The sequence below is a fragment of the Halichoerus grypus genome, chromosome 13 (genome assembly GCF_964656455.1).
Source record: "Halichoerus grypus chromosome 13, mHalGry1.hap1.1, whole genome shotgun sequence".
Lineage (NCBI taxonomy): Eukaryota > Metazoa > Chordata > Mammalia > Carnivora > Phocidae > Halichoerus > Halichoerus grypus.
In genome coordinates this window covers 68767290-68897509 of record NC_135724.1, presented here as the reverse complement: position 1 = coordinate 68897509, position 130220 = coordinate 68767290, and the positions used below count along the sequence as shown (strand labels likewise).

General features: G+C 54.2%; 1 protein-coding gene and 1 pseudogene across 1 annotated transcript; both read left to right on the top strand.

Moving 5' to 3' along the window:
- The first annotated feature begins 8714 nt into the window (after nt 1-8714).
- BCR (BCR activator of RhoGEF and GTPase) lies at nt 8715-128491 on the top strand. The gene is made up of 23 exons (XM_036077897.2): nt 8715-10511; nt 71751-71932; nt 76084-76188; nt 76520-76705; nt 81766-81873; nt 85250-85310; nt 86538-86590; nt 88602-88742; nt 98779-98900; nt 99918-100086; nt 100642-100761; nt 101720-101795; nt 103219-103323; nt 103976-104050; nt 107338-107435; nt 109297-109428; nt 120925-120984; nt 121653-121762; nt 123005-123144; nt 123953-124087; nt 124683-124788; nt 125300-125462; nt 125797-128491. The coding sequence occupies exons 1-23, from the start codon at nt 9200-9202 to the stop codon at nt 125884-125886; spliced, it is 3849 nt and encodes a 1282-aa protein (XP_035933790.1). The 5' UTR covers nt 8715-9199; the 3' UTR covers nt 125887-128491.
- On the top strand, nt 54706-55185 carry LOC118526615 (small ribosomal subunit protein eS21 pseudogene; annotated as a pseudogene).
- Nucleotides 128492-130220: the final 1729 nt, after the last annotated feature.

The window sequence follows — 130220 nt, the reverse complement described above, 5'->3', positions numbered from 1 at the left end:
ACTCTGACTTCAGCGGGGCGGGGGGTAAGATGGGAGCCACCCCCAGATGAACTTCACACTCCAGAAAGACCCAGGGCTTCTTAAGCAGGGAGACCCAAGTTTACCTAAGCTCTAGGTAACTGGAACAGAGAGATGGACAGAGGATCACTTACATTCACACAGATGAGAATTAGTGTATCTGGGAAAGGCCCAGGATCACAAGCGGTTCCCAGCCTGCAGGGGGGACATGGCGAACGCAGAGGCCCAGAGCAGGGACCGAGAGAAGGCATGGGATGAGGGGAGCCTTCAGAAGGAGCAGCACACAGCTCAGGGAGGGCCCTCCTCTTCTGAGGGAGAAGGGGCTCCTGAAGACTGGGGGGCCCTGGGTCCACTGTTGCCCAAGAAGCCCAGGACTTCAGGCGCTGCCCCAACGTGAGACACCCTCCCAGGAGCTCCTGGGCTCCTCTGCCATCTGCTGTGGCCTCCCCATGTCACCTCCCATATGTCGGGCCTTCCCCTGAGGGAAGTTGATCGGCAGACGGGAAATGTGGCTGTCACACTGCCACCGCCTCCGCCTCTTTCCAGGCAGCCCAGATCCTTCGCAGCCTCCACCCCCACACACAGACGCCTCCCCAGCATTCAGGACCACCGGCCACCTGTCTGAGCCTGCCCCCCAGCCTGCTGTCTACAGGCCCTTCACTCTGCTTGCTCCCCACCCTGTCTTCAGGGACACATGGTGGGTGTTCTGGGAAGCAAAGCAGCCCCAGGGCTCTCTTGTGCCCCACAGGTGGGTGGTACCCCCTGGCCTGAGGGTGCTCTGGGCCTCTGACCACTGGAAGCCACAGCCTGGACCGTCTAACAGGCCATGCTTTCGGGAACAAGCTCATCTTGTCCCCGCCCCTTCACTGTCTATGAAGGCTGGAAATGGCAGCCAGGACCCTCCCCCCTCCACCCGCCCCCCCCACACTGGGATTCCCTGGCTATAGGGGCCTCATCAATAATTGATGCTGCAGAAGGTAGGTGGGGTTACAGCTGAGGGGGCCCTGGGAGAAAAGGCCCACACACTCATTTGGAACCCTTGGCCAAGGACGTCCCACAGAGATCCCTGCTCCCCTCTCTGGGGCTGGCGGCCTGGAGGAGGTGCCCAGCCAGGCACTGTGCAGCACAACACAAGCAAGCAGACTGAAGAAAGTTGTACTGATCGCCCTAGTTTTCTGATCCTGCCGGTAGCTTCCTGGGGCTGACAGAGGACAGATCATGGATGGCAGATGACAGATGGGGGTCACATGGCCACATCCTGCTTGAAGGGAGCCCTCTTCGGACCTCCAGGCCCCAAAGTGGGTGGGGATGAGGGTACAGCCAGGGGAAGGAAAGAACAAGAAAAGGCCCAGATATTCAAGTTGGTCTTAGGTAGGTCTTCAAGCAGAAAGCCCTGCTGGCTTTTTTTTTTTTTTTTAAGATTTTATTTATTTGACAGAGAGAGAGAGCACAAGTAGGCAGAGAGGCAGGCACAGGGAGCAGGAGAAGCAGGCTTCCCACCAAGCAGAGAGCCCGATGCGGGGCTCGATCCTAGGACCCTGGAATCATGACCTGAGCTGAAGGCAGACGCTTAACTGACTGAGCCACCCAGGCGCGCCCCCCTGCTGACTTTATAATGCTCCATCTGACAATCCCTCCTGATGGCACAGTGGTCAGGAACACAGTGGTCAGACTGGGATCAAGTCTGCAACCCCTCCCACTTACTGCTGTGCGACTAAGGGGTCACTGTCCCTCTCTCAGCCCTTTTCTCTGCCTCCTGCCAGGATGATAGCTGTGAGGGGGGAAGCAAGTCACATCAATGGAGGCCCTAGCCCCAGGCTGGGCAGCTGGCAAGGGCTGGGGGGATGGAAGACCATGCAACTCTCATGGGCAATGCCACTGAGCCCACTCACACAGTGCCTCTGTGTTAATTAGAAAAAGGTACCCATGCACTTCCTTAAAAGAGTTAAACATAGAGGGGCGCCTGAGTGGCTCAGTTGGTTAAGCGACTGCCTTTGGCTCAAGTCATGATCCCGGAGTCCTGGGATCGAGTCCTACATCGGGCTCCCGGCTTAGCGGGGAGCCTGCTTCTCCTTCTGACCCTCTTCCCTCTCACGCTGTTTCTCTCTCTCTCTCTCTCAAATAAATAAAATCTTTAAAAAAAAAAACTAGAAAAAAAAAGTTGAACATAGAATCGCCATATGATCCAGAAATCCCATTCCTAAGAGTATTTGCCAAAGAATTGAAAACAAGGACTCAAGTCTGTGTACACACATGTTCAGAGCAGCATTATTCATACGAGCCAAAATGTCCACCAACAGATGAATGGGTAAACAGAATGTGGTCTATCCATACAATGGAATATCATTCGGTCTTAAAAAGGAACGAAATACTGACACATACTACAACGTGGTTGAACCTTGAAAACCCTATGCTAGATGAAAGAAGCCAAACACAAAAGGCCACCTATTATTTGAATCCATTAATATGAAACATCCAGAATAGGTAAATCTATACAGACAGAAAGAAAATTAGTGGTTGTCAGGGGCTGGAAGGAGAGAGAAATGGGGAGCCATTGCTTAATGGGTGTGGCATTTCCTTTTGGGTTTTGTGGTGATTAAAAAAAAAATATATATATATATATATAAATATATATATATATATATTGGTGAGGGGCAGAGGGAGAGGGAGAGAGAGAATCCCAACCAGGCTCCATGCCCAGCTTGGAGCCTGACATGGGGCTTGATCCCACACCCTGAGATCACGACCTGAGCTGAAATCAAGAGTCAGACGCTCAACCGAGCCACCCAGGCACCCGGTTATGAAAATATTTTTGAACTAGATACAAGCTGTATGGTTGCACAACACTGTGAAAATCTCTCTGAACTGTTCACTTTAAAATGGTTAATTTTGTTATGTGAATTTCACCTCAATTTAAAAATAGCCCTTCTTGCTCATGGCATTTGATATCCATATGTTAGAAAACTGCTGTTGTAAACTGATTTTGTGAGAAAAGACACCTTTTTACAATTGCTGTCACCACCAATGTATCTACCAGGTCTAAGCAGGGAACCACGCCCCCTTTGATGTGTGCTCTTGTACAGTGCACATCCTGTCTAACCTTAGCTGGCAGACCTGCTCAGGAAGTCACCAAGGGAAGGGGTGGCCAGTCCATTTTACAATGAACAAATGGAAATTTCCTGGTTTCACACTAGTGGGGCCTTCGGACTTCAGAATGACACAAAGAACATAGGCTATGGAGCTGGAAGATGGTCTCAAACCTGCCCACAGCTGAAGGGCTGGGTGACGTGCAAACATGTCTTCATGTGTGGAGTGGGGATGAATCCCTGGGCTCATGTGAGCATTCAAAGAGATGCTAGAAAAATATTCCTCCTTACCCCTCAGTGAGGAGGACCAGGGCCTGCTTCCACCCAGGCTGGGGACCCAAGGGCTGGCTTAACTTATCTTCCACAATTTTTGTTTTTTAATAGAACGGCTTTATTAAGATATAATTTACATACCATACAATTTACCCATTTCAAGTGTATAATGGAATAGTTTTTAGTATATTCACTAAGTTGTGCAAAACCTAGAACCACTATCTAGTTCTAGGACATTTCTAAAAAGAAACTCAATGACCTTTAACAGTCATTCCCCATTCCTCCCACCCCCTTATCCCCAGCAACCACCAACCTACGTTCTATTTCTATAGATAAGTCCATTCTGGACATTTCATATAAATGGAATCATACAATACGTGGTCTTTTATGACACGCTTCTTTCACTTAGCAGAAGTTTTTCAAGGTTCATCCATGCTGTGGTATCAGTACTGCATTCCTTTTTGTGGCCAAATAATATTCCATTGTATGGATGTACCACATTCTGAGTAACAATTCATTTGTTGATGGACATTGGGTTGTTTCCACCACCAGTTTTAATGCATTGAAAGTTCTGCATTCTGTCCAGCAGAGGGGGCTATGGGGTCCCAGCCTCTTCTTCCAGCAAAGGAAAAGGGTGGCCTTGGGGAAGGGTTTGCCAGCATCTCTCTCTGGGCTCAGGGATGGCTGAGGGTGCCTGAGGGTGTGTGTGTTTGTGTGTTTGATTTTTTTTTTTAACACGATAAATGTTTTGTGTGTGTTTGATTTCTAAATAAACTGCAGAGCCACATAACCACATCCCAGAAAATGAAGGAGATTGAGGGGAGACATCACCATTAATCCTATTTCTCTGTCCCACTTTAGTTCTTAGATGAAAAACAACAACAACAACAACAACATCTATTGGGAGTGCTGGAAATGTCTGTTATTTGATTGTGGTGATGGTTTCACAGGTGTGTTATAGATGTCAAAACTCATCAAATTGCACACTTCAAATATGTGCAGTTTATTGCACATCAATTATACCTCAATAAAGCTGTAAAAAACAAAAAATAGTATCTATTTTTTTTCATTACAAAAGATAGGCCTTTTCATTATGAAGATTTCAGAAAAGCAGAGTGATGAAGAAAATAAATGCCACCTGCTCCTCAGGGCTTGTGGAGCCCCTGGTGAAGTCCCCTCCACCCGCTGAACCCCTTGGAAAGCTCTGTGGGGCCAGCATCAGCTTCCAGCTTGTGCGGTCAGGCTCTGGGGCCCACCTTAGCTCTGCAGGCCTCATGGTGCCAGACCCGGTGTCCTTCCGCCTGAGGACTTGGCTGTCATTCACAGGAGCCCTGCCCTTCTCACCCAGTCTGCATCCCTCGGGACTCTTGGGTCCCTGTCATTTCTCTGGCCAGTGCCTCTCAGTCTCTCTGCCTCTACTTCCCTCCTAGCCCAGCCCTTAACCCTTCCTCACCCAGTCCCCTGGGGAGCCAGGGAGGATCTCCAGCCCTATGGCCATAAACACTAGCTATTCACTAACAATGCTCCCATTTCTGTCTCTGGTCTTGACGGCTCCTTGGTACCCCAAATCCACTCTCTCTCCACCTGACTCCTCTCTGTGGATTGGCTGTGGGCACCTGAAGCCTCCTCACATGGGCACCCCAGTTTCCCCATCACACTCAATGACCCACTGTCCACATCATAGCTGGTCCTTCCTCCCTCGACATCTGATCCATCAATTAGTCCAGAACAAACCTGGAACCCGACCGCCTCTCTCTATTGCTTCGCTTCCACCCTAGTCTGGTTCTGGGTCACCAGCGCCCCTCATCTGGACCAGTGGCACAACCCCTGTCCACTTACCCTGCTCCCACCCCCTACCTCCCACCTGTCCACAAAACAAATCTGAGCAAGTCACCCCCCTGCTTATGGCAGATACTGTGGCTATTTGAATTTAAATTCATTAAAGTTAAAGCAAACTAAAACTTATTTATTTAATGTTAAAAGATTTCCTTTTTAAGTAATCTCTACACCCAACATGGAGCTCAATCTCACAACCCCAAGACCAAGAGTCACATGTTCCACTGACTGAGCCAGCCAGGCACCCCAAACCAAATTTTAAGTCAAACTAGATTTTTCCGGTTCTTCAGTTGCCGCCGCCACGTTGTGCCCAGGAGTCGCAGGAGGAAGCTAGGGGCTGCTGTTTGTTCAGTGCAGGGTGTAGAACATGTCCTTCATGGCAGAGAGTTCTATCAGACAGTGCAAGCTCAGAACCTTCCAGAGGCTTTTCCTTGCATTTAGAATAAAAGCTAAACTTCTTACAGGCCTCCTTACAAGGCCCTGCCTTGCCTCTGATGTCATCTCCTGCCACCCACACAAGCCTCGTCTCCTAACCCAACTGCGCCTGAAACACACCTAGAACTTTTTTTTTTTTTAAAGATTTTATTTATTTATTCGTAAGAGACAGAGAGAGAGAGAGAGAGGCAGAGGGAGAAGCAGGCTCCCCGCTGAGCAGGGAGCCCGATGCGGGACTCGATCCCAGGAGTCTGGGATCATGACCTGAGCCGAAGGCAGACGCTTAACCATCTGAGTCACCCAGGCGCCCCACACCTAGAACTTTGATGTCTCCCTGTCTTTGCCTTTCTGTTCCTCATCCTTAGGAACAGCTCAGAGGTCACCTCTCCTGGCAGGCCTTCCCCAGACCTCTGCCCCCTCCTGGATCCCTGCACAGCACACACAGGCCTGGCTCTGCCTGCCTAATCCTTTCCTCCCCCACTCATGTCCATCTTTCTCTCTGGGTTGTGTGCTCCTCCAGCCACACACACGTCAGATTCTCCTTTCAGCCAGCGCTGGCTGAGCATCTACTATGTGCTGAGCACTGGGGAGTCAGTGGGGAACAAGACAAACAGATCTCCATCCTTGGGAGTTTAGATCTAGCTGGGGACAGACAGCTAATGGGGGATTAAGAGTGTTATGTATCTGGGCCCCATATTCCTCTTCATTCCTTCTTCCCTGGGGGAGGGATGGATGATAAGAAAGCCCTGCAGGAAAAGACCAGAGACCCAAGGCGGGAATGTTTTTAGGAAAGGACCAAAGATGAGAGGAGTCGAGGATGAGAGGAGTGTCCTTGGGGCCAGAAGAAGCTATCTCACAGGGGAGATTGCCACTATCTTCTGGTTTCTGAAATAAGTTTGCTTATGTATACAATGTTTGAGGTGGGGCTAAACTGGAAACCAGAGAAAGGGACACCTCTCTGACAGATGAAGCCTCCCTCCCAAAGTATCCTTTTCTTTCCCAGGTGATTAATGATAATGTCCCAGATGAGCCCATGATTCCCTGCCCTGGAAGTGGAGGGGTTCCATCAGCAAGGGAAAAAAAGCAGTATGTGCTTTTGGAATTCTCTCTGGAGACAACCAGACAAGGGGATTCTGGAAGCCTGCCTGATCCAACCCACTGGGTGACCTGAGTAGGTCATCTGAGGAAGGCAGCTAATATTGATCGCAAGCCGCTATGTGCCACACCCTGTGGGGTCAGGACTTACACCCACTTTATTTAATTTTTTAATTTTTTATTTATTCATTTGAGAGAGAGAGAGAGAGAGAGAGAGCATGAGCAGGGGGAGGGGCAGAGGGAGAAGCAGGCTCCCCGCCAAGCCAGGAGCCCGACGCGGGGCCTGATCCCAGGACCCCGGGACCATGACCCGAGCCGAAGGCAGACGCCCAACCATCTGAGCCACCCAGGTGCCCTTACACCCATTTTAAAGAAAAGGTCGCTGAGGATGTGCGAATTGCTGAGATTCCAGCCTCACCTGTCCAGCCCCAAAGTCAGGGCATCAACTCATTCTGTTTCTTCGCCTGCCAAACAGGCTTTGGGGGGGGGGGGTGTGCTTGCCTTTGGAGGGGGTCTGCAACATAAAGGAGCTGGGGCCTCAGGAGGAGAGAGAGCAGGAGGGTGGAGAGGCCTGCAGAGGGCGGCAGTGAGCTGTGCCTGGAAGTGTCTGGACTCTGGGGCCTGAGTTTTCCCATGACCCTCCCAGGGCACCTCCCAGAGCACCAACCTTAACAAGCAGTCAAGGGAGGAGCATCACATGCCATTTATCACAATGTGTTTCATGTCTGCCCCAACTGGGTGCTTTACACATGGTGCTTACATTTTACATTACAAGGGTAAAGCTGAGGCTCAGAGAAGGAAGGGAACTGTCCAGGTCACAAAACCTGGAGTGGGGAAGACCTGAACCAGAGCCAGGCTGGCCTGGCTGATAGCCCTGGGTTCTGTTCCTTCTAGATTAGATGCTGGGGCATCTGTTCTGGGTGGCACTGGACGCGGGGAGGGGGGGCAAGATAACCCCTCACATCCATGCAGGGACAACAGCCCTTGGAGACAGGTATCCTTGTTCTCATTTCAGTGTCAAAGGAAACTGAGGCACAGAGGCAGAGGTGGTCCAGACTCAGGCCCAGTTCTTTGGTTGACAAATCCTGTTTCCTGTTCCCTCACCCCGCTGGCCTGGCCGGTTTGGGTATTTTCATTTGGTGCCCATCAGACTCCCTGAAGTGTGCTCTCTGCTGTGTGTCTATCATCTCTGGGCTTCGCTGGGGTAGGAGAGATGATTTTGTTTCACTGCCGGCCCTGGGCGATCCTGCCTTCCACCCAGTCCTGAGGGTTATGGTGGAGACTGGCCACCCCCTTAGGGGGAGACTAAACACCTAAATTCTGAGTCACGCAATCCGGGAAAAACTAGGCTGGCCCTCTGAAGCTCAGGTGAGGACCCGGAAAGACATACAGCTCAGGACCACAGGGAGGGCGATGTGGGTGTTGAGTGACCTGGGGGAGAAATTCCTGCCAATTACCTCTGCGACAATGCCCTGCGGCAGCTGTGGCATTACCCACTCCAAGACCACAGCGCTGGGGGCCGTTGGCACTCAGGCGCTCCTGGCTTTGGTGGCCCAGCCTGGCCCTCCCCGCCTCCCTGGATGACCCGCCCCTCCCGGCTCGAGCGTGCCGAGGGGCCCGGTGGGTGGCCCCTAGAGCGCTCAGCCCTGACGCTGGAGAGTGGCTGCCGGGCTGCGGAGACGTGAAGATCCAGGTGTTCCTGTTCCAGGAGTGCAGAATTCGCCAGGGCCGTCGGAGGGCCGGGTTCGCCGCCGCCGGGGACTGAGTTTCCCTAAGGCGCGGAGACTGAGAGAGGGCTGCGGCCGGGTGGGGGCGCGGCCTCCCGGCGGCCCCTCCCCCCTCCCCCATTTCCCCCCCCATTCCCCCCCCAACCCGGAGCCCTCTGCACGGCCCCTTTAAGAGGCCCGCCCGGCTCCGTCAGCCGCGCCGCGGCCACCGCCCCCCGGCCCTCCCCTTCCTGCGGCGCCGATTGCGGGCAGGGCGGGAGTGCGGCGAGAGCGGGCCGGGCCGAGCGCATTGCCCGGGAGGCGGCGGCGGCCGGGACGAGGCGCGGCGCGGGAGCGAGAGCAGAGGAGCGCGCGGGCGGCGGCCATGGGCTAGCGGCGCCGGGCCGAGCGGAGGGCAGCGCCCGCGCCGCGCGGAGAAGCCCCGCACACAATAGCGGCGCGCGCAGCCCCGCGCCCTTCCCCCGCCCTCGCGCGCGCCCGCCCCCCTCGCGCGCGCCCTCCCCCGCGCCCCGCGCCCCGCGCCGCCCGGGGGGAGCCGAGCCCGCCGCCTCACCTGCCGCCCGGGAGGGGGCGGGCATTGTTCGTCCGCTGCCGCGGCCGCCACCACCACCGCCGCGCGAGGCCATGGGGGCCGCCGGGCGCCCCGGGCCGGGCCTGGAGAGGTCGCCGCTCCGCCGCTGAGGCGGGCCCCGCGCTCAGCCGGGCGGCGCAGGTGAGGCCGGCCGCGCCATGGTGGACCCGGTGGGCTTCGCCGAGGCGTGGAAGGCGCAGTTCCCGGACTCCGAGCCGCCGCGCATGGAGCTGCGCTCGGTGGGCGACATCGAGCAGGAACTGGAGCGCTGCAAGGCCTCCATTCGTCGCCTGGAGCAGGAGGTGAACCAGGAGCGCTTCCGCATGATCTACCTGCAGACGCTGCTGGCCAAGGAGAAGAAGAGCTACGACCGGCAACGCTGGGGCTTCCGACGCGCCGCGCAGACCCCCGACGGCGCCGCCGAGCCCCGCGCGTCCGCGCAGCGCCCGCCGCCCGCGCCCGCCGACGGCGCCGACCCGCCGCCCGCCGAGGAGCCCGAGGCCCGGCCCGACGGAGAGGGCTCCCCGAGCAAGGCCAGGCCCGCGGCCCCCCGCAGGCCAGGAGCCTCCGCGACCGCGGACCGGGAAGACCGGGGCCCCCCCACCAGCGTGGCGGCGCTCAGGTCCAACTTTGAGAGGATCCGCAAGGGCCACGGCCAGCCCGGGGCGGTGGACACCGAGAAGCCCTTCTACGTGAACGTCGAGTTTCACCACGAGCGCGGCTTGGTGAAGGTCAACGACAAAGAGGTGTCGGACCGGATCAGCTCCCTGGGCAGTCAGGCGATGCAGATGGAACGTAAGAAGTCCCAGCACGGCACCGGGCCGGGCCTGGGGGACGCGCCCAGACCCTCTTACCGGGGCCGCTCCTCTGAGAGCAGCTGCGGCCTCGACGGCGACTACGAGGACGCGGAGCTGAACCCCCGCTTCCTGAAGGACAACCTGATCAACGCCAATGGCGGCAGCAGGCCCCCTTGGCCGCCTCTGGAGTACCAGCCCTACCAGAGCATCTACGTCGGGGGCATGATGATGGAAGGGGAGGGCAAGGGCCCGCTCCTGCGCAGCCAGAGCACCTCGGAGCAGGAGAAGCGCCTTACCTGGCCCCGCAGGTCCTACTCGCCTCGGAGCTTTGAGGACAGCGGAGGCGGCTACACCCCGGACTGCAGCTCCAATGAGAACCTCACCTCGAGCGAGGAGGACTTCTCCTCGGGCCAGTCCAGCCGCGTGTCCCCCAGCCCCACCACCTACCGCATGTTTCGGGACAAGAGCCGCTCACCCTCGCAGAACTCACAGCAGTCCTTTGACAGCAGCAGCCCCCCGACGCCCCAGTGTCAGAAGCGGCACCGGCAGGGCCAGGTCATCGTGTCGGAGGCCACCATCGTGGGCGTCCGCAAGACGGGGCAGATCTGGCCCAGCGATGGGGACAGCTTGTCGGGCAGGCTGCCTCAGGATGGCACCTTCCATGGAGATGCAGGTGGGTACCTCCACCACCTTGGGGGGGCACACCTGCACCCTGGCTGGAAACCATTGAAAAGAAAAGGGGTCGTTGACCAGGGGAGGAACAGGTAGATACTTTTCTGGACTGTCCACATGCTATCGTGGACAGGAAGGATTCCTGCTGATCCTTACACCTGAACAAATGCCATCCCCCACTTCCTCCTGAATGCAGATTCCCAGTGTTTGGACTGGGATTGGGTTGGGACGGGCAGTATGCGGGGATGGTAGGTGGCTGTTCCTTTGGTTCTGGAGTGGTGTGCCTCTTGTGAGGCTCTGTGGGTTGAGACCAGGGTGCCCTGGGCAGTAATCTCCTTGCCCTGTGATCACTCCATCTAGGCAGTGGGGGTGGTATTAAGAGGGGGCCATCTCTGCCTTCTAGATCGGGTACTTTTAGGGGGGATTGATTTGTGTCTCGGAAATTCACTGCCACCCCAACTGTTCCTGTCCTGGAAGAGTTACAAGACACTAATGGGGAACCCAAGATGTGCTAGCTGCTCCCAAGCCGTAGAAGTGTCAGGTTCGCTTGCTAACCAGCAGCCCGAATGCAAGTCAGAGCAGGTGAAAATAGAAATTAAGAGGAAGTGAGGTGACAGGCAGTTCTGACTCAGTGGGCCACTGAAAATCAATGGGGGTGAAGATTTTATCCAGGGCTGAAGCCGAGCCACACCTGTTCTGATTTGCCTGGCTTTGATGGGAGGCATCGCCCATCATTACTCACCCGGAGGCTCCTGTGTGCATCTTACCCCAGCTCCCTTTTGTGATCCTTCCGTGCACTCTTGCCTCCTTGTCTTCCCAGGGATGAGTGTACAGTGGTGCTCATTTTGGTCTCCTAATCCATGATCTGACCCTTGGTCCTAAGATTAAAACCTGGGGGGTTGTGTATGTAACTTCTGGGGCGATGGGCTTTGAGATCCAGGCACAGTCTGTAAGATTGGAGTAAGAAGAGGATGGGTGGGTGTGGGGCTCCGGTGGGCTGGGGGTTGGGAGCCTGTGGGGAATCTCTTGTTGGAGTCCTGGTCCCTGTTGGGCTGATCCTGTTTTCAGCTCCATTGATTTTTCTTTTTCTGCTGATGGAGTTGTATGTGCTTCCATCGTCAGAATCCTCTTGAAACAAGTAAGGCTATTTTTGGCTCTTTCAAGTGGCCTTTTTTGTGATCAGTGCTCTGTCTTGTTTGTTTTAGGTACATCCAGTTGCTGATCTCCCATTTGTAGCTGGGGGTGGCTGTGGCTTGCTGCTCGGACCTGTGGTCTGACCCAGCTGCATCCCTTAGGTCCCTCGCTGGGGGGGTGGAACGCTGCAGTATTTAGAAGCCTGCTTTGCAGGCACATCAGCTCCCCTGGGGGCTGGAGGATTGCCCTGTGGTCACTGGGCACCAGCCTTGTCTGGCCAGCTGTCGACTGAGTGAGCCAGCTTGAACTGGCCCTCAGCGCCAGGATGCGGGAGAACATTGTTAATAAAGAAAATGAGAGGTTTTCATGGAGACCTGTGATCTGAAATGGTATTCTCTTGCTGATGGTAGAATTCTGAGTTTCCAGAAAGTGGGGGCCGGTCGGACCGAATGTGTTTCCGTAGGTCGCCCTTCGGTTCCTCTTCCCCTTCTCATCAACGCCTCCATCCAGGCTCTCATACAGCTGCTGCAGGCCTGGGACCCCGGCTCTGTGTGTAACCCAGGGCAGGTTCTCAGGAAATGGCCGAGGGGTTCATTTTTACGACTTGGACCCCACTCTTAGGATTTTCTGGATCTTTCTCTGAATGCCCTCAAGGTTCTCTGTCCTGTTAGGTTTTAAAACTGGTTTTCAGCTCTGGGAGCCTTCAGCTCTGTACTCAGCACTCTTCTGAGCATTGTGGCTGGAGGGAAAGGAGGGAGCCTGTGCTGGCAAAGCCATCTGTCTCTTTCTGGACTGTTTCCTGATGTTCTTTAGAGGGCCGTGGGGCCTGCTGGCCAGGGCTGTGCCCTACAGGGAGACAGTGAGGAAAATCCCGGTGTGGGAGGGAGTGGAAGCACCCTAATTTTTCACAGCAGCAGCAACAGACATGGAAGCCCAGCTCTCATGGCTTCAGAAGCCCTTTGGATGAGTGCGCTCTCGTATTTTTTGAGTTGCGGGCCCTGGTGTTAGAGGGAAGAAGCTGAAATGACCCCTCTGCCAGGCCTGGTGACAGTGTCTTCCCTCGCAGGCTCTTGCATCTTCACAGGGTGGGTCTGCCCAACCATAGGTTTAAGGACGAAACCAGGAAGGAGCAGAGCTGGGATTCCCGGGGTTCCGGGTCCCTGTGGGAATGCAGATCTGTTCCTTCCCGAATATGGCCACCTTAGGGTATTCTTTGAATTGCCCCGCACTGCACCTGAAAATCCTGGGTTGGTCCAGGGGTCCCTTCCCCTCCACACACTCAGGGTCCATCAGCTGTTAGCCCTGCTGTGTGTGAGCCCTTCCCTTTCTACCTTGCGGGCTACATAGGAGGAGAGTATAGTCCTTGCCGTCTGCAAGCTTACATGTTCACGGAAGACAGGAACACACACAGCATTTATGTGTTCAGAGGGAGTGAGACCAGGGAAGCTTCTGGAGGCGGCAGCACTAGAGAGAGGCCTCGCCTGTCAGCACATGTCTAGTGGCAGAGGGCAGGGGAAGCTGGCTGCCCTGAGAGCAGTGGGAGCAAAGGCTTGGGGGGCACCCATGTCAGCCCCCTGTGACTCTGAACTGCTTTTTTTTTTTTTTTTTACTGCAATAAAATATATGTAACAAAATTTACCATCTTAACCCATTTGAGCCATTCTTAAGTGTCCAGTTCGGTGGCATTAAGCATATTCACATTGCTGTGCACCCATCACCACCATCCATCTCCAGAACTCTTTTCCTCTTCTTCAACTGAAACTGTCTCCACCAAACGACAGCTCCCCATTTCCTCTCCTTGAGCTCCTGACAACCACCACTGTGCTTTCTGTTTCTGTGATTTGACTACTCTTTTTTTTTTTTTTTAATTTTTTATTTATTTATTTGAGAGAGAGAGAATGAGAGAGAGCAAGCACATGAGAGGGGGGAGGGTCAGAGGGAGAAGCAGGGAGCCCGATGCGGGACTCGATCCAGGGACTCCAGGATCATGACCTGAGCCGAAGGCAGTCGCTTAACCAACTGAGCCACCCAGGCGCCCTGATTTGACCACTCTTAGTACCGCATATAAACAGAGTCATACAGGATCTGTTCCTCTGTGTCTGGCTTCGTTCACTTAGCAGCATCTCCTCAAGGTTTATCCACATGGTAGCACAGGCTGTGTATGTTTTGAAGGCAGGGATCCCTGGTTCATTTCCGGGTCTCCCAGGGAGCCTGGCTCAGAGCTGTATACCTAGCATGTACTGGAAGATCCCTTCCTCCTTTTCACAGCTGTGGGCTTGGGTTGGGGAGTTGAGAGGCTGGGAAGGTGTGCCAGTCATTGGGAAGCATCTTACCTGCTCTACCTGTCTCCAACTCCATCCCTGTCCTTGAACTTCCCTTTCCAAGAGCTTGGGTGAGCCCTTTCAGGGGAGACACCAGACAGCCCAAGATCCTTTACTCTTTTAGGTCTGAGGAATTCTTTTTTTTTTTTTTTTTTTTTAACTGATCTCTGCACCCGGCATGGGGCTCAAACTTACAGCCCTGAAATCAAGAGTCGCATGCTCCACCGACTGAGCCAGCCAGGTGCCCCACAGGTCTGAGGAATTCCTGATCTGAATGCTCAGTCCCAGGTGTCCCTCCGCCCCTTTCCAAATATCAGTCATGAGACCTGACCCCAGATCTTGTGTTTCTTTATGGGCTCTCATACAAGTTGCTGCCCTGTGTTTTCATATCTCTATTAAGCAGTTTAATTTGCTCTTTGGATTCTGGCAATGTGTTGTCACCAGAATGATCAGTGCTTTGTTTTTCCCTTGGGTGATTGAATGGACCAGCCACCAGTTAGATTGAGTAATTCTGGGCCAGGAAAAGGTCACTCGGGCCTTGCATTGACTTGATCATCATCTCTTTAAATCAGACCCTGTGGTCACCTTTGAACTGAGTACAGCCTCCTCTCCGTGAACAGACGCAGGGTGGACAGAACCAAGCAGGTGGAGTCTGAGACCATTAAATCAACAGGGTGAAAACGGAGTCTAGTTTACATTTTACAAGGGTTTTCTGACTCCAGAATGGATGGTTTCCTTGTTCTGGGAACAGAATGAAATATTCTGGAACCTTTCACTAAGGAGGAGCTAGCTGGGAGTGCTGTTGATTTGTGTGGGTCCGGGGCAATGTGCCTTCCCCATTCCTCCCTTTTACCTCATTTGTTGCTTCTGGCTTCAGTAGCCCCCTCCCCTCCTCGGCTGGGAGGCCTGTGGCCCTCACTAGGACAAAGCATCCAGGTGAGCCATATGCTCGGTCCAGCTGGGAGATGACATGGCTATGCTTGAGGCCCAGGCTGCAGCTCACCGCTGTGGTTCGAGGGGCTTCCTCACTCACAGTGAATGGATGGGCATTTTCAAGTGCACTCAGGTTGTCAAACAATAGGCCTGAGTTTCGACTGCGGCTGCCTTTTTTTTTTTTTTAAGATCAATTTATTTATTTTGGAGAGAGAGCGCAGGTGCACGAGTGGGGGGAGGGGCAGAGGGAGAGAGAATCTCAAGCAGACTCCCCGCTGAGCGCGGAGCCTGACACAGAGCCACAGGGCTCGATCCCACGACCCTGAGATCATGACCCGAGCCAAAACCAAGAGTCGGATGCTTAACTGACTGAGCCACACAGGCGCCTCCCCGGCTGCCTTTTAGATCAAGGTTCAGGAGGTGGTGGTAGTGGGTTTAATTAATTATGAATCCCACTAGGGTCCCTCACCCTGACTACAATACAGTCATGTAGGGTTTTGTTTTGGGTTTTTTGTTTTGTTTTGTTTTTTTGCTTTGAAAGCAATGGAATAAGTTAAGTTAAAATGTTACTTATGTAACGTAATAGGTTTGTGTTTTTTTTGTTGCGGTACAACATACATAACCAGATGTGTCATTTGAACCATTGTTAAGTTTGTAATTCAGTGTCATTAAGTACATTCACGTTGTTATGCAACCATCACCACTGTCCATGTTCGGAACTTTTTCATCTTGCAAAACTGAAGCTCTGTCCGCCGCTCAGCACTAACTCACTAACTCATCTTCCCTCCACCTCAGCCCCTGGCAACCACCATCTCCTCTCTGCCCCTGCGCGTCGGCTTATCTCATGTCATTGCAGGCACGTAATAGCCGTCTTTCTGTGTCTCGTTTATTTCACTCAAGTAGGGTTTTGAAGTTGCCGGGAGCAGTATTCTCATCCTTAATTCCCATTTCTGGTTCTTAATAGGTATGTTTAGGAAAACATCTGTTAGTCATGGTGATTTCCTTGGCTTTCACACCCACGTTTTGAAGTGGCCCGGGGTATTAGTTTGCTAGGGCTGCTATGACAAAACACATACTGGGGGTGGCTTAAATAACAGGAATTTATTTTCTCTGTATTTCTAGAGGCAAGTAGTCCAAGATCAGGGTGCTGGCAGGGTTGGTCTCCTCGGAGGCCTCTCTCCTTGACTTGCCTTGCAGATGCCTCCCTGCTTGTGTTCCCCCCCCCCCGCCTCATTCCATGGTCGTCCCTCTGTGCCCCTGCACGCCTAGTGTCCCTCTGTCCACAGTGTCCTCAATAAAGACACAAGGCATATTGAGTTAGGGCCTACCGTAACGACCCCATTTTAACTTAATCACCTCTTTAAAGACCCCCATCTCCAAATGCAGTCAACATTTTGAGGTACTGGCGGTCAGGGCTTCAGCATATGAATTTGGGGGGATACAGTTCAGCCCACAACGCTCGGTGAGTCCCTCATTGGGCAGTAGAGGAAAGGCCGCCATGGCAGAGAAAGATGGTGCTTGTGCTGGCCTCACCAGCCATGTTTTAGGAAGAATTTGAGTGATGCGTTGTTTGGTGCTACGGCAGCCTTGTGGAGCCAAGAAGACACAGCCTGGCGTTAGGAGCGCGGTGTCCTCCCACTTCACCGGTTACCACACCTCGCTCCTTGCCGAAGAAGTTAGTGGTTGGACCCCGTCATTGCTAAGATGCTTTTCTTCGGTGGTTTGATTTTTTTTTTTTCCTTTAAAATTCTAGGTTAGGAACACAATGCTTCCCGTCTTTCTTCTTTACCTACTTTTCTGTTAGCAAGGTAACCACCTCTCCCCATTCAGTCACTCAAAAGTGTTTATTGAGTATCTACTGCGTGCCAGGCATCGTCTTCATGGAAATTGTCTCTTGGCATTTTTCATGGATTTGTGGAGAGGCTAATCTCCAAGGGCCTTGTCTTTAAAAACTAACACACACATACCAAAAAAAAAAAATAATTTTTTTTTAAATTAAAAAGTAAAATAAAAATGAACACACAAAAATAAAACCTTTGTGATGTCCTGGCGTCTTCCCTAACTGTATATCTTCCTTTCACCGTATGTTTGCTGTGATTTCCTGTTAATCCTGTGTCTGGCTGGCTTCCTTCTCCTTCCTTCTTAAGACAAGATCCTACTTATCTCAGTGTCCTAGGATGGGCCTCACTGTAGGCTCTTAACCATGTTTGAGGAGTGGTGTCCTGAGCGCACGTGGATCTGTCTGTGTCTTGGGTGTTGTGGATGTTTGTGGGTCAGAGACAGAATGAGACGCCATTTCTGGGGTCTCTGTTTGCTCAGACCCTTCCCTGTTCTTTTTAATCCTGCTTCCCCCCATCACATAAGCGACATTGGATTTTCGGGGGCCCAGTGATATAGGTGCCCCAGGAAGGAAACTTGTTCGCTTTGGAAATTATCTGGAGATTATTTTTTCCTTCTTTGCTGAGCCTTGGTCTTCCCCTGCTCAACCTTAGAGAGCTCCCTGAGTCCTCAGACGGGAGCCTGCTAATTAGCTGTCTTGGCTTCTAGCGCTTGCTACGGCGACCTTGCAAAATGACTGTGGACAGGGATGGCGTCTGGTGCCCAAGGGAGACACGACTGGCGGGTTCTAAGATGCGCCTGCTGAGGTCTGGTGAAGGAAGATTGTGAGACCCCACTTGTGTAGTAACTACAGCTTTGGTGGGGGCTGTTTCATGTGCCCTCGAAACATTCTTGTGACGTGGCTGGAGCAAGATTATTAACTTAATTATATGCCATCAGCTGACTGGGTCTGAGGGGGTGTGAGACAAACACACCTGCCCAGGGTCAGGCAGTCGGTGGAGGGGCTGGTGCTGGCCTCTCTCCTCAGACCATAGAGTGATGCCAATCACAGGAGTGTGGGCACAGAGTGACCTCCTCCCCCTCCCCTAGTAGGTGGATGGGATGTTCAGCAAACACGTTTCAGACAGGAATGGTGCTGAGTGTCAGGAGACAGGCTTCCCAGCAGGTCATTTTCAGTCTGCTGGGGAGACAGCCTCATAAACCTAAGACAAGCATCATCTGGTCCCAGCCTTTGGACAGGTCCATGAAGGTATCAGCCACCCAAGAATGTTGTTTCTTTTTTTTTTTTTTTTTAAGATTTTATTTATTTATTTGACAGAGACAGCGAGAGAGGGAACACAAGCAGGGGGAGTGAGAGAGGGAGAAGCAGGCTTCCCGCCGAGCAGGGAGCCCGATGTGGGACTCGATCCCAGGACCCTGAGATCATGACCTGAGCCAAAGGCAGATGCTTAACCGACTGAGCCACCCAGGCGCCCCAAGAATGTTGTTTCTTTCCTTTATTTTGCATAGCTCTCAGAAAATTTCCTCACTCTCCCTATGTCCTCCTGGGGCACTTTGCTAAAGATTCCTCCAGCAAATTATGTGGCAAGGGGACCAAGAGGACAAATATGTTGGAGGACACTGCTCATCTGTCTGCCTCTTCCACCCAATGGTCAAGAGCTGAGGGTGGGGGTTGGTGGATGCTGACCATGCTCTGCTGTGAGCGGGTCCCAGGAGGTACAGAGGGACAAGGCCTGGCTGGGAGGATGTGACAGGGATGGCTGGCCACATGCACAGAGGGTCAGTACATGGCCCAGGGAGCATTAGGAAGGAACTGGCTCTGGCTGGCCAGGAGACTCAAGGGGACACTGGAAGGAGAGGGAGAAAGACTTGCTGCTCCAGCCACCGCCAAGCCAGGAATGGAGCGGCCCGAGGGGATCCTTCACTCAAGTGCCTCTGTTGGTTTAAGAAGAGCCTTTGAAGATTCACTTCATTTTAAAGGGCTGACATGTTCCTTTTAACATATGCTGCCGGGGTCAGTTGGAATGCCAGTAGAGCAGGAAGGGCAGATATGCACGTATCCTTGCAAGTGACAAGGTGGATATTCTAGAAGCAACCTAGAGGCAACATATGTCACCCTAGTTCGGGGAAAGAATGCAGACCGTAAAGGTAGATCTGGGGTGTGGTCCTGTGCAGGGCGTTGATTCTGCGGGCTGAAGACCATGACCCCCTCCTTGGGAGGCTTTGAGGGAACTGGAGTGCACAGAGTGGGTGGTCCCTAGGGGCTTGGCCCCCTGTCTGAGTCGCCCCCTCAGGCATCTAATGCCCGTTGATTGCACGCCACTTAGCAAGAGATTTTAAAGGAGAAATGCATAATTCAAGAGGAGTAGGCCATTTTACCCACTTGGCTCAGCAAAAGTCCCCAGTATGAGCTCCAGGGGGACCCAGGGGTCTGCCGTGGCCATGGCCCCCCTCTGTTACCTCTCATAGTGTGTTCACTGAGGTTGAGTGGAGTTATTGCATCTTAAATGTGCAGCATATATTTTTCTGCCTCATGACCCCAGATGTGAAGTTCCATCAGCCCAGAGAACTTGGGGCTACACACCGATGTTGCCGAGCCCTCCATCCTGGGCCACATCGCGCCGCCCCATGGTGGATAGAATGAGGTCCTCTTGCAGTGTTCCCGATTGCAAGGCCTTGTGGTTTTTGGCGGCCTCAAAGCTAGAGGCTGGAGGAAGAGAGAGACCTCTCGATTTTTCTCATAAAGCCCCCTCCCCCTCAAGTTTGTGGAGGGAAGGCTCGGAACCACTTTGTTCTCACTTTCAGTGATTGTAAGCCCTCAAGAGAGGAAATAAAAACCACAGACTTTCTTATTTTAATAGGAGAAAATGGAGGAAGATGGGAAGCTCTGAAAATTACTGATGCTTTGGCATGTACGGACCATGTCTGCAGATTGCCTGAGGCTTTCCAGACCAGAGGGCCTTGCCTTGTGTACAGCCGGGGAGGATACTGGAGAGCTGGGCAGCGCCGTATCAGGGGCGCCCCTGAGGGGCAGGTGGGGGGTGAGGAGCCAGCCCCCATTGTGAGTGGTGGGGCGCGGGGAAGAGCTGAGTGATGTTTCCCCAGAGCGTCAGGGGAATCGGGGTGGCCCACGCTGACCACCGCCATCTGCTGTTCCCCAGCCACACCTCACCCCCTCCCTGAGAGGCTGGGGCAGCTGGACCTGCAGCACGACTGGGGCACACGCTCTTTTTGAGAGTTCCAGAAAGTCTTTTGATTGGAGACTTAGGGGCAAATGCAGTTTCCATCCCATCTGGTGCCTGGGATGATGGGCAGGCGATTGTTTGGTTTCCCTCACTTACACCCTGTAAATGAGGAGCTATATTCCTGCCTGGTGGTGGTGGTTTTTAAATGACTGAGGTAGAGGGGCGCCTGGGTGGCTCAGTTGGTTAAGCATCCAACTCCTGATTTTGGCTCGGGTCATGGTCTCAGGGTCGTGAGATCAAGCCCTGCGTGGGGCTCTGCACTCAGCATGGAGTCTGCTTGGGATTCTCTCCCTCTGCCCCTCCCCACGCTCATGCGTGCTCACATACTCTCTCTCTCAAATAAATAAATCTTTTTAAAAAAATGGCTGAGGTAGGGCGCCTGGGTGGCTCAGTTGGTTAAGCCACTGCCTTCGGCTCAGGTCATGATCCTGGAGTCCCGGGATCGAGTCCCGCATCGGACTCCCTGCTCGGCGGGGAGTCTGCTTCTCCCTCTGACCCTCCCCCTTCTCATGCTCTCTCTCTATCTCATTCTCTCTCTCAAATAAATAAATAAAATCTTTAAAAAAAAAAAAAAAAAAATGGCTGAGGTAGACTTCACACCACAGAATTCACTTATTTAAAGTGTACGGTTTAGTGTTTTTTTAGTATGTTCACAGAGTTATGCAAGCATCACCACTGTCTAATTTTAGAAAAATTTTTCATCACCTCAAAAGGAAATTGCTCCCTTTAGCCACCATGACCCCCTCTCTCCTACAGCCCCTGGCATGCACCACTCTACTCTCTGTAGATTTGCCTTTTTTTTTTTAAGATTTTATTTATTTATTTTTAGAGAGAGAGGGAAAGAGAGCGCATATAGGGAGAAGGAGAGAGAGAATCTCAAGCAGACTCCCTGCTGAGTACAGAGCCGGACTCGGGGCTCAATCTCATGACCCTGAGATCATGACCTGAGCTGATACCACGAGTCAGACGCTTAACCAACTGAGCCACCCAGACGTCCCTAGATTTGCCTTTTCTGGACAGTTCACATGAATTGTGTAACGTGGCCTTTTGTATCTGGCTTCTTTCACTTAGAATAAGGTATCAGGGTTCATCCCTGTTGTAGCATGCATCAACACTTCATTCCTTTTGGTAGCTGAATAATGTTCCAGAGGGTGTTGGGCCACACGGGTGGCTGGGCCCTGGCTACCGCCTGGGCATACTTTGCTGGCTTATGGGGGTCCCGATCAGACCTTGAGGCCTGAGAGGCCTGTGTGTGGAGGTTCTGGAGGGACCGATGGAGCCTCCTTTTCCTTGGGGGAGGACCCCAGGGGAATGGGATGCTGGGAGTTTGCTAGCCTCACCAGGGCTTGATCCAGCCTCCAGCCTGAGGCTCTACCTCACAGGTCTGTCTATCAGGAACTTGCTTGTTCAGAGGCAGCCTTTTCCATCCACACACCTTGAGGGCTGTGTTCTTCTCCAAGGTGCCCCCCCCCCCGCTTTTATTGTGAAATATTAGAACATACAGTGTATCATTTAAACCATTAAGTGTCCAGTTCATTGGCATTGAGCATTCACACTATTGTGCAACCATCACCACCATCCATCTCCAGAACTTTTTCATCGTCTCAGACCGAAACTGTCCCCATTAAACAACAACTTCCCATCCCCCCCAGCCCCTGGCACCCACCATTCTACTTTCTGCTCTAGGAACATCACATATGTGGACTCATAGAGCATTTGTCTTTTTGTGTCTGGCTTGTTAAATTTACTTAGCACGATGTTTTCAGTTTCTTCCTTAAGCATTTCGGTGCCGGGCCTGGGTGATGGCTGGACAGACAGCAAGCCCCCCAGAGGCTGAGCTCACCGAGGCCTCTGCTCAAGAGAGATGAGCAGCCGGTGCTTTGGGCAGCATGCTGCATTTGCAGAGTTCTGCATTTTTCTCTCATAGGGGCCCCCCTGGATGAGCAACAGGGACCCCCAAAGCTGAGTCATCCAAGGTTTTAGGTGAAAGACTCAAGGCCATCCGCTTGTTTGGACTTCTTCCATACTTGAATAGATAGGGTGATCTTAGTCTCGTGACCCTCCCTAGTGTCACAGAACGGCTGTGATGTGAGGCAGGGGATGCACAGGCTGGACCAGTGATGCAAGTGCGCACCTCTCCTGTCCTCTCCAAGGTGCAGGGGTCGCCGGGGTGGGCTCGGCCATCCTCCGGTTGGCTGGAAGTCCCAGTGGCCTGACTTGTGAATTATCTTAGGTGGATGCTCAGCACAGCATATTCACTCTCTGGGGGTGTGTGCAAAAACAGTATTTATTTTTGCCTAAATCTCAGACCTTAGACCAGAAAATGTTCGTTCATGAATGTTGATTTCTGAAAGCTTTCCACTTTCCTGTAGGAACGTGGGTGAACATGTCTGCATTCATATTTGCAGGCATGGGATTATTACCGGAAATGTATTTTATAAGTGCTTTTTTTTTTTCTTACAGTTGCTTTCTTAATTTAGAAAACATTGCCATTTACAAACCCCCATGAAGGAAGAAAGACAGGACACTAAGCCCCCCTGCTATTCAGCCACTTTCAGCAGCACCAGGATCCGGCTGGGCCTGTCTCACCTTCTCTCCCTCATATTCAGTGTTGTTGTTGTTGTTTAATTGTGGAAAAAAATGATACATAATATAAAATGTACCATCTTGACCACTACGTACAGAGTTCAGTAGTGGTAAGTATTCAGTTTTTTAAGGGGCAAAGGTGATGGGAAAACACTGTTCTTTCTTTTTTTTTTAAGATTTTTATTTATTTGAGAGAGAGAGAGAATAAGCAGGAGAAGTAGCAGAGGTGGGGGGAGAAGCAGGCTCCCCACTGAGCAAGGAGCCCAATGTGGGGCTCGATCCCAGGACCCCGGGATCGACTCAGGACCCCTGAGCCAAAGGCAGACGCTTAACTGACTGAGCCACCCAGACGCCCCGGAAAACACTGTTCTTCAGGAAGCTTTGTTCCTCTCCCTATCCTAGGAAATGATTGGTTCAGACTCAGCCCTTAGCTGGGGTGCGAGGAGCCTGCGGACCAGGGTGGGAGCGGGGACGAGCAGGCACTTGAAATACCGTGATGTGAGAAAGGTCTCAGGGTTCTGTGGAGAGAGTGGTGCTGTGGAGCACATGGGCGGGGAGGCCTCCTGTCCTTTGTCCCGTGTCCTTGGGGAAGAGGGCTGGGGGGACTGTTCTAGGTGGAGAGTAGAATGGCAAGAACCCAGAAGCTGGAAGGTAGTCACAGTGCTAGGAAATAGCAGAGCCTGTTTGGTTGGAGAATTAGTGTAAAATATGGGCAACAGGGGAGGTGAGGGTGGATATAGGAGGGTTGAGGTCATGCTGGGCAGGACCGGGAAGCTAGGCTGAGGACGTCGTGCTTTCTCGAAGCGTGATGGGGCAGGTGGAAGGTTGTTGAGAGGGGAAGGTTGCTTTTGGAGCTCTGCCCCAGGAAAGGCATTTGGCAGGAGTGTACAAGATGGTCTGGTGGGAGTGGGGGCCCCTGGAGTTGTTGTCTTGGGAGTAAGTGGGTCTGGGGGGAAGATGGAGAGGACAAGAGCGAGCAGACAGTGGGAGGGGGTGACAGAAGAGAAAGGAGGCCAGCCCGGTAGAGTCTGGGGGTTGGGAGGGCTGTGCTGGAGGCCTCAGGGTCGGGGGTGGGGGCAGCAGTCTGCAGACCTTTAGGAGGAAGGCCAGGCAAGGCAAGACCAGGAAGGCTGGATCAGGTCTGGGCTTTGCATATTTGGGGGCCTCACAGGAGAGAGAGGAGTCTGAGATGAGAGGGAAGTGTGGTGGGGGAGTTTATGTTGCAGAAAGGCAAAGGGGTCAGGGGTTTAGGATCAGAGTTTTTGAGAGCTCCCCGAGTGTGTACCCATGGGCTTGCTTGGTCCCAGGGTCCAAGTAGGAGCTCCAAGGAAGTGATCAAGTGTGTGTGGGGTCAGTGGGGAGGTTAGTGGTCCCAGCAGAGGAGTGATCAAGTTACTGCTGAACGGTGACCAGGAGTGACGTGGCTTTCAGGCATCCGGGCCTCGTGTGCATGTGGCGGTGCTTCAAAGACATTGGCTTGGCTCACCAGGGGATCCAGGAGGGTAGGGGGCTGCGTGAGGGTGAGAAGACCCGGAGGGGAGAGAGATCAAGGTGGCTGCGAGGCAGAAAGCTGGTTTGGGAGAGCCGGGTTTGGGGCCCTTTAGCAGGTCTGAGAGGGGACAGGGAGGTCCACTGTGTGGCTGGCACAGAGGGGAATGGAACAGTGGCCACATGGGTCGTGTCCCTGTGGCTGGTGGCCGAGCGTGGTTGGAGAGGAATGCAGCGATGAGCCCTGTGCTAATGGAGTGTCAGATGCGGAGCGTGTGGCTTAGGGGCCCCAGTGAGTCATGGTAATGGTCTGGGATCTGAGACCCACATGTGCATGAGTGCCCAGTAGGGAGGCCCTTGTTGGAACAGTGTCTTGTCATGGAGCAGTCAGATGGGTCCACCCTCGCCCCCCAAAGCAGCTGGTGAGCCACTGTTAGAATTTGGCCCTTAGAAATCTGGGTTGTGATTATTAACATAAGTCTGGTTTCCTCTCCTGTGGTATTTCTTCAGTGGCCAGATGGTATGAGTTGCTGCAGCAGATTCTTCTCCGTGGAAGAGTAGGCAAGGCTCCAGAAGGACTGTTTGAGGTGTGTGTAGGGGGGTGCTCTAGAAAGGGATGTGCGTCTCCAGAAAAGTAGACCCGTGTGACTCTAGAAAAGAATGCCCACAGCTCCAGAAAGGGGTGTGTGAGGAAGCATCAGAGACTTGGTCCCAAACATTCCTTTGTCATCCTCCGGCTTCTCCAGTCCCATGAGCCCTGTGGTTGCTTATTTATCCCTGCTTAGTCTGCAGTCTCAGGTTCCAGAAACTCTGGCAAGGAAGTCCGGGAAGGTTAATGGGCTGAGGCCCGGCCTGCTGGCTCTCTGGGGGAGGCACTTTGTTCCAACCGCTCAGGAAATGTCTGCTGTGTTGGACTGGGCAGCTGGGCCCCCAGGAAGCCAGCAAGGGGCCTACTTCCTAATACTGCAGGTGCAGAATTGGCATGGTTGTTGGCTACTGGGGAGCGACAAGCAGGTGTGTGGCCCGGGAGCGCGGGAGGGTACATCTGAGAGAACAGAACGTGAATGTTTCCTTCTCATTTCTTTCTCCTTTCTCCCTGGCTCCCTCAAGTATGTGAATTAATGGGAGCCGTGCCTAAGGAGAGGAGGGTCACTTTGTGTTTACTGAATTCTGAGTTGGGCATGACTAGACAGGAGCATAAATACGACCTTGGACATCAAAGGCCAAGGCGGGACCTGCAGGCATCGCGGCGTGTGCTGAGACACCGAGACACCCCAGCCGGCCTGACTTTCAGGCTCCAGGGTACACAGACCAGGCAGGAGCAGAGGTCCGGATCCACGTACTGTCCTTGGCTGTTGTCCTTTCAGAGCTGTTTTGTTTTGAAGGTTCAGAGGGATTTTTGAAAAGCTGGGCTGGCCTGTGGTTTGCTTGGAAAAGGTCTGGGGGTTTTCATTTGCCTGGGACCTTTCAGGGGTCAGCAGGCTAGCACATGATGTTTAGGAGTCCAGGTTTTGCCTGGTATTCGTGGAAGCGTGCAGACCTTGGAATACCATAGTGGTACTCTGCTCGGTGCGGCTAAGCCTGAAGGCTGTCAGCAGAGTGGTTACGGGAAATGGGGATGTTTGGCCTGGCAGAGAATGAAAGAAATAGGTCTCCACCCTAGCTGCCCACATAGACTGCCTCTGCTGTAGTTAAAACAGTCACACACACATCTCCACGGCGGGTCACTCCCGGAGGTGGTTCTTAGTTTTGTTTTGAAAACTCACACTGTCTATGGGTCAGCAGTCGGGGCATGGCTTAGCTGCGTCCTCTGCTCAGGGTCTCCCCAGGTTGCAATCAAAGTGTTGCCCAGGGCCCGGGCTCCTGTCATTCCCATCTGGGGGCTCCGTGTCTCCTCCATTCTTAGGTTGTTGGCAAAAATCCAGGTTCTGGTGGTTGTGGGACTGAGGTCCCATTTTCTTGCTGGCTGTCGGCTGTTCTCAGCTCCCAGAGGCCACCCCCATTCATAAGCACTTCACACATGGCTGTTTGATTTCTTCCTCTAAACCGGCTTGGGTTTCTGGAACAGCTCTGTGGGTCATTCCCTCTGCAGCCAGGGTTGAGAACCATCCTCCTCCGGGAATCTATGAGTGCTAGCTCTATGTTTTAAATGGTTGACAGGTGGAAGAGGCCATGGATTGCTTTTAGGTCATAGCTGGAAGGCTGACCTGTTCAGGGAGACAGGTTTCTGCTCAGTGTTAATGGAGATTTTCTTTTCTTCCTGACTTTATTATAAAGTCATATCTATAATTTTATGTAGCTGAGATCCTGCTGCATTACTTGGGTGTCTTCCCATTGTCGGGTAAGGAGAGCCTTTTCTTGTTTTACTAAATATTCTGTAAACATTTTGAAGGACCATATTGTTACTTTGCGATAGAGTTACAGTTAAATGATTTAATTTTGATTAATTTTGTTGGACATTTAAAGTATTTACTGAGGGGAGCCTGGGTGGCTCAGTCAGTTAAGTGTCTGACTCTTAGTTTTGGCTTGGGTCATGATCTCAGGGTTGGGAGATTGAGCCTGGTTTCGTGGGCGTGGAGCCTGCTTAAGATTCTCTCCCTCTGCCCCCCCCCCCCCCAGCTTTCGCACACTCTCTCTCAACAAAGCAAAATAAAAAAGTATTATTTACTGAATGTAGCTGGTAACTGCAATATTTCAGTGAGCATCTTCAAAAAAATTTTAAGTACTCTATACCCAGTGTGGGGCTTGAACCCACGACCCTGAAATCAAGAGCTGTATGTTGCACTGACTGAGCCAGCCAGGTGCCCCAGTGAGCATCTTTTTTTTTTTTTTTTAAGAACGTTTTTATTGAGACATAGTTCACATACCTTACAATTCACCCATTTAAAGTGTACTTTTCGGGGTGCCTGGCTGGCTTAGTCAGAAGAGCATGCGACTCTTTATCTTGAGGTCGTGAGTTCAAGCCCCACAGTGGGGGGAGAGATTACTTAAATAAAGAAATATCTTAAAAAAAATAAAGTGTACAGTTCAATGGTTTTTGGCATATTGCATTAATTTTTTAAAATTGCGGTAAAATATACATAACATAAAATTTACCATTTTAAGCATTTCTTAGTGCCCAGGTCAGTGGCATTAAGTACATTCAAATTATTGTGCAGCCCCCAGCACCATCCATCTCCAGAACTCTTTTCATCCTGCGAACCTGAAACACTGTCCCATGAAGCAGTAACCCCCCAGCCTTTCCTCCCCCAGCCCCTAGCAGCCCCCATTCTACTTCCCATCTCTATGAATCTGACTCTTCTAGGGACCTCCTGTAAGTGGACTCATACAATATCACTGCTTATTTCTTTGAGCATAAAGCCTCCTCCATGTTGTAGCATGTGTCAGAATTTCCTTCTTTTCTAAGGCTGAATAATGTCCCAATGTTTGTGTATACCACATTTTAAGTATACAGTTTGGTGGCATTCATTACAGTCAATGAGCATTTTCTTATGTGGGTTTCCATTTGCATTTCTGCCTCTTTCCTTGAGGGTGGGCCTCTGTCAGGGGATTTACCAAGTCAGAGGTGTGGATGGTTTGAAGACCCTTGAAGTCTTCTGCCCAGTTACCTTCCAGAAATGTTCCAGTTTACCCTTGGTTTTATAGGGTAAACTTTGCTCTCTTTGGACCTCTTTCTTGCCCCGTTCCTTTTGCAGGACTTTACGGAAGTGGTTCCATCAGGAGATAGAAAGGGCAGGCTTCCCCTGAGGGAAGGGGACAGGAACGGAAGGGGGAGCAGGGGGAGGGGGAGCACGGGGCAGGGGGAGGCTTGGCGGAGACTTGCCTCCCCAAAATCCAAAATTGTGATCTGGGGTTTTTGTCTAGAGAAGCGGGATCTGAGGTTAAGGTTTGCTTTAGGAGGCATCTGTCCTAAACTGGGTCCCATCATAACTCCCAGTTCCTTGATGTTCCCCAGAAATAACAGGTCCCATGGGCTCTGAATCAGGAGAGGCCCTGAGCAGGGGCCACATCCGTCCAGTGTCTCATTTGGGAAACTTCCCGAGGTCACGGCTATGTGACACCTAGTTCTTTGTCAGCTCCGTGGTTCTTGGTAAGGAAAGAACTCCCTGTCCCCTTGTTTATCATGAAACTTGCTAGTTTATTGCTGCCCTGGGCTGCTTGTAACTGAACCGGAAAAGCACTTCGGCTTCTCTTCCATGTATCCTGGCCATGGATTAGGCCTGCTAAATAGCATTGTCCAGTTAATTCTGGCCTCCCATGGAGTTCCTGCCTGGCTTTAATGTAAGCTCCAAGAAAGCTGAATGCCAGGGTAGAAAAGGGATTTTATGGGAGGGAGAGAACTTGCGTGGCCACACTCGGCAGCAGCAAGGCCATGTTTGGAGGGAGGGCAGTGTGGTATAATGGACTTGGGGAGGAAGGGGGATAGGCGTTGCTCTGGCGCCGGTGAGTTGTTTGAGCACGCTGCGGCGGCGTCCACCTTGTGGTTTTCGTCCGCCTGAGCGTTCCAGCCGTCCTGGCTCCTGGACTACAGAGCTGGGCCCCGCGCTTGCTCCTTCTGCTCTGCGTTGCTCGTTTTGGCTGCCACTCTGATACTTGGTAAATCGCTTTAAATTCTGTGGGCCTCTGAGTTCCCACGTGTAAGTGAAGAAGTCCCACGGTAGCATCTTTAAGATCCCTTTAGTTCTGAGGTTCCAAATAAAATTAAGTCATGTTGCTCTGAGTTTCCCAGCACGTGACTTGGGAAGCCTTTTTGGCGGGGCTCCCGAAGCAGTCTTTCTGTAAGGCCCTGTTGGGTCTGGCTGCCTGCAGTGACTGGGGTCCAGGGAACCCGTGGAGAGCCAGGGGGTGGATTTGGCTGCGCGTGCAAGTTTAAATGGGAACCGTGATGCTTTTTTGCCAGTTGATTTGTCATTTTTTCTCGCCGCGCATTGGCCAGCCCTTGGGCTGGGACCGGGGGTCGGGGGCTGTGCAGGTGTCACCTGGGCAACGTGCTGAAATGCAGAGCAAGGCCAGATTGAAGTGGGAGGGGCTGAGGGCAGTGTCTGGAGGGTGTCTGCCCGGGCGGAGGTGATGGTATCCAGGCAGGTGGTTGGCAGGGGGAGGCCTGGTCGTGCCAGCTGGTGTCTTGCCCGCCGGAGCACAGCCCTGCATAGTCAGGAATGCTTGTGCTAAGGCCGGCACTGAAATGAGCAGGGCTCACGTGTGTGGCTATTGCCTCCATGCATCTCCACACTGTGGTGTGGGGACATTGGGTACCTTGGGGCCATTGTTCTCCTTCGTCACAGATGACCGGTCCTCCAGCAGCCTGCTGCCTGGTGTGGGAGTCCAAGGCTTGCTGCCTGCCCGGGAAGCTCTCTGTCTGGTCCCTGTTATACTTTGCTGAGCATTCTCCTTGCCAGCGGGGCAGGGACTGTTGTGTCGGAGCTAGCCAGCTCCGGGGTTGGGTCCGTCAGTCTGGAGGGCTCAAGGACAGGAAGGAGACTCTGTTGACTGTCTGCACTCCAGTGGGGCGTGGATGCCTCAGTGGAAATCTGTACTTTCCTAAGAACTTTCCGTTTGGCAGGCTCAGCTCTCTCTGCACTTTGACTGCCAGGGACCCCCAGAGTGTGCCGGTGTTCCCTCTTTGGCAGTCTTGCAGGAGAGAGAGGACTCCCGTCTCTACTGGAACTTTGCATTTGGGTGTGGCTTTGCTCTTTGTAATGGGATCCCATGTGCCTTCCAGGATCTGAGCCTCACACCACCCTGCAGGGAGCTAGGTGGTGCCTGCCATATTGATGCTCAGACAGCAGGAGCTTAAGAAGGGTAAGAAGCTTCCAAGGCAGAGCCTGGATTTGAACCACAGGTGGTTATTTGAGCCTCTGCTCTTTGCTCTGTCTGCAGTATTAGGGTTGGCAGACTTTTTCTTAAAGAGCCAGGTAGTAACTAATTTAGGCTTTGTGGCTGAGGAGAAATGGAGGCTATTAAGTAGGTACTTATATAGCCATTTAAAGTGTCATTTAAAAATACGAAAACCCTTCTCAGATCCCAGGTCACACAAAAACAGGTAACGATGGGCTGGATTTGGCCCCTGGGCCGGAGTTTGCTGACCCCTGTCCTACAGTGAGCTGCCTCCTCATTCCTGGTGGTTGTGAAATAAGACGACAGAGCCCTGTGTGAGTGTCTCACATGTTCAGGAGCCCTCGTTAACATTCCTCATGGAACCTGGGAGGCAGGCAGGGTCGCTCTGCTATCCCCACAAGGGCTCTTTCCTCCAGGAAGTCGCCAGAGGGGGCGGAGCGGGAATGGGAGATGGTTGCCTGGTTAACAGCTCCCGGCTGCTTCCCAGCCTGGGGTGTTCATCCCCCGAAACAAGGCTGAAGCCGGGTGATGGGACATGGCCTTCGTAGTACCATGCTCTCCGTTTTTGTATGTGTTTGAAAATTTCCGTAACAAAAAGTTTTCAGAAAATAGCCACTTACTGATCAAAGCTGTAAACAAACCCTCTGCCTTGCGGGAACGGGGTGTTGGAATCCTGAATCTTCCTCAAGCCCCAGATATGTGTGAGTAGACTCTTGCTCATCTGTTTCGTAGTAGCAGATGTTCCAGAGAAAGCGGTAGCCGTGCCTAAGCCACCCCATCCTTCGTCCCTTCGTCAATCCATCATCAATCCATCCAGCCATCTGCCTTAGTCCATTTGGGCTGCTCTACCAGAGTGCCATAGACTGGGTGGTTTATAAACAATAGAAATCTGTTTTTCACAGTTCTGGAGGCTGAAAATCCAAGATCTCGGCACCCCCAGATTCGGTGTCTTGTGAGGGCCCTCTCCCTGGTTCACAGAGGGCTGTCTTCTCGCCATGTCCTCACATGGGGTAAGGGGTGAGGGAGCTCCCTGGGATCTCTTTTATAAGGGTGCTAATCCCATTCATGAGTGTTCATTGGAACATTCAGCCCTCATGACCATATCACCTTCCGAAGGCCCCACTTTGTAATACCATCACACCGGGGATTAAGTTGCAACATACGGATTTTAGGAGGACACAGACATTCACCATCCAACATCCATTTATCATCTGCCCGTCCAAACATCCATCTGTCTATCATCTGTCCATCCACCCATCACCCATCCATCCATCATCCAACCATCCCTCTGTCCATGTGTTCATCTGAAGTTTATGTAGCACCTGCTGGGGTCCAAGCTCTGTGCATAGGTCTTGACATAGTCCTTGGCTCCAAGAAACCCATAGATGGGTGATGTGATGGAGGTCAGTACCAACTGGGCACCAAGAAGGGACTAATAACTCTGCTGGGTTAGCTCAAGGAAGGCATCTTGGAGAAGGGGGCCCATTAGTCGGGTCTTGAATGGACCCAAATGGAAAGGAGTGTGTTAGGCTCTTGTGGGGGTGGGGGAGAAGGAAGGCATTCCAGGCAGAAGCAGACCTGTGCAGAGAGGCGGGGAGGAGTGGGACGGCACAGCTTGCCGCAGGGACGGCTGGAGCCTGGCACTGGGACAGGGGACTGAATGGTCATGAGGTAGGGCAGTCTGGTGTGCTGCCTCGGGCCAGAGAAAGCCCCTGGTGGCACTTACCTGGAAAAGGGGTGAGTATGAGCTGGCCTTGCTCAGTTTCCACCCTCTGTGTGCTCAGGCCGCTGTGGGTTTCTGGGTACTTTGTGGACCGAACTCCTCCCCAGGCTGGGCAGGTGGCGGCCATGCTCTGGCCGAGGCAGGTGCGCCTGCCTGCGCTCATCTTTGGTTGTGGCTTCTTGGCTCCGCAGTCTCCTGTTGGGGAGCAGCAGTCCAGACAGTGTGGTATTTTGTGTCTGTGTGCAAAACAGACACGCTCGCGCTTCAGTGTTTGTGGAATTCTACGCTTCAGTTGGCTCCTCGCAAGGACGGTGTGGGGCGGCTGTCCAGAAACCTCCAGGAGGCCCTCTCGGCAGTCGTGAGAACCTCAGGCTGGAACCCACTGGCTGGACAAGCAGAGAGAAGCCGCGCTTGCTCCTTTAGCGCCCTTCCTCCCGAGCCTGTGCCCGTGGCTGGTTGAAGGCTGTGGGGCCAGGGCTGCAGTGTTAGGGCCTCGGCAGGCCCAGAGCGAGCATGCTTACTTACAACGTAGGAAAGAGTCCTTGCGATTTGTTTGTCTGTTGGCTTAATTGTGGTAAACACCCAATAACGTAAAATTTACCATCTTAACCTTTTCTGTATTGAAGTGTGTAGACGCACAAGGTTCCGTCAGTTTCAGGCGTCATCTTAACCATTTTGAAACGCCCAGGACAGTGGCATTAAGTCATTCACATTGTTCCATAAGCACCACCACCATCCATCTCTACACCTGTTTTCATCTTCCCAAGCTAAAACTCTATCCCCGTTAAACACTAACTCCCCACTCTGTCCCCCTCCCAGCACCTGGCCACCACCCTGTTCGACTTTCTGTCTCTGTGAGCTTGACCACTCGAGGTACTACAGGTGAGTGGAGCCATGCAGCACTTGTCCCGCTGTGCCTGGCTTATTGCACTTAGCAGAATGTTTTCAGGGCTCATTCACATTAGGGCATGTGTCAGAATTTCCTTCCTGTTGAGGGCTGAGCAGTATTCCGTTGTAGGGATGTACAACATTCCTTTATGCATTCGTCCGTGGGGAACGCTCCGGTTGCCTTCACCACGAGCTGTTGTATATTATGCTGCTGTGAACCTGGGTCTGTGGATTCGGCAGGTCTTTTTTCAACAGTTATTTTTTGTATTTTTTTGCTTCCCTTTTAGCTGTTTGGTTTATTTATGTATGTATTTTTCCTGAGGTGTAATTGGCACGTGACACTGTATTAGTTTCAGGTCCGTAGCATACCGATTTGATGTATGTATACATTGTGAAATGATGATGGCAGCAAGTTACCATCCGTCACCAGACAGAGTTACGGATTTTTCTCTTCAGCTAATTGCTTTTCAGTCAATTCCCTTTCCTCTTCTAACAGATTTCCAATTACAGGAATTTTTGTCCATGTTAGGAAAACCGAAATTTGGAGTCGAGGGTAAGAAAAAAAACACGTTATCTTGTAAATTATCGGTTCTTTTTTTTTAAATACCAGAGATTCAAAAAGTGCTATGAAGCCAGTTGAGGTTTGTGTGCATGTGTGTGTTGAAATGCAATGTATAGACAGTGAATGTCATTCTTTTTGTTGCGATCTTCTGTGAGTGATGACAGAGTTGTGTGACCACCACTACTATCAAGATACACAAATCCATCGCTCCAGAAAGTTCTGTCACTCCAAAAAGTGCTGTCACCCCAGAAAGGTCCGTTACCCTAGAACGTTCATCACCCATGTCCGTTGGAGGCATCTCTTCTACCTGCAGCCCCCGGCAGCCACCGATGGGCTTTCTTTCCCTGCGGTTTTGTCTTTTCCCAAGTGTCATATAAATGGAATCCTACAGAATGTAGCCTTTTGGGTCTGACTTCTTTCACTTAGTGCAGTTGAGATTCATCCAAGTTATGTGTATTGATAGCTCATTCCTTTTTATTAACATGGAGTATTCTGTCACCTGGGCAGGTCAACACAGTCCTTTTCCTTTCTGTTCTATTCGAACAGCATTATTGAGATAGAACTTACATACCATATAGTATGTTCATGGGGTTGAGTGATGCAACCACCATCTCTGTCTGGTTGCGGAATGTTTTTGTCCCCCCCCCCCCCCCGCAAAAGAAACCTTATACCCAGTGGTCTCTCGTCATCTTTCTCCCCTTAGTCCAGGACATCTTACTCTGTATGCTGTCTCTGGATTTGCCTTTTCTCAACATTTCATGCAAATGAGCTTATACAGCATATGGCTTTTGGTGGACGCTGTCCTTTTTTTATGGTTTCTTTGGAAGGCTCGTCTTCCAGGTCATATTGTATCCTGAGGGGGTGGGTGGGAAGTGAGGAACTGCTCCCTTCCCTATGTTCCTGGCTCCTCCCCCAGCGTGGCCTTTCTGTCCAGGTTTGGCGCTGCTCCCCTCAGGGTACCAGGGAACAAACCCCTGTCTAGGCTTCTGGCTCCCCTTTCTATAACCTAGGGTTCCACCTCTCTTGCCCTCAGCCTCCTCCAAGGGCTCAGATCCCAGAGATGGCACGTGGATGGGAGGTTGGAACCTTCAGCCTCCAAGAAGGGCCTGCAGCTTTCCTGTGTGCCTCTCCCCTTGCTGTGAGTCCAGCTGCTGAGTTCCCCTTTGTCATGTGTGCTGCCAAATTGACCAGGCCCCGGGAAGGGGGCTGGGGGCAGGAGAACAGTTGCCATGGCATATGGCCATGATGGTCACCCATAGCCTGGAATCCAAGCTGTGGACTGAGGACAGACTTCGGTTAGACTTGGCAGATGCACTGGTTCTGTGCAGGGCAGGCTGTGTGACCACAGTGGGATCCCTTCACCACCCATAGCCCTTGGACCTGTAACTTCTGACATATGTCCCTGGGAACCTCTGTGATATTTGGAGTCTACAGGGACACCCGTTGCCCAGGACCCCAGGGCCTTAGCAAGCAGTACACCGGGTTCTGGAACTTTCCAGAGCTGTTGCTGCATAGGTACGCAAAACCCACAGGGCTGCCAGGGCCTGAAATGGGCCCCCTGGAGCTCTGTGGGGGCGGGGCTGTCAGCAGGGGCAGAGTTACTGTTCTGGGAATGCAAGGGGCTTCTGGAGCTGGATGGCACAGGAGACTTACACCATGGAGTGTGCCCACTTGTGGGCGTTGCTCTGCGTCTCCCAACACACACGATATCCTACAGGGGCCGTCCATTCGGAATCTGACGGACAGGGTGTTTATAACTTCACACTTTGGCGTGTTTCCTCATTTGAAGAGGAAAACAGATGCACCTGCACTCTGGCCAAGAGACATGGCAGGTGCAAACTGCACGCCCAGTTCCGAGTATTATCTGGACCGAGGAATGAGTTATTTGGTCATAAATCAGGGTCTCGTCTGCAGAAGACTTGGCAGTGTGGGGAACTGTCTGTCTCCATTGCTGGAAGGGTGGGGCATTTCATTCACTCGGACACTCCCTTGGTGAGGCGTTACCATTAGCTGATGTGCCCCTAAGAAGGAAGGCAACACTTCCACTCACTGTAAGAGGCAGAGACGATTGTATGATCCCACTTTGAAACTTCTGGAAAATGCATGTCTGAGAATTGATGAAGGATGGTTACGTTTCTTCATCTGTAAAATAGGAATCTGAGGCATCAGCCTGCTCAGGGACTTGCCGTGAAGATTTGGTGAGGTGATGCGTGCAAGAAAAGCACTTAGCCCAGCTCCCGGCACGCCTCAAGTGCTTAATAACACTGGTTATTCTCATTGTATTGTTGTGGTCGTTGTTGCTGTATGACGGATAGCAGGAGAGGATGTTGGCTGCTTCATCGGCTGGCTGGAGGTTTGGGCTTGGGTGGTTGTTTTTTTTTTTTTTTTTTTAAGGGCCCAAAGTGGAAGATGAGAAGCTGCCTTTTTTTTCATCAGAGTTGGAAAAGCCCAGAGTGTGCATTTCCAAGCGGTGGTTTTTCAAATGGTTTGGTTTTAAGAACAGAGCCCTTCTTTTGAAATGACATTTTAGACCTCAGGACAGGGAAGAGACGAGGAAAGAGCCACAGTAGCCGAGCCTGGCCCAGCTCAGCGTCCCTGCCAGGCCCTACCCCACCCCTGCCTCCATGTGGCCGCCAGGACCCTGGCTTGTGGCTGATTCTTTCATTCTGTGTGTGCTCTCCTGGGGGCAGCAGCTGGGGATCTGTGGGGAGACTCTTCCTGGAGATCTGTGTCCTGGGTCTTCTCCAAGTGGTGTTGGCCGGCCAGGGAGCCTGGCACAACTTCCCTCCCCGAGTAGAGAAACAGAGCTGGTCCCTAGAACGACCTGCTCCTTTTGGCGGTGATGTGGGTTGAGGCGAGGGGGCTCGGCAGCTGCAAGCCCATGTGTGTGAGTGTGTGTGGTCCAACCTTGCATTTGCGAAGGGGTGCAGGCAGGGTTTTCTGCCAGTCACAGAACTTTGCTTTTAGTCTTTTTCTTTTTAAATTGTGATACAGTTTTTAAGCATGAAGTCCAGTGGCATTAAGCACATTCGGGCTGTTGTGTAACCATCACCATCGTCCATCTCCAGAACTTTTTCATCTCCCCCAGCTGAAACTCTGTCTTCATTAAACTGCCCATCCTCCCTCCCGCAGCCGCTGGCAGCCACCTTTGTCCTTTCTGTCTCTATGAGCCTGAGGACTCTAGGGACCTCATATATGTGAAGTCATACAGTATTTGTCCTTTGGTGGCTGGCTTATTTCACTGAGCATAATGGGAGGTTCATCCATGTTGTAGTGTGTGTCAGGATTTCCTTCCTTTTTAACACTAAATAATATTCCTTTGTACGGACAGACCACATTTTGTTTACCCCTTCCATCTATGGACATTTGGTTTATTTCTACCTTTTGGCTATTGTGAGTGATGCTGCTGTGAGCATGGGTATACATGCTCTTACTCCTGACCCTTTGCAAAAGGTCCCTCCTGCATGAGCACCCAGGGCCCCACTCAGCCACCGTTAGTGGGAGATGGGAGAAGGGAACCGTTCTCTTGCAGTGACTGCCAGGAGCCCACAGCCCTCTGGAATGTAGCAGGTTGCTGATAAAAAGGGCTGGAGTTCTTGGAAAGGGGCGTTCCTGGCTGCAAGTCCTACCTCCGTTTCCAGCCACCTTCTCTGCCAGGGGAATTTGAGTCAGCCACTCTTGGGAAGTGGTGAGCCTCTGATGAGCTGAGGGGAGATGGGGGAGTGTTTCTGTGTGATTCCAGCTGCCCCTGGGCAAGTCAGTGACAAAACCAGAGTGGAGTGGGACAGGGATCTGCTTAATTCGACATTTTGCTTCCTATGTGGAACAGAGTGGGCAGGTTGGGGCCTTCCTCCAGGCAGTGTTGGGCCCAGCCCTGGGGTGAGACTATGGTTCTGCACCCCGATCAGCAGTGCAGGAATTAGGGTTGGAGCCTGCCTTCAGGAGACAGGGACATGTAAGAGGGATATGGGATCAGTGAGTCAAGGAAGGAGTCAGATGGTGACTGAAACTCCAGGAATTACACCATTCCTGAAAACCTGGGTCATTTTCTAGAATAACCGGATTCCTGGGGTGCCTAGGTGGCTCAGTCACTTAACCGGCCAACTCTTGATTTGGGCTCAGGTCATGATCCCAGGGTCCTGGAATCGAGCCCCACGTTGGGCTCTGCACTGAGCAGGGAGTCTGCTTGACATTCTCTCTCTCCCTCTTCCCCTCCACCCGCTCATGCTCTCTCTCTCTCTCTCTCAAACAAATCTTTAAAAAAATAGAGTAACCAGATTCCCATGGATTTTGCCATGTTCAGGAAATCTGGCAGAGCTGGTAATTACAAAGTCTAACTGAGAAACGTCTTAAACATAACCTTCTGTTTCCCTTGAGTATTTGGGAGGAAGCTGTGGGTGCATTTTACGGGTAGGTGTTCCAAGTTCTTTCCTCTTTGGTTGGGACTGGGGGCCTTGATAAGTGTCAACAGTCCCACTTTTTTTTTTTTTTTTTTAAGATTTATTTATTTGAGAGAGAAAGCTCGAGAGCAAGCATGAGCAGGGGGAGGGGGAGGGAGAGGAAGAAGGCAGGCTCCCTGCTGCGCAGGGAGCCCACCGCGGGGCTCTATCCCAGGACCCTGGGATCATGACCTGAGCCAAAGCAGATGCTTAACTGATTGAGCCACCCAGGGCCCCACCCCCACCCCCCGCCAGCCCCACTTCAATCTGTGTGGGGCTTTCTGCAGAAAGCAAAGCCTGACGTTACTCCTAGCCCCTTTTTCATCATGCTTCAAGGGCATCTTTCTCTTTGAATTATAGTGTCTACATTATTGAAAAGTCATTAACATGTTTATAAGCTCAGACCCAGTCATCCCACCCGAGGGTATTTTCCTAAGGAAATAGGACATTCCCCCCCTCCCCTTTTTCCTTTTTGGTATTATTACATGAAGCTATTCATTGTATTCACAACAGTGGAAAACTGAAAACAAAATAAACGCCCTGCAGTAGAAATGGGGTTACAATAACTTGGTGGACTATTATGTCATCATCAAATGATAAGGATGAAAATCGTGAGGCAGCGTGGACCTTGTTCATACTGAGAGTGACGCCTAGTACTGTGTGTGTCAGGATTTGTGTCTGTCACCTCTTGGTGTAACAAAGCAAGGAGATGAAGTTGTATGGGGTTTCTTCCTTTCAATTTTGGCTTCTACCATGTCTCATAATAGGTTTTAAATGAAAATTCTGCACATGCTATTCATTGGGTGCCTAGCCAGAGGATGATGGGTTTGGGGGGGTGAGGTGGGGGTGACTATTGGGTCTCCTAGGCTTGCAAGCTTGACCTCTGCAGCCTGGACCTCGGGAAGAAGACGTCTGGAGACAGTGACAAGCACTGTGGGACATGTTTTAGCTCCATGGTGCTCTCTCTTCCTGTCACCTGGACAGAGGGTGGATGGGTCTCGATAGCAACGCAGATGGACCCGTGGCATTGGAGGTGTTGGTTGCTCACCTCCGTAACCCAGCCAGCACAAGCTGACCATCCTGATATAGGAAGAGAGGATATCATGGGGACCCTCGTGTCCAAGGACACTGCTGTCTGATTGATTTGAGTTGGGGTCACAGGTATATTTGTCTATCCCCCCAAGTTCCTTTTTGCAGGTTATTGCTGTTCCCCTAAACCAATGGTTCTTTGTAATCTCCTTGCAAGATTTTGTGAGTTTGAAAGTGCTTCAGAATAAAAATTTAAATAAATACCCGGGGAAACCATGCTCTGCCTATGCATGGGACAGGGTGGGCACTGGAGGAAGGACACTCCCATGCAGGCTTTGGGGCCCTGGGCTGTGCCGGTGGGCGCTGGGCCTAAGTTACAGCTGCCTACCCAGCCGTGAGTGGGGCAACTGCTGGGACAGGAGGGGCCTCGACACCCACACATCCTGCTGGAGGGAGAGCTGTGGCCCAGGTTATTGAATCCTGCCTCATGGAAGAAAGTTGGGTCTTGCATGACTGTGGCCAGAATATCAGGGAAGGGGTTTGAACCTGCCCCGAGCAAATAAATGGGCCTCGTTCCAGGGGAAGCGTGGGCTGTGGAATAACCCTCCTCTGATGAGAGAAATTCCTTTCCTACTGCATGGGGACCTGCCTCCTCTCCGCGTTCCTACTCTCATTCTTTTATTCCTCCTGAACTCCCAAGCCTTTAAGATGCTGTTGGCTGCTCCCTCTGGCCCCCTCTGCCTGGGGTTTGTGCTCTGACCTGATCTTCGGCTCCCCAGGTGGGTCAGAAGCAGTGGGAAGCCCTCGGAGCTGGGTGAGCATCCATGTCTGCTCCTGCTGCTGGTCAGCCCCAGAACTTCTGTCCCCTCATCCCCCTCGCATCCCCCGAGGCCGTGTAAGGATTCCATGAGGTGACTCAGGACAGGGCCTCGTGCCCAGCGAACATGAATCGCTCAGAAACTGAGTTCCCCTCCCTGAGTTTCAACCTTTCCTTTAACAGCTGCAGAACTCTGATTAGCCAGAATTTGTGGGACCTTCAGTATCTAAGGCAGATGAAGCTGGTTGATGCTCCCTTCTTCCCCACCTCGTCCCAGTGCTGCCTCAGGCCTTGGTCTCAGGTGACAGCGAGGAGAGACGGGTCTGGTCCTGGGTGGGGCCGGGTGACTAATGACAGCCTGGTAGCCTAGCCCGGGGCTGGCTTCAGCATGGGCAGTGGTGGCTGGAAACCAGCCTGACGGCGTGCTGGCCTTCACTCACCACTCAGGCCACAAGTGACTGGTCAGATGTGGAGGATTTTGGTCCTCCTCGTGAAGACCCTTCACTTCCAGCCCCGGGCAATGGGGCCATGGTCCAGGTCCCACTGCTGGGGGAGGAGAAGGGAGAAGAGGCGGACGAGGCCCACCATAAAGGGCTGCTTTTTCTGTCCTGGAGTGAGCCAGCTCCGAGGGTGAGTGGCTGTCAGCAGCTAGGATGAATCGCCTGTTTACTTGTTTCATTAAGAGGCTCCTTGCCCGTGGGAGAGGTTGCAGCCTTGCCCGCCCTTCGCGGGGAGGACGTGGTGTTTACAGAGCGGCCAGCTGGTGCAGGGTGCGGAGGTGGCTAATCCCTCATTAGGGAGCCAGGAGGGCCTGCAGCGTGCCAGCCCGTTCCTGCCCTGCTACTGCCCTAATGGCCGTGACAGTGGGTGGATGGACAGAAGGCTGGGCCAGCCAGGCAGTGGAAACAGGAAACCTAATCTTTTCAAAATAATCCAGGAGGAGGGGAGAAAGTGAAGAAGCGAAGAGCAGAAATGGACAGATGGCCCCTGTGGGGGAGGTGTCTTCCAGTGGCTGGGGCTTCTCAGAGCTGGAAATTGCAGTGAGTCAGCAAAAAGTTGAGGGTGCTTTCATCTCCCAGGTCTGTCCCTGACGTTGGATGGTATTTTAGCAGGAAGCCTCCTACCCCAGCCTCCCACCATGCCTCGAAAAACCATCCTCCGTTGCCTTGACTGTGACCCTGCCCTGCTCTTGGGCATGGCCCCTGGCCCCCCTCCTCAGGTCGGCCAGGGGATGCACCAGATGTGTCTTCGCAGGGCCCAAGCCGCCCTTGGCCTGGGGTCTGAGGCCACGCTTTCCAGGAAATCAGGCCTTCAGGACCACCCACACTGTGCTTTCTCAACCTTCTTGGGCTCTGCCCTGGTGGCACAACAGCTCCCTGCTCCCCACTAGTTCTAAGTTCTTCCTCCCTTGTGCTTTCTGCCTGGCATTCTTCACCTGGAATGCCCCTCCACGTGTCTCCACCTGCCCAGATCCATGTATCCTCCAGGGTCCGGCTCCTGTGCCACCTTCTTCATGAGCTTCCTTTGTCCCACCCCGTATCCTTCTCTCGCCCTTGACTTGCCTCCCTCTTCTGACCTCTCCAAGCGGCCCTCATCCATGCCTCCTTCATGTGCTCTCCATGCTCCTTTGGTCCTTGTGTGTGCACCCCACCTGGCCTGCTGGAGCAGAGAGCTATCCTTGTCACTCCTTTCCCTGGGAGGACTCAGCCCTCTGGGCTGGACACTGCCGTGTGTATTTGGGTGGGGGGGTGATGCACAGAGGAGTGAGCTCACCTGCCACCCACTCCTTGAGACGGGGCACAGGCTCCCTTGTGAGCTCCAGGTCCAGCAGAGCTCACAGGGGCTCTGCTGTCCCCCACCCTTCTGGGTCCATGAAGCACTTCCATCCCCCAAGTGGGAACCATGGGGTCCCTCCCTTCCTCTGTCCAATGTGCTTCTGGAAAGGAGGAGGGTTGCCTTGAGGTTTTGCCTACGGTGAAGTGAGAGCCATGTGTCAGGTTCGGGTGGGCTGTGCTGGGGGAATAACACCCTTGGAGAAGTGGGGTGCAGACAGCACCGGGGGAGGGGGTGGGAGAGTGCCTTTGGTTTCTGCCAGCCCCGGACGCCCGCTCTACGTGGGTTTTTTTTGGCTCAGTGGCTCCAGCTGTCTTTGAGGCAGCATCTGCTTCCCGGCCTGAAGTGCTGAGAGCCTGGGGATCTCGGAGCCTGAGGCCCTGGGAGGCCTGTGGCATCCTGAGGAGTGCTTTCCTTCCCAGGCCCTTGGAAAGCTTGACTCAACCCGGGGAGTCGGTGTGAGTGTGAGTGTGTGTGAGCGTGTGTGTGTGTGTGTGCACGTGCACCTGCGCCGGGCAGCCCACGCGTGGGGAGAGGAGCACTGGCTCTCGGCTGGGCGTTGGGCTGCCCCGCGTTTTCTTGGTGTCTCTGAGCCTTGTCTCTCAGATGAGGATGCTCACCTGCTCCTCGTGTACCTCTAAGAAGAGGAAATGAGAGCCTTGCGCTCTCCCATATGTGGTGGCGCGTCGCAGACGGGCCCTCAATACAGGCACAGTGGCTCCCTTTCCACCCCGCTCCAGACCGTCAGCCTTCCTGACTTGCTGGGCCTCGCTGGGCTCAAGGAGAAGCTAGGTGATCAGGATCTTCAAACCCCCGGACTCCAGCTGGCAGGGGGCCTGGCAAGTTCTCCATCCTTCCAGGGCACAGTGGGGCTGTCATTAGCCTGGAGAGTTCGGGTTTGTTTCTAGGCCCCAATTCTAGGTGTTTCCACCCAGTTGCCCACACAGCAGTGACCAGGGGCACTGATCCCCTTCTTCCCCGCCGCTGCCGCCGGGCACTGTGCTCACCTCCTCCTCGTTCCCTCTTCCCCAGGGAGCCCCGAGCCAGGCCCTGCCTCTTCCTGCCTTTCCCGCAGGCAGAGGCCCTGGTGCCTGGGACCCGCTGCCGCTCAAGGGCAGTGACAGGAGCACGCTAGCCCTTATCTCGGCCGCCAGCCTGGAGGCCCAGTTTATCTCTCCTGTCCACACAGTTAAAGGAAGCTGGTGCTGAAACGGCAAACGCTGGCCTGACTCCACAACAGGAAGACGGGCGTGGGCGCCCCCCCCCCCCCGGCATCGGCCACGGCTGCCACACAGCAGTTGCTCCTGCTGGTCCCCGGGGCTCTTTTGTCCCGTGGCTGCCTCAGACGTGGTTTTTCAGACTGGCACCTATACTTTTGACTGGATTACGTTTTCCCAGAGCTCTTTGTAGACTGTGCAATGGGATGTTGGGGTGACCTGCCCGTGGCACCATGGACGTGGTGGAGGTGTTTGCTGCCCCCTCCCACGCCGCCTGGGCAGGGCACAGGGTGGACATTTTTCTCCTAAGGCTCATTTCCCACGTCCACCTCCGGGAAGATCAGATATCTTCTCAATCCGAGCTATCTTGTGAATGAGCCACATTCTCCCAGGGGAGGGCAGAGGCCAGAAGGAGAGCCTACTTTCCACCTTCCCATCCACTGTGATGCCATCAGTCTGCCTCGAAGAGGAGAGACTCCCTCCCAAACCTGGACAGAGCAGCCTTTGACGAGCCCAGGGCTGCTGCTGGGGGCTGGAGCCAGGCGTTCTCATCGATTTCTCTGATCCTCTTGGCCACAGGCATGGGGGCAGCCTCAGAGACCTTGCAGGCAGTCTGGGCCTCAGGGTCAGCTGGCTGGGCTGCCCCAGGAAGGGCGTGCCCAAGCAGGAGGTGGCCGAGCCTGCCCGGAGCTGTACTGAGGTCAGCTCCCCTCTGAGACATGTGGGTCCTGCTTAATGAAAGAAACAGTCTGGTGTCGTGCCTTTTCTGTGCCTGGATCCCGCTCTTCCCTTTAAATACAGAGGAGGACACCTGACCCTGACCCTAGGCGTCATTCGAGCCCAGAGTAGCATGCATTGTGATTATTTTGGGACTTCCTCTCTGTGCACCTCTGGGCTCACTCACTTGGTGGACCCCACCCTGCTTCTCAGACCCTGCCCGGGGCAGGCTGGCCAGGTCGGGTGGAGGGTGTGGGCTCTGCCAAAGCCAGGGCTGCCAGGCAGAGCCCGAACTGCAGGGCCCGGGCTCCCAGCTGTCACACCTGAGACTTGGACGGCATGGCCTGAGCGCCCTCCCACCCAGTCTGTCCTGGCAGCTGTTCAGGACTTTGTTTTGGAGGAAATCCCTATGGATCTGGAGGAGGCTGAGATGACCCCGGGCCTTACCTCTTGAGTGTATCCCACTGACGCCACTGTCTATTGGCAGTATGTCCAGCAGCTTGGGCGATGGGTAGGATCGCAGACCTGGGAGTCTGCAGTAAGGCATTCCAGGTGCCCTCGTGCCTTCCTGTATCCTAGCTTTTCCATCCGTGGGCAGCACTTTTCCAAGACTTGCCTCCTTTTCCAGCCTTTGCTATCTGGAAGCTTGGGGGCCAAATTCAGCTCATTTGACATGGTTAACACTTCCCAGAGACCTAAAACCTTCTTTGGGCCTTTTGGTTTTCTTCCCGGTGGTCTTATTTTCACACTGTTTAATTTCTTAAGGCTGCCTCAGATCCTTTTGGAAATAGATGGGTAGAAACCTACACAAACAAACTCCCCACCCAGCCTGGCATGCTCCCTTGCCCACATCCTGCTCTCCTTCTCTGGGACCTGGAGGCCTGCTGAAGTGGGGCCCCTCCTCGATTGGGGCAGGGCGGGGTGTGGTGTCGCCTTAGAAACTGTGCAGACCTCCTCCTTGGGCTCCCAAATGATTCATTTCCTTCAAATGTCCTATGCTGTTTTCCAGTAGAATCTCTGTTATGTGTGAATCAAGATCCTGGCTCATATTTTCTGCCATGACTGATGTGATCTTTCCCTTTAGAAATATTCTTCCTGCAGGGCGCAAAGTCATTCTCTTATACTTGTTGGTACTTAGAGTGAGTGAATGTGTGTGAGTGTGTGTGTGTGCGCGCGCGCGTGCATGCCCTATTGTCAGGTGCTGCACATGAAGCGAGCTAGGGAAGACATGCTTTTGTCTCATGGCATGTTGCCTGTGCTAGTGGGTTCTTAGCAGCATTTAAATGTCTGGGCAAAGATGAGGAGAAAAGTTCCTAATCTTCATAACAAATTTCTAGGTCCACAGTGATGGCAAGAAACAGCCAAGTTCTGAAACTGAGGAGAGGAAAGTGGTTAGGGCCTCTCCTTGTCATTTAGGCCAAGGAATAGCTCAGTCTGGCCTACCACTTGCTTTTATGAATAAAGTTTTATCGGAACACAGTACATGCATTAGTCCGTGCATGATATACGGCTGCTTTCACGCTGTAATGGCAAGGTTGAGTAGTAGTGGTAAATACTACATGGCTTGCAAAGCTGAAAATATTTACTAGCTGGCTGTTTGCAGGAAAAGTTTGCTGACCCCTGGTTTAGGATAGAACACAGAAGTGGAAGACCCCAGAATAGCATTCCTACATAAGAGTCTTTTTCTCTCCAGCAGCTTTGTCTTTTTAATTAGATTTAATATGGTTAGTCTCCTTAACACCACCTGAGGGGGGCCAGAAGGAGCAGGGTCCTGGAATTTGGGTTCGCGGAGTACAAACAGCTATCCCCTTGCCAGCAGAGGTTCCAGGGCTGTGTCTCCTGCATGTTACCACTCAGCCTAGAAACAGGGAGGGAACTGTCAGCCGTCCTGTGGTCCAGCCCTCAGAGAGAGAACAGGGAATTAGCATCTGAGCTGCCCTGTGGGACAGAAGGAAGAACATCTTGACTGTAAGCATGGTTAAACACTAGGATAAGCTGTCAGGGGAGTGTGAGAAATTCCCATCTGAAGAGAACTTTGTAAAGGATAAATCATTTTCAAGTGTGTTTTCAGCTGCTTGGTCTACTGCTCCATTGGCCTCAATGGAATGGTCCCTGGAAGACAATGTTTTGACCTTTCTGATTTAGCAGTTCACCACCACCCATCCACCCCCACCACCCTGCCTTAGAGTAAACCCTTTGCTGGTCAGATCACAACACCACCAAGCCCCTTCAGAAAGACTTCCAAGGCCCTGAGTTATTGAAGATTTGGTTTCTGGAGTGGTTCTTGCACCAAAGAAATCTTCTAGAAGGCTGGACCACCTCATGAGGTCCTCGTGTCTATGTGCTGAACCTCTGTCTGTCTCAGGTTACCATCAGCCTCAGGGCTTCTTTTCCCACAACTTTTGTCAGCCTTGTCACACAAATGGTTGGGGGCACAGTGGTCAGGGTGGGTGGTTCCCAGCAGGTTCCAGTGAGAGAAAATCAGACTGAGAAGTTGTAGGAAGTTTCCAGGAGAGAGTGAATGAATGGAATGGGGCTTCCTTTTCCTCCAGGGCAGATGCCATTTACAGTCCTGGTAGACTGAGGAACATCCACCTGGGTTTGTCTGAGGCACCTTCTGGAGGCAGACTTGGAACCCCAACAGAGGCCAGTGGGAAGGTAGTAGGGTGGAGGTAGGGCAGAGTTGGCTTTGGCGAGAGCAGACTTCACCAGTCTCCTGGCATCACAACCAGGAGCCCTCCCCTTGAACTGTGTGTGTAGGTCTAAGTGGGTCCTCCAGCCACACACTTGCAAAGGAGTTTACTCTTGGCATGAATTCGAATCAGAAAGAGCCTCCCTGAGAAACAAGCAAATGGCTCAGTAAGCATCAACTGTATTTCTTATCTTCTGCCTTGACTGCACAAGGAGCTGCTAGAAGCCACAGTGATAGCCAATACTGATTGGATGGGCATCTGTGGAGTCAATGCTTTTTCTGCACCTATCGATACGATTGTGTGGGTTTTCTTGTTAAGTCTGTTAGGAATTTTGAGTGATTTTTGAGTGTTGAACCAGCCTTGCATCCCAGGGGATAAACTCTTATTTGGTTGTGATATATTACTCTGTGTGTGTGTGTGTGTGTGTGTGTGTGTGTGTGTGTGTGTTTGCTGCCTTTCATTTACTAGTATTTTGTTGAGCATTTTTGTATCCAAGGTTCATGACAGATACTGCTCTGTAGTTTTTTCTTGTACTGTCTTTGGTTTCTTTTTTTTTTTTTTTTTTTTTTTAAAGATTTTATTTATTTATTTGACAGAGAGAGACACAGCGAGAGAGGGAACACAAGCAGGGGGAGTGGGAGAGGGAGAAGCAGGCTTCCCGCGGAGCAGGGAGCCCGATGCGGGGCTCGATCCCAGGACCCTGGGATCATGACCTGAGCCGAAGGCAGACGCTTAACGACTGAGCCACCCAGGCGCCCCTGTCTTTGGTTTCAATATGAGACTAATACTGACCTCATAAAATGAGTTTAGAAGTAATCTTTCTATTTCCTGGAAGAGCTTGTAAAGACTATTATTTCTTTTTATTTTTATGTTTTTATTTTTGGGGGGTATTATTTCTTTTTAAATGTTTGGGAGTGAAACTGTCTGGACCTAGGGGGTTTTGTTTGTTTTTGTAGTTTTTCAACAGCAAATTTGATGTCTTTAGTAGACATAGGACTATTCAAGTTATCTATATCCTTTAATTTAATTTATTTTTTCAAGTTTTTTTTTTTTAAGATTTATTGTTTATTTGAGAGAGAGTGTGGGGATAGGGGCAGGGGGAGAAGAAGAGAGAGAATATCAAGCAGACTCCCCGCTGAGCTCAATCCCACAACCCTGAGATCATGACCTGAACTGAAATCAAGAGTTAGATACTTGGGGCTCCTGGGTGGCTCAGTCGTTAAGCGTCTGCCTTCGGCTCAGGTCATGATCCCGGAGTCCTGGGATCGAGTCCCGCATCGGGCTCCCTGCTCTGCGGAAGCCTGCTTCTCCCTCTCCCACTCCCCCTGCTTGTGTTCCTGTTCTCGCTATGTCTCTCTCTGTCAAAAAAATAAATAAAATCTTTAAAAAAAAAAAAAAAAAAGAGTCAGATACTTAACCAACTGAGTCACCCAGGCATCCCTCAAGTTATCTGCTTCTTGAGTGAGTTCTGGTTATTTTTGTCTTTCAAGGAATCAGCCCGTTTCATCTATGTTGTCAAATTTATGTGCAGGAAGTTGTTTGTAAGATTTCCTTTTTTTTTTATTAAAGATTTTTATTTATTTATTGAGAGAGAGAAGGATAGAGAGAGAGCATGAGAGGGAGGAGGGTCAGAGGGAGAAGCAGACTCCCTGCTGAGCAAGGAGCCCGATGCGGGACTCGATCCTGGGACTCCAGGATCATGACCTGAGCCAAAGGCAGTCGCTTAACCAACTGAGCCACCCAGGCACCCTGTAAGATTTCCTTTTGATGTCTGTGGGATCCGTAGCTATATTTCCTCTTTTATTCCTGATTTTACTAATTTGTGTGTCCTTTAGTTTTTTCTTGGTCAATCTGGCTTTATCAGTTTTATTGATCCCTCCCTACCACAAAAATCAGCTTTTGTTTTCAATTATTTTTCTGGGTTTTTTGTTTTCAGTTTTATTGTTTTCTGCCTTTATTATTTCTTTCTTATAGGTTTATTTTGCTCTTTTCATCTTTAAAGATGGAAACTTAAATTATTGACTTGAGCCCTTTTTGTTTTTTAAGATTTTATTTATTTATTTGAGAGAGTGCAAGAGAGAGAGCATGAGCAGGGCAGACTCCCCGCTGAGCAGGGAGACCAACCTGGGGCTCAATCCTAGGACCCTGGGATCATGACTTGAGCTGAAAGCAGATGCTTAACCGACTGAGCCACCCAGGTGCCTGAGACCTTTCTTTTCTAATATAAGCATTTGATACTATAAATTTTCCTCTGGGCATTACTTTAGCTACATGCTACATATTTTCATATGTTGTATTTTTATCTTAATGTCCTTTAAACCATTTACCAGTTTCCCTCGGGACTGCCTCTTTGACCTGTGGATCATTTAGTAGTGTCTTGTTTAATTTCCAATATTTGGGATTTTTCGAGATGTCATTCTGTTACTGATTTTTAATTTTGTTATGGTCAAAGCCACATGAATTAGTTTCCTATTGCTGCCGTAATAAATTTCCATAAACTTAAGTGGCTTAAAAACAACGCAGATTTTTTTTTTAAGATTTTATTCATTTATTTGAGAGAGAGAGCACAAGCAGGGGGAGGGGTAGAGGGAGAGGGAGAAGCAGATTCCCCACTGAGCAGGGAGCCTGACGTGGGGCTCAGTTGCAGGACCCTGGGACCATGACCTGAGCTGAAGGCAGACGCTTAACCAACTGAGCCACCCAGGTGCCCCACAACACAGATTTATTATTTTACAGTTCTGAAGGTCACAAATTCAAAATGTGTCCTATAGGCTAAGTCTTAGTTTTCTTTCATCTGAGGTAGTTTTTATTTTGCCTTCATTCTTGAAGGATATTTCCACTGGGTATAGCATTCTGGGTTGGCGGGTTTTTTTTTTTAATCCATTTTCCTTTTTTTTTTTATTTGAGAGAGAGAGAGAGCACATGCACGAGCAGGAGAAGGGGCAGAGGAAGAAGCAGACTCTCCACTGAGCAGGGAGCCCGACATGGGGCTCCATCCCAGGGCTCTGGGATCATGACCTGAGCTGAAGGCAGACACTTAACCGACTGAACACTCAGGTGCCCGTGACAGTTCTTTTTATGTAGCACTTTATTACCATTATTATTATTATTATTATACTCTCCTCTGACCTCTGTAATGGCAGGTGAGACACCTATAATCATTTGAATCTTTGTTTCCCTATATGTAATATGTTGGTTTTTTTCTGGCTTCTTTCAAGATTTTTTATCTTTGGTTTTTAGCACTTTGATTTTGATGTGTCTGGTAGTGGTTTTCGTTGTTTGGGGTTCACTGTATTTCTTGGATTTGTACATTTATGACCTTCACCTAATTTGGGAATTAGCTATGATTTCTGCAAATATTTTTTTTGTTCCAGTCTCTTTTTTGGGACTCTTGTGACATGAACATTAGATGTTTTGACGTCGGACAGATCCTTGAGTTTCTGCTCCAATTTTTTCTTAGTCTGTTTTCTTTCTGTTGTTTAGATGGCTAATTTCTGTTGATCTGTGTTTAAGTTCACTGACTCTGCTGTCATCTCCATTCTGATATTGAATTCCTCTCCAAGAAATTTCTTATAGGTGTTATTTTTTGTTCTAAAATTTCTGTTCGGTTATTTTGTTATAGCTTCTGTTTCTTTGCTGAGGACTCCTTTTCTTTCCATTTGCTTCAAGAGTCTTTGCCCTTACTTCTTGGAGCATGATTCTAATGTTACTCTGATTATTCCAACATTTGGGTCATCTGGGGGTTGATGTTTGTTGGTTGCCTTTTCCTTTAACAACTTCGGTTTCCGAGTTCTGTGTTGAGTAATTTTGGATTGTATCCTGGACAGTTTGAATGTTATGTTACGAGACTCTGGAGATGTTGATGGAGTTGTTTAAACAGCCAGTCAACCCAGTTGGATTCAGACCGCACATCCTAGCCCACTTTTTGTGGCCTCTGGTTCCACCACCCACTCTGCTGTGCACCAGCTGGGGGTCAGTCTGCAAGCTGGGCGGTAGTAGCAGTTCTCACCCCTGTAGTTCAGGTCCCAAACCTGTGCTGGGCTGAATGCAAGTGGTTTCACACATAGGCAGCTTGGGGGTGAGCCAAGGGCTTCACACACAGATTTGAAGGATCCTTTCTCCAGCTCCTTCCTCTCCCCAATCTGTCCCACACTCTCTGCTTCCCCAGGTCCTGACTAGAAAGCTGGGCTCCACCCTCTCCATGCTGTCACCATACCGGTGGCAACAGGGACTCTGCTTCTTTGATGGCACTCGCCTAGTATAGAGTGGAGAGGGCACAGGACTCCACCCCAGGGGTCCCTGCTGCTGTGTCTGTGGGAAGGGGAAGGGGTGCCTCACTTTTGATGGTGTTCATCTGGAGCACAGTAGGTGAGATTAAAAGAGTTTAATTCACTGGATCCCTCCTTCAGGGTCCTTTGTGCAGAGAAAGGAGGCTTTTCTGTTGTTTGGGGTTTTTTTTTTCTTTCTGTCTGTGCCTGTTGACACTTTTGGGCTACTCTAGTGCCCAAGCTGGGATAGATCGGACGCAGAGACTCCCAACTCTTCCGTGTGATACTACAGTGGTTTGTCCAAACCCATGCACTCCACAACACCAAGAGCAAACCCCAACACAAACTACGGGCTTCGGGGGATGATGGCGTATCCATGCAGCTTCATCAGCTGTGACAGATGCACCCCTCTGGTGGGGAATGTTAATAATGGGCGAAGCTGGGCATGAGTAGGGCAGGGGGCCTGTGGAAAATCTGTAGCTTCCTTTCAGTTTTGCTAGGAACCTGAAACTGCTCTAAAAGAAGTAAAGGTTATAAAACAAACAGAAAACCCGAGAAGGCCCTTCTGGGGTGTACCTCCAGTTCCAAAATGCCCACCCGGTGCCCCTGCTCTTAGCTGCCTTTCTGAGTCCCGTGATGGCTATTTCCTATGTTTGGTCCAGAATTTGTAGTTGTGGTGAGTGGGAAAACATGGAGTGCACTTGCTCCGTCTCACCTGGAACTGGAAGTTCAAGCTTCTGCCTTTGAATTTCCTTCTTTCTGTGTGTGGTGGTGTTCCCTGGGGTTGGCCCCTATCCTTAGACATCATTTAGAGGGGTGCAACCTGTGCTGGTCACCTCTGCCTTCCGCGGTAACTTGCCCCCAAGCCCGACCCCACGGACACTTGTACTGCAGATCAGGCCCGGACCTTCTGGTGGTGTCCCCCACCAGCCCTAGCAGCTTCCAATTTGTGATGCCCAGAAGCACCTCTTTGCTTCTTGTCGGTTTACTCAGCAGTTTCCGACCCTGGTTTGCTCAGTCCCTGCTCTGCTTCAAGCCCTTCTGTTGATTTCTGTGGCCCCACTCAGAGGTTCTTACAGGGTAGGTATAGCTGCCTGCATTTCTAGAAAGAGAAAGGCTTCCAGCTATAAATGCATGGAAATCTTTGGCAAGATCGGGAATTCCTGGCCAGAGGATCCCAGAAATTGCCTCCCCACTCCCGCCTGTCCTGCATGCCAAGACCTGCCTTCCCACCAGCCTGCTCCCCAGCCCTGCATCCAGCTGTCATTCCCTAGAGCACCCACCCTGTGCAGTTGTCATGGACACATAGCATTCCTTCGGGGAATGTGCTCCATCATGGTGTGGGGTTCCAGCTTCTCTGTAGGGGGAGCCACAGGTGGAGTGGGGAGCACAGCATCCAGAACCATCTGACAGGACAGATGGCATCAGGCAAGCTATTGTTTTCCCATTTGTCAAATGGGAGTGACCCTAGGAACTTAGAGCGCTGTGTTGGGATTAGCAGTGAAGTCTGTAACAGCCTGGCACGCTGTGGGTGCCCGGGAATGGGGAAGGAGGGGTTTTGTTTCTGAGATGATTTCCCTGCTCCTCTTCCGTATAGGAACCAACAGCACATGCTGGGTGGAGCTGTGGTATGGAGGGGTGCTGTGGACTCAGGCTGCCTCGTGTGGAGGCTGCACTGGCTGTGTTCTCCCCACCCCCTTCCCGCCGCGGGAGTGGAATCCAGCAGGAATGCACGTTGCGTTCTTCCCTGGATACTTGGGCCACCTGCACCATCTGGTGGGGCTCATGGAGCATGGGGCCTGCGAGTTATGTCCCCACCCACGCCTGCTCCCACATTTATGCCCCATTTTCAGAGGGAGAATCTGACCCCTGGCTAGAGCTGCAGGTGGGGGAAGGAAGCCCAGGCAAGTTTGTAAGTCTTTGAGGGTCTTCCTGTCCTCTTTCTCGACCCTTCCTGCTTTCCTCTGTGGCCCTGCCGTGCCTGCCTGCTCCCTAGGGCACCCTTGGTCTGTCTGAAGGCCACCATCCTTTAGTTGCTGAACCACCTTGTCCCAGGACGTGCTGTCAACTTAGTAACTCCGACCTTAGGTCTATTTCCTAATTTTATGTTGCTTTTTCGGCTCCCCAGCAGTTGACAGCCTCAAGACCCAGTGCTCAGCCAAGGACAGGGCCTGCTGATGTCAAAGCCTCAGGCCCAGCTTGGGTGATAGAAACCAGGACCCCCAGTGCCCCTGGGCAGGCGCCATCCTGGAGGCTGCAGTGTGCCAAACACGGTGCCTGGCACCTTCTCAGGGTTTGCCGGCCAGCTGAATCCTTTTTATTGGTGAGAAGCCTGGGTCCTAGAGAGATGCAGTAACTTGCCAAGGTCACCCAGCGGGGCAGTGGTAGGACTGCGTTTGAGCCAAGATCCATGCCGCCCTGCACAGGAGTTCTGCGTCAGGGCAGCAGCTCAGGTGCAACCAGCCTGGGGGTGGCAGCCCTTGTCACCTGGGGGCAGGTGGGGGCCTAACCGGGATTGAGGTTCCAGCCCCGCTCAGCCACTCACCAGCTCTCTGTCCCTGTGGCTGGTCACCCGCAAGCCCACCTGATGCACCTGGCAGCACTCGTGGCCCTGCCCTGCCCCAGCCTCAAGGTGAGATGGCCGATGGGAGGGATTGTGAGTGCTGCTGGGTCACCGGATAGAGGGAGGGCTTATTAACGAGGACCATGTGGTGGGGTCTGGCCGACGGGCCGCTGTCCTGTGGCAGTTTGGCAAAGACAGGAGCTGCCAGCCTGAGAAGCTGGGTTAGGCTCCCTTCGGTGGATGCACACACCTCATACCTGTGCACACGCCTGCAGCTACGTGCTACATGCATACACCCGTGCCACACTTATGTAGATGTGCACTCATGCTACACACACACAGACACAGGAGGAAAATGTTGAGGGACAGAAATCAGCTCAGATGATACCAGCCTGCACTTGGGTCCGGAACCTTGGAGAGAACAATCTTTCCAGACTTTTGGGATCTGGTGGAAAAATCTCCCCTCTGGGGCTCCTCTGCTCCTGCTTTTGTCTTCTGGGACCCCTTGAGGTCTGCGGCAGGGCCCCGACCAGAGCACAGTCTCTGTGTTAGAGCCTCCAGAGGGCCCGCGTGCCCGCCTGAGGCAGCGTCTCCCCACTTGGATGCTCAGTTCTTGAAATGTGCTTCCCAGCAGCCTGTGTAGGCTCCGGGCCCCGGCAGCATCTCCACGCTGTTCCCACCGGCCCTTCTCCTGGCGGAGGCAGCCTGCAGCAGTTCTCCACCCGGTGGTGACAGGCTGTTCTTGTTTGGAAACAGAAGACCCCATCGCTGCTTTTTTTCCCCCCCTTTCCTAAAACACGAGGCTCAAGTTCAATGATGCCCGTGAAGTGCCGGCTCTGTGTGTGCACGTAGTGGGCACCTGGGCCCTTAGCGCCCCGGTCCCCTCTCTGTCAGCCTCTTTCTTCCTGGTCCTCAGAAGAGCACAGCAGCCCTGCCTGCTCCAGGAGCTGTGCCAGCCAGGGGCCCTTGGAAAATCAGTCGTTAGGCCATGGGCACGTGGGGTCAGTGGGCAGACATTGGAGGCTTTCCCGGTTGTCAGTGACCCAAAAAATCACTTTCGGTTTTTGTGACTCAGAAATGAGCTCAACCCACACACCCTTTAGATGTTCTGAAACTCAGGGCCGAGTCCTCCGGATGGCTGTCAGCTGTGGGATTTTCTAAGTGAGCGTTTTTATAGAGACCCATGCACAGCTGGACTCTCTGGAGGTAGTGAATGGAAATTTTACTATGTATCTTACCAGCTTAAAAAGAAGGGGGCTTGCCTTTAATCTCATGTTTCCCAGCACCCCGCATGTTGGTGGTTATGTGTATGGGTGGTTGTCTGTTTATTTTGATCTACACCCTGGGAGGTGGGGTGATCCATGAGCTAAAATAAGTCGAGCGGGGGACGGTCCCTTTTCAAATGGTTCCTGGGTGGTCAGGGGCCTTAGGACATGGGCTGTCCTAAGGAGCTTGAGTTGTTTAGGAGGCACTAGATGTGGGTTGTAAAGTAGGTGAGAAGCCAGGTAAGCTCTTACACGCAGTGATTGGGAAAAAGAACCTGGGAGAGCATCCCATAAGAGGGGCGGGAGGTGACTATCAGGTTAAGTCACATTTGGGAAGGGTTTGTCGGGGCAGCAGGCCCTGAAGAACTGGTAGAATTCGGAGGCCCAGGGAGTCCGTCTGGATGGAGAGGGTGTGAGCCGAGGCCCAGAATGGAGCATTGGGCTGGGCCGGGGGGGGGCCCTCACCACTCAGGGGGGCAGGCTGGCGAAGGTCAGCAGTGGCCTTCCGGGCTCTGCAGCCTGTTGCGCCTGATACTCCTCTCAGCCGCGGTAAGGATAGAAACCAGAGTGGGCTTGAGGACAGAGGCTCGGTTCCCGTTTCACTTCACAGGTCTTCTGGCTCTGAATTCCCTGAAAGCAGCTCTGCCACCAGCCTGCTTTCTGGGTTCGATTATCGGGTTATAGCCTGGGTATGTGTTTCTCCAATTAAGGGAACCCTCCGCACAGGGTATAGAGGGCGTAAATGTCCAGGCCCATGTCTTCAAAGGCATTCCAGGGGGGGCTGCCGAAAGGAAGGGATGTGTTATGTCACCAGTGAGTCGTGGGTCTTTCTGGAAACTTGGAGTGTGGCATGTGCGCGTGTATGCCTGAGTGTGTCACCTTGTTACCCCAGCTCTCAGGCCTTCCACGTGCCACCATTCTGGGCACAGCTGTCTAGGTTCTGACATCCCCTAGAGAAAAGCGGGTCTCGTGGTGGTGGCAGCAGGCGCGCCCTCGACGTGCAGAACGACACCGGCGAGTTCGTGGACCTGTATGTGCCAGCAACCGCATCATTGGCACCAAGGACCACGCGTCCATCCAGATGAACGTGGCCGAGGTTGATAAGGTGACGGGCAGGTTCAACGGCCAGTTCAGAACCTACGCTATCTGTGGGGCCATTCGCAGGCTGGGTGAGTCTGATGACTCCATCCTCCGACTGGCCAAGGCCGATGGCATCGTTTCAAAGAACTTCTGACTGGAGGAGATCACGGATGTGGGATATTTGTCATAAATAAATAGTAAAACTCCCCCCCCCCGCCAAAAAAAGAGAAAAGCGGGTCTCTCCACATAGGTTCCTTGGCCTCCTGCTGTCCCGTGGACTCTGAGCACCCCATGGCTGTGACCTCCGCCTTGTCCTGGAGCCTCTTTGGAAGGCTGGGTTCTCAGAAAGCTGGTGGCTCTGAGGTGGTCAGGGTCCCGCCGTGCAAACAGACCAGCCCGACCTTCCGATTACCCCCGGCTCTTAGCGGCATTTCCCACCCTCCGGGCCAAGAGCAGAGCAGGGCTCAGACTGGATTAAGGCAAGACCAGGGAAACATACCTGCACCGCCGAGATTGGTTTTAAGAAGACAGAACATGCCTCCTACCGGGGAAGATCCAGGTGCGCACAGCAAAGAGCCCTGGGCGTAAGCTGTCGGAGGTCCTTTCACAAGGGCTGAGGGGGGGATGCACACCTATTAGATGCCTGCCGTGTGGCACGTGCTGTTGCGAGCGTGTGATCTGACTGGGTCTCCGCTGCTCACCTCTAAAGGGGGGAAGGCGGTGCCCACTCTGGAGGTGAAGGGATGCCAGGACAGCTACCTAAGGTAGTGGGCTAGAGTCAAGATCGTGAAGAGCAGGAATCGGCCTCGTTCTCTTCAGGTCTGTCTGGGAGGTCTGAGCTCAAATTCTGTGCCCTCGAAAGTACCTGAGTGAGGTGCCAGCCTGATAGTGTGATTGCTGGGCAGAGTGACCCAGTTGAACCAAGCTGTTATTTCTACCATGTGCGGTATTTCTGGGAGAAGCGCCAGGCTCACAGCTGGTGTCGGATACCTCTGGGAGCCTTTCCAGATGCCTTGTTTCCCCTGGGACCCCAGGATTCCTGAGGGAAGGGCCTCTTCCCAGAATGTGTACCCCTGATGGGCCCAGGGCTTTCTGTGGTGCAGTGGTCCACTCTGCCCCGTCTGTGGCTTGAGTCTCTCTCTAGAGGACTTGCTTTTCCTAAAAGGTGCTTTCAGAACTGAGCGTACTGCAGACCCTCATCGGGACCTGCCGGGTCTGCCGGCTGGGCTGGCCGGTGACAGAGATAGAGGCCTGAGTGGGCAACTGGCAGCTCTGCCACTGGGGGTGTCTCGGGTGTGTGGATCCTGTCTCCTCCCACGGTGCCAGTGCCGGGGAAAGCAAGAGGGGAGCTGGGCCTGGTTCCCAAGCCTGGCTGACTGAGGGGTGAGCATGGAGCCCGGACCAGGCTGTCACTCTGTGATGACAACTGGGATTATCACCGTAGGTGGTAATTCCCACATGACAGTTTCAAGTTTCAGGTCAAGAGCCGAAGCTAGTCCTCTGTCGCCTCTTTCATCTGGACAGAGATCCTTGCTGGCTTGCTTTCTGGCTCGTTCCTCAGCTGTTCTCAAGGCCTTGTGCTCCACAGAGAGCCTGTGGCCTGCTGACTCTGAGCCCCAGGGGAATGGGGAAAGCTCTGCTCCCGCTGATCCTGGCTGCAGGAGAGACCTGTGGGATGGAGGAAGGGTTTGGGAAGGAGGAGGGCCACAGCCTCCCTGGTAGACCAGCAATGGGCTGCTGAGAAGGGCGGAGTGGGGCTGCCATTTGGAGCCCTGGTGGGCTTTGCAGCAGGCCAGATGGATGGGATCACCCTGCCAGGGTCACCCTCTGACCCATGGCAGCCTGAGGCCCAGTGGGTGCCACGGATTCTGCTGACACATGGTTTGCGGCCCAGAGAAGAATCTTCCCAGTAGCCCCAAGCACATGAGCTCCTGCTCTCCACCACCATCCCCCGCCCCCACCCCACGACCTTTCCCAAAGTGGAGCCTTCAGCCTCACAAGGAAGTACAAGGTAATGCTGAGTACCCTAGGAGAAGTCAGGCAAGAGGTAATATGAAGTTTTTTGGAAAGGAGCTTCACAGGTTGGACCACATGAATAGCCGAGGCTTCTGATAATTATGATAAATGATGCTTATGCTTCTGGATGCTTCTTCCCTCTGGCAGGGGAAAGGTGGCCTGCTTGTCACCCCCTCAGGGTGTGAGGGTGGAGTGTCATTATCCCCATTTCACTGGTGGGAACATCAAGAGATGAAACGAGCCTCTGAGTGGCCGCGGTAATCCCAGTTTGTTTGTTGTCTTCTTTCCGGCATGATGGAAGAAGGCCCTGGAGGTTGGATTGGGGGGGGGAGGGGGGAGTCTGGAAACAGAGGAATTATATTTCCTTTTCCAAAGGTGTAGGTCAAGGATGGTAGAGTTCCTGGCCACTTGATTCAAGTGCACAGAAGGTTTTCCAGGAGAAAATCCATTCTGTCCTAGACTTCGAGACCCTGCTGCCTCCTGGTCTGTTCTTTGGCTTTTGACATTGGGTACATCTCAAGTTCTGGTGCAGAATATAAAATATTCCCCCTCACCCCTGCCGCCTCAGCTTACCTCCGGTTCATCCCCAGGATGCCTGAAGTCAGGGATCGAGCTCAGGGTGGGGCTAAACCCTCAGAACCTCCAGGAGGTGGCCTTGGCCAAGCACACCTGCCTGGCTGGATCCCTGCCTTTCAACTCAACTCATTAGCCGTGGGGCTCAGGGAATGTTGCTTCCAATCGCAGACCTTCAACTTTTCATCTGTGAGACAAGGTATCCGCTCCCTTGCAGAGGTGTGAGGACTTGAGGCCGAGCACCTGGACAGTGTCTGTTGCCGTGTCTGTGTATTGCCCCCACAGGGGTCTCAGAGCCCCTGACTCAGGCCAGCATCCCAGGTGCCTTCCCCTCTTTGCATCTAGAAGCCAGCGAACCTCTCAGGAGTGCCGTAGATTGGGGTGACCCAGGACTAGAGCAGAGGGGAGATTTGCAGACTAGCCCCCAGAACTGATCCAGAGCCATGCCTCTCCGGGGCAGGAATGTGGGCAAGCAGGGGGTTCCCTTGTCTGGTGGGGAGTCTGTGACTCCCAGTGGAAATCCACTGAGGATGGAACAGGGCTGCAGTAACAAAACCCCAGAGACTGGGTGGCTTAAACAACAGACACTGGTTTGTCATCGTTCCAGAAGCTGGGAAGTCCCAGATCAGTGTGCTGGCCAAATCAGTTCTTGGTGGAGACCTTCTTCCCGACTTGAAGACATCTGCCTTCTTGCTGTGTCCTCACATATCAGAGAGAGAGAAAGAGCACTGGTGTCTCTTCCTCTTAGAAGGACACTAATCCCATCATGGGGCCCTACTTTCTCAAAACCTTTCGTGAGGTTAGATTCTCATCCAAATCTAATTACCTCCCAAAGGCCCCACCTCCAAATACCATCATATTGGAGTTTAGGGATTCAATATGTGAATTGCGGAGGGGACACAGACATTCAGCACATAACAGCTTCACAGGCATATGGTCTGTCTATCCCCAGCGTTGGTCTCTGACTTGTGGGTGCTGTGAGCTTGTCATTTTAATACTTTCAGTTTCCTTATGTGCGCATAAAGCCCCCTTTCTGAGCAGGATGAAGGGAGCAAAATGAGCTCCCCTTGTCAGGTCCTGAGGTCAGGAAGGAAGAAGGTGCTGGGGTTTCACTCAGGTCTCCCACCCTTCCTGTTCTGCCCTTAAGGGAGGGGCAGTTGGCGGACTATTGTGTGTGAGGGGTCCAGAATGCTTGGTTTCTAGAATTTCTGATTTGTACAGTTGCAAGATATCCTGGTAGTTCTGGTCTGTTCTTGAGTAGCACAGTCTGGGGCAAATCTGCAATAGCTTAGCTTCTGAGGGAGAGCGGCACTGGTTAAGAAGAGCCCAGGAGGGCGGGAATGTGTTGGGTGGCTGCAGGGTGTGAGGCTCAGGGCTGGCCTGTTGCCCTCTGACCTCGTGAGGCACAGTGGCTGCTCTTTTCTTCTCTCTCTGCTGTCTTGAGTCCGAGCTGGAATGTGGAGGGCTGTGGGAGCGCTGCTGAGCGTGGATAGCCCCCGGGTGGCTGCGGCTGGCTGGACAGAGTCCCATTTCCATGAGTGGGGTCATTGACCGTGAAGACACTGGGTGGGAAGCAGCTTCTCAGGGCCAGTACCTGATCGCCACAATTACTCTATGTATTGGTTTCCTACGGCTGCGTAACAAGGAACCACACACTGGGTGGTTCCCACAAGAGACATTTATTGTCTCACAGTTATGGAAGCTGGAAGTCTGAGATTGAGGCGTTGGCAGGGTTCGTTCCTTCTGAGGGCTGTAAAGGAGAATCTGTCCCAGGCCTCTGGTTTTTGGGTTTTTTGTTGGTTTTGTTTTGTTTTGTTTTGTTTTTTTGGTTTGTAGATGACTGCCTTCATGTTCACGTGACATTCTCTCTATCTGCTGGTCTGTCTTTAAATTTCCCTTTTCTGGGGCATCTGGGTGGCTCAGTCGGTTAAGTGTCTGCCTTCGGTTTAGGTCATGATCCCAGAGTCCTGGGATCGAGCCCCACATCTGGCTCCCTGCTCCACAGGAAGCCTGCTTCTCCCTCTCCCACTCCCCCTGCTTGTGTTCCCTCTCTCGCTGTGTCTCTGTCAAATAAAGAATTAAAAAAAAAAAAAAAAGCCTCCGACTCTTGGTTTCGGCTCAGGTCATGATCTTGGGGTTGTGAGATCGAGCCCCACATTGGGTTCTGTGCTCAGCACAGAGTCTGCTTAAGATTCTCTCTCTCCCTCTGCCCCTCCCCCTCCTTGTGCTCTTTCTCTCTCTCTCTAAATAAGTAAATAAAATCTTTTTTTTTTTAAGATTTTATTTATTTATTTGAGAAAGAGAGTGAGAGAGAACATGAGAGGGGAGAGGGTCAGAGGGAGAAGCAGACTCCCCACTGAGCAGGGAGCCCGATGTGGGACTTGATCCCAGGACTCCAGGATCATAACCTGAGCTGAAGGCAGTTGAGCCACCCAGGCGCCCCAAGTAAATAAAATCTTAAAAAATAAAATAAAATAAATTTCCCTTTTCTATAAGGAAACAATTGTATTGGATTTGGGCCCAACCTAATGATCTCATTTGAACTTGGCAAAAAGACCATGTCTCCAAATAAGGTCACATTTGGATGTATTGGGGGTTGGGACTTCAATATGTAAATTTGGGCGGTGGGGAGACACAGTTCAGCCCATAACACTGTACTACTTTCTTCTTTTTTCAACATTTCTAAACCTGGCTGATCTTTAGTTTTTTGTTTAGGGTTTGTTTGGGGGGTGGTTAACATAAAGTTTACCATCTTCACTATCTTTAAGCGTGTAATTCCGTACTGTTAGACATGTTCACATTGTCGTGCAGCCATCACCACCACTTACCTCCAGAACTTTTTCTTCATCCCGAACAGAAACTCTACACCCTGCCCTTACCTCCCAGCCGCTGACAACCCCCAGTCTATTTTCTGTCTCTATGAATGTGCCTATTCTAGGTAACACGTATATCATGGACTATTTGTCTCCCCCCGCCCAGATTCATATGTTGATTCCCTAACTTGCAACATGATATTTGTAGGTGGGGCCTTTGGGAGATAGATCATGAGGGCAGCCCTCATGATGGGATTAGTGCCCTTATAAGAAGAGACCCAGAGAGAGCTAGCACCCTCTTTCTTTCTACCCACCAAGACAAGGCCACATGAGCACACAGCAAGAATGCATCTGTCTCCAAGCCAGGAAGAGAGCTCTTACCAGAACCCAGCCCTGCTGGCACCTTGATTGGCGACTTCCAGCTTCCAGGACTGTGAGAAAATAAATTTCTGTGGTTTCATGGACTCAGTCTATGGTATTTTGTTAAGGCAGCCCCAGCAAACTAATACATTCGTATCAATGGAATCATGGGGTGTTTGTCTTTTTGTGACTGTCTTATTTCACTTGGCATAATCTCCTCAAGGTTTACTATGTGGTAGCATGTTGCAGGACTCCCTTCTTTTTTTAAGGCTGAGTAATACTCCATTGTACGTGTCCATTGCATTTTGTTATTCATCTATCTGCCGTTGGACACTTGGGTTGCTTCTGCCTTTCCGCCATTGGAAATGATGCTGCTGTGAGTGTGGGTGTACATGTACCTCCTTTCCTAACTCTCCCCAGGCTTCCCAAGGTGGAGGTGGGGCAAATGGGTGTTCCCCCTGCCCTCCTAAGCTCACCCCCAGTGAGCGCCTGCCCGTGGCCCAGCCCTGGCCTGGGCTCTGTACGCTGACCACCAGAGCGGGGAAGCCCTTCCTTCCCACCATCTTTTCTCTCTTGCTCTCCGCGTTTCCTCTTCGAAGTGGGAATAGAATGGGAGGGGGGTGCCCGCAGCCATGTAGTGACCACGTGCCTCATTTCCCACTTTGCTCCCAGACCACGGTCCTGCCCTCAGTGCCATCCTCTCTTGAAGGGTTCTACTCACCTCTACTGCCTTGTGCTCCCTACCTGCCATGACTCCTCTGGCCAATTGCCTGCAGCCAGGTCTTGGCCTTGGGTGCTAGAAACTCAGTGTCCCCTTTGCTCTTCTTCCTGTCTCCGTGTGAGTCCGCTCAGCCTGGGCCTGTTCGTGGCATTTGATGTCGTGGTGTCCATTCCTCCTGAAACCAGGCCCTCGACCCATTCACCCGGAGTGACCATCACAGAAGCCTCCAGCTGGGTCCCTCCAGCTGGGTCCCACCTGCAGTGCCACACCAGGTGTGCTGCCAGAGTGTCACCTGCCCGTGTTCCCTGGGGCCCCTCTTGGTCCAGGCCTCCGTGACCCTTGATACTTCCTAAATCATGCCTCAGGTCCTTGGCCCAAAGCCCAAGGCTTTTCTCAGAATTACTGCTTCCCACTGCTCCTGACTCATTCCCAGCTTATCACCTTTCCCAGCCCTTCCTTGTTCGTGAGCTCCCAGAAGCCCCTGCATGGGACACCTCTGCAGCCCCTCTGCTGGTTGAAGGCCCAGTGGTTCTTCCATCCCACACAGACCTCACCTCTGTGAAGCCCTTCTGGCCTCTCCCGGAGCCGGCCGTCTCTTCTCTGACCCCATGGCAGCACTTTCACGCCACGGGCAGCACCTGTATTAGTCACCTGGGGCTGCCATTAACAAATGGCCATAGACTCATGGCTTAAAACTAGTATGTGTTCTTCCGCAGTTCTGGAGGCAGAAGTCCAAATCAAGGTGTATAGCAGGGCCATACTCTCTCTGGAGGCTCTAGGGGAGAATCCTTCGTTGCCATTTCCAGTTCCTGGTGGCCCCGTGCATTCCTTGGCTTGTGACCACATCATTTTAATCTCTGCCTCCAGCTTCACACAGCCTTCTCCTCTTCTGTCTCTCATAAGGACACTTGTCATTAGATTTAGGGTCCATTGGATAATCCTGGGTGATCTCATTTCAGAGTCCTGAACTTAGTTACATCTGTAAGGACTCTTTTACCAAAATAAGGTCCCTTCATGCATTCCAGGTGTTAGGATGTGGATGTATCTTTTGGGGGCCACCATTCGACCCACTGTAGTGTCCTTCCCACCTTCATGTTCTGGGGGGAGCCAGCATCTGCCTCTCTCACTTCATTAGGTCTTGGAGTAGTTACTTCTTGGGGAGATGGCCTCTGCTGCCCTGCCTGAGGGTCTGAGTGCCCCCCGTGGGTGGCTTTGCCATGATGCACATGTCATGTGACTCCTGGGATTCTGCTGGCTCCTGGAGGCCGGGGCTGGGGCTCTGGTGCCTGGCGTCACGTACCCAGCACAGTGCCCAGCAGAAAATAGACGTGTCATACACCTTGGCTGAATGTTGGGTACTCGCTAAATACACCAGCTTGATTGTCTGAGGCCAAACTGCCTCCAGGAAATCTTTCTGAACCTTGTTGAAGAATCTAGCTGGTGCTAAAGAAGAATAATCACATCATGCAGTGGCGGATGGTTCCAGCTTCCCAGCTGGTGTTCCCGCCTCTGCCTGTCCCACCCTGGCGGCATCTGGTTCCAGCCCCAGGCCCAGAACACAAGCGATCTTTCCCTCCTCAAGGATCGAAGAGCTCTAGGCACAGGTGGATCCTTGAAGACAGAAGAAAATCTTTTAACAGCTCTCTCAATGCTGATTGGGGAGTCCTTGTCTACCCACACTGGGGGCATGCAGTCTTTATTGCTAAAAGTCACCCGCAACGTTGACCTTGTGGTGATTCAGTCTCCAACCAGCTGGAACCCAAACCCCGGGTGGAAGAGCTATTGTGTTAGTCGGCCTGTCTCCTCCAAGAGAGCTCAGCCTTGTTCAGGGCATCTAGAGCTGCCTGGAGCTAAGGCATCAGGCCATGAGCCGGGCAGGCTCAGGCCCTTCCCAACTGGCATTTTCTTGCCTGTCGGGGAGACTTGATTAGCCCCAGGGCCTTCTGTGTGCCTCACTCTGGTCTGGACCGTGACCTCCCACTACCCGGGCAGCCAGGGCTTTCCACACTAGCCTGGTGATGTCATTGTTGGATGGCAGCATAGATAGAGGCTGAAAGCCCCCAGGATCCTAGGGCTCTTCTCCCCCAGAACCAGGGGCTCTGACAGCAGGCCTCTCGCCAGGGTACAGCGTCCAACTGGATGGGGGGCGTCTTGTTTATAAAGAATTTTGACCCCCCCTTGGTGTAGATGAAAGAAGGGACAGCCGCCAGTGTGATGGTAGAGAAGAAAGCAGAAAAACCACCCAAACCAACCAGATATCTTAGAAAGTAAAGCAGCCTATGTCTGCCTGCGGGTGGCCTGGAGTTACGGTGCCAGGCAGTACTGACGTCTGTCCGGAATGATGTTCTTGGTCTTCAGGAAACAGCTGGATGATGTTTCGGGTTCCCTGTTTTAACAGAGGAAAACATCTTTTTTTTTTTTTTTTTTTTTGAGGTGAAATGACATAACATAAAACTAAACATTTCAAAGCAAACAACTCATCATTTAGTGTATTCAGTGTTGTGCAACCACCACTTCTGGTTAGTTCCCAGACACCTCCGTCACCCCAGAAGGGAACCCCATACCCATTAAGTATATACTTTCTGTCTCTATGGATTTGTCTCTTCTGGACATCTCATATAAATGGAATCGGACAATCTGTGGTCTTTTACGATTGCCTTCACTCAGCATCCTGTCTTCGAGGCTCATCCATGGGATCCCCTGTATCGGTACTTCCTTCCTTTTGAAGACCGAATGATATCCCGTTGTAGAGATGCACCACAACTTATTTGTCCACTCGTCAGTTGATGGACATTTGGGTGGTTTTACCTTTTGGCTATTGTGAATAATGCTGCTTGAACATAGATTGAATTATCCCGGTACGAGTTTGGCTTTGAACACCTGTTCTCACTCCTTTGGGTTATAGGTCTCGGAGAGGAATCGGTGTGTCATATGGTTACCAGGCTCGGCCTTTTAGAAATGTCTTCCGAAAGTGCCCAGATAAGTCACACAGGTGGACCCAGGCATAGTTGGGCTCCACCTCTTCCTCTCTCAGAGACTCCTTTTCTTGTCTGAAAAATGAGCATTTAGAAGTTCCTGTCCAGTAAGGGGTCAAGGTGGATTCAAGGAGATCGGTGTTGTGCCTCGCCCAGAGGAAGTGCCCAGCAAAAGGGTAGCAGGTAATTTGCAAAAATACCCGCTTGCTCTGGCACATTTGAGGCTTTTCTACTGTTTGGGAAACTCGCTTCCCTGAAGCGCCACAGATATTCTGTGACTGCGCCCGGGATTCTGCCACATAATAAAGAAGCCAGCGGAGCCTCAGGACCCGCGGCCAATCGTGCAGATAGAATCTGCTCCCAGCGGACAGGGTGGTGGGAGGAAGGCTCGAGGCTGTGCATGAACGTGGCGTCCAGAGCCAGCTTGGACCTGTGGAACCTGTGTGCCCTTCGGTGAGACCTGGCTCTTTCTGTCCCAGCCAGGGTTTTCTGAGCCTCTCCCAGAGGCGCGATGCCTAGCTGGCCGGACACCCCCAAGGACGTGAGCTGCTGTCTGGAATTCACCAGCCCCGTGGCACCGTTAGCACTATGCTGGATGCCTGCGACCCAGGAGAGGTGCAGGGCCCAGAGAGGGGGGCCGGAGCGGGAATAGCAGGGCTTCTGCAGATATGATGAGGTGGGGGGCCCAGTGCCTGCCTCTGCAGAAACCTGCCCACGGCAGCTGGCCAGCCACCAGAAGGAAGACCGTGTTTGAGCCTCCTTTAACTCGGTAAATAAATACGCCCCAGCCCTTTCCTGACAGTTTAAACAGGGATAGGAGACCACCCTGCCTCGGTCTTAATGCGTGATTGAGTTCCTCCCACCCCTACCCAAGTTCCCGGGGTCCCTTCTTCTGTTCTCTCAACCCTGGTATGTGTTTGTCAGGATCCCTCCCCTGGCCCTTTCCAGCTGTTTCCATGTCTATTCTGGGAGGGGAGGGCTGGGAACATAACCTTTCTTCCTCCTGAGGATTTGCTCCAGACTCTCATCTTGGGGTGCAGTTGGTCAGAGGGTGGGACAGGAGCTGGGATCTGGACTCCGCACCTGTGGCAGCAGCTAGGCCACAGAAGCAAGATCTGAGGACCCTCCAGGTAATATTGGGTCCAGCAGGGCCTCCTCTGCTTGGCTACAGCCAGGAGACCTGTGGCCAGTGGTCTGAGCTTGGTTCTACACACATCTCCCGGGAACTCTTGCAGCAGAGACCTCAGCAGGGCCTGGCAGAGGCCTTGTCGTGAGACGTATGCTTCCTGGCTCACAGATACGAAAATGGGGAAGGAGTGTCGGAAGTTACTGGAGCTGTTTGATCCAAGGCTGGGCTAAGGGAAAGACAGGCTATGGGGAGCGGCTGGGGGCCCCTTGAGAGGCTGACAGGACTGCGGCTGGGCTAAGTGCATTTGGTGCTTTGAGGGCGGATACGCTGTGGCCCTCTGAGGACAGGGAGGATGGCCACTACAGGGCTGTGGGCGCGTGTGGTGCTGTTCTCCTGAGGGGTCCTGTTCCGGCCCTGGGTGTGACCTGTGATTACCAGAGTCTTCCGGGCTGGCAGGGATCTCATCCGGCCTGGGTCAGGAAGACGCGGGTGGACAGGGAAGTGGCCTGGAAAAGGTGATGTGTAAACTCAGAGTAGCGGGATAGCTGCTGAGAACAGTGGCTGTGACAGACACCCGGGCTCCTTTGAAGGCTGCATTTACGGAGTGTGAGCAAGGCCTTCCTTTCTTGTCCACGGAAGACTATAGTGAAGCCCGGGGACCCACCACCCAGCCCGCTCTCATCAGCTCAGGGAGCACACTGCTTGCAAGTTTTGATTCTATGCGTATCTTAGATGTGGTTGCCAGGGGCCGTTGGCGATGAAGGGGATGAAGGGGAGGAAAGGAAGCTCCCCTGGGCTCTCCTAGCTCAGCTACCCACGCATTGCCCCTGTCCGGGAGGGACCTTAGGGATGTGTGCATGTGGTTTGTACTTGTTACATAACGTAAAATGGAACATTTTCATCACTCGGAAGCATACTGTTCAGTGGCATTAAGCACATTCACACGGTGGTGCAGCCGTCAACACCATCCCTCCCCAGCACTTTTTCATCTTCCCAGACTACAACTCTGTCACCACAAAACAACAACTCTCCATTGCCTCCACCCCAGGCCCTGGCAGCCACCATTCTCCTCCCCGTCTCCATGAATCGACTATTCCAGGTCCCTCCTATAAGTGGACTCACACAGCAAATTTGTCATTTTGTGACGGGCTTATTTCCCTTAGCGTAATATCCTCAAGGCTCATCCGTGTGATGGCATGTGTCAGAATTGCCTTGCATTTTAAGGCTAAGTAATATTCCATTGTATATCCATACCACATTTTGCTTTTCCATTCATCCGTCAGTGGATACTTGAGTTGTTTCCATAGTTTGGCTATTGTGAATGATGTTGCTAGGAACATGGGTGTGCAAGTATCTGTTTGAGTCCCTGCTTTGAGTTCTTTTAAGTGTATATCCAGACGTGGAATTACTTGATCATACATTACTTCTACATTTAATTTTTTAAGGGACTTTTTAAAAAGATTGTATTTATTTACTTGAGAAAGAGAGAGAATGCAAGTGGGTGAGCATGAGCAGGGGGAGGGGCAGAGAGAGAGAGGGAGAAGCAGGCTCCCCACTGAGCAGGGAGCCCAATGCAGGACTCAATCCCAGGATCCTGGGACCATGACCCGAGCCAAAGGCAGACGCCCAACCAACTGAGCCACCCAGGCGCCCCGAGGAATTTTTTTTTTTTTAAAGATTTTATTTATCAGGGAGAGAGACAGAGGCAGGCAGAGGGAGAAGCAGGCTCCTTGCTGAGCAAGGAGCCTGATGTCGGACTCGATCCCAGGACCCTGGGATCATGACCCGAGCCGAAGGCAGAGGCTTAACTGACTGAGCCACCCAGGCGTCCCTGAATTTTTTTTTAACAGGTGTTGTCCTTGAGGTGTGAGAAGTGGATGTGATCTGGGCTGACGGGGACTTTTTCATCCCACTTGGCAGGGATGGGGGTGGCTCCCTTTTTTCCTTGCATCAAAGACTAGATTTTAGATTCGCAGAGTGCTGGGATTGTAGCTGCTAAGCCGACTGGCATGGAGAGGAGGAGGTTTTGGATTTCACTGTGCACGTCCCTTTTCCACGATAAGCCAGCCGCTGTCTGCCAGCTCTGGATGGGCCTCGTTCCCCCCGCCCTCCTCCCTGCTGGTTAGCTGCTCTGTAGATGAGCCCTCATTCCCTGAGCCTCTTGTAGCTGTGGGATCGCAGGCCCACCCCCTCTGAAACCAGTATTTGCTTTCAGCTTTGGGTAGAACTTTGCAGGAAGCACCAGGCTTAACTCGGCCACCAGAAGGCCCAGTCCTTCGAGGCAATGAGACCCAAAGAGGTTTTCCCACTGGATATTCCTGATAGAAGAGGGGAGAGCAAGGCCCCTCTCCCACTTTGCTCTGGTTCTGGGGAAATGGCAGCTCCCAAAGCCCCCCCAGGAATATACCTGATGCTTGAGGAGGTATGGGGACCCCAGGAGGGAAAAACTGCAGTGTGAGAGAAAGGTCCCGTGTGCCGCTTAGGAAAGGAGGCTTTCCTCCTTGCCTGTCACATTTGCATTGGAGCAGGCTGGGGGTTCTCGATTAGCTGGGACGATGGGCTGAAGCTCCCCGTGGAATGTAGCCCAGCAGTGACCAGCCATCCGGAACCCAGACTTAAAAGCGTCAATTCCTCGGACATCGGTTTGGGGAGATGTGTCAGAGTGGGAAACGGCTGGGTTCTGAGTTGTCCTGATCCTCATAGTTACCCCGTTGGGTCCGGCTGTGGAATCTGGTTTCTCAGTCTCACCTGGTGGAGGTAAAGTGTCCACATCACAGTCAGTGGCCCCACACAACCCTGGCCAGCAAACCTGCACCAGGCAGTTGGTTTTGCATGGGGTTTTAATCAGGATGTTACTAAGCTAGCACTTCGTTTTGCCAATGTGGACTCTTGCAGTATTTGGAGTGAGCCCTGGGCTCCCGAGTCTGACCCTAAAGTTCTTACTTGGGGCATCACTTGGTATTAATTTGACCTGGGACACGAGCTCAGTGTAGTCATAGGCATGAATAGTTTAAAGTTTCTTAGGGAAGCTGTGTGGGCAGTGAAAATTCTGAGCTAAGGTAAAAGCCAGGTCCAGAGGAGAAGTGGGAAGCAGAGGAAGGAAGCTGTTGAAGGAGGTGAGGTCAGGAGGTAGGCAGGGCTTGGCTGGCTGACCCTCACAATGACATAATGGACCCAGCCTCCATCCATTTAGTTTAGTCCACACACCTGTTTATAAAGTCAGGAAAACGGAGACACGGACACCTTAAGTGACCTGCACTAATTCTCACAGGTCTGTAGCAACCTGGACAGGACCAGAGCCTCACTTCTGGGAAATTCACACCACAGCTTGTAGAACTGGCCCACCTGCCCCCCGCCGCCCCGCCCTGCCGAGGACGTGTCCTGGGTTGCCGAAATAAGAGTAACGACCCCCGTGGCTCAGGGGGATCATTCAGACTACCTGTGAGGAAGGCATCTGGCAGCCAAAGTCTTCTGTCCAGGGCCCGGACTGCCCTTGGAAGCAGCTCCCGTGAAGGGCAAGTTTTCAGTAGGGGCTGCTATGATATAAGGTTCATATCATGGATGTTGAGTGAACAGGAAGTCCTCTGTGTTCACTTTGGTTTAAAAAAAAAAAATCTGGGGCGCCTGGGTGGCTCAGTCGTTAAGCGTCTGCCTTCGGCTCAGGTCATGGTCCCAGGGTCCTGGGATCGAGCCCCGCATCCGGCTCCCTGCTCAGCAGGAAGTCTGTTTCTCCCTCTCCCACTACCCCTGCTTGTGTTGCCTCTCTCGCTGTGTCTCTCTCTGTCAAGTAAATAAATAAAAAATCTTAAAAAAAAAAAAATCTGTGATTCCCCCAAAAGGAAGTGGACGCTGAAGTCAGACCTGTTTTGGGGATGGAGTCTGGGGCTAGAGTTCTGTATGAACAGGGTTTGTGCTTTTTAATACATTTAAACCCTCCCCATCTGTCCTCAGGGATGCTGGGCAAGAGCTAGTTGAATGCCTTTACAGATGCCTAGGAGAAGAGACAGAACTTGGCCTTGGCTTCTGACTGTCCTGGTAGGACAGTGCAAACCCCAGCAGGGCTGAGCATTGATAGCCCACATGGTGATGGTACCAGGAGCCCCCAAGGTAGCCCATGGATTAGGGAGATCAGGGGACCTCAGTACAGCTTGTTAGGGGACAGGGTAGGAGCCCCCCCAGCTCTGAGGGTCCCCCAGCCTGTCTGCTAGCCTCTGCTGGGGCCCTCCTGTGGACACACACAGCAGCAGAACGCGGCCGAGCCTGTACGGGGACAGCAGGGACGCAGTGGGGGTCAGCAGGACAGCACAGTGCCAGGCGTCAGCTCCTGCTAGTGCAGCAGGCTCAGCCCTGCTTCCTGCCGGAACCCCTGGGAAGCCTTTGCAGCCACCAGGGCCCAGACCTCCCTGAGTGTCTCATTCCGTGGGTCTCTCTCGTTTTTGAAGCTCCCCAGGTGGCACTAACATGTAGCCAGGGCTAAGGACACCTGTGAGAGGGCATGTGACCTGCTGGCCTCCGGACGTGGAGGATGTGGGAGAGGCAGAGGTGTGAGGAAGCTGGGGTGTGGGTGGATGAGCCGCACCGGGCATGGCAGCCCTCAGAGCTGGCTGTGGTGAGCACCTGCTCACTGCAGCCACGGCACCTCTCGGCTGCCGCGTGGAAAGAACTGGAAACAGTCCCCCTCTAGAATTGCTGGGTCGCCTCTGGAAGCCTGTGCCTGCCTGGCCCAGGTGGTACGGGGGCCACCAGCACCTAGAGCTTGAGCCCCAGACTGGGTATGCTTGTCGGAAGGCGGTACATAAACACTGCAGAGGCCACCTGTGGTGGTGACGTTTGGACAAGGCTGGTTGCTGGTGAGTCGTGGTGAAGGTGACGTAACCCCATCAAGATGACCTCTCGGAAATCCCATGGGCTGTGAAGGCGCCCTTTGGAAGCAGTTAAGAAGTGACCCTCACACGAGGCTTGGAGCAGACTGGGCCCTTGTGGGTTAATGTCTTGGTGAGGATCCACTGAATTAGAACAGTTCTGAAAACAGAGCTACAGAAAGGCAGATGAGGGACGTCTGCGTGGCTCAGTCAGTTAAGCGTCCGCCTTCGGCTCAGGTCATGATCCCAGGGTCTTGGGATTGAATCCCAGATCAGGTTCCTCCCACTGCCGCTCATGCTCTCTCTCTCTCTCTATCTCAAATAAATATATTTTAAAAAAATAAAAAAGAAAGTAAAGAAAGGCAGGCGAAGGGGTATGGGCTTTGTGATTTAACCAGGGAGGAAGGGCAATTGTCTTCAGGTGCCTTTAGGATGGAGGGGTTCTTCTCTATAATAGATTGCCCCGAACAGCAGGGAGCTGGCTATAGGGTAGGCCACTCTGTCCTCACAGGGATACTCAGACTGGAGTAAAGGTGGCCTAGGATCTTTTTTTTTTAAAGATTGTATTTATTTTTTTGACAGAGAGAGACACAGCGAGAGGGAACACAAGCAGAGGGAGTGGGAGAGGGAGAAGCAGGCTTCCCGCCAAGCAGGGAGCCCGATGCGGGGCTTGATCCCAGGACTCTGGGATCATGACCTGAGCCAAAGGCAGACGCTTAACGACTGAGCCACCCAGGCGCCCCTGTGGTCTGGGATTTTGCCAGACCAGATGGGAAGTGGGCTGAGAGTCAGCCAAGGGACCAGGGTGGAGTGAGAGGAAGGGGCTACAGTGCCCTTTCCCTGGGTTGGGCCTGGCAGGCCTGGGGCACTGCTCACGGTGGCCGGGGCTTACACTTGAACTGGCATCATCTGTGCTCTTCGCCCCATCAGATCCCCATGGACAGGTGCACAAGGACCATCCCTGATAGCAAGATGCTAGCTAGCATTTGGGGTCCATCTTTCTGTAGCGGCTCAGGCCCACCCCCAGGGCAAGCACAGATGTGCCCCAGACAGTGTCCTTGCAAGCCTAGTCTCATCGTCTGGGGAGTGTGCCACTCTTTTGGCCCTACCTTGCCTTTGGTCTTTGCTCAGCTGGTTGTGAAGGTGAGAACCAGGTGAGGTCAGCCTACCTGAGGTCCTTGTTCAACACCTTTGGGTGACAGACATCATCAGCCGAGTGCCTGCTGGGACAGGTGGGGTGTGGACCTCCCAGGCGGCTGGCCCTCCAGCCCCCTCTCCCTGTCTCTAACACAGCTGCTTCTCCACACACACAGATGCGTCGTTTGGAACGCCACCTGGGTACAGCTGTGCTGCGGACCGGGCTGAGGAGCAGCGCCGGCACCAGGACGGGCTGCCCTACATCGATGACTCGCCCTCTTCCTCACCCCACCTTGGCAGCAAGGGCCGGGGCAGCCGGGACGCGCTGGCCTCGGGAACCCTGGAGTCCACCAAAGTGGTGAGTCCCAGGGTGGTAGGGCCAGGTGTGGAAGGGGGCTTGGGCTTGGCTCCGGCCTGCTGTCCCTTTCCTGAAGGCTCCCTGAAGCACATCCACTCTCTCAGGGGTAAGTAGCAAGTAGGTGATACCAGGAGCAACCAGTGGTTGAAGTCACCAAAACGCCTTCGTCATTCCCCCATCTGGTGTGCACCTGCTGGTCTGGAGACAGCCTTCTAGGTGCTTGGAGCAGGGAGATGATGGAACTGGCCGCTGAGCGTGGAGGAGGCAGGTAGCACATGCTGAGGCTGAGAATGCCACCACCAGCCTACCAGCTGGACATGGTGGCGGCCGCCGCAGTGGTGCTGAGGGGCGGAGGAGGGGGCAGTGTCTGGGCTTCTGTCTCTGCACTGCACGCAATGCACTTGCTCCTTCATGGCAGAAGGGGTGCTCCTGATGACTCCATCCCTTTGACCAGGGTCTTCCCCTTGGAGTCTCATTGTCATTAACAATCCTGCTGTCACCTCCACTTTGGAGCATAACAGATACCTTCCCTCTTTTGCTTGTTTCTGGTGATGTTCCCTCCAGGTTTAAAACAAGAGAGGTATCTGCTTTTCTCCATTGTTGGTAGGAAGTGCGGGAAGCATATCTTTTCGCTGCGGTTTCTTCTCTGCTGGGCTGGTGCCTTCGCTGCGGGATTGCTTCTTATTTATGCTTTTGTGATTTCTGAAGACCCTGGTGCTGGGCAGGCTTCTTGTTCTGAAATGTGAGGTTGGGAGGGAAGCCCGTGTGTAACACATACACATACCTGCCTCATGCAACTTTTTTTTTTTTAAGATTTTATTTATTTATTTGAGAGCTAGAAACAGAGAGCACAAGTGGTGGGAGGGGCAGAGGGAGAGCGAGAAGCAGACTCCCTGCTGAGAGGGGAGCCCAATCCCGGGACCCTGAGATCATGACCTGAGCCCAAGGCAGACGCTTAACTGACTGAGCCACCTAGGCGTCCCGCTTGTGCAGCTTTTTTTCCGACATCTGGTTTTGCTGTTTTGCAGATTAGGAAACAGGTTCAGAGAGGTGAAGTTACTTGCTCAAAGCCACACAGCTACCAGATTTGAAGCCTTCCTGAGTCCTCAGATGGCACTCTTTTAACTACCTTGCCTTTCTCGGTGCACTCCCTTGCTTCCTGCTTCACAAGCATGATCTGGTACAGATGGGGATCTTTCTGATCCTGAATAAGTAGGCTGAGGCCTAAACTTGGGGCAGGTCTGCTCCAGGAGGCTGATCCGTCCTCCCTGTGCAGGAGCCCCCCAGCTTGGGTCCTTATGCAGAGGCCAGCCCCTGGCCCTCTGCTGGCTGGGCTCCGGGATGATGGCCAGCCCTGTTGCCAGTGAAGGCATGGCCCCTGCCCAGAGAGAAAGACAGCGTCCTTTGTCCAGCAAACTGGCTGCCAGCTCCCAGCTGGGAGCAGCCCACCCCTTCACAGCCGGGCTTTTATACCCTGGTCACCCTGGTTCCCCCAGGTTGGGGCTGGAGGTAAAATGCATTCCCTGCCATCCATAGTCCTGCCACTCGGTTCCAGCTCCCGCCCTCGTGGGCCTGGTGGTGGTTCTGTTCCCCTGGGTCCCTCTGTCAGCCTTTACCCCCTTGTCAGGCCCAGTTTGTTTTTATCCGCTCTTTCAGCCTCAGGTCTGTGTGGCTTGTTCCCTTTGCTACCACCTGCCCCCTCCCCAGCAGAGGCAGGAGGCCTGCTTTCCAGCTGGCTGCCTCCTTTTTCCAGTTGCCCTTCTCCTCTGGCTTCCTCTCCACCAAGATCTCCCTACCACCATGGCCCTGACTGGATTCACGTGCCCTTTCCAGAACTGGCATGTGCGCAAAGCAGGGTTATAAATAGCCCTGGCCCCAGCCCCGCCCTTTGTTCCCTCATCTTCTGCGTCTCTTTCCCACCCTCTCCTTTAAGATGCAGTTGGCTGCTTCTGAGCCGACCCTGTCAGCCCCCAGCCCAGCACATTCCCCGGGCCAGACGATCCCCGGAGCTGGCCGCGCCCTTCGGAACAGGGAGGGCTGGAGTTGGCGCCGTCCTGCCTGCACTCTTTTTCCTCCCAGCTTTCCAGATTGTGTGGGTGGGAATGAGCCGCACCGCCACCCACGTGAGCACCGGCATCTCGTGCTGGGTGGGGCTCTGCCGTGTCCCGGCGCTCACAGTAGCGGGATTGTTCCTCAGGACACAGCAGGGCTGGGTGGGTGGCTGCACCTCCCCGGGGAGCCTGCTGTGTCCTTCACCTTTACATCTTCCCTCGCTTGGGGCACAAATGGCCCCTGGACACGGCGATGGGAAGCACATTCAGGGTCAGCTGAGAGCTTCTCCAGCACGCGGCCACCATTCCTGGTGTGACCTCAGTGGGCTGAGAGGAGAGGAGGCGTCAGGGTCCCCTACCCTGCATGTCTGTGCGCCACGTGCCGTAGACTTGCTGACCATGGTAGCACCCCAGGCCCTGGCACAGGCCAAGCTCACGGTTCTGGATCCTGGCACCAGCTTGTCACACAGACAGGGTTTCCAGAAGGAGCACTCAGAGCTTTGCAAAGACACAGCCAAAAGTAGGGCCCAGCCAGGGGTTCTAGATGTATTCGTTGGTTGGTTGGTTCATTGTGTCTTCACGGAGCACCTGTGTTCCAGGCACTACGCTGGCACAGGAAGTTTCGAGCTCAGGCACAGCATGACCTGGAGCTTTCTGCCTGTGGAGCCGCTGCCCACTGTGCCCTGGGGGAGAGGGAGTTCTATGTGGGGTGGGACCTGAGTGTTCTTTCCCTGGAGTGATGCTTAGCCATCATTGTGGTGGCCGCTCCCTACACACGCATGAGTACACATACACACCTGGGCGTGCACACATGTACACACATACGCATGCACCTAGCTCATGCACACTAAGAGATTCCCAGAGCAAAGTGGTGGTTCAGGAAGACTTTTGGATGGTCCCAGTGGGCAGTGAGGATGTGGTACAAGCCCCAGGGACCCAGAAAGCAGAAGCAGATGGGACATGGGGATCGGGCCTTCCTTCCCCAGTTTACACTCAGGCAGCTGATGCTCAGAGCAGGAGGGCAGTTGCCTAAGACCGTGGCACTCACCGGGCAGGCCTGGCTCCGTGGCCCTGTCCCCCAACTCCTGGCCCTGGGTGCTTCCCGCCAGACCAGCAATCTATACCATAAAGTGCCTCCGTTCTGCCAGTCCAGGGAAGTGAAAAGGGCAGCAGGGTCAGGGGCACACAGAGGGGCCATGCTGGGGGGTCCTGATTCTAGGCTTTGTAGAGACACCATGAGGCCTGAGCTGGCTTTAGGTCCTTTCTGGAACCCGGTGGTTCTCACGTAGGGGTGACTTGGCCCCAGAGGACATGTAGCAACATCTGCAGACATTTGTGGCTGTCCCAGCCAGGGGTAGGAGGGGGTGTTGCTCCTGGCATCTGTTGGGTGGAGACCAGAAATGCTGCTCAAGGCCTCCAGCATCCAAAAGAGAATCCTCCAGCCCTAGATGTCAGCAGTGCCGAGGGCCAGGAGCCTGCCACAGATCAGTGATCTCCCCTGAGAGTGGTTCAGCGAAGTGGACCACAGGGATGGCCCTCTGGTTCTACCACCCAGGGCTGCCACAGTGTGGTTGCTCATGTTCACCCACAGGTGGGAAACCAGTGGCAGAATGGGCAGGGGTATTACACCACTTTCCTCCGTGGACTACAGTGGGGCCCATTGGCACATGGGCGGGCCATGGGCACAGCCCATCTCTGATACCAATTCCCTCGCTGGTGGCCAGGGAGCACGTGGGGGGCGTGGCCAGGGAGTCACACCGCAGATTTCATTGCCCTTGTCATCAGCATTTGTGTTAGTTTACGGGGCAGCTGTAACCACAGACCAGGGGGCGGCCTTGCCCTGACTGCTCAGCTTCACACTGTCCGTTTCCCATTGTCAGACCAAGGGTGGCCCTCGGCTTTGCTAGATGACCCCCCAGAATTTACAGTGGCTATGAGCAAGTGGTTGACTTGGCGAGGCTCCTGTGCCCCCCTTTATTTCCACACGGAGCCTTCCCCAGAGGCTTGACCTCAGGTTGCTAATAAGCAGGCCTTCCTCTCTGAGAGGGGCCACCTCAAGTGTCATCCCCCGGGTCCGACCTTTGTCTGTTTCTCCTGCAGAGTGAGCTGGACTTGGAAAAGGGCTTGGAGATGAGGAAGTGGGTCCTGTCTGGAATCCTGGCGAGCGAGGAGACTTACCTGAGCCACCTGGAGGCACTACTGCTGGTGAGGAGGGGGTAGGGGCTGAGCCGGGCAGGGGCACTCTGCTCCCGGGTGGGGGGGTCCCAGGTCCCAGGGCAGCAGTCCGAAGGCAGCCCACCCTCCCTGGAGAGTCATTCCACCTCTGTAGAAGCTGGACCTCCCCATGGGGTGGTGGACACGAGCATAAGATGGGTGCCAAACCAAGCTGGCTTAAAATTTTTATTTTTATTGGAATTTTAAAAGAAAAGCACGTATGTCACGTGACCGTGACTTTCTGTGGTCGGGCCATGCACCTGAAAAATGGCGAGCCCTCTCATCCGTGCCACTCTCACCTGTCGCCTGTGCCCTCTTCCAGCCCATGAAGCCTTTGAAGGCTGCGGCCACCACCTCCCAGCCAGTGCTGACAAGCCAGCAGATCGAGACCATTTTCTTCAAGGTGCCCGAGCTCTACGAGATACACAAGGACTTCTATGAGGGGCTCTTGCCCCGCGTACAGCAGTGGAGCCACCAGCAGCGAGTGGGGGATCTCTTCCAGAAGCTGGTGAGTGACTCGGAACAGGGGCATGGCAGCCTCCCAGGAGTTTGCGGCTCTGCAGGGGTCAGGCCTCTCCCTTGACCTGCCGGCGTGTGTCACCAAGGGCTCTGGGACACGGAGCCCTTATTTTAAGTAGGCTCCACACCCAGCGTGGGGCTTGAACTCATGACCCCAAGATCAAGAGTCGCATGCTGTACCGACTGAGCCAGCCAGGTGCCCCTGGAGAATTTTTTTTTTTTTTTTAAGTGGCGTGGGGAGGAGAGACATGGTCAGTAAAAGGTAGTGGGAAAAGTGCCCCTGGAGCCCGAAGGACAGCCCTGGCAGGGGGACGAGCCATTGTGTGGCCCTTGGCTCCTTCCAGCAGCTGTTTTCAGAACCTGGAGGCATATTTAATGCTGACTTTGACAGTGACACCCTCATGCCTTGTAGGAATCAAGACTGGTTCTTACGGGCAGGTGGTTTGTGACTGCAGAGTGCGGACCCAGGCACAGCCTCGCAATGAGAGGCGGTCTGGCTCCCAAGTGGTGGGGCGCAAGGGGGCCCCAGGTGCCCATCTCACCTGAGCTGAGGCACCGTATAAGGCAGGTCTTGTCCTCACCACCGTGGGGGTGAGAAGATTGAGGCGCTGTGGGTCACTTGCTGGGACTGTAATCTTGGCTTATCTCTAAAAAGAGTGCTTTTCCTGCTGCCTTCAGGGGCCATAAAACTGAAGGGCACAGGTGATGCTGGCTGGATGACAGGATAAGAATTTCTGAAAGGCCTTATTGAGCCCGTACTGACCAGGAATCTTTTTGGCAGAGGTGGCTGTGGGTCCCGGTTCAGGTGCCAGAGGCGGAAGCACCCTCTCTGGACAGAAGGGGCCCACTGTGAAGGCAGGTGAGGGGCCTCTGTGGCCCTTTGCTGACCACAGGACCCAAGAGGAGCCAAGGATATGGCTTTTAAAAAGTCAGTGGTACCAATAAAACCTAGCAATCAGATGAAAGAGGTTGGCAGGCCCCTGGGCACTGGCCAGGCCACATCTGGGACAGGGATTGGCTCTTTAAAGCGCTTCTTTAACCAAGATGTGGGTCAGTTAAAACTTGTCCAATAGGAGGAAACATTTAAGGCACCCGCAGGAGGAAGGAGAAAACTCAGAAGAGAGCTGTCCGATCGATGTCTGTCTTCCAACATGTGTGGAAAGGAGCCCCCGCCTCCTTTGCAGGTCTAAAGTGTGGAGCCGGTCAGTGTCTCCAAGTGGAGGTTGTGGGAGAGGGGCGTCTGGGTAGGAGAGCCCAGGAGCTGTCCTGGGAGTGTCACTGAAGGCAGGTGCCAGGCAAGCCCCTGTGACAAAGGTTCTACCTCTGAGGATCCCTAACCTGTGTCCAGGGGGTCCGGGCCCCCTGGACACATGCTTTTGTCCTGGAGCCTGCCCTCTCCCAAGGGAAACCAGCCTCCAGGGGTAGAGGTGACCCAGGGTCGCAGGCCCCTTCCGAATACGCAGAGCACAGCCCCCTGGGCTGCCCAGACTTCCAGCTGGCCCAGACCCAGTCCTTGCCTTGGCTCACACCTGGGTTTGAGCGTTCCACTCCAAGGTGTGGCCTTCCTCTTGGCGATCCCCTCTCTCCACTGCCCTGGGCTGCAGACACCTTGGACTCCAGGCTGGAGCGAAGATCCAAGAAACACATGAAACTTTTCACTTTTTTTATTCAGATTCCCAAGTGAGAAGTAGGAGGCTATGTTGGTACAGACCCCTCATCTTTGAAGTGCCCCTTCCCCTGTTTCTTCCTGTGTGAAGTGTCAGCAGGTTTAAACCTAGTAGATTTGGCTCAACTTGCAGCCCTCCTGAGAATTGGAGAATCGTGTTGTTGAGAAGAAACTGCACCCAGCGCTCTTCCCCAAATAACATTCTGACATCACTCAGAAACTTCGCTTTCAAATTTTCATAGTCTGATGAACACCAGAATTTGGGAAGTTTCCTCTGGTTTCCCCGGTGTCCTTGAGCTACCTTTGTGGGTCAGACGCTGCAGCAGGACTAGGGAGAGAGGTGGGGCCGCCTCGGGAAGTCGCGCCCCGGAACCATGTGGAGAGTGTTCATGTGCGCCGCCCAGCTGGGTGCTGGGGCTCCCCCGTCCCTTTCTGACAGCACAGCGAGGTCGACCCAGAGTCACCCCAGCCGTCGCACCTCCCTTTCCCCCAGGGTTTGTGAGCCGCGTCTGGTAGCTTGCCTCCCCTTCTTGCGGGAACGTACCGGTTACGTGCCGCTTCTGGGGGTCTGTTCCTGGCTGAAATTTTGTCAGGCTGCTCTTTTGTTTTTCTAAATATTTCAGACTTCCAGAGAGGTGCACAAATAGTTCAAGAACTGCCATGTGACAGAGCCACCACTTGTAACATTTTGCCAAATTTGTTTTATCTTTTCCTCTCTCATTTTTATATATGCGTGTGCATGCATGCACACATAATGTGCACTGAGTAGTTTGAAAATAACTTGCAGATAGATCTGCCCTTTTACCGCAAATACTTCATTGTGTATTTGCTAAAAACAAAGGCAAGCTCTTCCATAATCTCATCGTACAATGATCACATTCAGGAACTTTCACAGTGGTGAGGCACCGTTACCTTATACGCAGTCCATATGCAAACTTCTCCCAAGTTAGCCATTGGGACATTGAATATAACCAAAGAATATTCTTTTATTTTTTTTTAAGATTTATTTATTTATTTAAGAGAGAAAGCATGAGTGGGAGGGGCAGAGGGAGAGAGAATCTCAAGCGAACTCCACACTTGAGCGCAGAGCCCGACACGGGGCTCAGTCTCACGACCCTGAGATCATGACCTGAGCCGAAGTCAAGAGTCGGACGCTTAACAGACTGAGCCACCCAGGCATCCCCATCACGTTCTTTATAGCCACCTTCATTGTCTGATTCAGGATCCAATCCGAGGTCACAAGATGGACTCAGTTTTCACATCTCTTTAATCTTTTTCAGTCTGTACCAGTTCCTTGGCCTTTGCTTGTCTTCCACGGCCTTGACATTGTTTTGAGGGGTACTGGCCAGTTTGGGCTTGTCTGATGTTTCCTCAGGAGTAGATTCAGGTTCTGCGTTTCTGGTGAAAACAGAACAAACCATAGCAGTGATGCTGTGTCCTCAGTGCCTCATATCAGGAGGCGCGTGATCTCCACTGATCCATTATTGGTCCGGCTCTGTTTCGGATTGGCTAAAAATGTGAGATTAGATTGCTTGGCACTTCGCAAAAGCCACGTGGAAGATGCGAGCTCCTTGGGGAAAGGGAGAAGAAGTAATGGAAGGGTTCTCCTCTCTTGGACCTCGTATCAGTTTGCTGGGGCTGCTAGTCTGCACAGCTTGAACAACAGAAATCTATTTCCTCACAGTTCTGGAGACTGGAAGTCCGAGATCAAGGTGCCGGCAGGGTTGGTCTCTCCTGAGGCCTCTCTCCTCGCAGGGGGCTGCAGTCTCCCTGTGTCTTCACGTGGGTCCCTCTGTGGGTCTGTGTCCTTATCTCTTACAAGTGCACTAGTCATGCTGGATTAGGACCCACCCTAACAACTTCATTTTAGCTTCATCACCTCTTATGCCCTATCTCTAAATATAGTCGCATTCTAAGGTGCCAGGAGTTAGGGTTTCACCATGGGAATTTCGAGGTGACGCATGTCAACAGTAATGTCCCCTCAGGGCTCCTGACCACGTTATGTGAAGCAGCACCATAGCTTTTACCCCTGCTCTGTTCTCAGACGTCTGCTGTGTGACGTGTTTGTTGACTTATTTATTGTATCTCTCCTGCTCCTGGCCCCACGGTGTCTGAGGGATCTGCAGCTATGCTGACGGTGCCTAAAGCAGGTCTTCATTGTGGGGGTAGGCGCCCAATGAGCAGCAGAGGAGGGCGAGGAGGAAGTGCTCTAGGTCTGACCGTTGTCCGGATTGGTGTGTGCGGATGCAGTGACTTGTCAGGGTGATCGGTGCAGTAGGGGCCAGGCGGGGCATCCATGCAGCCCCCACAGGGAGCGGAGCCAGAGACCAGACCGTGCCAAGGGCGCCTGGCTTACCCAGCATCTGGGATTGTCATCTGAAGAAACAAAATTCAATATAAATGCAAATGCATATAGAAATAAAATTCAGATTCAGCACAGAACAAACACCAGGATCAGCTAAAGCTTTAGGCTTCCAGCCCCTGGTCGGCTGCAATGGGAAATCCTGGCTAGCGGGTCGCCGGGGTCCTCCATTGCCCTCCCCAGGCCTGGCTCTGCTGGTACAAGATGAAGGCTGGTTTCCCCTTGGCTGCCTCTGAAGGTGACCTGGGGCCCAGAGGTGGTGGCGGCTGTGTGGCCCCCCCCCCCCCCACACACACACACATCCATGGAAGTTGTCACTCAGTTGGGTATCTGATCAGGAGGTTATGTGAAGACCATCTATTAATACCTTTGGTTTGACAAAAGACAAAATGCCTCTCGCCTTGCATCTGGCAGCCAACAGGTCTCCCACAAGCCAGGTGTGAAGTGTGATAGCTGGACCCCCTTGCCAGGTTTGGGCTGGGCTCATGCCTAGACAGTGGGAGCCCCTCTGCTCCAAGGGCAGCTAGATTGCATGGTCCTCATGTGTCTGAAGGGATCGGGCAAGAGCGGAGCACTGTGGCCGTCCTAGGCCGGGGGCCGACCTCCCTGTCCACTATAGTCTCCTGCGGCCAGAATGAGAGGGCGCCACTCCATCCCACCCATGTCGACTCTTGTCTGCGTTCGCGGACAGCCTTGGATTTTAGCCACTGCTGGTGGCACTGTGTATATGAATAGGGCGGGAGGAATCAGCAGCTGTGCAAGGGAGTCGTTACCTGCCGGGGGCTGTGAGTCACTTCTCAACGCGTCACTTGGAAGAGGGAAGCATGCTCAGTGCGTGGGGAGGGGAAGCAGGTGGGAGGTGACCGACCGCAAGGAAGAGCGGAGGTGATTGCAGCCCTGTGCTGTCTGCTGCACCTGCGGTTTCTCCCGGAGCTGGGCACAGAAGCCCATTTCTCGGAAAGACAGGGAGCAACGGCACCTGTCCTGCACCTGTCCCACACTCTCTCCCTTCCTCCTGCAGGCCAGCCAGCTGGGTGTGTACCGAGCCTTTGTAGACAACTACGGAGTTGCCATGGAAACGGCTGAGAAGTGCTGTCAGGCCAACGCTCAGTTTGCAGAAATCTCTGAGGTACTCGTGACACTGTTGAGACAGGTGCACCCCTCCACCACCCCCGGGTGGGACGTGGGCCGGTCGTTGGTACGTCATGACCCAGGAGAACAAGGTGCACCAAACCAAGTTCTGGTTGAAAATCTCCGCTCTGTTTCCAGATGCTTCTGGGTTGGGTCTGTCAGCCCTGTGCAGGGGACACAGGAGGAGCAGTCCCACAGCGACCTCCCCGAGGGCCAGGGCCCAATTCTGGGGCTCCACCGAGTGCCCCAGACAGACGCTCTCTTGCGCCATCTGTGTGCCGAAATGAGTGTCCGTAGTTCTGTCTCGTTAGCGGAGGCCTGGACGTGAGAGTGCTGAGGCTCACTAGGCACCCGGTCGCTGGAAAGCAGCCGGGGAGGTGTGCTAGGGACCTCTCTTGCCGGGGAAGCTGAGCAGCTAGTACAGGGGCGTGGAACTGAAGCAAGCCCCAGGCTGGAGCTCCATGAGGGCTGAAACCTCAAGCCCCAGAGTGCTAGCATGAGGGGCCTCTAAAGAGCACCTCAGATACAGAGAGGACAAGCAGGCCACCCCTGGACCAGAACCTGCAGCGCCCACCTCTCCAGGCCCCTGGCAGGGGTTTCCCCAGCCTTCCACATCCTGTTTCTGCCCTGGGCAGTTGGGTGACATTTTCCTCTTTCGGGGCCTATCATCACTTGTGATGCCTCCAGCTTCTCAGAGCTCTGACTTGCCTTCCCTCCACCAAACAAGGATTCTGGGTCGAAAGATTCCATGAGAGAAATTAGCATACGAAAGATAACTGGAAACTAGACATAGGAAGTGAGTGGGGTCTCCCTTGCTGAGAGACGGTCATACCCTGACTGTCATACCTGGCTTTGTTCCGGGGGCTTTGTGCCATTTTGTAATTTGTCATAAGAGGTGGGGTGTCGTGGGTGCTGATTGTCTCTCGTGGTGGTAATGGGTGCCATGCTGCTCCGCCAGAGCCCGTGGGGGCATGCACTCCCTGCCTGGTGCTGCTGGTAACAGGCTATATGCACCCAGGGTTCTAGGCTGGCTCCAGACGTCCCTCCCTGTCTGCTCTGGCTTGCCTGGAGCAGTGGGCCATACCTCTTTTTAGCTCACTCACTTTAACAAGCCCCCCCACCCCTAACAGCTGGGATTTTGGTGCAGAATCCAGAGTCACCTTGACAGAGTAGAGACCTAATCCTTTAAGAGCAGGCTGCAGTTAAAGGGGGCCAAGTTCAAGTCCACCGGACAGGTTTCTATAGAGGAGGGAGGAAGCAATGGTGAGACACCACCCAGGGGTCCCGTGGTCCCTTGGGAATCTGAGCTGAGGCAGGGATGCTGGGAGGGAGACAGCTTTCAGCTGGCCCTCCGTGAAGCTTGTACCTGGAGGCGGCATCCACTTTGGTTCTCCACCCGTGTTTTTAAAGGAGACCCAAAAGATTGAAGCCACCTAGACAGAGCAAAATGAAACTGAAGGAAACGGAAGCAGCAGGCCGTGAGAGGTTGCACTCTGGGGGTCAGAGCTCAGGCATGGGGACTGGATGGTCACCTCCAGGACAGGGAGCAGTGGAGGGGTGGCCCTTCATCTGCTCCCAGTGCTGAAAATGAGCCAGGGCAGCGAGCGTCCAGTTAGACCAGAGTTGCCCAAGCTGGTTTCCGTGGAATGCCAGCTCCCACACAATAGACACTGAGAGTTCTGGCAAAAGGGCCTCGGGGGCCAAGTTGTTTGAGAACTGTAGGATTAAGCCAAATTCATAAGTCTCCTGGAGGCAGGACTGCTGGACCTACCTCTGCACGCTTGTGTGCGTGGCGCTGCCCAGGGGCACGTGGTAGGAGGGCTGCCTCAGGCTCACGGGAGCATGGAACCTGATTTTTGCCGAGACTCGTGTTCAGCTCTCACGCCCCCTCACACCCCCCACGCCCCTTGGGAACCGCTGAGGCAGATGTACAGAGGAATAATCACTGTGAGGAGCATTAAACTCTCAAGAGAGGCACCAAAGTGCATTGTGGAGTTTGGCCCCAGTGAGCTCTACACACCATCGTTTTTAGTCGTGAGAGGTTTACTGCAGCACGAGAGGTTGGGAAAGCCATCTCTGAGCCCCTTCCCATCCCCGTGCTGTTTGTTGTTGTTCAGCAGCCTGGTAGTGGGATTAACCATAGCTTCTTCCTGGAAATGATTTCAGGTACACAGGGATCTTACATCCTGGTTTCTCTTGGTACCTTGGACCCAGTCGATGATGCCTTTGAGGCAGTTGTGTGAAAACAGGACCTACCCACTAAGAAGCTCTGCTCTCCTCCTGGGGATCATAGCACCTGTCTGTAGTTAGAAACTATAGGCCTACCTTGCTTTATTGCACTTGCGGATACTGCATTTTTTTACAGACTGAAGGTTTGTGGCAACCGTGTGTTGAGCGAGTCTGTCGGTGCCATTTTTCCAACAGCATTTGCTCTCTCTGTCACATTTTGGTAATTCTTGCAACATTTCAAACTTTTGCATTATTATTATATTCCTGGAGATCTGTGGTGATTATGACTTGCTGAAAGCTCAGATGATAGCATTCTTTGGCAATAAAATATTTTTTAATGAGGGTAGGTACACTGTTTTCAGACGTATCGCTATTGAACACTTAAGAGACTATAGTATACTGTAAACATAATTTTTATAGGCACTAGGAAACCAAAAAAATGCATTGGTCTCGCTTTATTGCGATACTCGCTTCATTGCGGTGGCCCAGAAGCAAACCCACAATATCTCCGAGGTGGGCCTGTACATTTGCGAAAAGTCAGGAGCAGGTGGGGTAGAGGGCGGATCCAGCGTGGGTCTCAGGGGTGGGGGGCCCGCCCAGGCCATTTCCAGAGGTGAGGGCTCTTCCAACCCACCAGCTCCCTTGCGCACTGTTTAACTTCTCTGAGAAAGCAGTTCTATGCATTTAGGAAGGACACGGTGGTTTGCCTTATTTTCATAGGATTCTGTATGTCAGAGGCTCTCGAGCGGGGGTGATTTTGTCCCCAGCAGACAGCCTAGTAATGCCTGGGGATTTTTGATTGTCACGACAGCAGGGGGGTGCGCTGCTGCACCCGTAGGTAGAGGCCAGGAGTGCTGCTCGGTGTCCTGTGGCGTACAGGACGGGCCCTCACGGTAAGCGAAGTTCTGGCCCTGAATGTCAGCAGTCCCAGGTGAACCACGGCACCCAGGGCAGGACTTGTGTTCCGTCCACCCTGTATTCCACGCTTTGGTCCAGGACGCCCCCTTAGACTTGTTGCCTCCTCTAAGGTTTTGTTGAGTGAGAGAAGGATGAGTTTTCTGCAGAAGGTGTCTGGCCACGGAACTTGCTCCCACATCAGCGCTGCCTCAGCTGTCCCATGTGAAAACGTGCTTTTCTCTTTGCAGAACCTGAGAGCCAGAAGCAACAAGGATGCCAAGGACCAGACGACCAAGAACTCTTTGGAAAGTGAGTTCTCTGTGCCGAGGCCTCTTCATGCTGCCTGTGGGCGCGGCTGCTGTGAGCCGATGGGGCATTTGCTGGAAGAGCAAACACGGCACCCGGTTGGGTCACCCTCTGGTGCCTTTGCTGCTCCAGACTTCTAATAGTGAGAGCGGGGACAGGGAAAAAGCAGCACTGGGCGTGGTGGGGTAGGGAAGGACGTGGTCGGGACCAGCCTGCCACCAACAGTAGCAACCAGGAAGGATGGCAGGGGTTTGCGAACACCCACAACCAGGCACTGCCGGCCATTTAAAATGTCATCACATTGTCCCCAACGGCCCTGTAGGGAGGATTTTATTTTCCCTTTTTTCGGGTGACAAAACAGATTGGGAATGAAAGTAACTGAGCTGGAACACAGGTCCTAAGTGGCGAGGCAGGGGGAAAGTCAGAGTTGTCAGGCTCCCAGGCCCGTGTGTCCAGCCCCTTCAGTCTGGGCGGACTGAGAGGTCACTTCTCAGTTGCAGTTGTTAGGGTGGTGCGAAGAGTTACAGAGATGGCAGGGCTTCACCGTGCTCTGAGTCTCGGCTTCTCATCTGTAAAATTGGGATAACAATGCATGTCTTACAGTAGTTGTGGGAGTCCCGTGAGGAAATGCACCTGGTGTATGTCAGGACACATCTGAGTGCCTGTGCCCGTGATGTGCTGGGCTCGCCATCCTCATGGAGGAGCAGGGGCTGCCCAGGCTGGCCAGGGCTCCCATGCTGCTGGAGGCCAGGTGTCTGAAAACACTCAAAAAGCCAGGACCTCTGTGGGCCCGAGTTAGTTTCTGCCATCCTCAGAGTCGGGCCTCCAAACTGCACAGGGATGGACATCGTGAGTGATGTGCTGGTCTGCTCCCGGGAGACCCTTCAGGCCAGAGAGCAGGTCTCCTGCCACGGTTGGGACCCTTGCCAGCCCATGTGCACCAGGGTGCTGCTGGGCTCCCCAGCTCCAGGGGGAGGGGCGTCAACTTGGGTTCTGACCAGTAGCTCTGTACTCAGCATTTAATGTCACGGACCAAAAGCTCAAAGCCATGTGCCCGGCCTTCTAGGTGCTCAGAGTTTGCCCTTCTCCCTGGGTATGGACATTCCCAGAGGACGTGGCGGTTGGGCCGCTCCCCCTGCCCGAGCACTTGCCGAGAGGACAGGCAGGCGGGTGGTCTGGGGCTGCTTTCTCCGTGCGTGGCTACCTCTCACCCTGTCCATCTCTCTGCAGCCCTGCTCTACAAGCCTGTGGACCGGGTGACACGCAGCACACTGGTCCTGCATGTGAGTCACCTACCTGGGACCTTCTCACCCTGGGGTTCTTGGCTTCTGATGTTCGTCAGTGTTGCCTGCCCCTTTCCCCCTGTTCCTGCCACACACCTTTATTGAAGATGCAGAAATGAGAGGCTCACACAGGGGTGAGGGGAGAACAAAGCAGTTCTCGAGGTGTCCTGGGTGCTCTTGGAGGGGGAGGTACCGGGAGGGAGCGTCCTGTCCCACCTAAGAAGGGCCTCCAAGGTAGACGGAGTGGGGGCACAGAGAGCAGGTGCCTTCCATGGCTTTGAGGATGACCACTGCCTCCCAGCCTGGGGAGAGGGAGCGTGGGGAGGGCCCGCCTCAGTGGGGCTGCTCCTGAAGGCAGCAGGGAAAACGAAACTGGCCCCTAGTCCTACTGCCCATGTGACCCTATTCACTTACATTTAGAGCAAGTTGTAAATGCATTTTTTTTTTTAATTTACAACCAAGTCGCAGAAGTGTGTAGTTTCCATTTCCTTCCCTGCTTCCTCCCCACCACCACCACAAGTATTCTTTTATGCACACGCCAACATACGTGAGAGTCTTTTTTGATTACGCAGAAGGCGTCATGCTATATGTATCATTCCACACTTTGCGTTTTTTCCCCTTAATATGATGCAGTGGAGATTGTCCCACTTCAGCCCAAACAACTCTGCCCAATAGTATTTAAGCTGTGTAGTATTCTGTCGAGTGCACGTTTCTTAAATTTTTTTTTTTTTTTTTTAAAGATTTTATTTATTTGACACAGAGAGACACAGCGAGAGAGGGAACACAAGCAGGGGGAGTGGGAGAGGGAGAAGCAGGCTTCCCGCCGAGCAGGTAGCCCGATGCGGGGCTTGATCCCAGGACCCTGGGATCATGACCTGAGCCGAAGGCAGACGCTTAATGACTGAGCCACCCAGGCGCCCCTCGAGTGCACATTTCATAATTCCTCACTACCCTCTGATAAAGAGGGAGATGAGAGGCATGGTTTAGAAGGCTCTGGCTGGGGACACCTGGGTGGCTCCGTTGGTTAAGTGTCTGCCTTCAGCTCAGGTCATGATCCCAGGGTCCTGGGATCGAGCCCCGCATCGGGCTCCCTGCTCGGCGGGAAGCTTGCTTCTCCTTCTCCACTCCCCTTGCTTGTGTTCCCTCTCTCTGTCAAATAAATGAATAAAATCTTTAAAAAAAAAAAAAAAAAGAAGGCGGCTCTGGCTGGTGGCCCATCGGACGGAGTCTCAGAGACCTTTATCCTGTCCCCTCTCTGAGCGTCCTGACAGGGAGAAGCCAGAGCCGCCCAGGGGTGGCGGGGGGGTCCTGGGACCATGGGCACCAGAGCTTTCCTCCAGGCTTATTTCATCTCTGCACGTTCTCTGCAGGGGAGATTTGAAAGCTAAGGGGAGTTCGTTTTTCTGAACCAACGAGCTATTGACCTTGAGCACGAATTACATGCATTCCTAGTGGAGAAGGAGTCAGCGTTTCCATCTGTATTCTAAAGAGGTCTAGTCTCTTCTCTAAAGCAGGAGGAGCGGGGAAGGCCAGGTGCATTCTCCTGAGCTTGCACAGACCAGTGGTCCTGGACGAGGCCAATTCTGCCCCCTAGGGGACATGCAGCAATGTTGGAGACTTCGTTTCTTGTCACAACTGCAAAGTCACAACTGCAAAGGAGTGCCAGCATCTAGTGGGTAGAGGCCAGGGGTGGGGGGCTGACGGCCTACAGTGTACAGGACGGCCCCCACCACAAGGAATGATCCAGCCCAGAATGTCACTGGGGCCCAGGTGGACAAACCCTGCCCTAGACCCCGAGAGTGGGAGCCCCTGTGCACACAGCACGGACTTGTGGGAGCACCGTCTAGGTTTAGGACCTGCTTCTGGGATGGTGCTCACACAAGCACTGCGCGCCTAGCCCCGGCCTGTCCAAGAGGTGTCCTGAGTTTGCCTGGCGTGTGTCTGCAGTTTGCACACCGTGGTGGCGCCAGGGCTGTGCTCTTTCTGACTTGAGCCCTCTCGCCTGACATAGGACTTGCTGAAGCACACGCCCTCCAGCCACCCCGACCACCCTCTGCTGCAGGACGCCCTCCGTATCTCACAGAACTTCCTGTCCAGCATCAACGAGGAGATCACGCCCCGCCGGCAGTCCATGACTGTGAAGAAGGGAGAGGTGAGCGAGGCTGGGGATGGTCTGGGTTTGCCAGCCTGCGCCACCGGGCAGGGGGACGTCGGAGCCCCTTTCTGGTCCTCAACCAACTGTGCCTGCCGTTCAGCCTAACACAGGAAACATGGTACCTTTTAGGGTCTTTGACCCTGAAACCCGATCCCCTGTGCAGGGTGTCAGGGTGGAGTTGCAGGGCTGCTCGCCTCGCTTGGCCACCTCTTTTTCCAGTGTGGCCAGTTGTGTCCAGGGCACCCCTTCTCTTCCCTACACCCTTGCCAGCTCGGGGTCCCCAGCTGAGGAGACCGGTGAGAAGGAGGATGTCATTTTGTCTGCCTGGAAAGACCTAGTTCCTCCTGAGTGTTCTTTCATTTAAAAACAGTTCCAGGGCGCCTGGGTGGGTCAGTTGGTTAAGCGACTGCCTTCGGCTCAGGTCATGATCCTGGAGTCCCGGTATCGAGTCCCACATCGGGCTCCCTGCTCAGCGGGGAGTCTGCTTCTCCCTCTGACCCTCCTCCCTCTCATGCTCTCTGTCTCTCATTCTCTCTCTCGCAAATAAATAAAATCTTAAAAAAAAAAAAAATCAGTTCCAGGTTTCCCTTGATACCTGAAGGTAGAACATTCCTATGAAATCTTTTTTAAGCTGAAATGGTGTAAAATTAAGAAGCCTTCACCATTTGTAAAAGCGAAAAATCTTCAGATCTATTTTGGTTACTGAAACAAGTACTAATGTTTGGCAAAAGCAAACTTTCAGATAGTGTGGGAAACCCATATGACCAGATTTAAGGATTTAAAAAGGAGGAAGAGGGGGGTACGGGCAGTTTGTGGGCTTGCTTGTCTTCTCCTTGGGTTCTTCTTCCTCCTCCCTCTCTCACTGACAGCCACCCCTGGCCTTTATCTCCCTGCTCATCATCGATAAGAGGGTAGAGAACAGAGGGGCTAAGAATGCATGACCCAGCCCGACCGCCCCGGTGGCCTCTTGCTGCCTCTGACCCTGCTGGGAGGGGCCCAGTGAGGCGCTGGGCCGGTGCCGTCCCGGCGGGCAGCACTTGGTCAGAGAGCAGAGTTGCGTAAATCAGGGAGGCCGGCGTCCAGCAGCAGTGTGAGCAGCACCAAGGCAAGGGAGGCTGACCTGCTGCCGCTGGGCTCTTGTGCAGGCACGGGAGCTCTATGGCCCCGGCGGGACACGGCCGGCAGTGAGCCTGACAGTAGCTGCCCCTGGAAGCCACTTCCTCCTCTTTCTTCTGGTTCACATGCCAGATGCCCGGCACTGAGGGCTCAGCCTCCCGCAGTCGGGGTTTCTTTTCTTCCTCCGCCTGGGCTGGCAGGCAGGCCCCTCAGATCTGTCCTCCCTACTCCTCTTTGGGAAGTGGTACCTGAGTGCTGAGCAGAAAGCTCCCATGTGCCCAGAGTCTCATCAGGCTTGACCATGAGCGAGGGGCTTGGTCAGATTTCTCCTGGTGGGCCAGGGCCACGGGGGAGGGAGGTGTCCCCTCCAGTCCACGCTCTGGGCTGGCCCAGACCCTGGAGCCAGGCCGACATAGAGATCCAGTGCCAACATTGGCATGAACTCACCCACCACATGGCTTGGACTGTGCTTGCTCCTCCCCGCTGGACCTGGTCCCCCTTTTTACGACAGGGTGGGAACGAGGGCCACCCTGGCTGGGTGCCGGCACACCCAAAGCGCACGACTTGTGGCTAGAGTCCGGCCGGCGGGCAAACAGAAGCAGTCTCTGAGCTTGAGGAAGCCAGGAGTGGGTCCCTGGCACCTCCCAGGGTCCCCACACCCAGCTGTCTGGTGTCTGGAGCCTGGGAGTGGTGGGGCTCAGATCTCCTTTCCTGCAGCAGCAGCGGCACCCTGCCCCCGGTTCAGCCCCTCACCCGGCTCAGGGACTCTGAAGGAGTGCAAAGCTTTGGCCTCCCTAACCGGATGCAGGATTTGCTCCTGCCCAGACTCCTTCTGGGTTTGTGCCCAGCTCACCCTTCCCTACTAGGACACCCGCTCTTTTTCCTCTGCCAACTGTTCTCTTATGAGAGCATTGCCCTCCTGGGAAGCAAATGTGTGAGTCCTTTTCCTCTCAGCTTTTCATACAGTGCTGAGTCTGCCCTCAGCACCCCCACCCTGCCATCAGATACCTGGCGAGAAATACCTTCTTGCTCCTCAGATCGTTGGAGGCGGCTATCCTAGGGAAGTGAGGAAAATCAGATGTTGCCTGGGAGTTGGCAGCCCAGCCCTTTTGTTATCATAGGCTTCGTTCCGTGCTGACCCACAGTCAGGGTCTTGGGGCGACCGAACAGGGAGTATGTAGGGGCTGGCCGCTTCATGAAGAGGAGGGCTTTTATCTGCACCCACCCTCTCCCCCACCAGCATCTGGCCCTGTTGGCCTCAGTGATACCTGCTCAGTGAGAGGGATCACTCGGGTACCTCAGCTGTAAGAGGAGGAGAAAGAAGCTAATGCCTTCTGAGAGGTTGTGAGTCTGACTCGCACACACCTTCTCTCCATCCCATGCGTGGGAAAGGGGGGTGGTGGCCAGCCCAGTATGACAGACAGGTGCCCACGCTCATGCTCCCCGCCCCCACCATTCCAGGAGCAGACATCACTAATCAATCAGGTGCTCAAACTCTGAGCTGATTGCAGCCTGAGCATCCTCCTCAGTGTATCCTCAGGCTTCCCAACCCAGTCTACAATCCCCAGTGTGGAAGAAAAGATGCTAGAAGGGCGGTCCCCCAACCTGGTTCAATCCTGCCCTCCACTTACCAGTGGCTTTGATGTGGGAAGCCCTTATTTCTTTGCCAAGTATCATCATCTGAGGACAGTGTCTCAGGATCTGTGGCCCCTCCACCATGTCGTTGTGAGACAGAAAGGGTGTCATGACCTCTGAGGGTCTGTATGAGAGCAGGGGTGCTGATTTGCCCACATGGGCACCATGCATGTTGGAGGTGGTGGGAAAGCACCCTCTACATCACCAGTCAGGAGAGAATCTGCAGGTCCTGGGAGGGGTGGGGAGCTGCAGGCTGCTTCCTTTTAGAATTTGCAGCTGGGGAGGGTCTGAGATTTGGAAGTACCTATTTTTTTTCCTGTGTTCTTATCTCTAATTTGGTATATCACATTGAATATCAGGCTTCTAAAGGGAGAAAGAAAATGGGCTTCTGAGTTCCCGTAATGACTCTGTGAGGTTAGAGGTATTTTCCAGGCGAGGACACTACGGCTCAGAAAGGTTAAATGACTTGCCCACAGTCACACAGCCACTAAGTAGCTAAGCCAGGATGTGAGGCCAGGTGTGCCCTGGCACCTGTGTGCACTGCAGGTGCGTTATGATTTATGATAGCCCCTCCCACACTCCCCCCACACCCTTGTGAACCAGTAGGATTGTCCACCCTTCCCTGGTCTCTGTATAAAGAGCTACCCTGACGTAGGTGGTCATAAGGAGAAGATGTGTCCCTTTGGTTGAGGAAGAGGGACTTTGGGCAGCTTTACAGGTGCCTCCCTGACACTGAACTGTGGCTGGCAGATGCTCTCACCAGCCGGTATCCTGGCCCTGGCACCCCAGGGGCTGTGAGCGGCAGGCACTTCCCAGGAGGACACCCTCAGCCTCCCAGGAGCTGGTCAGGACCAGGAGGTCCTGCTGGCACATTTTCTTCCCAGGCCTGGGTCCTGTGGGCTGGTGGGTGGGTGCTCCTTCATTTCGCTGAATTAACTTTATGCTGCTGGCTGATTTCCCCAGGCGGCTGCCCGTCTGTCTGTTCTTAGCGCCGCGCCGTGTGCTGCCCGACATCCCCAGCTCGGGCTGGGAGGCAAATGGGATGATCCCGTGTGGGTGTCTTGTTTCCCAAGAGCCAGCCTTGTCTTGGAGCCGTTCTCTACCCAGGTTCCCGGGTGGCCCTCACAGAAGGCAGGTGGACAGGCCGAACAGGAGCTGCTGGGGAAATGTCGCCGGTGTAGGCCAAGGCCAAGGGGTGGTGAGGCTCAGGCAGAGAAGAAGGGAGGCCTCTTGCTTGAGGATTAAAGAATTGGAAACGCCAGACCCTGTGGTAGTTTACAAGGGGTGCTGCGGAAAGGGGGTGGGCATGAAGACAGCAGAAGGGTTGGGGTTCCCAGCACCACCAGACACCGCGTGTGACCTCAGCAGTAACACTCATCTCTGAGCACCAGCTTGCTCAGCTGTGGGATGGGGCTGAGCCTAGACCCCGTGCCATCCACAGTTTCAAAGGATGTCTGTGACGTGGGGGCCCCATGAGGGCAAGGCCAGTGCTCCACGTCTAGGCCTTTTCTCAACCCTTCATAAACACTTGCAGATGGAGCTTGGGTTCTCGACCTGTCTGGACCCAGGTTCTGATTCTTCCAGGAACTTAGGCGTGTTACTTAACTCCGAGCCTTTGCTTCTCCAAGAAGTGGTGGGGCTGAACTTGCTACCAGGGACAGTTCTGCCAAGTGTGACATGTTTCATGAAGCACTCTCTGCACAGAGCCCAGCACCCAGCAGGTGCTCGGTGAACATTCCTGCTGTGCATCAGCCGTGTGCTTCCCGGGCTCACCCTGCCCTCCACCCAGCAGGCTCCTGTCCCTTCCGGGCCACGTCATGCTCTGACTTCATTCCCCCGATCGGTTCTTACGATGCACAAGGCTTTCTCAGGGATCAGGGAGTGGAGGTGTGCTCCGCAGGGAGGCCAAGTAGCGAGGAGCCGAGAGCCCTAGGACAGGTGTGAGAGCAGGAGGGTCAGGCGGTACCCTCGGCACACACTCGGCCACGGGCGCGTTGCTCTGGGGATACTCCTTCCACCTGCTGAACCTCCGGATCCCACCGAGTTACCCCACGGCTGGGGCTGCTCCGATGGGCAGTGTCAGCTGGGCCGCTCACGTGCAGCCAGTGACCCCCGTTTCAGACCTCACTCTGGGGGCACAGGAATCGGGGTGCTCAGGCTGCCAGCCTCCTCCAAGGGCCAGAAGTGCTGAATCTGGCCCATGCTTGGAGCCAAGCCAGGCACCTTCAGCCAGCAGCTGATGCCTCACTGGTCCTAGCTTTGGCCATCTTCCTTCTTCTCCTCTCCGCCCCCACCTGGGCCCTCCTTGGCAACCCTTCTTGGTCTCACCTGGCCAGGCCCCACTGGCTTATCACTGAACTCTGATTCCTGTACCTGAGGAAACTTCCCAGCACCCCCTCCATGGAACCGTGGTCTCTGGCTTCTGTGTGTGTGTGTGTCTCGGTCTGCTCAGCTGCTGTAACAAAGTGCCGTCAACTGGGGGCTCGAACAAGAGGCTTTCATTTCTCATAGTTCTGGGGGTCCTGAGGTCAGGGTGCCAGCATGCTTGGGATCTGGTAAGAGTCTCTTTCCTGGCTCACAGACGGCCACCTTCTCACCATGTACCCCTACAGCTTTTCCTCACAGCACGCACATGGAGAGAGCTCTGTCTTCCTCTTATAAGGGCACCAGTCCCGTCATGGGATCCCACCTTTGCAGGCTCACCTAAACCTAATCACCCACAAAGGCCCTGCCTGTGGATACTGTCACATTAGGGGTTAGGGCTTCAACATACGAATTTTGGGGTGGACACAAATATCAATCCATAACAGTGCTCTTCTTCCAGATGCATCTTCCCTGGATGGGCTCTGTCTGGGTTCAGGGGCAGTGTTACCCAGATGACAGCTGGAGGAGGCCATCCAGCCTAGGGGAAAACCCCTGGGGAAAGAGACGCCCCTCTTCAGAAGACTGTGGGCACATAATGTAGCCTCACTGGCCTCAGTTTCCTTGTCTGTAGAAATGGGGGTGATGGTACCCCCCCCCAGTCATCATGAAGTGTGAGAGGCCCAATGACAGCACAACTCTCAACACAGGGCCAGTACCCACAGAGGACTTGGCTTACGGTAGCCGATAGCCCCATGTGGGCGCATTTAATCCTCTAAAAAATGCCACCAGGCAGGTGTTTGCATCCTATCTTATCTTTAAGGCAACTGAGGCTCAGAGAAACGAAGTGGCTGAGCCAGCATTATCACTGCAGAGAGAAGCGAGGGGGTGGGCCGCAGGCAGTGGGGGTCACAGCGGCTCCAGTCACCTCACTCCCTGGCAGCGTGAGCTTACCGGTTTTTCAAGGAGGCAGGTGGTGTCCCTTCTAAGCAGGTGTTCCCCACGTGGGATGTGGGGGTAGGGGTACCATCACTGTCCCACCCCACAACACACAAAGACACGCACACACTGCGATATGCGCAGGGACACAAACACACGTACATACGGAGGGACATGGGGACACATACCCGTGGACACACAGGGACATGGAAACATCTAGAACAACATACAGAAACACAGGAACATGACCCACACATGAGGACACAGAGACACAGAGATACATATACACAGGGGACACACAGGGACACATACACGGGGACACACAGAAATCAGGATCCATACACTGACAGGGATACACACACACAGACATGCCTGCCTACATGGGGACACACACAGAGAGACACAGAGACGCATGGATTCTCTTTCGCACAAACACACTCCTTTGGTCCCAAGGGGCTGGCTCTTCTGAGTCACTGTCCCCTAGACCTCGAGAAGTATGGTGCTACCCTATCCTGGGGTCCAGCGGGTTCTGGGTCTCTCCTACAGCTCTACCCAGGGGTGTTTGCTCTGCACAAGATGCTGAGGCAAAGGAACAGTCCTTTCCAGCCACCCGACTTCACGCCATCTTTAGACCACAGCCCACAATGCCATGGGGCCGTGAACCGGTGCAGCCAAGCTGTGGCCCAGCCTGTGTCCCCTGGAGGACCTGACTGGCGGGCGCACTGGATGTTGGTGCTGAGGACTGGGCTGGTGAGCATTTCCGAGAGGGACGTCTCCTGGGCAGGCATTGGCCTCCCGGCTCTACACTGGTCCCATGTGGGCTGGCAGGGCGTCTCTGCAGAAGCCAGGGATCTGAAGGAGGCCCAAGTGATGGCCGCGGGGTCCGGCAGCCCTTCAGATGCCTCAGTCAAAGGGCAGAGCAGCCCCTCACAAACTCGCTGTTGGGCCTGCAGCTTCTTCATCCCTCCTTCGTGTTTGTCCTCCTCCCCGATCATCTGCCCTTGGCCTTTCTCTTTCCTGAAATGGTATCTGTGCCAATAGGAATTTGTTGTTCTTCACGGGCCTGTTTCAGCAGCAGGATCCCTCCTCACCTGGGGCTTTGGGCTGGGCTCCGAGCAACAGAAAACATCTACCCAGGGGTCAGGGCCCTAGACTGTGCATCGGGGTGGGACCACCAGCCTTAAGAGTCTGTGCCTCAGGACTACCTCTGGGCCTGGGGAAATAATAGACAGTGTGATGCCCGCCGCCCCCCCCCCCACTCCCCTCGCCTACTGCCCTGCCGCTCCCCTGACTCTGTCCCTCTGCCGGGGTCCAGGCTGCCTTTGTGGATTTGCTGGTGTTGTAGTTGGGGGCCTGTTTTCCTGAGGCTGGGAGACCCCTCCTACCCATTTGCTGGTTTTATTCTGTTCCGGCATGCTGGAAGACCCCAAGGTGGCCTGGGGTTCAGAAGCAAGGCCCAGTGCTTCCTCCAGAGAGAGGGCAACTGTGACGTGACAGGGAAAACTCACAGTGAAAGAGCCTTACTCTGAACGTAGCCACTGTTGTCCACCACCCGCACTCCGCAAGGGTCTGGCAGGGGACATGCACGACTCATGCTCTGGACGGCCCTTGGAGACAGAGCGTGGCACAGAGCAGGGCTTGGACTGGGATGCTTTGGGGGCAGTGGGCTGGCTGGGAAGTGTTGGGGTACCCTTGGCTTTGGGGCTTCTCTCAGATGAGGGTTTGCATAGGCAAGAGTTCACGGGGAGGGGCCTGGCGACTGTCATAGTATCAAAATAGAGTCTGCCTCTCAGAGCCTTCCAGGGCTGCAGTCTGAGCCCCAGGTGGGGGGGCCATGTGCTCCTCCCGGTCAGCCTTGCGTCCCCTCCACACAGCAGGGCAGGTGTGTGGGCTGCCCCAAGCACCAGGGTAACACTCAGTAATCTTGTGGAGGATGAATGCGGCGCTTCAGCTGAATGTGTGAGCAGCAGGACCTTGCAGGGAGAGAGGGTGGGCCAGCTGAGGGGTGGAGAGGGTGGTCGCTGCTGGGACTCTGGGCATTTCTGACCTGCTGGCAGAGGGGATGAGCCCACTTCTGAGCTGGACGTAGGGGCCCTCTGCTGGTGGTGGCCAGAAGCTCAGCCCCTTTGTATGGAGAGAAGATCCATGTTCCCTCACGGAGAGTCCCTTGGTCCCTGCCTCCTGGGCTGGAAGACCCTCTGTCATATCCCTGCTGCGGAGACGTCTGTCCGTTCATTCCTCTGGGACTTCAGGGTCCCAGGAGCCTTCGCAGACCTGCTCCCTGACCAGGACCCAGCTGTCAGGTTTGCCCTAGGCTTTGCCCCAGGATCTCCAGCTCTGTGTGGACATTTCTCCAGGTGCACACACATTCTTGCTTCCTGTGGGCTCCAGTGCCAGGTGGGCTGTCTGCCCCTGGCAGGCAGGGAGAGGGTGAGTGACCATGAGTCATGGCCTTGGCACGCAGGCCGTCCTCCAGCCTTTCCAAAACTTAATGCTCTCCCGTTTAAATCATTCGCTCCCTGGAGCCAGGGGCCAGCTGGCCATTGTGAGCCGAGCTGAATGTGACAGGGACGTGTGGCCTTTGCACCTGGGAGTGTTGGGGCCCAGCCCAGGCTACACTTGCTTCTGGGTGGCTCTGCTGGCTCCAGCTCTTGCAGAGAGTCTGGGAGAGTTCAGGGAGGCCCAGGCTCCCCAAGAGGGCTCTGAGGCTACAGGTGGCCGTGGAACCAGGCATGGGCCTGCCAAGCATATGGGGGGCTAGGGGTTGGGGATACCTCCTGCTGGGGAGATGCTCTGGGTCTTTGCCCACTCCGATGTACGTACCTGACCCTCCAGAAGCCAGGGTGGCTGGGTTCCTGCTAAGCATCTGGTCTCTCTCCTATGTGCTTTTGAGTTCCCAAGATAGAGACCGCCAAGCGTCTCCACTTGCTCACTCACTGTGCTGTCTGGAACAGGTGGTAAACCTCTCCGAGGCTCCCATTTCTCCTCTGTGAAATGGGCATAAGGACCTGCCCACAGGGTGTTGTGGGGATCACATCCGATGATGAGGCCATGTGCTCGCACCGCATACCTGGAATGTGCATGGGGAAGGCTCGCCATGTCAGCCTCTCATCCTGTTTTTGAGTCCTTGGCACGGCATGGCGTTGACCCTCATGAGGTGCTGGGTACTCTTTTTCGGATGAATTGCCAACTTACCTTGGTGTGCCATTCAGCAGCCCCTGGAGCTGTGAGCCAGTGGGAGTGTTCTCGTCTGTCACGTGAAGCACGCAGGTGCCGAGGCACCTGGCTTGCTGGCAGGCCATGCCTCCTGTCCTCCTGCCTGGGCTAGGCCCAGTGGGCCCTGGGCAGGTCCCCTCACACTCAGGCTGCAGGTATCCAGGCATCCTATGTGGGCTTCTGCCCATCAGTGGGCACTGACCCTAGGAAACCCAGGGCATGGGGTCCCAGCTGTGGGCCCCCTGCTTGGCCTCCTGCTGCCCTCAGAAGTAAGCTCGGCCTCTCCCATGACTGTCAGGCTGTCCCCTTCTTGGAGCGCTCCGGGCCCCCACCTCCTCCCCGCTCACCAGGCTGCCCCACCCGTGATCTTCTCGCTGTGGGCCTGTGCTATGATAGCCCTTCTGCGAGACTGTCCCTCCCATGGCTGGCCTCTTGCCCATTCTGGGTCTCCACTCGCTGCCCCACAGAGGCAGGGACCACCCTGCTCACACCCTGCTCACATCGTTTTCCTTGCAGACCACTGACATAGCTGTGATGTCCCCCTCCCCAGCCTCCAAGCCAACAGCTGGTACCCTGTCCACTCACCCTCCTCCACAGGCCAAGCACCCAAGGAAACTTGCTGCAAAGAGGAAAGCGTAGAGTGTGTGTTCGCCGAGACGGGGAGCGCTGGAGACTGGGTCTGAGAGTGGGAGGCTAAGGCAGTGAAGCCCCCCCAGCCCCCCCACTGGCCCGCTGCCCTAACTCAAGCCCCCACTCCACCCCACAGCACCGGCAGCTGCTAAAGGACAGCTTCATGGTGGAGCTGGTGGAGGGGGCCCGCAAGCTGCGCCACGTCTTCCTGTTCACCGACCTGCTCCTCTGCACCAAGCTCAAGAAGCAGAGTGGAGGGTGAGTGCCCACATGGCGCCCATCCCGTGGGCCGGCCGGGACTGGTTTCATAGATGAAAGAAACCTAGCTTTTTTTTTTTTCTCTCGTATAGTGAGCCTAAAGAGTTCAGTAACTATGTGGCCAGGCCACTTTCTTTAGGTTACATTGTTTCCAGCCGGCCACGATACCAGGCTCAGGGTGAAAGGCCACCATTAACAAGGTGGGGACAGTCTAGGTCAGGATCAGTGACCAGCCTGTTATCTCCTACAATGGAAGGGGAACCTACCTGTGAGGTACTACTGGGGGACTGTCCAGTCATGACCCAGGAAGAGTAAGTGACAGGTCAGGGAGCTGCAAGATCTGGTGCAGACAGGCAGGTGACGGAGTGGAGCAGGGCGGGCATCACTAGACCATCCCTGTACTTTGTCTCCCCAGACCTGGTGAGAGCTTCTAAATTATTCTCAGCCTAGGCTACAAACCGCCCCCCCAACACACCCCTCCCGGGGATCAGACCACCCAGGTTGCACCAGCTGGAATGGAAAAAAGAGGTCATATTGAGAAAGACCAGAACTGGGCTCTTTCCCTCATTCTGCCGCTACTGTACTGAGAGCTTTAAATCAGTCATCTCAGAGGACAGCCTCAGTTTCCCCTTCTGTCATGGCAGGGGATTACCCCCGGTAGATCTGTAGCTCCTCAAACTCGACGGCTCTGGGGGCGTCTGCAGTCCTGTCCTGTAGGGCAGTGGATGCCCCTGATGTGCTCCCACGTCAGGGAGCCCGTGAGCCGCCACCATCAACCCAGGATAAAGTGGATCAGGCCTAAGTCACACATGCAGAGTGCCCATTGCTAGGGGTCACCAGGGCTGGGTCACCAGTGTTGGCCGATGGCCTTATGCCAGCCTGTCGCATGGACCACAAGGTGGGTTTAAGGTCTTATAAACCATGCAAGCCTCAAACTTAGGCTTTCTTGGCTCTTGAGAACAGTGACATTAGCAAAGAAAAGCAGTCCGCGTGTTAACGTGCTGTTTCCTCACCCAGCAAAACCCAGCAGTATGACTGCAAGTGGTACATCCCACTCACGGATCTCAGCTTCCAGACGGTGGACGAGTCGGAGGCAGCTCCCAGCATCCCTCTGGTGCTGGACGAGGAGCTGGATGCCATGAAGATCAAGATATCCCAGATCAAGAATGATATCCAGAGAGAGAAGGTGAGACCAGTTGGGAAGGAGCAAGGGTAGGCCCTGCAGCTAGAGCGGCAGCAACCCCTCGAGCACGGGTATCTGGGTATCTGACCTACTTCTGGCCTCGGGGACGTGCTGGGACCCCTGCGGGCCCACCGTCAGGCTTGGAGCCATCCAGCGTGTGGGGTGGGGGAGGTGCCCAGCTGCACCGATGGGGAGAGAGTCCCAGATAGGGGGATCAGCCCCTCTAGGTGTTCTGGACTGCCCCAGGCAGGCCCCTGATTGTTTCTGGAGAGGGAACGGTGAGGATGAGGCATTCGCATAGAGGGTTACCCCGACCAGAGCCGGCACCATGCGGTGGCCACAGACAAGGTGGGTCCCCAGAAGGTTGAGCTTCGGTTCAGGGATGCCTGGCTGAGGTGGGCTCAGCAGGACAGGGGTCTTCCTCACCCCTCCCCCACCTGCTGGCCTACCATACCGCAAACCCTGTAGGCCGAGGAAGGCTCTGGGAGCAGTGGGGACGGGACTGGGTGGCACTGGGCCCCCGGAATGGAAACGTGACTGTGTGGCCTCTCCCCACAGAGGGCAAACAAGGGCAGCAAGGCCATCGAGAGGCTGAAGAAGAAGCTGTCAGAGCAGGAGTCGCTGCTCCTACTCATGTCCCCCAGCATGGCCTTCAGGGTCCACAACCGCAACGGCAAGGTGAGCGCCCGCCACGGTCTCGCTCAGCCAGCCGGGGCCTCCTGCTGCTAGCCCAGGCAGACCCTCCTGGCCCCCAGCTCCCATCTAGCTGGAACCTCGCTGTGCTGTGGCCGAGACCCAGCACCCGGCCGCATCGCAGCTGGGTTCCCTGGCTCCCTTGTGGCCTGTACAACAGCAGCCCTTTTCCTCTGGAGGGCGTTCCCACACCAAGAGGGGCTTATTCGGTATGGCTCCCCCAGACCCGTGTGTCCCTCTGCCTGGTGCTTTGGGCCGAAGCCCCCAGATTGACAGGTAGCTGGCTCAGCCCTCACAGCTGGGAGGTAGTGGGGTCTCCAGGAAGTCTGAATAGGGCAGGGGGTTCGCAGGTTTGTGCAGACTTGGCCCTCAGGACAGGGATTCTGTCTGGGGACCTTGTGGGCCTGAGGGGGGGACCTTCTCTCCTGAGTCTGACTCCTAGTGCCATCTGGAGCCCGGGCCTCTCCCTCTCTGGGCATCGCTCATAGCTGTCAGCACGCAGCCTAGGGGGAGGCAGCTGGGGGCTTTGTGAGAGCCTCGTCTCTGGGTCACCGCTCAGGGCTTGTGTACTGGACGCAGGTGGTCAGGGTGGCATCGGCCCTCACCTCTGCAGATCCCACCTGGTGACCTTCTCTGTGGCCCTAAGCCACAACATGCCGTGCCGTGGCCCAGGCAGTCCGGGCAGGGGATCGGTGCCAGAGGAAGAGCTGCACGGGCCACGGGAGCTGGGGCCTGAAGCCCGGCTGGCAGGAAGGGTGGAGAGTGCCAGAAGCACGAGCCAAGCTGTGAGCACACTCAGCCACCAGGCTCCAGCCAGCCTCTGGCAGCCAGGTCCCTGTGCCTTGGAGGGGTGCACTGCCAGACTCCGTATGGACAGCGGCAGGGAGTGGCGCCTGAGCGGGAGCAGAGGTAACCAGGGTGTATTCTCCTTCTCGCCCCCCAGAGTTACACGTTCCTGATCTCCTCTGACTATGAGCGTGCTGAGTGGAGGGAGAACATCCGAGAGCAGCAGAAGAAGTGTAAGTGGCATCTGCAAGGAGAAACTTGGAACCTCAGGGCTGGATATTCATCTCCTCCTGTGGTTTCAAGCCTTTTCTTGCTTCCCGAGGGGCTGGGCAGTGGTGCTCTTACCCAAGTGAGATGCTACGTGAGCTCTGATTCAGAAAATAAATTGGACAGGAGGTCCTGCTAGGGCCCTGCCCTCTGTGCCCGCTTTCCTAGGCCTCCCCCGCATTCCCTATACATCACCCCCACCTGCTTTCTGACCTTCCCTGTGAACTCTCCCTCTCCCCCAGTGCCTTCCCTAAATTCCCTGCCTACCTCCTGAACCTCCCTACTCTGATGCCTACCTGCCCCCTGTGGCCCCTCTGCGCCCTTGCCTGTCCCACCCCCAGGCCTCCCTCACCCTCTAGCAGGTTCTGATGCCAAAGGGGCCCTTGGCTGGACCCGCCTGGGCAGCCACGGTGTGCTGGCCCCACTCCCTGTCCAAGGGGCCAGCACTTGATCACTCTTAGGATAGGGTGCTCACTCTCTCTGGGATGGTCCCTTCCCTGGGTGCTTCCCTTTCTTAGGAGTTTTCTCCTCCTCCTGAGCTCAGAGCTGGCCCTGGGCCTATCTGGCAGTCTTCAGGGATGGAAAGGCAGACCCTGCCGTAGGTCCTGGGGCTGCAGCTGCTTGGGTCCTTCCCCTGCACCCCAGCTGTATGGTTCGGGACTCCTGAGCCGTCCTTGCTGAGAGGTTCCCAGGTGTGCTGCGGGTGGCACTGTTCTGAGAGTGCCTGCAGAGAGAGCCGGGGCTGAGCACTGTGTCCCGGGTGGGCTGGGAGCTCCACACGCCTCTGCCCTGTCCTGAGCTCCCATCCCTCTGGGCTTATCATCCTTGCCTGTGCTGAGCCATTTCCCCCTGCAGTGCCCCTGCATCCTGGGGGATGAGGCACTCCTGGTGCCTGCTGCCCTGCCCCAGCTCATGTCCTGGGTTTGCTTTTATAACCAGGGAACCCCAACTATTTGCAGCATGGCAGCGTTTATTCCCTGCTCAGCGCTGCAACAGAAATGAGCCCCTTTTCCTAACCTGGTGGAGACAGGGGCCCTCATTGGCGCAGGGCGGGGATATGCTGGGTGTCTGTGTGGGAAGATACTCCCGGTCATCCTCTCCCAGTTGCCTTGTGGCTGTGCTTAGGTGCAGGCCAGCTCTTGTGTTTGCAAGTCTTATGCTAATTCCTCCTGCCCTCTGAGCCGAGCCTTGGCCAAGGCCACGCCTTGCTTGGCCACTTACCAGCTCCTCTCTTGGAGCAGGTCGCCCCCTCCTGGCCACCACAGCTCATCACCAGGGTGTGGTGAAGGTCCAGCGCAGGGACATCAGAGAACACCCTCTGGGTGTCCCGGCAGTCTGAGAAGCCATGCACACTGGCTGGTTGTGATGCACTGGGTTCTACCCTCTCAGGTTTCAAAAGCTTCTCCCTGACGTCCGTGGAGCTGCAGATGCTGACCAATTCGTGTGTCAAGCTTCAGACCGTCCACAGCATTCCACTGACCATCAACAAAGAAGGTGGGCTGTCCTCCCAAGGGCTGCTGTCCCTTTCTGCTGTCAGCACTGTCTTTGGGACTGTGGGTTTCTCGAAGGAATGCGTGTGCTGCTTAGGGCCTGTCGGCCTCTCCCAGGAGTGGATGGGACGGGTCGGGTGGTCTATCTCCAGCTGCTGGGTGGTTGAGGAGACCCGTGACTTTATTCCTGGTCACACGACACATCTCAGACCCTCTGTGCTCTGGGTCTGGTCCCGCTGCCCTGTCCTCCCAGCCAGGGGCTTCCTGTCCACACTTTTGGTCATGCTGCATTTTGCGTTCACTCGTGCACACACTTGCGTCCACTCATTCCCACTCACAGGTATATGCTTGTGCACATGCATGTACATGCACAACATCCATGTCACATGCCACCCCTCCGCTTTCCTGTCCTGGGAACCTTATTATGTTTCACCTCAGTCACCGGTCTGCCGTGTTGCGAACCCAACTCAGATCCTAAGGTCCCTGAGACAGAGGCTACAATGGATATGCTTCTGGCTCGTGACATCACCTGGCCTCATGCTGAGCAAATGGCAGTCACATGGTGCTCCCCTTGAGGGTTGATTTTGAAGCAGAGCCTGTCACTCGCCTCCCTCTCTCAGGAGAATGGATGCTCACCTCTTCGCTCTCTTGTACAGATGATGAATCTCCAGGGCTGTACGGGTTCCTGAATGTCATCGTCCACTCCGCCACCGGCTTTAAGCAGAGCTCAAGTAAGTGGTTAGTTTGGGGAGGAAGACGGCAGGACACTGAGCTGGAGGCTGTGAGGAACCAGGGTCGTGACTCAGATTATCATCAGATGCCTTGGATCCTTAACCCTGTGAGGTCCCATGCGGGTTGACCCCTGGAGTGGATTGTTGCGGGTCTCTGGTCTCTAGTCTCTAGACCAGACGTAGGAGCTGCTGAGCTGCTCCCCCTGCAGGCGGGTCTTGTCATTGCAGGCAGTGGAGTCTGCTACAGACAGGAAAATACAGGCGGGGTTCCAAGCTGTGGGCAGCAGCGCCTTCACCCAGCCAGCAGAGTAGATTTGGCTGCTGACAGCTAAACGAATTCCCTTTTCCTCCCACCCCTCCGAGGTGGGGAGCGCCTTGCAGGTGCTCAAGCTGTCGGAGCAGCGGGGCTGGTTGCATTTCAGTCCAGGGCCGCACACTCTGCACCCCTCAGCATGCCACCTCCACACGAGCCCTCGGGGCCCCTTGTAGGAGGACGCAGGACAGGCACTGTGCTGCTGACCTTTCCCACTGACGCCGCAAAGCTGACCGAGAAATCGCCGATGAGCTACAGCCTAGAAGACAGTATTTACAAACCATATGTATATGTGTGTGTGTGTGTGTGTGTATACACATGATATGGGACTTATATTCAGAGCATATAGAGAACTTTCAGAAACTCCGTACAAAGGAGACAACCCAGTTTTTAAAAATGAGGAAAAGATTTGAATACACTTCACCAAAGAAATACAGGTAGCTAATTAGCACGTGAAAAGATGCTCATGGTTGTAGGGAGATGTAAATTAAAACCACAGTGAGGTCCCGCTTCATACCCACCCGGATGGTGATAATCAAAAAGGTGCACAGTGACAAATGTCGGTGAGGATTTGGAGAAATTGGAACCCTCAGACACTCTGCTGGTGGGGCTGTGAAATGGCTCAGCCACCCTGGAAGACAGTTTCACAGTTTCTTAAAAGTTAAAACACACATGTACCGTGTGACCCAGCAACCCTGCTTTTAGGTATTTCCTCTAGAGAGATGAGGGCGTGTTCGCATAAAACACACCGCATTCATCCACACGACGGAGAGCACTCAGCAGTAGAAAGGTACAGAGGACTGATACAGGCAGCCACAGGGATGCATCGAAAGAGAATTATTCCCAACAAGACACCTGATTCAAAAGACTAGATGTCGTGTCATTCCACGTGTCAGAAATTTCTAGAAAAGGCACAATTTGGAGACAGCCTGGCAGGGGTTTCCTGGGGCTCAGGGTGAGAGGAAGATTGGACTGCAGTTGAACCCAAGGGGCCTTCTTGTGGGGAGAGGGCAGTGTCCTAAAACAGTGGCAGGGCTGTTTGCACAAGTGTTTAAATTTACTAAAAATCCCCAAACTTAAAACAGATGGGTTATGCAGTATGCAGATTATACCCCCGTAAAGTCGTATGGGGACTTCATGTAAAAAGTTTTTGTAATTGTTATGTAATTGTTCCCCTGGGCGCACCTGCCCCACGCCCCCCTCACATAAATGCTGGTGTTTTCCAGGGTTCCATCTGGGCCTTCACTGCATATACTCCCTCCTTCCTACGCCCAGGGACCTTTCTTTCCATCGACAGCGCAGATGATGCCTGGCACCTGCCTCTCCATCCCCACTTGGCTCTCCTGGGCCCCCTCTGTTACCTTTCCATCTGTGTCCTCAGCATCCCACGTTCTAAACTCTGCATCCCCAAACTGAACCTATCACTTGGGCCCCTAAACTTGTTCCTCTTCTTTTTTGTCCTGCCCCAGTGAGAAGTGCCACCCTCCACCCCATGGCCGGGCCAGAAACCACCATCTGGTTTACTGGTCATATCAGTAAGATGACATTCTCCATCAATGGAGTTTCCTCATCACCGCTGGCCACCTGCCCCACCCTTCATCCAGACCCCGGCAGTGGCCTCCTCCCTGGTCCTTACCTCCACTCCCCCCATACCCCACAATTCTCCCAGCACGGAGCTGTTTTCAGTGCCCTGCCCTGGCCTGCAGCACCCTTTGCCCCAATTAAGTTGGTAAACTCAAACTGCGCAGGTGGTAGGCACTTTCCCCCGCCCCAGCCTTCTCTATGCATCGTCCTTCTTGTGGTAATGGCACGTTCATCTCTGCCCAGGTCACCAGCCATGGGGCTCTGCTCACATAGAGGCTTTAGTCAGGGTTTGTCAAGGGACCAAGTGAACACATGTTCTGAGAGGTGCTGGTTCAATTGCACCACGGGGTGGAATCATTGCATGAGGTGCTGGGGCTTGTGCTAGCCGCTGGTGTGTTGTTTTATTTTAAAAAGAAAATTAAGGGGCCCCTGAGTGGCTCAGTTGGTTGGGCATCTGCCTTCAGTTCACGTCATGATTCCGGAGTCACAGGATCGAGCCCTGCGTCAGGCTCCCTGCAGCAGGGAGTCTGCTTCTCCCTCTCCCTCTGCTTCTCCCCTCCCCCACTCATGCTCTCTCCCTCTCACTCACTCTCTCTCTCTCAAATAAATAAAATCTTAAAAAAAGAAGAAAATTAAGGCCACTTTTTTTCTGATTTTGAAAATGTCAGGGAACAAGAATTCCTGTGCCCCTCAAGGGTCCTTTCAGCTGGACTAAGAATCAAATTCACATGAGACCAACTAACAGGAGAAAATTCAGTTTAATAGCGTACACACAGGAAATCCACACGAAGATGGAAATTATAGAGCTAGTCAGGCAAAACGAGGCATATGTGTCATTCTGAACTAAGGAGAAGGGGGTAGGGGTCGGGGAGTTGAGAGGAAAGGAATGCATATCACAGGGCAATAAGAACAGATGTTTGGGGATGCCCAGGTGGCTCAGTTGGTTAAGCATCTGCCAGGGTCCTGGGATCGAGTCCCGCATAGGGCTCCTTGCTCAGCGGGGAGCCTGCTTCTCCCTCTCCCTCTGCTGCTCCCCCTGCTTGTGCTCTTGCGCGCTCTCTCTCTCACAGATAAATAAAATCTTTAAGTAAAGTAAAAAAAAAAGAAAAAGAACAGATGTTTGCCCTGCCGTACCAATGGCTCACTCAGATAAAATTTATTTTTGCTCATAACCCTTATTTTGAGAAAGGACCCCCCCCCCATCTAGATTCTTCTATGTAGTTAAGGCAAGGGCAAAAGTTTCTCTTCAGCTCAGAATAATCTCCATGTCACAGTGGCCCATCTTGGGGCAGCCTGCCCTTGGCCCCCTACAAAAATAACCCCTGCTCTCATAGAAAATGCGGGTATTGTGGAAAAGCGCGGTCACCTTCCCTGTGTCGCCCTTGCACAGATCTGTACTGCACCCTGGAGGTGGACTCCTTTGGTTATTTTGTGAATAAAGCCAAGACACGCGTTTATAGAGACACAGCGGAGCCCAACTGGAACGAGGTGAGGTACTACTGGGCATGTCTTGCATGCTGGCCCTGGCAGGCAGGCCAGGATCTTGTCCTTGGGGAGAGTCTGAAACACCCGCCCCACACCTAGGGCTCCCTGATGGCTTCCCCCCTCCGTGCCCGTCCCCCCAACCCCAACCCCCCCCCACCACCACCACCACAGGCGCCGCCACCAGCATTCCACCAGCATGCCAGGAATCTCCTGGGAGGAGAGGGGGGACTAGTCCAAGAGATTTTATCTCTGTGTTCCTGAGAATCCAACACCCCCCCCCCCATTACAAAGAAACAGCCTATTTTTTTGGAAAACGAACTTAAAAGGGTTTTTCTGCTGCCTTTGTTATTGCTTAGTGTTTACTTGGTAAGTTTCCATAACGTTTTTCCTTGGAAGTTGGAATGAGCCCTGTGATCCTCTTGGTTTCTGGAAGCCTGGGGCTCTGCCAGCTGTGGCTGGGGTAGGGACCTGATTTGCCTGTCCCCGGGTGTTGGGTTTGTATAGTTTGCTGCTCTGTTCTCCTTCACCTTGGGGAGCTGTTAACTCGCTTACTATCTTGCCTTGAGCCTTTGGGAGTACGGGAATGATTACAGAGTGGCCAATACTGATGAAGTCGCCACATCCGTGAGAATGCCATTTCCCAGTCTCTGGAGCAGCTGTGGCCCTCAAAGGCCTCATGCTTGAAGATATGGGTGGGGGCATACCTCCCACCCCCCTGCAGAAGCAGCAGCTAAGTCCCACCTGGCTGCCTGGTACACCTCGGGTCATGTGGCTCGTGAGCCCCCAGCTCTCCTTTCTTGGTGTGCCCTACTCTGATCATCAGACTCGATGCCTTAGTAGGACTGGGGCACGGGGAGCCCATAGGATTGCCCGGGCATGATAGCCCTGGGCGTCCCTGCAGAAAGGGTGGGGGCTGCCACGGCAAGGGAGCAGCACAGCCAGATGGAGCCACCAAAGGCTTTGCAGGGAGCAAGAGGGCCGTGACTGACAGGGGCAGTGAGGGAGGGGTCCTGGACACAGCACAAAGGGTTCAGGTAAGAGCCGGCAGTGGAGGCTCAAGGAACCAAGGCATGGAGGGTTCCAGACCAGCGGGTCACCTGGTGGCCGGCCTGCGTGTGCATCTGGATCGTCCAGGAGTGTTGCATGTTCCTGGCATACGCGCCCTCCCCACCCCGATGCGGGCTCAGAAATCTCTCCTTTTTTCTTTTCCGTCACCCTCTTCGCATTTCCCCACCACAAACCTGTGCCTGCGACAGCACTGGTGTGAAATGCAGAATTTACCGAAGATATCCTGGGGCGATGGGGGAGAAAGTTATCACCGCACGTCCCACAGTAGGCGACTTGGAAGCCTACAAGAGCGGTTCTTTCCTCTCTCCTGTATCACATCCCTGGGTCGGTTTTTTTTTCCCCTTTCAAATAGACTGACTTTTTAGAGCAGCTTTAGGTCCACAGCTTTAGGTCCAGAGCAGAAAGGACAGAGATGTCCCACATACCCACTGTCCCCAGACATGCACAGCCTCCCCCACTAATTGGTGATCCTGCACTGACACATCATTATCACCCGAAGTCCATAGAACATCTGCACTTGTAACCAGCACCCCTGAGCTTCTGATGTAGGTGGTGTGGGGACTGTCCTTTGACATTCTGGCTTAGGGAATTTGGATTAGGTGTTAGAGGCATTCAGAGCTTCCAGAAGCATTCAGACTGGGCCACAGTGGGGTGCTCACAGGGAAGTAACTTCTGAGGGTCTTTGTCGCAGGACTAAAGCGGAGAGGGTCTCGAGGCATGGGTCCTCCTGGGGCAGCAAGGAAGCCATTGGACCTGTCTGCTAGTGAGAGACTTTCCTTCTTTCTTGGGACTTCAGGAATTTGAGATCGAGCTGGAAGGCTCCCAGACCTTGAGGATACTGTGCTATGAAAAGTGTTACAACAAAACGAAGATCACCAAGGAGGATGGCGAGAGCACAGACAGGATCATGGGAAAGGGCCAGGTCCAGGTAAGGCCACCACCCTCCTCTGCCCCCCGTAGAGCCCCTCTGTCCCCCCTCATATACCTGCCCCTGGACCTGCCCACACCCCTCCTCCGGATGTTCCCAGTTCTTTCCCCAGTTGACCTTCTGGGACACGGAGATGGCCTGGCTCCAGGGATTGGGGGCAGGTGCCCCTGGACTTGCAAAGGGACCCTCACAGGTCCTTTCCTGCCCCTCTCTGTGTTTGAGTGTCTATTATACCCATCTTGTTCCCAAAAGAAGTTCAGTTCGGCTTGTTCTCACAGCAGGGGCCTCAGTTCCTCCATGGACTTGTGTTACCTATGACTCACCTGTGCAGTTCCATGCCCCATTGGGGGGAAGCCCTGATATCCATGTTCCTTACGGGCCTCTTACCAGACCCAGCCGAGCAGGTTCCTCCCTGCCCTGCCCTGGGGGTGGGCACTGACTGCTCCCACTCCTCTCCGACCCTTGGACCCTCTGGTAAAGCCCCCAGCAGGAGTGGGCTGGGCATTCCAGGTATCCGTGGGAGAAGGGGGCTCTCCATGAAGCCCCACTTCCCTTCTCTGAGGGCAGGAAGTAAAATCCTTTTTGTGCTGAAATACTGAGCAGCAGGGATGAAGGAGAGGGAGGGTGACTTACCCCTGAGTAATTTCGTCTTCTGGCGGGGGGGCGGGCACATGCTCATCCTTCAGAGGAGCAAGTCCTCACTTAGCGGGGGCTTCAGACCCCCTCTCTGTTTCACCAGGTTCTCAGGTTCTGGTTCCCCAGGTTTTCACGGCTGCCTAATTTCCCACCCTGGAAGCTTATTAGGGAATTCAGTGGCTCAGGGCCTCCAGGGACCTCCTCCCACCCTGTACCTTGAGACCTGGTCTAAAAGCAAAAATGCTCCTCTGACTGCCTTATACCTGCCCTCCCCGACCTGCCTTCCAGCAGACACCACCCCATACCCCGCACCTTCCCAGGAGAGCAGGCCCAGGGCCTCAGCCGCCCCCACAGACAGGACCTGGGGCTGGACTCTAGTGAAGTCAGGGGTAGGACCGGCCTGGGGCAACACTCCAGTGAGTCCACTAAGGTTTGGGATGCACATTGGGGATCAGTGGGGCAGCCTTATCTGACATAGGGAAAGCAGGATTATTGGCCCCTCTCTCAGATGGTATAACTGGGGTGCAGGGGGGTCCCAAACAGACTTCAGCTACTCACCGCTGATAAAATCTGAAGGCAGAGAGACGAGAGATGGTGAGACAAGAAAGGGATTTACTTCAGCGAGGCCACCACCAGGAAGACAGCAGGCTAGCGTCTCAAAGACGGTCTCCAAAGTGCTAAAAATACTTGCAGGTTTATAGAAGGAAAGTGTGGGACAAAGGTTGGTGGGTGCCGGCAGGTGGGCAGTGAAGGTCGGGTGGAGCATTGTCTTGGGGTCAGTCACGTGGGGTCTTGCCGAATTCCCCGTAGTCCTTACTGCTTGAGGGGATAGCTTCAGTTCTCATCACAGGTTGCTTTGCCCGCAGGGTGTTTTGCCTGAGTTAAGAGATAAGCTGGAAAGAAGAACGTAGTCAATGAGGAAGTGCGGACTGAGGTCGAAATGAAGGTGGTTGAAATCCTCTGTCAATGGGCATGGTCTTCTTTGAGGGCCAGCTGCTGGTCCAGGGCCACCCGGTAGATGTCCTGGACCTGGGTCCTACCTGTGGCTTAGATGCTGAGGGAGAAGGGGATGGTTCCTCCTTGCTCCCCATCAGCCTGGTACACCATTGAGCCAGTTGTAGGGGTCTTGGTAGCAAAGGGCTTCTGGATAGAAGAAACAGAAATGCAAGCCAGTGCTTTTCAGCTATTCCACTTTTGGGGTCCTATCCAGGGATCTTTGACAAGCCAGGTCCCTTCCCCAGCCATGAGCTGGGCATGGGCCCCACCTTGACAGATGCGTGTGCCCACTGCGAAGTTGGGGTGGTGTCTGGGGGTGGCTTGCATGCTCAGTGCGGACACTCACCACTCTGCAGCTCATGTGCGTTGACGCCCCAGTGTCCTTGAGATCCAACCCCATATGTCCACATAGATTCCGTTCACTTTCTTGGCTTGATAGAGAATCCCATGGATTGAGTCAACCATATCAAGGGGCTCTTCTGCTCTTGATGGACACTAAGGGGTTTCCCAGCTTTTGCTGTTCTGTGAGCAGCTGGTGCTGGACATCTTTGATGACTGACGTTTTGGCACCTAGTGGGCAACAGTCACAGCTCGGGCCCTTTGAGTTTTCAGGCTCTGCTCTGCTGCTCAACAACTAATGTGTTCCCCTTGCTCCCCCTGCTCCACGTTTGCATCTGTCCCCAGCCCCAGCGTCCCTCCCGCACACCCACGCCCTGATCCCCCCCCCCCTTGCAGAGAGCCCCAAGGCAAGCATGCACACGGACTGGGTGTCCGGCTCCTTTTTTCAGTCCATCGCACAAGACTAAGGGAGGCTCAGATTCCACCGACCTTTGACTCGATTCGTCCAAATCCTCCAATGCTAGAGTTCCAGGGGTGGTAAGATTTGAACCAGGGCCTCTGAGCACTGTCACTGGATACCTGGGCGTCTCAGTGGAAAAGAGAAAAGAAAGGATACTCATCCTCTTCTTTCATTCTATCGAGCCTTCTCTGGAAACCCTTTGCCATGATACTACTGGATATGAGCAAAATATTCCTTTATGAGCACAGCCTGTGCTCTTAGACACACCGGGGGTGCCAGGTGAGCACCCTGCCCTGTCCCGGGGAAGAGGAGAGCAGTGGGGTCGTGGGGGCTGGCTTGGGGCATCTCTGAGCTTCAGCTGTTCTCTGCGCCTTTCTGCCCTCTGACCCCAGTCTGCATTTCCCCATGCAGGCGCTCTGAGGGGTGCTCCTCAGCAAACACTCTCCCTTCCTGTTCCTTCCAGTAGGACAAGATAGGACAGGAGTGGAGGACATGGACTCCATTAAAAAAAAAAAGAAATTGTACATGACCTTGTTAGAACATCAAGGTTGACTGTATTCAGCTGGATACATATAGGGACCACTGCAGTGGGGTTTTGCAGCAGGGGAGAGAGATGGAGCCCAACTCTGAATATGACAATGAGAGAGGGAATTTATAGCCAAGGAGCGGGGTGTGGGGGGTCATCAGTTGGAAGTTACTAAAGGGAAACATCAGGGGTAAAGGGGGATTCTGGCTAAACCAACCTAATGGGTTCCTTGCTGAAAGCAGGCTGGGGCAATCAGACATCACCCAGGGGTGGTGGGGAGCGAGGAGTCTGGTCACTTGTCAAAGGTAATCAGCTATCAAAGATATCGGGGTGGTTCTTGCTAAAATTGGGTGCTTGGGGACATTCCCAAGAACGAGGTTTGGTTGGAAAACAACTCAGAGGAGCCTGACTGGTGTGGCCCAAGGGAGACCCTCTGTCCACTCCCTCAGCCCCAGTGTACCTCCTGTGAGTTGGGGCAAGTCGTCACTGCCCGGATAAACGTATTTCCTCACGTGTAAACTGGGGCCAGGGGCCATGGAGCCGGGCGCGGGGGTCTTCAGTGGCCACTGCTGCTATATTACTCGGTATCGTTACTATTGGTGGAGAAGGCGGACTCTGGTTCCACCCCGTCGTCTGGGTCTGCTTCCATGGAAGAGCTAAGTGAGTGGGAAGCCTGGCCCCTGAGCCATCATGAGCCAGGAAGGAATCCCAGCATGACACAAGGTCCGTTTGTGACTCACACAGAGTAGGCAGTGGCTGGCCCTGCCCCTGGAGACACCCATTCCCGGTGGGGCCTGTTTATGAGCCGGCATCCCCAGGATCAAGAAGTCAGGAAGTCAGAGGAGGAGCGGTGATGGGCCCCTGTGGCCCCAGCCAGGCCTCCTTCCGCCTCCCCCAACCCCCCCCCCGACACTGGGGCACACCTAAGGGAGGGAGTCCATGACTCTGAGTGGGGGCTTTTCCCAACAATATCAGGCCCCTTCCAAGTATGCCATGTGGGAGGGACATAGAGCCCTGCCCGTCCTGTTGCTGGGGTCAGGGTGGGGGGGTGGGAATAGCATGGCCTTCCTCCCTCCCCCAAGTGCTTCCCACCCCCCAACCCAATATGTACATTGACTCATAAGCTGAGTGTAAAGCCCTTCCTGTGAGGTGGGGAAGGTGCAGCACCCCAGGAGTGTCTACAGGGGGCCAGGGAGATGTCCACAGCTGACCAGGAGGGCAGAGGCTGGGGAGGCCCCTCCGATGGGCCAGGGATGGAAATAAAGTCTCCAGCAAAGCTGCTCACACACCTGCCTGGGCAGAAGGGGTCAGAGTCATGTGGGGAGCTAGGTTCCAATTTCCTGGGGCTAGATCGGTCTGTCTTCACTCCTCTGCATGGTGCTGATGAGCTAAGGGTTCAGAAACCACCAGTTTGAGTCTCAGGTTTCAGCCTTTGCTCTTCAGATGACTAGCCAGATGCCCATTTCCCCTCCTCAACGATGGAATCTCTGTGAGAGGAGGATGGAGGGCTCCCCCTCCCAAACCCAGGATGAGTGAGTTGGTTTGTTCAGAGCATCAGGCCATACCAGACAGAAAGGCAGAAGGACATAGTGTATAACAGGGATGCGGCCCTGGGGGCGCCGGCTGTCCAAGGAAGAGTCATAGACTCGCAAACCTGAGCCCTTACGTGCAGACAGGTGCACAGGGCCCCACTGGGAGTCTTCTCTGAGCCAGCTCTGAGTCTGAGCAAGCAAAGCCATCCCTGTCCATCACCAGACACCAAGAGCCTACGGTGCCACCCTAGTGATCAAGGGCCTCCTACATGCCAGGCACCAGGGACCCCGAGAACAAGAAATCTGCCCCTATGTTTCACAGAGCGCAGAGTCTCAGGAAGGAAGGAATGCTGCAGATGTGCCGAGAGCCAGAGCAGGCCATGACCTGGGGTGGCTGTATGGCTGGGATGGCACAGTTATTTGGGGGGAGTCAGGGGACAGAGAAGTCTTCACAGAGTTGGGATCACTGGGTCTGGGGCTTCAGGGGAAGGATTTTCCCAAATGGAGATGTCAAACATCCTATGCTGTGAGCAGAGCAGGAGCACAGGAGTGATGGGAATGTACCTGTTGTGACAGAGCTGGAAGGCTGGCCAGAGTAGCCTGACCGGGTGCTGCGGGGGTGGGATGGGGGCCTGCAGGCTCTGCCCGAGTGCTCCGGCACATCCGAGGCCAGGGGCTGGGACCAGCATCCAGGGATAATCACCAGATTCATCAAAGCCCAGGGAAATTGGAGCCTTGCAGTTATTAAGTCCTTCCTTCCATCTTTCCCTGCTCTCCTCTGTTTGCGAATTTTCTATGTTGCTAAACCCCCTCCACCCTGTTTCATCTCAGTGATTAACTTAATATCAAATCCTAGAATTCTGTCTTCTCCCATTTCTCCTGATGTTTTGAGAGTCTAGCTGGGCTTACAACTCATTCCAGTGGGATCATCTGAGTTGTTGTTTGTTTTTTCTTTCTAACATTTTTTTGTGAGTCTTGGATGAGGTTGGGGCCTCAGGTTCCTGGTTTGACCCTTGCTTTATTCGAAGCTGATGCTTGGGGTGGTCGTATGTGGTTTCCCAAACTCTGCCAGCCTGGGTTGCTTGCCTCATGCGTGGAAACCTGGTTGGATACAGACCCGACAGGTCCACCCAACTTCTAGGGGTGCCCTGACACCCACGCTCCAGCCCTCACCAAGACCCCACTGTGATGTCTGCCCACTCGCGGGCAGTCTCCTCATTCGCCCACAAGTGCCCCACAGCAGCTGTATGAACGTGGAGATGCCACCAGCACTTGTACGTGCATGACAACCCAAGACTGGAAGGAAGCCAAAGTGTCCATCTTTGGATGGGTGGGTCCATAAACCAAGTGTGGTATATCCATACAGAGAAATATTATGCAGCCATTACAGAGGAAGGACATTCAGATACACGCTACATGGATGGACTGTGAGGACATTGTACTAAGTGAAATAAGCCAGACACAAAAGGGTGAGTGATCTATGATTCCACTTACAGGAGGAACCTAGGACTGGGGAATTCCTAGGGACTGAGAGTAGAACAGAGGTTCCTGGGGGCTGGGAGGAGGGTGGGGATGGGGAGTTATTGCTTCATGGGGATGATGTTTGGGATGATGAAGAAGTTCTGGAGGTAGATGGTGGTGGTGATTGCACAACATTGGGGATGTACGTAATGCTACAGAATTGTGCACTTAAAAATGGTTAATTTTATGTTATATATATATTTTACCACCAACTTTTAAAGAGTTAGCATGTCCACAGGGTGCAGGGATGGACATGGGAGCCCAGACTCAGCGACTTGCCCCCTTCATGAAATCCCCCACCACCAGAGGGACAGTCAGTCCCTGCACCATGCGGCGTGGTGGGGAAGCAGCCTTCGGGAGCCTCAGCACCCTCACCTAGAAGAGGGCAGGTGTCTGGCTCTTGGCAATCCCCAGTGACCAAACGTTCAGTCTGTGCCGGTAGGTGTGGCAATGCGTGTGTATTGAAGATGCTTACGTTGTGTATCCTGTATACACGTATCTTGGCACGGAGGTACCACAGCGAATGAAATAGACGAAAGCTCTGTCCTTGGGGCCGGTACAGGAAGCAGACATCAACCAAAACAAGAATAAGAGCTGTGGTCAGACAGGCAGGGGATGGGGTTTGGGAAGATGTGGTTTTCAAGCAGGTGGTTGGGGACAGCAGATAACTGTTAGAAAGGTACTGAGAGACCCAGCTTTTCATCACCAGGGATTATCTCAGGACCATGCCCATTCCATCCACACAGCCGCTCACTGCCCCAGGGCGTCCTTCGTTGGTGGGGAGGGATGCCTTCCTGGGTGCCTGGGTGGGGGGTGGGGGTGCTCAGAGACGAATGAGACACAGCCCGTGTTTCGGGTAAACGAGCAAGGGGAGAAACGATGTCACCTCTAAAACTATCTTGGAGAGGTCCAAAGGGTCTCTTGTACCAGCCACATAAAATGGGTGATGATTGTGTTTAATAAACATATGAGGAAGATTTTAGTCTCTAAAAGTTATGAACATGTAAAAGCACGTGAGCAAATCCTTCTTGTCCAGATTCCCCAGGATTTGCCCCAAAGAAGCGTACCTCTGTCACCGTGAAGAAAGTGTAGCTGTGGGACCTGGGCCTTCCTTGCTCTGTTGCGGTCCAGTTTGGGACCCTGTATCTTTTTTTCTTCAATTGGCTTGTTGGACAGTGCCTCCATCTTGAGTACACAATTCAATCATCTTTTAGTAAATTTGCACAGTTGTATAACTCTCACTAACAATCCAATTTTAGAATATTTCCATCCCCCAAAACAATTTCGTCATTCCCATTTATGATCGCCCGCTGTTCTTACGCCCAGACCCAGGCTGATCTGCTTTTGTGTCTGCAGATTTGCCCATTCTGCATATTTCATGTGAATGGAATCATTCTATATTATGCAGTCTTTCGTGACAGGCTTCTAACACTTAGCACGTTTGTGAGGGTCACCCACATCGTAGCAAGTGTCGGTTATGGCTGAGTCATATTCCATCGTACATATTCATTCACCACGTTCTGTTTATCCACTCACCAGTTGGTGGACACTTGGGTTTCCAGCTCGGGGCTTTTACGGTTAACACTGCTGTGAACGTGTGCACACAAGTCTTTGTGTGAATGGATGTTTTCATTCTTCCCGTGTGGAGACCTGGGGGTGGAGTTGCTGTGTAGGGCAGCCAAGTTTAGCTCTGGGAGGAACTGCCCTACTTTTCCAGAATGGCTGCAGTATTTCCTATCCCCAGCGGCCGTGTCTGAGGGCTCCCGTTTCTCCACAGCCTCACCAACACTTGTTACCATCTTAGATGTCCTAGGCGGTGTTCCTTTATCCATTTAAGTGGTGCTGGAGCCTGGTGGGGATCAGAGAAGGGCAGCAAAGAATTAAAGATGTGGACACTAGAGCTCCGGAGAACAGACTGTAGCAATAAGAGCAGAAATGAGAGACCAGAATTCCCTCCTGGGGAGATTTCCCCGGGCGTCTCTCAGAAGACCCATTCCAGGGAGTAGGTTACAGCGCACACATGGGAAGCTGGGCGAGGATCCCTGGGGAAGCCCTGCTGGGCCTTCCTGGGCCGTGTCGGTGGGCACAGAGGGAACGGGCATTGCCTCCTTTGGACGGTTTAGTCCTGCCTCTCGGGCTGAGGGCAGTGCCTGGTCCTCAGCAGAGCCACCCGGGCACATGGGGGCAACCATCCACCAGCCCCACTGCCCACCATTGTTCCCCCACCTCGCCCAACCCCAGGGAGACAGGCTGGAAACCAGCCCTTCCTCCAGAGAACACTGGGGGTGAGCAGACACCCCCCCCCATCCCGCCCAGTCCCCAGCCCCCGTCCCCCATCCCCCAGCAGCAGCCACATTCCTTGCCGAGACCTTGAGACCCCGAGGGGCCCCCATAGGCGTCTGGAGCACCATTTCCTGGTCCTCTGTGCTCAGTCATCTATTTTTCCAAATCCCAGTCCCGGCTTGTTTACTTCTCTGGTCCTTTAAATAGCCACACTTTTGAGAGCGCGTGCCAGCCTTGAATGTCATTCGGGGCCGGACTGCACCAAGCCTTGGGCCTCATCATCGTGTTATTCGTGCTGCTTCCGCTCTGCTCGGCACACTCTGTTCTTGGGAGCCGAGCCAGCCCAGGGCCAGTCTTTCCCACTGGAAATGCCGCGGGTCCTGGGGGCTGGGTTGAGGAGCCACCCGGCAGCACCGTGGCCCAGGTCTGCACTCTGGAGGCCAGCTCGTGCCACAGCCTCTGGGGCCAGGTGACGATGGGGCTGGACATCGATGGCACTGAACCCCCTCCCCTGGGCTGGCTGTGCTCCGGGGGGGCCGCGGGGTGTCTGCTCTGAATCCAGTCAGGACAATGCATGCTATTATTGGTGTCCCTGGCTGGGGTGGTACAGGCTCGGGGGTGGGGGGGTGTCCCTAGAGCATGTCCAGCCAATGAGGCAGGCTGGCCAGGCAGACACGTGTTACTCAGTGTTTCCAAATGAGCCCACAGGAAACCAGCCACTTAAGAAGGAAGCTTGGCTTTTCTGGGCTTTAGAGAAAACTGACTCGTTGGAGTTCCCGTAACCAATAGGCTGCTGGTGGGGGACGGGGCTGTATTTCCCAAACACACACAAAAAAGGAAAATCCAGGGGCGAATGGAAACTTTGACCTTGGCGAGCCAGGCTGCAGGGGTGGGGCTTCCCGAGAAGCGTGGTCAAAAGGCAGTAGAGGCCGGGAGCTTGTCACGCTCCTGTCCATCTGCGTGCCTGTCCAAACACGCTCCTGTCTAGCCACATCGGCCTCTCAGAAGAGCAGGGCCAAGGATGCAAGAGACGCCGTTTGCCCCCGCCGCCATGCAGGGCCTCCTACGGTACTTCCATCCCAGCCGGGCGGGCCGGAGCCAGCTGGGCTCGGCCGAAAAACACTTGTGTGCTTGGGGTACCGCCCTGTGGACCCACATCCGAAACCTCGTGTGCAAGGGCAAGGTGGGCAGACGGGTATGCCACGGTTTCCCCGGGTGGGCCACGTCGGGGCAGGGTCCCCTGGATGTGCTGCTCCATCGCTCTTTATCGGCTGCATCAAGGGAGGGGGGCCCAGTGATTACCATTCCTGGGAGGGAAAGTGAAGGGGGTCTCCTGCTGAAGCTGCTTCTGTGTCTCCCTTTAAAGAAAACTCCCAGTGGCAAGGAAGCTCTCCCTTTCCTTAGGAGCAGGAGGAACGGTGTCTGTCCCCTTCCTTCCTAGACAGCCAGGACACAGGAGTTGGGGATGATAGGCTGGCAGTGCACCCCCCCTTACCTCTTCCCACCACACCTGGTCTGGTTGAGAGTGTGGGGCCCCGGCATCATCCCGCTCCTGCCACCCCTGGAAGAGGCTGTTCCCCCAGCTGGATGCCTGGGACTCGCTCTCGCAGGGAAGCACCAGTTGGGAGGTTTCCTTTTCTGAGTGGTGACTGCCTGGTCCCTGCTCACAGGCCCTGCCCCTCACGGTGGGGTCCCTGTGGCCCAGGAGTCTGGCCCCTAAGAACCTCCCGGGACAGATGAGGAATGAGAACCTGGGACCCTACAGCCGCAGGAGGGAGATGCTCTGCCACCCTTTGTTTTTCTGTGTTGTTCTGTCTGTACATTTCGAATCTTTGGGGATGTTAGTGGGCCCTCGAAGGGGAAGTGGTGTCCCCCTGCTCCCCCCCCCCCCCCGCCAGGAGGGCCTGTGCTGAGCCTCCATGCCAAGCAGCGTAGGGAGAGAGGCTCAGGTTGCACACACCTGAAAGGTAGCAGCCGCTGGACCTTCTTTCCTCTCCTGCGCAAGGCCCACGTGGCTCTCACCTCTTGGGTCTCTTGCAGTGGATAGCCATGGGACACCTGTCCTGAGCACCCCTCTACACCTGGAGCTGTGCTCAGTACCGTTGTGTGTGTGTGTGTGTGTGTGTGTGTGTGCATGCGCACGCACATGCACAAGTTTGTGTGTGCAGAAATTGAGAGGCGCAGACCCCCCTCTCAAGTGGTTTGTCTAGTCGCAGACATGAACCATCGCCCGAAGCAAGTGATGAAATCTGCAAGGCCCTGCATGAGGAGCGCCAGGTTATATGGTGTCGGACGGTGGCTCCCTAACCTGGCTTTGTATCAGAATCCCGTGGGGAGGTTTCTAGTTAGGTGAATCCGACATTCCCCCGCCCTGAGCTGCTGGGGCAACTCTGGGGTAGAACCCTGGGAGCTGTTTTTAAACAAGATCTTCCCAGGTGCTCATTTGTCCAGCCCGACCACTGGTGTGGAATGTGTGCTCCCCAAAACAGAGGGAGATGGAGCCCTCATAGATGGGGGCCCTTGGCCTGACCACAAAGGTCTGAGGACTGTTAAGCAGCATGGTCCCGCGGGCCAGCGCTCAGACAGTGCTCAGTGGGGTGAAAGCCAGAGGGGCTGCAGAGGGCCCTCCAGCCCCGTCACTCGCTGTGTGATTTGGAGCTGGGCTCTGGGTCCTTCTGGGCCTGACTCTGAAACATAGGACTGGCCTAGACTGGAGACCCCTCCTGCATGGGCTCCTACAGCTAAACCACGTAGCACGCTCAGGGGGAAAACTGTCCCAAACTCTTCCTTTGGCACACCCTCTGAAAGTTGCTACTGAAGTTGGGTTTCCCAAAATACGTAAGCCGATTGCCCAGCCTCCCTGCGCTGCACATAGTGCCTGAGATGGTTGGTGAGGGGGAGCAAGATGGCCACCAGCATGGACTTGAACTCCCAGCGGGAAGGGACAGAGGGAGGAACGGGGCCCCGAGCCATGAGCCTGGGACCCGTGAAGCACAGATCTGAGAGCAGGAGGGCTCTCAGTTCCAGGGGTTTTCTAGCAAGTTCTCTTTCGGGACCCTTCTTGGCCTCTAGATAAAAGTGCCGGCAGAGGTCTAGCTCTAATTCTGACTTCGGTGTGGAGAAGTCACAGGCTTGGGCTGCTGCCTGGCAGGGTCTCTGTGCAGACCCCAGGGCACCTGCTGATCATAACTGCTTGCTTTCAGCTGGACCCCCAGGCCCTGCAGGACAGAGATTGGCAGCGGACTGTGATCACCATGAATGGGGTATGTTGGTGCCTACTTTTCCCACAAGATTAGGGTGGCCCCGATTCCTTCCAAAGCAGTCAGAAGGAGGCTAAGCCTGAGCCAGTGTCTGAGGTGGGGTATGGCTGAAGGAGGGAGAAGCGCTGCAAAGCCGGGTCACTGCGGGCAGGAAAGAATCCCATTTGGTGGCTGGAGGGCAGTCCCTGGCCAGGCGCTGAGCATCCCTCCTTGAACAAGACAGGCAGGACCTTGACCCTGGTGTCTGCCTGTAGAAACGGAGACCCTGATTCGTTTTCAGGGTCCCAGAAGGATTTAGACCTTTAAAAAAGAAACAACCAACCAAAACTATTACCAGAAAAGGTCTGGGCGTAGGTGACAAAATGTTAACATTTGATAGATAATCCATGGCTTTTTGTTATGTTATTTTCTGTACTTTTCCTCTTGTTAACTATTAAGAAAGAGAAGCAGTGGGGATTAGGGTTGGGGGCAGTGTCCTGCAAGAGCTAATCTTTAAATCACACTGACCGTTCCTGGTTCTTGCTGAGCTGGGCCAGGGACCTGCTCTGCACTGGGGTCTTAGCCCAGTTGCTCAGGGAGGGGAGTGATTTGCCAAGCCCCCCGGGCCTCTGGGAACTCAGACTATGAGTCCCAGAAGGGTGAGAGGGCCGTGCCCCTGCCTCCCCCTGCAGATTGAAGTGAAACTCTCAGTCAAGTTCACCAGCAGGGAGTTCAGCTTGAAGAGAATGCCTTCCCGAAAACAGACGGGTGTCTTTGGAGTCAAGATTGCCGTGGTCACCAAGTGAGTGGACTCATGCGTCTCTCATCTCCGGGCACAGTGGGCACCCCCTCTCCCCCAGGTGTTTCTGAAGGAAAGAACAGGTGAGGGTCTCCCCTCTCTGTGCATGGTCCTCTGTGCACGAGGCCCCCTCCCAGGCCCCTGGAGCACTCTATGTGCTTGGTTGCCTCCCGTGTTTACTGCGAAGCTTGCCCCTGTCAGCTTAGGAATGTCCTCGCCCCCTTCCTGTGCGGGCGGGCTGGCGGGCTGGCTCCCACACGATTGGAACTGCGGAAGGTCAGGGTTTTCTTCCCTCACTCAGAATCTGTCCCGATTGGGGTTCCTGTGGAATGATGCCACCCCAGCCCCTTGGTCAGGTCAGTTGCCAGGAGAAGTCTGTATGTTGGTTTGAGAGCAGTTCGCAGGAACGGCGCAGGCCGCTTCCTTCCAGAATCCATTCACTTCCTCCATTTCAAATCTGGCCGGGCCCCTGACCTCACTGGTTGTCCAGGCAGGGGCCCACATCAGATGTTCCCCAGACACCTAATTGTGTCCAAACACCACGCTCCGCCCCCAGCTGCGCCCCAGCTGTGCCCACAGCTCTCTGGATGGGTCTGGGCCCGAGCAGAGGGGACTGTGTCAGCGGTTATCCCACATAAGTGCTGCTGATGGGGGTGACTTGGGAGAGCGCTTTGCTGGGCTCCTGGATCCAGTTGCTCAACTAGGCTAGAGCAAACCCTCCAAACAGCATGTCTCCTGTTTTTGAAGTATTCTACCCCAGGGTCCTGTGTGGAGATACTGGAATTATGCATTGTTAAGACAGCGAAAAGTGTTAAGTTATTTATGTATGTATGTATGTATGTATGTATTTGACAGACACAGCAAGAGAGGGAACACAAGCAGGGGGAGCGGGAGAGGGAGAAGCAGGCTTCCCGCTGAGCAGGGAGCCCAATGTGGGGCTCGATCCCAAGACCCTGGGATCATGACTTGAGCTGAAGGCAGATGCTTAACGACTGAGCCACCCAGGCGCCCCAAATAAAATCTTTAAGAAGGAAGAAAAGGGCCCTGATAAGATGTAAGCAGTGGTAATCGTGAGCTCTCACGGCAGAGGAAAAGGGTGCGGACGGGTCCACGGGAGCCCGACCCCTGGGGCCTTCATCACCCCCACCTCCAGGTGTCCGGATGTGCAGACAGGTGGTGGGTCCAGCCCCACTGCGGCCTGAGCCAGGGCTGCCGGGCACTGAAGGCACTGCCCCTCCCCTGCAGGAGGGAGAGATCCAAGGTGCCCTACATCGTGCGCCAGTGTGTGGAGGAGATCGAGCGCCGGGGCATGGAGGAAGTGGGCATCTACCGCGTGTCTGGAGTGGCCACGGACATCCAGGCGCTGAAGGCGGCCTTTGACGTCAGTGAGTGTCGCCGGGGCAGCGCGGGCTGGGGGCGTGGGCGTGGTGACCGTGTGCCTCCCACGGCTCGTGCTGGCTGTATTAGGCTCCGTACCTTTCCTTCACTTGTTTTATTTTTTAAATGAAAAGAAGAGGGAGCGGTGGGAGGAGGTTCTGCAGAAGCTCGTCTCCTGTCTGAACCATGTGTGCACGGCTCCCGCAGAGTTGGACCAGGGGCTTCTGTGGGGCCGCCCCACCTCGCACTGGGGTTTGGCCTGCTTCCCCCGGGTGGAAGACCAAAGCCCAGGAGCCAGTTGGTGGAACTGCCTCAGTCCCCAGAGGAGGACACGGAGACCCCAGAGGCTTCTTGGAGTGGAAGTGGCAGAACCAGGACTTGGTGCCTGCATCCTCTTCCCTCCCTGGCCTGTGACAGCGAGGGCCAGTGGCCACGAGGCCAGAGGCACTGGTTTGAAACTCTAGAATGGAACAAATAATCCCAGTATCTTAATGTTACCAGAAGATGCCTGCAGCCAGGTGGTCGCTACAGAGCAGAGCCGCCCAGTCCCTGCCCGGGCACGGTGTGTGGCCGCCGCCGGCCTCAGTTCCTTGTGGTGGCGCTGCCACCAGGCCACCCCTTGCCCGGCAAGGGAGCGGTGGGGAGGACGCCTCCCCTGTCAGAACCACCGGCATGCTTGGAAGAAGACCAGCTGCTGGAAGGAGGGACCCCAAAAGCCATCTGCCTGCTGTGGGCTGCGCCAGGCTGAGGCAGGGAGAGCGGGGCCCTATTTGGGATCCGTGAGTAGGCCGTGCTCCATCTCCGCACTCCTTCCAGATAACAAGGACGTGTCGGTGATGATGAGCGAGATGGACGTGAACGCCATTGCCGGAACGCTGAAGCTGTACTTCCGCGAGCTGCCGGAGCCCCTCTTCACCGACGAGTTCTACCCCAACTTCGCCGAGGGCATCGGTGAGCATGGGAGGTCTCCCCCTCCACCACGGTCCGTGTTTCCGTCCAAACTTTGCCGGTGGTGGGGGACCGAGAACCTCACTGGTCCTAGAAGGCCTCTGCCCATCTCACAGGGCCTCCCATTGTCCCCATCCCTCCAAGTATCCCAAGAGGGTAAAGCAGCCGGTACCACTGTGGACGCACCGGGGTGTGGGGTCCTAGAGGCTCCTTCCTCCTCACTGGAGTGCCGCCCTGCTCCTCTCACCCGGGTACACGGGGTGATGAGGGAGCTGCCAGGGCCCCGAAAACTCCCGCCCCTCCCTCTTTATGTTTCCTTCCATGCTCGGCTTCTCGTGCCTTGGGCTCTTCCAAGCAGGAGGTGGGAATGGCCAAGCCGGCCAGGAGGGGAGCTCTCCTGCCCCTGGTCCCTGGGGTGCCATTCAGCCCTTTGAGATGCAGAAAAGGCACCCATCCTGGGGTCGTCACTGGGGGCCAGTGCTTGTGGGTCAGGACGGTGATGGGCCTGGACTGTCCAGTGCCCTCTGACACGGGCCCCAGGAGGGGCCTCCAGCTTGGCTGTGACCCTGAGAATAACACCCCTCCTGATCCCCCGCAGCTCTGTCAGACCCTGTTGCAAAGGAGAGCTGCATGCTCAACTTGCTGCTGTCACTCCCAGAAGCCAATCTGCTGACCTTCCTCTTCCTTCTGGACCATCTGAAAAGGTGACCCCAGCTCTTCCTCAGGGGCCCAGGCTTCCAGGACCCACAGGCCGCAAGGCGGGTTCTCTTGTGGCCCACTGGCTCCTGTCACACTCCATGGCTCCTGGCGCCCTCTGTCCCCACTCCTTGTCTGTGGTTACTCTTCTGCCCTGGGTCCTAGAGACCTTGCCACCCTCCCCGCTCTGGTCCACAGACTTAAGAGCTGAGATGCTTCAGCTACAGCCAGTGGCTGGGCTTTCTCTCCCCAGCAGGTCATGGCCCAGAGCTGGCCCAGCCACCTGCCAGTGTCAGGTGCTCTTTGTCCTAGGCCTCTGCAACCCAGAAGAAGCGGGGTGGGGTCTGCTTTCGGCACAACCAGGGGTGGGGTGTCTGTGTTGTGGAGCCAGCCCAAGGCAGAAAGGGGTGGCGCCCACTGTCATGTTCCCCAAGCGCTGCAGGGTGGTCTGGCCCCTTTGTCTCACCCCCACCCTGAAGGCCATGTCGCAGTAGCACCCTCTGCTTTGGCCCTCTGCAGGGTGGCAGAAAAGGAGACAGTGAACAAGATGTCCCTGCACAACCTTGCCACAGTCTTCGGCCCCACGCTGCTCCGGCCGTCGGAGAAGGAGAGCAAGCTCCCTGCCAACCCCAGCCAGCCCATCTCCATGACCGACAGCTGGTCCCTGGAAGTCATGTCCCAGGTATGAGGAGACAGGCTCCAGCTCACGCTGCCTGACCTCACAGAGGTGGCCTCTGCTTGGCCCACGCAGGGTCCTGCCGGTCGTTCCCACCCGAGTTGTGCAGGGGAGGGGGCGAGGTGCAGAGAAAGGGACTTGCCTAAGGCCATGTGGCTGGGAGGGGATGGGAGGACCCAGGCCACTGCTCTTCCTGGGGCTTCTCAGGGCTGGCCTGGTGTTCCTTCAGGGACGCTCAGATCTCTTGCCGGGAGGGGCTCACTGTCACCACATACTCCGCAGCTGTGAGCACCCCTCTGAGCCCCTTTCCTCTTTCCTCCTCCCTGCTGTGCCCTGGCAGGTCCAGGTGCTGCTGTACTTCCTGCAGCTGGAGGCCATCCCTGCCCCAGACAGCAAGAGGCAGAGCATCCTGTTCTCCACTGAGGTCTAAAGGCCCAATTCCATCTCCGAGAGGCCGGCAGAACAGCCTGGAAATCTCCTGGCAAAACGGGCTACCCACAGAGCGGGAACCGAATCTTCTTGAGGAGTAATTGGGCCACCTCGCCCCCAAGGGCTGGACCACCTGCCTAGAGACAGCTACCCAAGGCAAAAGGCTAAGTGGCCTGGGCAGTTCTGGGCCTCTGAGTCCTTGGGTCTGTGAGCTCCCGCCGGGCCTCAGACTGCGGTTTTCCATGCTGCCACCAGAGGGCGCCCCAAGCCAGCATGTCTCGGCGCACAGGCCTGGCCGTGGGACCAGGCGAAGGGAGTGGTTTCTGCGAACTTAACTTATCAGAGTTTGAAAGATTTCTACTGGATCACCCGTCAAGATGCACCCTCTCCGGGGAGAAGGGAACACGACCAGATTCCCTCACTATCGTGTCTTGAATAAACACCGATGCTGCTTCATACCGTGCGGGCCACAGCCCTGTCCCTGTGTGGGTGGGGGCTTTTCAGTTTCCCTGACTTAGAAATTCGGCTCTGTTTGTGTAACAGGGTTTGGAAGAGCTAAGTCAACACTGTGTAGCGTTTGACCTCTTTCACCTCCTTCCTTCTCTTTCTTTCTAGAAGGAACTCTGTCCAGAAATGGGTCTTCCTATTCTGTCCTCTTGCTTTGGTTTTGCTGTTCATGTGCCCCTCGGAAGGCAGCTCCCCATGGAGCCATGTAACGTCTGTCTGTCTGTCTGTCTGTCTGTCCAGGACCGACACCAGGGGGAGGGAGGCCCAGGCTGCGCACTTTATGGCTTCTTCTCCAGGGATAGCGACCCTGTCCACTGCCTGCTGGGCACAGGCTCTCCTCTTCGGCTTAAAAAGGCCTCAATCTCTCTGGCTTCCTCCAGCCTGTCGCCCCCTCTGCCCACACTCTCCCTTCCCCCGATCGTCCCCCCACACAGATCACTTCATTCTCTCGCTCTCTGCTGAACAAACTCAGTAAACTTTTGTAAAAGTTTCCTCTTGGCAGCGACAGCTTGCTGACAGCTTGTTTTAAACTTTGATCCGAATAGCCTTTTGATACTTGAATATTTTTAAGTTTTCTACGTAGTTTCTAATTTTTTTCCTAACAGATTCAGATACCTAATACGATATTAGAATGTACTCCACGGACAGTCCGTGTCCTAGCGGCATTTTGTCTTCCTCCACACACCGGCTCTGTTTCTGTCAGGAGCCAGTTCTAAAGTCTCCTGAGCATCGGGAATGGGGGAGGGTTGGGAGCAGGGGGGAGCTGTTCTACTGGCCAGGCTCAGGGTGCGGGGCTCCTGTCCTGGAGCAGGCAGAAGGACAGACGCACCCCACCCCCCACCCACCCTTCCTGCTCTCTCCAAATACCAGTAGAGAAGCCGGGACATTCCTAGTAACCCTCCTGACCACCCAGCTTAAAGAGAACGAGGGAGGCCGCTAAGTATTTTGAAAAAACAAATCTATGAACAATTGCATTTTTTTTTTTTTTTTTTTAAAGAGAGGGTTTAGGTCAAGGAGAAAAGGACCACAAGAAGCCAAGTTTCCATGCTGGTCTTGCAAGAAGAGAGGAGGTAGTGAACCAGAGGAGGGAGGTGATGGTGTGACTCAGGAAAAGCTGTTTGCTTGTCACGTGATTACACCAGTACCCGGTGGCAGGGTCCCGTGATCCTTCCCATGTCCTGGGTGGCAGGGGTGGGGGTGGGAGGGCTCGCTGACAAAGCAGCTCCCGCCTGAACTTGCAGCACATGGCGGGGGGCTGGGGGGGGATGAAATCTGCCTCCCAACCTCCCCTCCGCTTGTGGACCTGCTGAAACGGGGGCGGGGGGACGGCAGAAAACAGTCTCTTGAAGGTTTTATGTCCACATACTATGTTTCTTTGTACTTTTTTCTTTCGAGGAGAGCAGACGTACCATTTTAAAGTAGTCCTGCTTTCCTGGGGGCGGGGGGGTAGGGCAGGGAGCAGGGTCCTGTGCCCTCTGCACATTTCTGGATTCACTGGGTTTCTTTCTCAGGCCTGCTGCCCCGGGCCGCCTCTGGCCTGGCTCCCCATCCCCATCCATCTTAGCAACCCTCCAGCCCTGCAAGGGGAACGCACTTGGCTTAGGAAATCTAAACCCAGCCCTCGTTTCTGTTCCCCTGGTGTCATGATTTGCATCTGTCGCATTGAAACTGGAAAGCAATATATCAATGTCTGTGCCAATTTTCGTTCCCTCCCCCGTCTCCTCCTCCTTTTTACTTTTTATTTATATAGAATGTGTGCTGTTTAATGACGGAATGACCACTCTTTCTCGTGTAGCTGTAAAAGCGCTCTTTTGCCGGGCCACGGGGGCGGCGGTCGCTTTGGGTCCCCGGCCGCCTCTGTGGTCCCATCTCACACACGGGCCTGTGGGCTGGTAAGGCCTAGAGCCCAGACGAGCTTCCACGAGGCTCGGCTGCTGGACTCTGCCACGAGGAGTGATGCCTTCCTGCCCCGGCCCCCGAGTCTGGAGCTGTGAGCTCGGCTGGTCTCAGCAGCTGCAATTCCTGCTTTGGGCTCAGCCCTCCATATACCATGGTGGGGAGAAGGATGCTGAGACTTCCATTAAAGTTACCTGAGGCTACTTGTGTCAGTGGTGATTGCTCCATTCAGAGGAGAAACCACGATCGGCGCCTCTGGGAGGGGCTGGGTGGGCGGCAGAGCTGGAAGAAGCTGCAGGCGACGAAGAGGGCCCGGCTGCCGCCTAGGAGGACAGTGCGGCCCGGCGCGAAGAAGCCAGGCCCCGAGGGGCCTACACGCCGCAGGCAGACGTGTTCAGACACATGGCAGCCACCGTCCCGCAGAGCGGGATCCCGGAGCCCTGGGGTTTAGGGCAGTGGGGGTACTGGCCGTGTCAAGCCCAGGGCCAGGGAGGGCTCCAGCCACACACAGCCAGGCCCTGCGCCGGCCCGTCGGTCTCCGTGGTTTCCGCTGGCGCCGAGGTCCGGTGGAGCGCGGGTCACTCTTAGCTGCCGCCAGCCTTGCCCTCAGAAAAAGCCTGTCCAGCCTACAGGGAAGTTGTGCCCGGGGGTGGAGACAGGCGTGGGCCATGCGTGCAGCTCGGGAGGAGCTGGGGCTACGGCTCACCTGGTCGGCTGCAGATGGCTGGGGCGGGTGGGGGGCGAGGAGGGTCTTCTTGTGGCTCCGGGTCGGCTCCCAGGGGTGGGGGCATCTGCCTGGACTGGTTCTCCCTCCGGCTGGCGTCCAACATTGCTGCCTGTGCAGCGTCACCGCGGCCAGTTCACTGTCCTGGGGAGAGACGGGGGCCCTAAGCCTGGTGCAGCCCTTCACGGGATGCCCTAGGGCTGAGCCTCCACCCTCGCAATCTCCAAAGGCCTCAGAGCCCTTCTCCACAGCACCCCCCAGCATCTCCTCGCACGCGTGTAAGGGTTGACCTTGGCTCTTGCCTGCATTGGAGAAGCTTCACGTACCCATGCCACTTGTCCACTCTAACATCCGCCAATGAGGAACAGGTGCCACTGGCCCTCCTCCAGAGTATTTGACCCCTAAAAGGCTACAGTTAGCTCTCTCTATCCCTACAGTCCTGATCCTATTTGAAAGCCATAAAAAATATAGTAATAATAATAATAATGAAAAAAATGTTAAGGCCCTACTGCATCTCTCTTAATAGGATTTGATTTTTAGGGCAAAAGTTGACTGCACCCAAATTCCTAAGAGCAGGCACCGTGTCCAGCCAAGCCTAGGCCAGTGATCCCAAATCTGAGATGTTCTACCTCAAAGGGCCCTCAGAGGCCTCTTAGTCTAATCCCTTTACTTGACAGATGGGGAAACTGAGGCACACAAAGCCACGCCCCCCGCCCTGACCCTGGTGTCCCAGAGCTGGTTGATGCGCAGAGGCTAGGATGTCTGGGTTCTGCTGCCCCCCCCAAGCTCGCTCCCTTTCTGCAGGACTGGACAGGGCTAGACCTTGACCACCAGCTTTGGTCTAGACGTAGCAGGGCTCACGTGGGCACACGGGCTGAGGCCTCCAGGTGTCCCACACGCACACACCCTGGGCAAATAAAAGGAGGGCAAAATTTTGTATAGAAATCTCAGAAAAACTTGTATACCTGCCCCCCAAAAGAATGCCTCAATTGCCTTAAAAGGAAGCCTTTCCGTGGGCTAACGATGGGCCGTCACAAATAGCTCTGGAAAGATAAACAGAAAACATGAGGGGGTGACAAAGAGACCCAGCTCTTGAAGAGGCCTCCTGGAGCAGCTGCTGTGGGTCCTGCCGAGGGCCCTGCCTGGACGAGGAGGGCCTGCCAGGCCTGGGGGAGGGGGCGTTGGAACTCAGTCGGAGGCGAGCAGGT

Excerpts from the sequence above, each read along its gene's own strand:
- BCR (XM_036077897.2), top strand. The coding sequence starts at position 9,200 with ATGGTGGACCCGGTGGGCTTCGCCGAGGCGTGGAAGGCGCAGTTCCCG. Across the intron at positions 86,591-88,601 it reads GCAGCACACTGGTCCTGCAT|GACTTGCTGAAGCACACGCC; the intron begins GTGAGTCACCTA and ends CGCCTGACATAG. Across the intron at positions 121,763-123,004 it reads AAGATTGCCGTGGTCACCAA|GAGGGAGAGATCCAAGGTGC; the intron begins GTGAGTGGACTC and ends CCTCCCCTGCAG.